This window comes from Loxodonta africana, chromosome 19, assembly GCF_030014295.1.
Source record: "Loxodonta africana isolate mLoxAfr1 chromosome 19, mLoxAfr1.hap2, whole genome shotgun sequence".
NCBI lineage: Eukaryota > Metazoa > Chordata > Mammalia > Proboscidea > Elephantidae > Loxodonta > Loxodonta africana.
The window spans coordinates 20,960,701-21,069,128 of record NC_087360.1 but is presented as its reverse complement, the minus strand read 5'-3'; the positions used below and the strand labels follow the sequence as shown (position 1 = coordinate 21,069,128).

Here is a 108,428-nt window from a genome sequence, read left to right as displayed (position 1 = left end):
ACTCACTATTTGCAGGAACTACTGAAAAAAGAAGAAAAAGGCCAACCTGTGTACTAATCAAAGACACGCAAATTAAAACTACAAATGCCTCTTTTGCCAGACAAATTAAAAATCAAATGATAACCTTCAAACACAGGCATGAGTCTGGTGGGTGTTCATTCTCACACACACACTGTGGGAGGTAGTACACATTGCCTCGAAATTCCTGGGCATCAATGTGGCAATATGAGCCATAAATCTTTAAAAATGACCATACCCCTTGGACCAGTACTTGCTCTTCTGGCAATCTGTTCCAGGGAAATAAGTTTACAGACCATGTTTGGTTATTGTCACCCTAGCTGGAGCATAAGCTTGGACCCCACTGCCTACAAGGCACCTGAGACTTAACAGCCACTCAGCAATTACTTGTCTAATTTGAATTTAAAAATTAATGTGCTTATTCAAGTGTCATTTATAATAATGAAACAAAAAAAATCATAAACGGCGAAGTGTTCAACAATAGGGAATTGGTTCAATAATTCACATGAAGCGATGTAAAGCAGACACTAGAAATGGTGTTTATAAGGACAATTTGTGACCTAGAAATGTGCAAATGGTAGGATATTAAGCCCCCAAAATGCAAAATATAAAATCATGTGTCCCAATGCATGCAAAATATTGATCCATGGAGGACTGGAGAGGGATGCTGGTGAGGAGTGAGCTTCTTGGATCAGGTGGACACTTGAGACTATGTTAGCTTCTCCTGCCTGGAGGGGAGATGAGACGGTGGAGGGTGTTAGAAGCTGGCGAAATGGACATGAAAAGAGAGAGTGGGCTGTCTCATTAGGGGAAGAGTAATTGGGAATATGTAGCAAGGTGTATGTGGGTTTTTGTGTGAGAGACTGACTTGATTTGTAAACTTTAACTTAAAAAAAATTTTTTTTTAACTTAAAGCACAATAAAAATTATAAAAAATGTATATATATTGATCCATGGAGAAGCAACTAAAGAAAAGACATCAAAATATTTACACAGGCTTTCTCTAGGAGTTGGGGTTCTTTTTTTAAACCTACATGTGTATTTTAAGGCATAGGTGAAAACCCTATGGAGCACAGTTCTACTCTGACACACATGACATTACCATGAATCTGAACCCACTGACAGCAATAGTTTTGGATTGGTTTTTGGTGCGCGTTTGTTACAAAAGCAACATTGCTGGTAGAAACAATTCTAGTTACACTAAAGTACATTTAAAAAAAAAAAAAAGTACTAATTTTTCCTCTTCTCCAATCCCAACCTTTCCTCCCTGAAGCACTATGAACAGTTAAGTGTACCTTCACTCTTGTCTCTAACATCATGTGTCTATTCACATGTTACAAAATAGATCTTACTACTTACATTATGGAAACCCTGGTTGTGTAGTGGTTAAGTGCTATGGCTGCTAACCAAGAGGTCAGGAGTTCAAATCTGCCAGGTGCTCCTTGGAAACTCTGTGGGGCAGTTCTACTCTGTTCTATAGGGTCACTATGAGTTGGACTCCACTCAAGGGCAGTGAGTTTTTTTACTTACCTTATACTACACGTGCTTTTTGTCCCCTAAAATAGATCACAATCATCTTTCTAGTTCATTCTTTGGAGAATTCATAATTCATTCTTCAGTAACTGCCCAATGTTTCAGAGAATGAGAGTATCATAGTTTATTCAACCTTTCCCCTTACTCATGGCTATTCAGGTTATTTACAATTTGTCGATACTACCCAAAAAAAAAAAATTAATTAAAAAGTGTCCTTGGATATATATCTTTACATACTCCTGCCTTTATTTGTGTAGAATAGTTTCCCAGAAGTAAAAACCACAAGGGAAATGATACGTGTGCGTTTTACATTTTTGTAGGTACTGCCAGATTTATTTTCCCAAAACGTTGTAGCTATTTATATCCTACTGGTGAGTTTCTTTTTTCCTGCTTATTTCACTTTTTGAAACATTCCAAATTTTCTATACTTAGTACATATTCCTTGTAACATCAGAAAAAACATTTCCAAGGGGGTGAAAACCACAAAACGATTTCCAAATCACTGCGAGCCAGACCCGCACCATCTCTGTCCCAGTTATTGGGCAGTCCCTGCCCCATTTCTGCTAGGTACTTTGTAAAAACCCCATCATGGTTACGCCCCTCTTCCTAGCTCACTATTATTTAAACTTAGAAATGGGGGGGGGGAGTTTTTGATAGAATATTAAATAAAAATAGAAGATTCCAAAATGTTTTCACGGATGGCAACCCTGTAAAACTGTATGTGGGTGGAAGGTAATATGGAAATACAAAAGCCGAGCAGTGGAGACCACCTAGAACTGGTTTTGGTTAGTATTCCAACTCACTCCAGACTGTTTGTTGAGTATTGGACTTAACTTCTATCCTTGGCTGTCCTCATGGGTAATGGAATAAAAATGGTACCTGCCTTGTGGAGCTCTGGGAGGACTGAACGAGAGGAGGCTCTGCAGGCAAATGCAGGAATCAGACTCCCAGGAGCACTCGGCCAAGTGTAACTCCCATTGTTTGTCAGGTAGGGTGTGTCTGGAGAAGAATACAGCTCATTTGTTATTTTTTACACCTTTCTTTAATTTGCATTTGTTGCCTTCATCCTCTTTTCACAATAAAAAAGAAAACAAACCTTAAAATATCCCGGAAGAGTAGAGTCCTACCTGTTTAGAAAATGAAAATAGAGGATGCTCAGTAAAATTTGAATTTTTTGACATAAGTATGTCCCATCCCATATCCCCTCCCACCTTTCTCCGTCCCAGGCTCAAGCCACATGGGATAACACCTCCTGATTTCGTCTTCCACCACTGGGCATCTGCACCCGGGGCTCTTCCTACCTGGGCTGCCTTCCTCCCTTCTCCCTACCTCTTCCTGGCAAATTCTACTCAGGCTCTAGGAGTCAGCTCAGACATCACCTCCTTCAGGAAGTCTTCCCTGATCCTCAATACAGTCTGAGAGGGCAGGGAGACTGGTTCACTATAGTGGACCCAGTATCCAGCACATGCCTGGCACCAAGTTGGTTGCTCAATTAAAAATCAAATGAATGAATGGATGTATTTCCTCCAGACCCCCCTTCCCTCTTGCCACCACGGACCCTACCTGCTCCTCCCCAAACCACGAAGACTCCATTCATTGTTGTAGGTAACACAATGTGAGTGGTACACACAAGGCAGAGTGACACTGCCAGAAACCTGGCCTTTGAGTTGCTCACCTGGGAGACTGAATCCTGCAAGAGCAACAGCCTCCCCCAAAACCGGTTACTAATGTTGGCTCTCAATGTGGAGCCTTCCGCTCTATGCATAGGCACAGCACTTTACACGTCTGGACCCACGGATCCTCCTCACCCCCACGAAAGGGTTGCTGTGATGATCCCATTTTATAGATGAGAACACTGAGACTCACAGAGGCTAAGTCACTTGCCCAAGGTCACACAACCAAGCTCAAACTCTGGCCTCTCTGACTGCTGTGAGCTCTTAAAACAGAATATCATCTACCGAAAATTACCCCCAACTTGTACACTCTCTAAAGCAAAGGCCATGCCCCCTCTCTGCTGTCACCCCCAGCTCCAGGCAGAGCCACACACCTGACTGTCATTCAACCAACAGTTGCTGACACCAGAAATGAGGAGGATGCCTGGCTACTGAACACCACAGACACGCTTCCTGGCCTGGAAGCCCGGGGTCAAGGGAGGAACACCAACTGAATACTCATAAGGGGTATAGTGAGGGGAGGGCAGGCTGCTAGGTTCAAAACAGGGGAGCCCGCTGCCCTGGTCTGGGGTCCCTCACTGAGCCCTCCACCTGGCACCCAGTTCTTCAGCTCCAGCTTCACCTTCCTGGCCTGTCCTTCCTAGCACAGCAGCCCTTCACTCTTGGTCTGGTCCCTGCACCACCAATAAGGGCTTCCCTGATGCCTGGACATGCGTGCTCAGCCTTTCCTCTCATCCCAGTGAGCTCACCAGGAGCCAGGAGTGGCCACTGTCCACTCTGCAGTCCAAGAACAACCTCAAGTGGGGGGCAGGGTCATGCCAGGTGGAGGATCAGGTACAAAGTCTCCATATGGTGAGTGGGCTCTTTGATGCACCCAAAAGAGTCAAGCAGGGCTGGGGTTTCAGCTTGGCCATGTGACTTAGCCTCTGTGAGCCTGTTTTCTCCTCTATAAAATGAGGATATCACAACACCCCTGTCATAGTGGGGAGAGGAGGATCAGCTGGTCTAGGCAGGGGGAGCCCAGATGTGGGAGTGTTATCTACCCAGGCCAGGCTGGGGGTATTTGTCCTGAAGGCCATGAGAGTGGCTGAAGGACTCTACTACACAGGAAAGTCAGGGTCGGATGTGTGCCGGAGGTTAGGGGAGGAGCCAATGCACTCGGTCACTGGGCCGAGGTGGCAGGGAAGACTAGGCCGCCCTGGGACTGCGGCTGAAGCTAGCACCGGGCAGTCAGGCCAAGAAGGGTTAAAGGGTTTACGTCCAAAGTGGGCCAGGAGCTCTGCCAAATGAAAGAAGCAAGCTGCAGAACAATATGCCCGAAGCCATTTGGGTGGTTTTTAGAAACCATATATGTGCTTCCATTCATACCTATATTTGGAAATTCCTGAAGCGAGCTGGGACTGGAGACTTCCCCCAGGAGGAGGAATCTCTGCGGGTGGGTATCAGTGAGAGGACACTTTTCGCATTTAACTCAACCTGCTCCTGTAATGCTGGAATTGTTGCATCTATACGCTGCTTTGGTTATTTTCTTCTAAGGAGAATTATTACGAGATAAAGAAAAATAGAAATCTCAATGAGGTCTCCCTTTATTGGGCTTCTTGCCTGCCTACCCCCTAACTTGGTCCCAAACTCCCTCCTCTGATTCCCCCAGACCCCTGAATCACTCCCCACTTGTGCTTGGGTTCTCGTTTGCCTCCACCATCAGACTGGCAGGATCTTTTCTGCATCTCTCTGTCTCAGCCTGTGGCCCCTGAGCTCAGAATAGTGCTGGCCTAGGTGAATAGGTGGGTGAAGGACGGGACCTGCCATCCCTCTGAGACAGGAAAGGTAGAGATGACAGGAGAAACAGAACTTTAGTTACGGACAGGTGTGGCCCAAATCCTAGCCATGACACTGGCCAGCCAGCTGCCCTCAAAGTAGCCTCTCTTGGTCTCAGTTTTCCTGCCTGTGAAATGGGGCTTTAGCAGAACCTACCTCATTGGTTTGTGTGAGGGTAGAGGTGATTCCAGGAATGAATGGTGCAGGTAAAAGCTTTCAGGAGTTAGATGGTTGGGTCAGGGAGAACAGAGCAGTGAGGTGCCCAGGATGGAGGGTGAGGCAATGCTCCATTTCCCTAACTCACTTCCTGCCAAGCAGCTGGGGGCCAGCATGAAGAAAGCAGACCTCTCCTCAGTCACCACTTGGTGGAGGACAGGGTTCTGGGGTACCAAGAACCTCTGGGGGCCATGAGCTCTCCATGTCTCCAGAGGGGTGAGCACTGAACCAGTTCCACAGACATGGGAGCATTGTGGACGCTAGCTGCTGCCAAGTTGGCCCCAACTCATGGTGACCCCATGTGTGACAAGATCAGACCAATGTGATCCACAAGTTTTCATTGGTTAATTTTTGCAAGTAGATTGGCAGGCCTTTCTTCCTAGTCTTCTTAGTCTGGAAGTTCTGCTAAAACCTGTCAAGCATCATAAAATAGCAACATGGAATTCTCCGCTCACGGATGGGTGGTGCCTGCACTTGAGGTGCATTGGGCAGAAATCCAACCCAGGTCTCCTGCATGGGAGGGGAGAATTCTACCACTGAACCGCCGTTGCCACCCTAAACCAAACCCGTTGCTGTGAAGTCATTTCCAGTTCGTGGCAACCCCATGTGTATCAGAGTAGACATGTGCTCTGTAGAGTTTTCGAGGACTAATTTTTTGGAAGTAGATCAACAGGTCTTTCTTCCGAGGCACCTTTAGGTGGACTCAAACTGCCAACCTTTCGGTTAGCAGCCAAGCACATTCACCGTTTGCACCACCTGGGGCTCCTGGGGGGCACTGTTGTCATATGTGTCAAGTCAATTCGGAATCATAGTGACCCTATAGGACAGAGTAGAGCTGTCCCACAGTGTTTCCTAGGCTGTAATCTTTATGGGACAGATCTCCAAGTCTTTTTTTCTCCCATAGAGCTGCTGGTGGGTTCAAACCACTGACGTTTTGTTTAGGAGGCGAATGTTTTAGCCATTGCACCAGCCAGGGACTCCTGGAGGAGCACTAAACCAAACCAAACCCATTGCCATCGAGTCAATTCCGACTCATAGCGACCCTATAGGACAGAATAGAACTGTGCCCGTAGCGTTTCCAAGGAGCAGCTGGTGGATCCAAACTGCCGACCTTCCGGTTAGCAGCCGAGCTTTTAACCGCTGTACCACCAGGGCTCCATGTCCTAGCTTTCTTCGAGGAGCCTTCTTCTATTCCAGGACCAGAAGGCCTCCCCAGGTGGCTGGGGAGGGGCCGCTCCCCCAGAGCCAGGGCACCAGGAAGCCCCCTCAGGCAGCAGTCTGGGTTGCAGTCACCAGGGGCCACTGGGCCCAGGGCCCTTATCTTGCCTGACCTTGTGGAGGCCAACCACTCCCTCCTTCTGGAAAATGTGGCCTCCTGCCCTCTCCCAGGCTGCTTTCTCCTTAAATCCTGCTGGTCCCAGGGTGGGGCCTCAGTGCTGGCTTCTGCCCCTTGGCCCACCGCCCCTGGTCCCTTTGCAGCTCAGCAACCTCCCAGCTGACTCAGCAGGTTCAAGCTTGCCTCTGCAGGCCCTCCCCCACCCCCCCAGGCTAGCTTTCTGAGTACCCCCTTGCCCAAGCTCTAAGTGCAGGCCACTCCCCACACCTCCAGCCCTCTCCCAACCTGCCTTGCCAATTTGAATTCCTGATTGTCCCTCCCTCTGTCCTCTTCTCTAGACCTAGGTCTTGCCCCTGCCCCAGGGGTGGGGGAGGGGTCCTCCAGATAAGGGCATGGGAGAAGGGACACACCTGGGCTCCAATCCTGACTCTGCCACCACTTTGCTGAACAACCATGATGAATGACCTCCCCTCTCTGAGCCCGAGTTTCCCCATCTGTAAAATGGTGACATAATGACACTGTCTGGGATACTTGCCAAGAGCATTAGGTAAGCTAAGGCACATGGTGAGGGCTCAGTAGAGGCCATTTCTCATTGGGGAGAGGGGTCCACAAGACCTCTAGGACAACAGTTTTTTTTGGGTGATCTCTCATCTACCAATCTTTCCTGTCAGGAACGGGTCCGGGCACAAACGCTGATGTCTGCTCCACGCCAGGTCCGGACCCTTCACTATAGGTGTAACATGGAGGAAGACAGTCTGATGGGGGAGTAAGCAAGTAATTCCAGGGCACAGGGACAATGCCCGGGGGCTGTCCCAGCACGTGGGAGGGGCAGCTAAATCCAGTAAGGGAGGGCAGTGTTGAAGGACACCTTAGAGTGGCAGTTGAAGGGCCAGGACAGCCAGAAGGCCAATTTTAGGAAAGAGGAAGTTGAGACTAAGAGGGTCAAGAAGTGAAGGAAAGGCCCAAGGTCACTCAAATAAGAGGTGGTAGGCCAGGATTCAGAGTCAACCCCCACCCCACTCTAAGGCTAAGCAGGAGGAGCCTAGCCACCATCAGGGTCCCCCGGCCAGAGCATCCTGCCCAAGGAGTGTAGCCAGTGGGGTCCCCCAGGCTAAGGTCAATGTCCTGGGGGTCTGGTCAGGCAGACGTCAGCCAGCCAGGAGGTCAGGATGGTTTGAAGGAAGTTTACCTGGGGACTCCACAGCCCTGTGAGAGGGCAAAATGGGGCACACAAGCCTGTAGCTAGACATCAGAGGCCAGGGACTTAGGGGAGTGGGGAATCCAGAGCCCTTGGGCAGAGGCAATTAGTGGTCCTTCACACACAGGGCATTCTAGCCCTGGGGGGGGCAGACCCACTGCAGATTCCACTGCTGCCAGGGGCAGGGACAGAGGGGCTGAGCCTGGGGGCTGACAGGACCTGCAGGCTGGCTGGGGTGTCAGCTGGTACCATCATGGCCCCAGGAACCCTCCTTCCTTGAGAAAGTTCCTCGGGCAGGCTCCATCTGCTACATGCCTGGTTTCACAGACTGGGGTCGGTCCAGTGTATTCTGCATTAGACAGAACCCCTGACCTCCCATGGCTCCTATCCAGCCCCCAAATCTGACCTCCTCAGGGATGAGACAGGAAGGAGGTATGCAAGGGGCAATGAGCTTCAAGTGGGCAGCGGAGTTCACTCTGAGCCGTTCATCACGTCCCTCACGTTGTGTTCTTGAGAGCTCTTTTCCAGATTTCCTGTAACGGCTCTGAAGTTAATCAGGGAGCAGCAGGTGGGGGGGGGGGTGGTCACAAAGAGAATGTAAAAGTGATGGATGGGCTGGTCCCAGGGGTCTGGGTGTGGCGGGGTCCCTGGGGAAGGTGGGTCTCCTCGTCTGTGAAGTGGGGTGACCCATGCCAACCTGGTTGGGAGTGGGAGCAAGGAAAGAGACCCTGATGAGAAAGGATCTACATAAAATCTCTTCTGGGAGGGCTGACGAAGGTGCTGGGACCTGCCCCAACCAGAGGCCCCTAAGCAGGGGCCGATGGAGCAGCAGCGACAGGCTCAGCGACTCTTGCCCCAGAGCTGTCTGGACCTTTGCCCACTCGGTAGTCTTCTCTGCCCTCTGGCCAGCCAGCTTTCCACCACCCTCAGCCCCCTCCTAGGCAGGTTCAGACAGGCTTTGGGCCTCCTGGTTGTCCAGTCAGCTGGTGAGGGGGTGTGCTGGTGTGTCGCCACAGCCAGGCACACCCACAATCTTGCACCTGCCTCCTTCCTGCCCCACCCTCCCCCCAGCCCTCCAGCAGCCAGCCCACCTCACTAGACCTGTGGCCTCACCATGCCCCTGCTCAAAGTCTTCAGGTTCTCAGGACCCCCAGGGGAACCCAGTCCCCTACCCTTGTGCCCATACCTGGCCCTGGGCCAAAGACTGTGCACACATGAGCTTCTCAAAATCACAGATGAAGAAACTGAGGCTCAGGGAGGCCTCCCAGCTATCCACTGGCAGGTCAGACTCAGTCTTCCAGGTTCCTAAGCCCAGCTGCTTCACCATGCTATGGCTAGCCTCCCTAGTCCAGTGGGACTTACTCTTCCTTATTGATGCACCAAAACTCTCCAAGGCCTCCTGGGAACTAGGATTTGGGGGCAAGGCACAAGAAGGGTGAGGAGGGACATCAGACTTGCCAGACCTGACACCTTTCCAGCTCCACTGGAAGGAAGGCCCCTATGGGTAACTTGGGGGGGTTCCTCAGGGTGCTCTGAGGAGGGAGGGGAGGACAAGGCTGGGCAGGGCCTGGTTCTCGGACCCACAGGTCAAAATTGCACTTCCTGCTATAGGGTCACTATGAGTCAGAATCAACTCGACGGCACTGGGTTTGGTTTTGGTTTGCTCACTTCTATGCTGGTGCTCCTGGCCAGAGCAGGCGGGTGTGGGCCCAGGTGCGCAGTCCCTGCTGGAGAAATCCCCTGGTGCATCCAGTCTGCCCCCTGGTGGCTGCATGCGGAAGCACGGGGACACACCTTGTGGCCCTTCTAGAGGATGCCCACACCAGTGAGGGGGCACCTTTCCCCAATCCCTTTCCCCCTTCCTATGCCTCTGCCCTCCTAACCCACTGCCATTGAGTCGATTCCAACTCATAGCGACCCTATGGGACAGAGTAGAACTGCCCAGTAGAGTTTCCAAGGAGCACCTGGCGGATTTGAACTGCCAACCTCGGTTAACAGCCGTAGCACTTAACCACTACGCCACCAGGATTTCCGTCTGCCCTCCTAGTTCCCCCAAAAGTGCAATGCCTCATTATCCTCATGCCTCCTCAGGACCTTGGATTCTGCTGTGGCCCAGGATGCTCTCCCCCTCCCTGGCACTGTTGTCCACATCCTTGTCCCACTGAGGAATGGCCTTCTCTCCACGGGTACCTACCCAGGCCCTGTGGTCAGAATAGCAAAGACTTCCTTTCTGCCAAGAATCCACTGCTCTGTTGTAGTGTATAGAGCAGCTTGGTGTGCAGTGTGCAGGCACAGGGTGCAGGCTGGGGTCTGATCCTAGCCCAGGACCGACAGCCAGAGGGCAGTAACAAACTGCTTATTCATTAACCCATCTCACAGTTATTGAGGACCTACTATGAGGACATCATGTTTTTGGTGAAGTAGAACCCATTGCCATAGAGTTGATTCTAACTCATGATGACCCCATGTGTTACAGGGTAGACCTGAGTTCTATAGTGTTTTCTTGGTCTTTATAGAAGCGGCTCAACAGGCCTTTCTTCCGTGGTGCTGCTGGGTGGATTTGAATCCCAACCTTCTGGTTAGTAGCCAAGCACAAACCATTTATGCCACTCAGGAACCCAACACACATTTATGAAGGACATACTACGTGCTAGTTGGAAACCCTTGTGGCATAACGGTTAAGTGCTATGGCTAGTAACCAAAAAGGTTGGTAGTTCGAATCCACCAGGTGCTCCTTGGAAACTCTCTGGGGCAGTTCGACTCTGTCCTCTAGGGTCGCTATGAGTTAGAATTGACTCGACAGCAACGGGTTTATTTTTTGGTTTTATGTGCTAGTTGGTACATAGTAGGACATCATGGTTGGTAAAGTAGAAGGTTGGTGAAAATAATGGAATCCTTCAATGATATGGATTGACACAATAGCCACAACAATGGGCTCCAACATATAAAAAGTCAAGCAGATGGCACAAAACCAAGCACCTGTTTGTTCTCTAATGCATAAGGTTGCCGTAAGTCGGAGACCACTCTTCAGCAGCTGTTATGAATTGTGTCCTCAAAAGATATGTGTGGACTTTGAAATGTGGCGTCTGGGGTCTTAAAAGCTAACAAGCGGCCATCTAAGATGCATCAATTGGTCTCAACCCACCTGGAGCAAAGGAGAATGAAGAACACCAAGGTCACACGACAACTAAGAGCCCAAGAGACGGAAAGGGCCACATGAACCAGAGACTTACATCATCCTGAGACCAGAAGAACCAGATGGTGCCTGGCCACAACCGATGACTGCCCTGACAGGGAGCGCAACAGAGAACCCCTGAGGGAGCAGGAGATCAGTGGGATGCAGACCCCAAATTCTCATAAAAAGACCAGACTTAATGGTCTGACTGAGACTAGAGGAATCCTAGCGGTCATGGTCCCCAGACCTTCTGTTGGCACAGGACAGGAACCATCCCCGAAGACAATTCATCAGACATGAAAGGGACTGGACAGTGGGTGGGAGAGAGATGCTGATGAAGAGTGAGCTAATTATATCAGGTGGACACTTGAGACTGTGTTGGCATCTCCTGTCTGGAGGGGGGATGGGAGGATAGAGAGAGTTGGAGGCTGCCAAAGTTTTCACGAAAGGAGAGACTGGAAGGGCTGACTCATTAGGGGGAGAGCAAGTGGGAGTAAGGAGTAAGATGTATATTAATTTATATGTGACAGACTGACTTGATTTGTAAACGTTCACTTGAAGCTCAATAAAAGTTAATTAAAAAAAAAAAAGGATATGTGTGGTAAATTCTAATCTCTATGCCTTTGGCTATAATCCCATTTGGTAATGGGTTGTCCTTTTTATGTTAATGAGACAGGATTAGTGTAAAATGTGTTTTGAGTCAATCTCTTACAAAATATAAAAAGAGGAGATTAAGGAAGCAGAGATGGAGGATGAGAGATGCCAGGATACATGAATATCGCCCAGGATCAGGAGCTCAAATAGACAAGGACCTTCCTCCAGAGCCGGCAGAGAAAGAAAGCCTTCCCTTAAAGCTGGCATCCTGAATTTCAACTTACAGTTTCTTAAACTGTGAGAAAATAAATTTGTTAAAGCCACCCACTTGTGGTATTTCTGTTATAGCAGCACTCTGTTAATAAGACAGCAACTAACAGCAACACTGTGTGCCAGACAGTGAACAAGCCAGAGCAAGGCCCTGCCCTGTTGTCCTTCATTTTGAGAGTGCGTGAATTCAAGTTTCTAGTCTCTTGCTAAGGAGCCCTACTGGCACAATGATTAAAGCGCCTGGAGATTCAAACCCACCAGGGGCTCTGAGGGAGGAAAGACCTGGCGATCTCCTTCCATAAAAATTACAGCCTTGGAAACCCTATCGGGCAATCCACTCTGCCTTTACGGTCGCTGTGAGTCAGAGATCGGCTCTATGGCACACAACAACAGTCTCTTGCTAGGGGGCAGTGGTAGAATTCTCACCTTCCATGTGGGAGAACCAGGTTCAATTCCAGCCAAGGCACCTTGTGCATGGCAACCACCTATCGGTGATTGGAGGCTTGTGTATTGGTATGATACTGAACAGGTTACAGTGAAGCTTCCAGACTAAGAGGGACTAGGAGGAAAGGCCTGGAGATCTACTTCAGAAAATCAGCCAATGAACACCCTATGAATCACAATGGTTTGATCTGCTACAGATCAATCAATCATAGGGATGGTGCGAGACTAGGCAGCGTTTCGTTCTTTTGTGCATGAGGTCACCATGAGTCAGAGTGGCTCAATGGTAGCGAACAAATGTCCTGCTAGATTGTAGTTACTTTTCTGGAATCACACTTATCCCCACCCCTCAGCCCTGGGTGGTCCACAAGCTCCCTTGACTGGCACCCATGAGCCATGAAGAAGTTGTCCTGTTGCTCTGTCCTCAGGCTCCTCTTTGGGCGTGGTCTCACCACAGGTCTGGCGCTTTGAAAATGGCGAAAGCTGGTGCTCTCAGCTGTGCTCAGCACTGGGGCTGTGGGTCACTGGCACAAAAAGAGGAAGGCAGTGGCTGCCTGTGGAGGTTCAGGAGTTCCCTTCTTCAGTCAGTGGCTCAGAGCCCCTGAGCCCGTTTTCCCACCTGTAAAGATGAGTTACTGAGCCTGCCAGGAGACCAGCCAGGCCCACAGTCGGGGAAGAGCGAGGCTGGCTCCGCCCTTCCTGAGCCTGCTGCCTTCTGCTCACAGCGGTCAATTTGTGTGAACAGACCCACCGCACCCCATTAGCCCATGTGGTCTCTGCGGATAATGCACCACCAATGTGCCACTCTGAGACACCCCTTGGTCCTGCCCCTTCCCTGTTCCTGCCTTCAGCTCCAGGGACAGTGTGGTGGAACTCTTGGGACCCAATCCACCAACTTCCCACAGACCAGGTCCGTGCTCCAACCCTTCCTGTCCTTTCCCCCAGGGCCCTGGCTCTGGGAAAACACTGTCTTCCCACACTGCCTTTGTAAACACAGATGCAGCCCAAAGCCAGGACTCCTAAGACGGTAGGTGGGAACGTTGGGGCGTGCCCCAAACACCCCATGGCCACCAGGGTTATCAGCTCAATCCCTGCTGGGTACCCCCAGGCCTCAGCCCAGGGGCCAATGCAGGGATCTGGGGATCAGATGGAGACTCCAGGGTGCCCAGTACAGGGCAAGCTTTGGGGAGCCTCCTTAAAGAAGCTGGGGACAGTAGGCACACATGTCGAGGTCTTTAGACAACCTCCACAGGGACCCATCTCCAAGCCAGCAGCCTTCTCAGCAGCCCCCTTCATAACTAAGCCAGGAACTGCACCACTCAGAAATGCCCCACCTGACATCATTGTTGGGCATCAAACAGAAGCTGGGACAGATGACGGCCCTTCTTGGACCTCCCACCTCCATCCTCCCAGAGGGCCTGGGAAGACCATGAGAGGACGCAGCTCCCAAGCTCTGTGACCTTTGACAAGGGGGGCTCCTTTGAGCCTTAGGTGGCTCGTCTGTAAACTGGGGCAAAGAAGGATATGCTCTCCTTGAGGGGGGACCCTCCAAAGCTCCTGGTGGAGAGTCCATCAAAGCCATGTGGAGTGGGACACCAGCCAGAGACATCCACCCTTCCTGCCACCGAGGGCTCACAGTGACGCAGCCAGCCTACAGACACCCTCACGGAGGCCTGGCCCTGCTGAGCCTGGGAGCCAGCTTCTCAGCTTGGCTAGTGGCCACTTTGCAGCTTGGCTGGCTGGCAGACCTCAAGCTGGGCTCACCCCAAAGAGTCCAGGGGTGCCCTACACTCCCCAGCTAGGCCCCTGGACAAAAGAGAGATGGCAGGGAAGACAGGGTTGTGTTTTCTTTGTGTTTTAACTTCTAAAATATTGTTTCTCTAAGAACATTTTAATGAGGGGCTGAACATGAGATAGGAAAATAACATTCTGATCACTTTTTTTTTTTTTTCAAGATGCAGACTTTTCTTGAGACTTTCATACAAGGAAATGGATGAATGATGTCAAACTCCTCAAGAAAACACAAGTTGACCACAGACAAAGGCACTTCTCAAAATACCTATTATCGTTATGTATGGTCCAACAGACTCTTGGGGCTTCGAGTTTTGTTTTCTTTTGGAAACGACTCCACTCGGACCTAAGCCCTGCCATTCTCAGGGGTAAGGGGACATGTGGTAGGGCCATCGGTTTGAACTGTGGCACTTGGGGCAGATGCTGCTGATGGAGACTATGGGGGGGAGTGTAAAGGTCCAAGTGCTTGCTGTCTTCTTGGCCTGGGAGTGGGGAGCCAGAGGCTCTACCCTGACTGGATCTTCACTCACTCCGTGTGGAAGGACATGTAATCCAGGAGGTGGGCTGGAACCAGGCCCCAGTGGCCTCCTGACTCCCCATAGTAGAATCCCTGGTCATCCACAGGCCCGTAGACTGTGACCATGTCCCCTGCTCTCAGAGCCAATTTGTCCTTTGCCCGGCCCTCTGCTTGCCTGTCTCTGGGGTCATAGTCCAGAGCTGCCATCATGGTCTTTGGGGTCCATGATGGGAGTCTCCTGGGGTTCCTTTGAGCCATGGGGAAGGAGCCCACAGAGCTCAAGTGCCCTTGAGCCAGCAGATGTCGCCTCCCATTGGTCCATTCCACACCCGCCTTTGACTCGGCCACCAGGTGCCCAGGGATGTTGCCCACCTGCCCACCACACTCTCCTCGGTAGAAGCCATTGGGGTCTTGAGACCCCCACACCCTCAGCAGCTGCCCTTTCTGAAAGGCCAGCTTCTCCTCTGCAGCCTGAGGGTTGGCAGACATCACTAGGGGGTCGTAATCAAAGAGGGCCACGAAGACCCTGGCTGGAGAGTCCGACTCCTGCCCCAGCCATGTGGGGTCAACCCTAGACATCTCAATGACTTTGCTGGACAGAGCTGGACACAGCACCGAACTCGGCTCATGGATCTGGTGCTGTTGCTTGCCCCCCAATGCCTGTCCTTGCCCACTCTGAGTCCTGAGTGCCTCCCTCTGCCCTTGCGGCTTTGCGCCCCATGCGTGGACACACACTTCCTTCTCCTCCAACATTTTGTGGCAGTCAGATACATACTGCTGGCTGGCACCTTGCTGGGCAGGGCCAGATATCTGGGCATCTTGCTTTTGCCTGAGGGCCTTCTCCAGGGAAGCGTTGCACTGACACAGCGTTTTCATCGACCCACACTCAGGAGAGGGATGCATGCGTCCTGGAGCCAGGGTTTTGCTGGTGCCCATGTCCTGGTAGTGATTTTCTTCCCCCACAGCCTGGCTGCCGGGTAGTGGCTGCCTGTGGTCCTGGACACTCTTCTGGAAGAGCAGGTCCTTCCTGCAGACCTCCCAGGCCTCTCGGGGCCCCTGGGCTTGGCTGCTGGCCCCCGAACATGGACACTGTCCTTCTGAACTCAGTGTGGGCACTGGGGACCACCTCCTTGGGGGTTCTTCAGGGAATGCTCCTAGAAACTCCACCTGCGGCCCCCCACAGCTTCTGGGGGCGTGGGGATTGGCCTTGGCACTCAGAGGAGCTAGTGATGGATTCTGAGCGCAGACAGGGAAGGTGACTCTGCAGGTAGATGGGTCGCCAAAGGTGTAGTCAAAGGGAGAGGTCTTGTGCAATCGGTGGCAGGTAAAACAGTCCGCTGGAATTTGGGCTGGCACCGAATCTAGGGACTCACCACAAAGGGACATGGTTCTAACTGAGACCTTCTGGCATGTCAAGGGTACCTGCAGCCGTGAAAAGTCCAGCAGGGTGCTCCCAGCGGTGGCATCAGCCACTTCCGCAATCTTGAGCCCATCAGCATACACAGCATAGCCTGTGACCTGGACCCCATTGGAGGACCCAGCTGAGTCGATGGTCACAGGGAGCCAGCTGACCACAAAGAGGCCTGGTGAGGAGTGGTGCTCCACCAATACATCCAGTGGAGGGTCAGGGGGTCCAGCCAAGGGCGTGGCAAAGGTGATGGTGGAGGACATGGTTTCCCAGGGTAGCTGCAGCAAGTCCCATGGCAACTGTACCTCCACCCGTGCCTGGTATCTGGTAGCAGGACACAGGCTGTGAAAGGTGTAGCAGCTCACACCTGCTGGGGTCAGCGCGTGCTCCTGGTCATCCAGGTACACCATGTGGGGGTGACTGCTGCTGCTGCAGACCCAGGTGATCTCGACAGATGTGGCTGTGACACTCTGCAGGCCTAGTTGCATGGGGGCCACACAGAGGGGCCCCCTGCACCCTAGAAGGGCTCTGGAAAAGCCAGGTTCCCCCACATGCTGCAGCAATCCCAGTCGATAGGCTTCCATCGTGGCATCCACGATCCCCACTGCCACTTCTGTCTTGGAGCCCACCTTGGTCACCGGGTATGACCCCGTGTCTGCCGCAGCCTGGCTTTTCCCAGGTAACAAGCTGAGACTCGTGTCTTCCTGTGAAGCTCTGCCCTGCCCTGCTGGGAGTGAAATGGGGTCAAGGTTGGGGGACTTGGAGGGGAGGCAGTCCAGAATGTCACTGTTTGGGACCTGCTCCACCAGGTTGGAGGGCACCAGCCCCTGTGGGCCATCCTCAAGCTCCCCCTTATAGAAGCCATCCTCATCCATGTCCCCAAAGATGTACAGATAGTTCCCAGCTGTGAGGGGCAGCTCCCCCTTGGGGTGCTCATTAGGCCCCTCAAATGGGTTGTAGCTATATCGAGCCAGGAAGATCTTGAGCTTGGAGGTGGTGTGGGCCTCTAAGCCCCCTATGTCCAGGGTAGGGGACACATTGTCCAGCTCCAGGTCATCCACCTCGCTTGCTGTGTCCAAGTCCAGATTAGGGCAGGATGGCACAGTGGCCCACACGGACTCCATCTCTGAGGAGGAGTTAGAGCTGGCTTTCCTGGCCTGGGGCCTAGAGTTTGGAGGCCAGTCAGCAGGGACTCTGGTTGGTACTTGGGGATCACTGGCTGGCTTCCCAAGGGCAACTTGGCTCTCTGGCGGTGAGGCTTCCCTGTTCTGCTTGTCCCTGCTGGGCGGGGAGAGTGCTTGGTCTTCAAGCCCTGGTTGGTGCTTGGGCCTTCTGCTGCCCCTGGCTTGGGACTTAGGGACTTGGGTGGCCTCCTGGGGCTGACACTGCAGTGCCCGAATCTCCTCCCGGGCAGCCTGGAGGTCCCGCAGGGCATTCTTCAGGTCGTGCTGCAGCTGCTGCTGCCTGTCCTGCCCGCGCGCCGCCTGCTGAAGCAGCTGCTCCGCCAGCAGACCCGCGGCGTTGCGCTCCTGGCACGCGCGGCCCAGCTGCCCGCGCACGTCGCTGTTCTCGGCCTCCACCTTCCGCACACAGTCGGCCTGGGCCTGCAGCCGCGCGTTCTCCTCCGCCAGCCAAGCGCCCTCGCGCAGCGCCGCCTCTAGCTGCGCCTCGGCCTCGTCGCCTCGTCGCCGCGCAGCTGCCGCCTGCGCTCCCAGCTCCTCGCACTCGCGCCGCCGCGCGCCCAGCTCGCACTCCAGCTCCTGCACCTGGCGCCGCGCCTCCTCGCAGGGTGCGCTCTGGACGCCCGCCTGGGCCCGGGCGCCGCCCTGGCCCTGTTGCACCGTCAGCTGCCTTTGCAGGCGCAACACCTCCCGCTGGGATTCGCGCAGCAGCCGGTCCAAGTCGCTGACACTGAGCAACTGTGTGCCAGGGGCGCCGCCTCCAGGGAGCGGGGAGCTGGCGAGGCCGGAGGCAAAGCGCGCCTGCAGCTGGTGGCACTCCTGCCGCAGCTCCTCGATCTGCTTGTCCTTGGCCTGCAGCGCGCTCGCCTGCTCTGCCAGGTCCCGGGTGCACTGGCGCACGAAGGCCTGGCACAGCCCCAGGTCTGCGCGGCTCTCACCCGGCACGGGCGCGCTCATCGCTCGCAAGTTGGTCTCCTGCAGCTTGCGGGCGCGGTCCTCCAGGCGCCGCGCCAGGCCACTCAATTTCGCGTTCTTCACCTTGAGCTGCTTCACCTTCTCGTCCGCCTGGTCCGGGACGCCGGCGCGCCGCAACTGGCTGTTCTCCTCGCTCAGGACCGAGCAGCGGCGGGCCAGCACGTGCAGCGCCTCGGCCAACTCCGAGTTCCGTTTCACCAGCGCAGGATAGTCCAAGCTCAGCGAGGAGGTCAGGGCCTCGCAGGCCTGGCTCCCCGAGCCTTCCCCGCCTCGCGGGTCACCAGCTTTTCTGTGCTCCGACGGTGGCAGGGGCGGGGGCGGGGGCGGTGGTGATGATGATGGTGGTGGCGGCGGTGGCGGCGGCGGCTGGGGGCTCGGGGAATCCGGGATGGAGGCATCTGGCAAGGAGGAGGTTCGCTCCTCGGGTTTGGAGTCCTTGGGACGACTCCAGGTGCTGTCGAGGGAGCCGGACTGCGCGGGGGACAAGGAGTCTACGGAGCTGGCGCGCGTGGGGAGCAGGCCACCGGAGGAGCTGGAGCGTGCAGTGCGCGCCAAGTCAAGGGAGCGGGAGCGCACGCGGGTGCCGGTGCTCAAGCTGTGAAGTGATCCTCGTCGACAGGTTGGCTCTGGGCGGCGGCTGGCGGCCTCGGGCTGCGGCTCTTCCGAGACATGCACGGCCCGGGGTTCGGGTGGCGCTGACAAAGCGGGGCGCCAGCGGAAGTGCTCCAGGATGTACTTGAGGAAGAGTTGGCGCGACACGTCGAGCTCCGCCTGCAGGTGGCGGATGCGCGCGGCCTGCTCGCCGTCGGTCTCCCAGCGCAGCTGCGCCAACACGTCTTGCAAGCGACAACCGCACTGTGCGGCCGCCGCCTCGGGCGCCCCCGCGCGGCGGCAGTGGCCGCGGTTCACCAGCTCCTCGGCCAGCTGGCGCTGCAGCTCCCGGGCCTGGCGCACCACACCGTCGCGCTCGCGATGCAGCACCTGCTGCAGCTGCCGCATCTCGGCCTCCTTCCAGCGCAGCAGCTGCCGGATCTCGGCCTCGCGCTCCCGCAGCACTGCCTCCTGCAGCTGCCGCAGCTCCCGGCAGCGCTGCGCCTCCCACTTGGAGCGCAGGTGGTCCGCCAGCTGCTGCCGCTCCCGCTCGCCTGCCTCTCGCAGCTGGCGCTCCTGGGCTGCGAAGCGCCGCCGTTCCGCCCGCCCGCGCGCCCGCTCCGCCTCCAGCTCGGCCCGCAGCTTTTCCAGCTCTCGCCTCTGCTCTTCCAGCACCGCTGCCGCCGGGCCCGGGCTACCCGGCTTCTTGGGTGACGCGCGGCCGCCCCCCAAGGGGTTGGGATAGTCCTTGGTCATGGTGGCCGCGGCCTGGCTAGATGCCTGACCTCACCTGGCCGAGGCCGCCGCTCACCAACTGCCACCGCCCGGGCCGCAGCCAACCGTCCCGCGCGCCTCTTCCGGCGCCCCCTGTGGGTCTCCGCGCGCCCCTTCCGCCCTTGGACAGGTCTTCCCCACCTCTGAGGGCCGCGCGACTTGCGCCCTTCTTCCGGCTGTCTGTCTAGCCTGGTTCAGGCTCCCTATGCCCAGGCTCAATCCAGCCAGTTTCCCTCCTGGGATGCCTGGGGTCTCTGCCCTCTGGCTCCCCCTTTTCCTGCTCCTGGCACCAACTCCTTTGTGACCTGTCCCAAGCACCCTCCCAGGCACTGTGCAATCCTTTCCAGGCCAAGGCCCTCAGTGGGAAGCCCCTGACCTACCCCCTGGGACCTGGAGAAAGGGGCTGTGTGAGGGAAGATCATGGCTGGAGTGTAAGCTGACTGGGGCTGGCCTGGCCTGGGGTGGGGAGGGGGTTCAAGTGGTGTGTTTGGCCTGGACAGTAGGATAATGCCCCCACCTGAGGCCTCCGCTAGGGAGGGTGTTTGGGGTGGGTGTATTTGGAGGGCCCCTGCCCTCCCAGTAGCCTGGAAAAGTTACCTGAAACCCTGACCTGCCTGTTCTTGATTCATCTTTGTATGTCCTTCAAGGAAGCTCAGAGAGATATGGCGCTCTCTATGGTCACAGAAGTAGCTGAGTAGGGATTCGAACTTGCAAATTCTGCCTCCAGCGTCCCTGGACACTGATCCCATCTGCCCAGTGTCAAGGGGGCAGACTTTCTCCCAGAAAGGAGCCTTGCATTTTGGAACTGCAGAAGGAGAGGAGAGTCAAATGGAGTCCCCAGGGGGACTGCCAGTCAGAGAGGAGAGAGGGAAGGGAGAAAACAGACCTGCTATGCCTCTCAGGTTTACCGTCAGGGTTCACTTCACTCTTCGGTCTGGCCTGCTTTCCGGTAAGGTAAAGCCCAAGGCCCCTGTGTGCCCAGCCCAGTCCCTGTGTCACCTCCCTGGAGTTAGCAAGGTCAGTGAGCCTTCCATAGCCCTCCAAGGGGCAGTGTGGCCTGGTGGCAAGGTTTGTCAGCCTCTGGAGTCCAACAGCCCTTCAGCTTCCTGTATCACTTCCATGCCCTCATCTGTAAAATGGGCTAATAGTGCAGTCTACTCTGGGCTGTGTGGCTGGGGAAGGTTCCCTTCCCACTTTGAGAGTCCATTGTGTTATGTGAGGGTTCAGTGAGGTAGGAGTCCTCATGGCAGGTGGGAAGGGTCAGAGAGACCTGAGTTTCCTTCCAGGCTCTTCCACGTTTTGTCTGGGTGACCACTGGTTATCACCTCTCCCACTGTCTGCACCATGGATGTATTGAGAGCCGCAGCCTTCCAGGGTTGGAGAACAGGAAAGACTCCATGGCCCAAGGCCAGGTGTCAGGTAAGAGCTGCATCGAGGTCTGTGTAAATTTTTATCTTCTGTCCAGGGCTTTGCCTGGGCCCCTGCCACCTTCTTACAGGCGCCTGAAGACTCCCTCTGGCTCTTGTTTACTTCTAGGCCTTTGCATGTGCTCTTCTCCCTGGCATTACTTTTTCAGACACTAAGAGAGCAGACCCCATGGTGGACCAAGTACCTACCATTTGTCTTGCTCAGTGCTAAGTGTGTGCCATACATTCTTATTTAAACCTCTGTCTCAGTGCTGCTGTTAACAGAAATACTACAAATGGATGGCTTTAAAGAAATGTATTTTCTCACAGTTCAGGAGGCTGGAAGTCTGAATTCAGGGGGCCATTTCTAGGGGAAAGCTCTCTCTCTGCTGGCTCTGGAGGGAGATCCTTGTCTCTTTCAGCTTCTGCAGCCCTGGCGTTCCTCAGGCCCTTGGTGATCCAGGCATGACAGGATCACCATTTGTGTTCATTTGTTTCTGCTTCTCAGAAATGATAGGTTTAGGACACACCTTACACTGCCATGGCCTCATTAACATAACAAATAAAACCCTATTTCCAAATGGGATTGCATCCACAGGCGTAGGGGTTAGAATTCCAACACATATTTTGGGGACACAATTCAATCCATAGCAACCTCCTATGCCCATTTGACATATGAGAAGCCTCAAGCTCCAGTGGATCAAGAATTGTGCTCGTTAACAAAGTTTATTAAGAAAATGTTCTGCATCTCATTTTGGTGAGTGGTGTCTGGGGTTTTAAAAGCTAGCCAGCAGCCATCTAAGATGCATAAATTTCCCAACATGCCTGGAGCAAAGGAGAATGAAGAACACCAAAGACAAGGAAAATGTTAGCCCAAGAGACAAAAACAGCCACATACACCAGAGACTCTATCAGCCTGAGACCAGAAGAACTAGATGGTGCCCGGCTACCACCAGTAACCTCCCTGGCAGGGAACACAACATAGAGTCCCTGACAGAGCAGGAGAAAACTGCGGTGCAGAACTCAAATTCATGTAAGAAGACCAGACTTAGTGGTCTGACTGAGACTAGAGGAACCCCAGTAGACATAGCCCCCAGACTCTCTGTTAACCCAGAACTAAAACCATTCCCCAAGCCAACTCTTCAGAAAAAGATTAGGCTGGACTATCAAATATAAAATGATACTCGTGAAGAGTGTGCTTCTTAGTTTAAGTAGATACACAAGACTAAATGGGCAGCTCCTGCCCGGAGGCGAGGGGAGAAGGCAGAGAGGGTCAGGAGCTGGTTGAATGGACACCGGAAATGTGGGGTGGAAAGGAGGAGCGTGCTGCCACATTGTAGGGATAGCAACTAGGGTCACATAACAATGTGTATATAAATTTTGTATGAGAAACTAACTTGAGCTGGAAACTTTCACCTAAAGCACAATAAAAAAAAAAATTGTGCTTGAGGTCATCCGGCCGGTCAGAGAGTCCTGCATAATGCCTGTTTCTGTCCACTCACCTACTAATAACCTTGTCTTGTTCTTGGGGCTCGACTTAGCAGTTCCCTCCTCCAGAAGCCTTCCCTGACTCTCCAGGCTGCTTCTTTTCCCAGAATAGGCTCTGAGGAGAGGTAGGTGGGAGAGGGACCCAGGGCCAGGTGGAAGGAAGAGCAGAGGGCACTGCCTGCTCGGCTCTACCTACCTCCTGTATTCGGCTTGTACTGGCAGCAAGAACTGAAGCCCTGAGGTCTGGCCCACCCATCTGGACTTGGGGCAGAGGCCTCAGGCTGGACCAGAATGAGATGTTGGTGGGACATCTGTAGAACCTGAGGTGCAGAACACATATGCATATACATGAACATGTAGGAACACATGCATACATATGCAGGAACAAGTGCACATACATGCAGGAACACGTGTACGCACATGCACGAACACGTGCACGCACAAGCACAAGCACACACATATATGAACACACACACGGCCTCTCTGCCTGACCATCTGCATCGCTTGTTAGTCCTGATTGTACACAACCTCCTTCCTGCCCTTCCTGCCCCTGGTGCCAAATGGTGGATGGACTCCTGGTGTCCTGATCATCTATAGTCAGACTTTGACCTGGCCTCACATTAGAAACCCTTTACTTCTCTATGGTACTCTCACAACTTAGGTTCTGCAGCTCTGAGGAGGCTATCTAGCTCTGAGCCACCAACAGACTCCCCCCCATGTGAACTTTCCCTGCCCCACACAGCCTCTTCTGTGACTGATATTCCTGGGTTTCTACTGTCAGACAGGCTCTCTCTATTACACAGTAACCCCCCAGGTAGACAGGCAGATGACCTTGGTACCATTTTGCAGGCAGGAAGACTGAGGCTCAGAGAAGCACATGGTGTGTTCACTCAGCACGTGGCCCTCTGGGCTCTGTACTTTCCTCTGTACTCATGTTTCTCAAGCTGGGCCTCCCTGAGCCCTGGTATGCTGTAGGAGATGCCTTTGGGCAGTGGTGAGTAACAGGGACACCCAGAATTATGGCTCTACATGTTCTCTTTGAGAAGCAAGGTGGGAGGTGGTGGGAACAGGCATGATGCGAGGGTAGCCTTAGCCTAGAGCTGTGCTGGGCTGCTCAGCTTGGTAGCCACGGGAAGGGGCTGTCCTCACACAGTTTCCACCATAGCCCTGAGAGCACCAACCTATCCTCTGAGTAAGAAGAGGGCACAGGCTTGGAGAGTGTCTTAGTTATCTACTGCTGCTATAACACAAATACCACAGGGGGTGTCTTTAAGAAACAGAAATTGATTCTCTCATGGTTTAGGAGGCTAGAAGTCTGAATTCAGGATGCTGGCTCTAGGGGAAGGCTTTCTCTTTCTGTTGGCTCTGGGAGAAGGTCCTTGTCTCTTCTGAGGTCCTGCTCCTGGGCGATCTTCATGTGGCTTGGCTTCTCTCTTCCCTAATCTCTGCTTGCTTACTTGCTTGTTTAATCTCTTTTATATTTTTTATCTCAAAGGAGATTGATTTAAAACATGCCTTACACTAATACTGTGTCATTAACATAACAAAGAAAACCCATTCCCAAATGGGATTATAACCATAGGTATAGGGGTTAGGATTTACAACACATGTTTTTGGAGGACACAATTCAAACCATGATAGCAGGAGTGCATAGCTTGCCAGGGCTTGTGGGCAGCTGTGGCCCAGCTAGGTTGTCACTTCAAGGCAGTGGGGCTCTACAGCTTGAATGTCCTGCTGCAGCCTCATTCCTGTTGTTAGCTGCTGTCAAGTCAGCTCTGACTTCTGCCGTCCTTATGTATAACAGAACAAAATGTTGCCCATTCTTCCACCATCTTCATGTTATTGGTATGTCTGAGTCCATTGTAGCTATTGAATCAATCCATTTCACTGAGGGTTTCCTTCGTTTTTGCTGACACTCTATTTTACCAAACATGATGCCCTTTTCTAGGGATTGGTCTTTCCTGATTGTATATCCAAAGTAAGCAAGATGAAGTCTCACCTCTTGGTTTCTAAGGAACATTCCGGCTGTACTTCCTCCAAGACTGATTTTTCATTCTTTTGCCCATCCATGCTGTAATCAATGTTCTTTGCCAACACCACAATTAGAATGTGTCAACTTTTCTTCTGTCTTCCTTTTTCATTCTCCAACTTTTACAGGCATATGAAGCTATTGAAGACCATGGCTTGGGTCTGGCACACCTTAGTCATCAAAGTGACATCTTTGCTTTTTAAAACTTTAAAGAGGTCTTTTACAGCATGTTTTCCCAATGCAATACATTGTTCGATTTCTTGACTGCTGTTCCATGGGCTTTGATTATTGATCCAACTAGAATGAACTCCTTAATAACTTCAATTTCTTCACCAGCTGTGCCCCAGACAGATTGGGAGGGTAGGTCACCCCTGAGGATGCAGACAGTGGGGTCAGTCTCTGGGAACCTCACAGTCAGCACTTAGCAACTGCCTTTGCGTGCACCATCCATGGCATGTCAGTAGCTTCCAGAATGTTGCTGAGTGATTGAGTTAATTAGGCTTCCTGGCCCTGGGCTTCTGGCAATCCTGAACTTATGCCTACCACCCCTACCACTCCGAGCCCCACAGAGCAGAGGCCGTCTTCTTTGGCCCCCACCACGTCCCTACATAAGGCCCAGCATGGCATCGGTGCCCAAAACATGTGGAAAAGATTCATTGTCATGGATTGAATTATGTCCTCCCCAAAATGTGTGTATCAATTTGCCTGGGCCATGATTCCTGGTATTGTGTGATTTTCCTGTATGTTGTAAATCCTGCCTTTATGATGTTAATGAAGGAGGATGGGTGTCAGTTGTGCTAGTGAGGCAGGACTCATCTACAAGATTGGATTGTGTCTTGAGGCAATCTTTTGAGATATAAAAGAGAGTAGGGAGCTGAGAGACACTGAGACCTCATACCACCAAGAAAGCAGTAGCAGGAACTAAGCGTGTCCTTTGGACCCAAGGTCCCTGCGTGGAGAAGGTCTTAGTTGGGGGGGGGGGCGAAATTGATGAGAAGGTCGACAGAGAAAGAAAGCCTTCTGCTAGAGCTGACGCCCTGAATATGGACTTTTAGCCTACTTTACTTTGAAGAAATAAATTTCTCCTTGTTAAAGCCATCCACTTGTGGTATTTCTGTTATAGCAGCACTAGAAGACTAAGACAGTCATGAACAGGGAGACAGGAGATACATCATTAGCTCTCCCTGTTGCCACCTTCTCTGGGTCTCAGCTTTTTTGTGTATACAATGAAAGGGATGGATTACACCAATGATCTTCAAACTGGATTCCTTAGGACCCTAGGGTTCCTGAGAATATCTTAGGACTGTCAAAGGTGGAGATATATGTACAGGGAGCTGAAGGAGAGACATTGCCCACTACCTGCTTCAATGGGAGCAGGTGATTCATTAGTGTCATTAATTGGGTTTGAAGGAGGACTTCTGCCATCTATCTGTCAGTCCTACTGTGGTGGCTTCAATATTGCCATGACACTGGAAGCTATGCAACCATTATTTCAAATACCAGCATGGTCACACAGGGTGGATAGTTTGCAGCAGATCTTCCAGACTAAGACTACAAAGAAAGGGCTGGTGATCTACTTCCGAAAATCAGTCAAAACCCTGTGGGTGGATCACAACAGAACATTGTCTGATACAGCGCTGGAAGATGAGCCCCCTGGCTTGAAAGACACTACACCATAGCCACAACAACGGACTCAAGCATATCAACCATTATGAAGATGGTACAGGAACAGGCAATGTTTTGTTCCGCCATATATATGGTGACTATATATGTGAACCTCGACAGGTGGAATGCACACGAATCAAATAGACTGCATCTGTGGAAAGAGATGATGGAAAAGCTTGATATCATCAGTCAGAACGGGGCCAGAAGCTGACTGCAGAACAGACCATCAATTGTTCATGTGCAAGTTCAAATTGAAGCTGAAGAAAATTAGAATAAGCCCACGAGAAACAAAATACGACCTTGAGTATATTCCACCTGAATTTGGAGAGCATCTCGAGAACAGATTTGTCACGTTGAACACTAATAACCGAAGAGCAGACAAGTTGTGGAATGACATCAAGGACATCATACATGAAGAAAGCTAAAGTTCGTTAAACAGACAGGAAAGAAAGAAAAGACCAAAATGGATATCAGAAGAGACTCTGAAACTTGCTCTTGAACATAGAGTAGCTAAAGCAAATTGAAGAAATGTTGAAGTAAAAGAGCTGAACAGAAGATTTCAAAGGGCAGCTCAAGAAGACAAAGTAAAGTATGATAATGAAATGTACAGAGACCTGGAGCTAGAGTACCAAAAGGGAAGAACACACTCAGCATTTCTCAAGCTGAAAGAACTGAAGAAAAAATTCAAGTCTTGAGTGGCAATATTGAAGGATTCTATGCAGAAAATATTGAACAATGCAGGAAGTATCAAAAGAAGATAGAAGGAATACACAGAGTCACTGTACCAAAAAGAATTGGTTGACGCTCAACCATTTTAGGAGGTAGCATATGATCAAGAACCAATGGGACTGAAGGAAAAAGTCCAAGCTGCACTGAAGGCATTGACAAAAAACAAGGTTCTAGGAACTGACAGAATACCAGTTGAGATGGTTCAACAAATGGATGTAGCAACAGAGGTACTCACTCATCTATGCCAAGAAATTTGGAAGATACCTACCTGGCCAACCGACTGGAAGAGATTCATATTTGTACCCATACCAAACAAAGGTGATCCAACAGAATGCAAAAATTACCGAAGGATGTTATTAATATAACATACAAGTAAAATTTTGCTGAAGATCATTCAAAAGTGGTTGTAGCAGTACATCGACGGCGAACTGCCAGAAGTTTAAGGCAGATTCAAAGAGGACATGGAACTAGGGATATCATTGCAGATGTCAGATGGATCTTGGTTGAAAGCAGAGAATACCAGAAAGATGTTTACCTGTGTTTTATTGACTATGCAAAGGCCTTTCAACTATGTGGATCATAACAAATTATAGATAACATTGCAAAGAATGGGAATTCCAGAACACTTAATCGTGCTCGTGAGGAACCTGTAAATAGACCAAGAGGCAGTCATTCAAACAGAACAAAGAGATACTGTGTGGCTTAAAATCAGGAAAGGTGTGTGTCAGGGTTGTATCTTTTCACCATATTTATTCAACCAGCATGTTGAGCAATTAATCTGAGAAGCTGGACTATATGAACAGTCAAAAGACTCACTAACAACCTACAATATGCAGATGACACAACCTTGCTTGCTGAAAGCAAAGAGGATGTGAAGCACTCACTGATGAAAATCAAAGACTACAGCCTTCAGTATGGATTGCACCTCAACATAAAGAAAACAAAAATCCTCACAACTGGACCAATAAGCAACATCATGATAAATGGAAAAACTATTGAAGTCGTCAAGGATTTCATTTTACTTGGATCCACAATCAATGCCCATGAAAGCAGCAGTCAAGAAATTAAATGACGTATTGTATTGGGCAAATCTGCAGCAAAAGACTTCTTTAAAGGGTTCAAAAGCAAAGATGTCACTTTGAGGACTAAGGTCCATCTGATCCAAGCCATGGTATTTTCAATTGCCTCATGTGCATGTGAAAGCTGGACAATAAATAAGGAAGACCGAAGAAGAATTGATGCCTTCGAATTATGGTGTTGGCGAAGAATATTGAATATACTACGGACTACCAGAAGAACAAATCTGTCTTGGAAGAAGTACAACCAGGATGCTCCTTAGAAGCAAGGATGGTGAAACTTTGTCTTATGTACTTTGGACATGTTGTCAGGAGGGACCAGTCCCTGCAGAAGGACATCCTGCTTTGATGAAGTAGAGGGTCAGTGAAAAAGAGGAAGTTCCTCAATGACATGGATTGACACAGTGGCTGCAACAATGGGCTCGATCATAACAATGATTGTGAGGATGGTGCAGGACTGGGCAGTGTTTCGTTCTGTTGTCGCTATGAATACCTACAACAACAACATATATAAGATTGCCAAGAGTTGGAGCTGACTTGACGGCAACTAACAACAGCAAGGAGGACTTTGGTTTAATAAGGAGGTGTGTTGCTAGAAATGAGTTTGAAAATCTCTGGGTTGGAGGCCCTCCTCTCCGTTACATACACATAGATACACTCGCTCTGAGCCTTGACGCTCAGGATTCTGCTGACCCTTAGAGAAGGTAACCCCCTCACATCTTGGTTTGCCCACATCACCCACCCCGTGCCCCATACTGCCTCTCATTACAGCTTCTAATCCCTGACATTTGGGCCATGTACCATGGGATCCTGGCTACCTGGTTCAAATCCTTCCCCTGCCAGCCCTTATTTCTCTGTCAATGTGTTTCCTATTTGTTCTCTGCTGTCTCCTTCGTGTCTAGAACAGTGCCTGGTACGTAGTTGTTGCTGTCATTAGTTGCTTTCGAGTTGGCTCTGATTCATAGTGACTTTATGTGTAATAGAATGAAATGTTGCCTGATCTTATGCCATCTCCATGAGGTTGGTATGGTTGAGTTCATTGTTGTAGCTGTCGTGTCAATCCATGTCATTGAGGGTTTTCCTCATTTTCATTGACCCTGTCACTTTATCAAACATGATGTCTTTTTCTAGCAATTGGTTTTCCTGATGATGTGTCTAAAGTAAGTGAGCTGAAGTCTCACCACCCTTACTTCTAAGGAACATTCTGGTTGTATTGCTCCTAAGACTGATTTGTTTGTTTTTCTGGATATCCATGCTATATTCAATATTCTTTGCAAACACTACAGTTCGAATGCATCAATTCTGCTTTGGTCTTCATTTCTCATTGTCCAGTTTTCACATGCATATGAAGTGATTGAAAACAGCATGGCTTAGCCAGGCACACCTTAGTCATTAAAGTGACATATTTGCTTTTAGGTGCTCAATAAATACCTGATTGAAGAAGACAGAGGTAAACAGACCAAACATGACCTCTGCCTTCCTGGAGTTTAGTCTAATGGACAATGCAAAGGTGAAACACAAATATCACAAAGAAACATAAAATCAGAGCTTGGGCAAGTGCTGTGAATGCTGGGGTATGAAGCTAACGGGGAGAGGAGTCACATTGTAGAAAGCTTCCCAGAAGAGGAGGTACATGGACTTAGAGTCAAGGGAGGACGGTGCATGACCACTGTACAGGGGAGCAAAGGTGGATTTCAGGCAGAGCACAGGGGAGCTACAGAGCCCATAGCCCCATGAACCCAGGCTGTCTGCACCAGCCCTGAACTGATATCTACCCTGTACAGGATAGCCCATACCTCTTATGGTGTTGATATTTAGGACAGTTCTGCCATGGTCTTCAAGGCCCCTGGAGGGTGCAAACAGTTTAGTAGCAGCTACTAACGTAAGGGTTGGTGTTTCAAACCCACCAGTAGTGCCATTAAAGAAAGGCCTGGCTATTTCCTTCCTTAAAGATTACAGCCAGGAAAACCCTATGGGGTAGGTCTACTCTGTCTCACACGGGGTCGCCATGAGTTGGAATTCACTTGATGGCAACAGGTTTGGTTTGTGTTCAGACCAAGGTCTTCCCTTGAATGGAGGTGGGGGAACTAAAGCCCATAGGGGATGAGTCCCCCAGCCAGAACTCCCACCAGCCTCCTTGTATTCACCCTTCCCCAATGCCCAGGTCCTAGTGCCCAGATGGGGCTAGATATTTGGTGAGAGGGCTGTGCTGCTCTGTGCCTGCACTTCCTAGGCCTGTGGCCTGCTGTGGCCCTTCTGGGTGGGGAGAGCAGCTTGTGTGAGGAGCTCCAGCTCTTGACTGGGGTCTCTTTCCTGGCCTGCTCATTGGCTGGCGCCTCACCCCAGAAGCACCGGCCCAGCTCCCCAGGACATATGCCTCTGTCTCTGAATCCTCACCACACCCCAGGGGGGCAGCCATTGTCCTCCTCAGGTGAATAAACCTTAGCACAGAGAGGCAAAGCCACTGCCCAGGGTCACACAGCTGTGGAGGGGCAGGGCCAGAACTTGTGAGTCTAGACTCTAAACCCAAACTGTAGTGCCTTGGCCACTGCTTCTGGTGGCCTGAGTATTACTATAATCCCTATGCCCTCAGAACTGTTGGCCATGTCACTGTCTCCAGCCACCTAGGACAGACCTGTCTTCCCTCCTCTGTCATCTCTGATCCTCTCCGCTCCACGCCTACTCCAATCATCCTCCTTCTTCTGTAGCCTGAAGACCAGGTCTTGCCTCCCTCTCCACCGACACAGGTGGCAATTGCCATTTGTCCAGTCATGTGGCCATTGCTCCTGGGAAGTCAGGGAACAATCCATGATCAAATGCTTATTGAGCACCCAATCTGGGCAGGGCAGGCAGGGCTGGGTGCGGTGTGCTTGTTCATTAGCCAAGCACTGAGGCGTACCAATGGGGTTTGCTCGTTGGCTGAAAGAAGGAAGGAATGAGGGGAGGAAGGAAGGTGGGAAAGATGTTGGGGAAAAAGGAAGGAGGGAGGAAGGTAAGGAAGGAAAGAGGGAAGAAAAGAAGGAAAAAAGGAAGGAAGGGAAAGAAGGAAGGAAGGAGGAAAAAAGAAGAAAGAGAGAAAGGAAGAGGGAGAGAAACAAGGAAGAAGGGAGGAAAGGAGTCCCTCAGCTCTGCTGCGCCCTCCAGACCTTGGTCTAGCTCTCACAGTCCAAGAGATGGCTTGGGCTTGGGCTTGAGCCTCTGACCACCTGGATAGCTAAGGAGTTGATTGATTGCTTGGGCCTCAGTTTCTTCCTCTGTAAATGGGAGAATAAGAATAATGACTTCAGAGCTGTTGGGGTGTGATTTGTACTCCACAGGGGCCCAGCACACAGTGCGTTCTCTAAGTAAATGTGGCAAGTCTTTAAGGATAACTGAAGGATGCCAGAAGGCTAAAGGAGTTTTGGGGTGGAGGTGGGGAGAAGAGCAAATCCTCCCAGGGAAGGTGTCTTAGGCTGAGTTCTCTAGAGAAGCAAAACTAGAGAAGCATGATATATACAGAGAGAGAGAGAGCTCTGGTGGTGTAGTGGTTAAGAGCTCGGCTGCTAACCAGAAAGTCAGCAGTTTGAATCCACCACTAATCGTTGCAAACCCTATGGGGCAGTTCTACTCTGTCCCATAGGGTCGCTATGATTTGGAATTGACTAGATGGCAATGGGTTTATATATATATATATATAAATACATAAAGAGAGAGATTTATATCAAGGAAATAGCTCACGCTACTGTAGAGGCTGGAAAGCCCCAACTTAGTGGGTCAGACTGCAGGCTGAAGGCTTTTCCTGACTCACGTAGCCGCAGGGGCTAATGAACCCAAACAAGATAGGCAGGTCAGACATCAGGTGGCTGGTTCACAGGCTGCAGAGGCTGATGAATCCAAGATTGGCAGGTGAGACCTCAGGCTGCTGGCCCAAGTCCCAAGAACCAGAGTTTCAGATGATGATGAGCTGAATGCAGGATCCAGAGAAGAGCAAAAGCCTGAGAGATTTGCCAGAATGTTCATATATATCAGATGCAGGCCATAGCCTCAAGGAAGCTCCCTTTCAACTGACTGGCTGCTCATAGCAGATTTCATCATGGAGGAGATTACATTATGTCAGATCTTATCATGGAGGTGATTACATCACTACGTAACTGCCAAACTACATCATAACTGCCATACCACTGAGAATCATGGCCCAGCCAAGTTGACACACAGCCTTCACCATCACGGAAGGGAAGAGCATGGACAAGTGCAGGCATGCGGTGGGGGGAGGGATGCAGGCAAAGAAGCTTCCTGTCAGGTGCCCTGCTTCCTAGCTGTGCAACGAGGGGCCAGCCACTTCTGCTCTCAAATGGAACTGAGGCCACACACCCACATTGTAGCTCTGCCCTGTGCTTTCAGTAGCCTCAGCGATGGGTGTTCAGGTCCAGCACCCAGTGCTGGGCATACAGCCAGCCCATGTCCAGTGTGAATGCCCATTGCCCATGCCCACCTTAGCAGTTTCTTGTCTCTGCAATCTTCACTGCCCTTTTGACTCCTTCATCTCTGGCTGCTCCTCTGGCCTCTGTCAGGCCTCCCACGTGGAGCCCCTATACTTCACCAAACCCTCACCATCCTCTACCATTTTCTATGGCACCCAGTGCTGTGAGCTCCTTGAGGGTGGGTGCCTGCCTTTGGATCACCATCTCCAAACCTGGGCTGAGGCCTGCTACTAGTACTATTACCCATTGCCATTGAGTTGATTCCAACTCATAGCAACCCTATCGGACAGAGTAGAACTGCCCCATAGGGCTTCCAATGCAGGGGGCGGTTGTTAGATTTGAACTGCAAACCTTTTGGTTATCAGCTGAGCTCTTCATCACTGCATGACCAGGGCTCCAGGCTGAGGCCTAGCAGGTGAGAATCCAGCATCTTGTGCTGATTGGAGAGGAGTGTGATAGTGGGAGCAGAAAGGCCCAGAGTCCAGGAGGAAGAGACCACTCTGATTGGGAGGCATGGATAGATCAGATCTGAATAAACAGAGTTTGTCTGAGTGGAGGGGAACTGGCGGGCCCAGAAGCCAGGTCTGCCACAGGGAACCATGAAGGTGTTAGAGCAGGAGAAGGACCAAACCACCAGGCAGTTCTTCTGCTGGGACTGGGCACTTTTTTTTTTTTTTAATTGTTGTATAGATATGTATAACACACACAGATACCAACTCAATTTTTCACATGTACAATTCAGTGGTATCAGTTACATCAGTCATGTTGCACAACCATCACCCATGATGGTTGCCCAAATTTCAATCACCCAAAACAAAAACTCACTGTTTCCTAAATGATAACTCCCACCCCCTGCCACCTGCCTCTGTAACTTCTAACAGAACTTTGATCTCTATTATCTTTGCCTATTGGGTACAACTCTTATGCATTTCTTTAACAATGGCTCTCTGCTGCCCACAGCCTCAGTTTTCCACCTTCGAAGTGGGTGCCCCGGAGCCGTCTTGCACGGCAGTGGTGGGGATAATGAAAAATGCTGCACTTGGTCTCTCCCCATCCCACCCTTTATTCCCAGGTTAGCACTTCGAGGGTATACATTGAGCTTTTCCAGCTGGCTTGGAATTCCTCAGGACAGGGGTCTCTTTTCCCTTTGGGGTTCTCCATAGAAGGAAGCGTGAGGCACTGGTAAAATTCTCACCTTCTGTCTTAGTTATCTAGTGCTGCTGTAACAGAAAATACCACAGTGGATGGCTGTAACAAACAGGAATTTATTTTCTCACAGTCAAGAAACTAGAAGTTCAAATTCAGAGCGCTGGCTCCAGGGGAAGGCTTCCTTTATCTGCTTTGGAAGAAAGTCCTTGTCTCTTCAGCTTCTGCTTCTTGGTTCCTTGGAGATCTGGATGTGTCTTGGCATCTGTCTTACGCCATCTCTGTTTCCTAACTTGCTTGCTTAATCTCCTTTATGTCTCAAAAAATGATTAACTCAAGACACACCCTACACTAATCCTGCCTTATTAATATAACAAAGACAACCTAATCCTAAAGGTTAGGACTGACGACGTATATTTTGGAGGGACACAATTCAATCCATAACACCTTCCACGTGAGAACCCAGGTTCCATTCCCTGCCAACGCGCCTCATGTGTAGCCACCACCCGTCTGCAGTGGGCGCTTGTGTGTTGCTATGATGCTGAACAGGTTTCAGGGGAGCTTCCAGGCTAAGAGAGGCTAGGAAGAAAGGCTTGGTGATCTATTTCCAAAAATCAGCCAATGACCAGTGGATTACAACAGTCTAATAATCCACAACCGGTCACGGGGCTGGTGCAGGACCAGGCAGTATTTCTTTCCATTGTACATGGGATAGTCGTGAATAGGTTCCTGACTCCACAGCAGCTAACAGCACTAACGGCACAGAGGGAAGCAATTCCCAACAAAGCCATGTTCTTCTTCTGACCTGGGGCCACTAAGTGCCAGGCCGCGTGCACAAAGTGGGACCACGGAGCTGGTCCTCAGGCTGGGCTTCCAAGTGCCCCATGACTCTAAGGAGTTGAGAGAGTTCTCCGTCCATTCACCAAATGCTTACTGAGCATCTGTGGTGTGCCAGCCCCAGGGGCAGGTAAAAGGCGGGCATGATCCTTGACCACAGGAGGCTTGTCATCCAGTTTCTCCCCTCTTGTCCATGTCGAGCCTGGGATCCCAAGAGGCTGGGTGGGAGGTCAGCCATATTCTAGGATATACTATGCTCCTCTTCTTTCATGGGAAACCCATTGTTCCTAGAAAGGAGAAAAAACTTAACAAGGCCTAAACATATTCTAAACCTGTCCACTTCTCTCTGCCTCCACCACCATCCTGAGATCAAACCACCGTCACCTCTTTGCCTAGATTATTGCAAAGGACTTCCAAGTCACACGCCCCCAGTTCCTCTTCTTGTCTCCCTCTGTTGTTAGCTGCCTTCAAGCTTGCCCCTGACTCATGGCAATCCCATGCACAACAAACAAAATGCTGCCTGGTCCTTCACCATCCCTATGACTGGTTGTGGATCAGACTGACTCTGTGATCCGTAGGGTTTCCATTGGCTGCTTTTTGGAAGTAGATCACCAGGCCTTTCTTCCTAGTCTGTCTTAATCTGGAAGCTCTGCTGAAACCTGTTCAGCAGCAGTGCCACACACAAGCCTTCACCGACAGACAGGTTGTCGTTGCCCATGAGATGTGTTAGCTGGGAATGGTGGAACCCAGGCTTCCTGCATGGAAGGAGAGAATTCTACCACTGAGCCACCACTGTCCCCATTCTTCATTCTCCAATAATCTTCTTCACGTATCTGACCATGTAGTCTCTGCTCACATCCCTCAAAGGCCTCTCACAGCGGGTAGAATACAAGCCAAAGCGTTCCTGTTCCTACTAGCCCCTCCACAGTCTGTCACCTGCCCCTTTCTCCAGCTTTGCTCTCTCTAATCCTTCTTACTCCATTTTGGCCACCCAGAGGGCCTCATGGCCTTTGTACATTCCTTCCCTCTGCTTGAATATTCTCCCTCCAAGTCTCCCAGCTGCTCTTCCCCATCCTTCTCTCCAAGCATTGGCTCCGGAGTTGGTAGCCCAGCTAGGAACAGGAGCCTGGCTCTGCTTCTTGGGCAGGTCACTGGCCCTCTCTGTGCTTCTGTTTCCTGTGAAATGGGGAATGTTAATAGCAACCACCTCCCCTGCGACTATCACCCTGAGATACAATTTAAACCTTAAACGGAAATTATCCCTTGAGGTCACCTTTTAGTTAAACAACAGATCGGCTCATAAAATACAGAATATTGCCTGTGAGTAATGAGCTCGTTAAAAAATCATCTATGTGAGACCAAATGGTCAAAAATAACTTTAAAGCAAAGATGAGAGGGTAAGGGGGCAGGGAAATTAGAGTACTGGAATTGGTACATCCAGAACAGAATGAATGAGAATGATGACATACTGTGAAAAATGGAACCCGTATCACTGAACAATTTGCGTAGAAGTTGTTACATGGGAACCTAAAATGCTGTGTCAACGTTCACCTTAAACACAATAAAATATTATTATAAAAGAAAGAAAGTAACCATCTACAGGGCGGCTGCAAGGATTAAAGAAAATAAAGCACTAGACAGGGGTCTGGCACTTAATAATTCCAATATTAGTGATTAATCAGTTGCTCTGGAGTCAACTCCAACTCATGGCAACCCTATGCATGTCAGAGTGGAACTGCGCTCCGTAGGTTTTCTTTATTTTTATTTTATTGTGATGAATATACATATAATAAACATACACCATCTCAACAATTTCTACATGCAGAATTCAGTAACTGAGTAGTACACTCTTCAAGTTGTGCAGCCATTCTCGCCATCCTTTTTCAAATCATTCAACCACTATTAACGTGAACTCATTACCCTGTAAGCAAAGCCTCCCCCTTACCTCCTCCCTCCCACCCTGATAACCATTAGTAATCTTTGGTTTCCACATATTTATTTCCTATAAGTGAGATCGTACAGTATTTTTCCTTTTGAAACTGATTTATGTCATTTAGCATGACGTTTTTAAGGTTCATCCATATTGTGGCACGCATCAGGACTTCATTTCACTTTACGTGTGAGGAGTATTCCATGCCACCACGCATCTATCAGTTTGTGGTACTGTGGTGGTTTACGACTTGCTGTGATACTGGAAGCTATGTCACCGGTTTTTCAAATACCAGCAGTGTTTCCTATGGTGGGCAAAGTAGGAAGAAGGACCTCGCGGTCTCCTTCTGAAAAAAATTGACCAGTGAAGACCTTATGAATAGCAGTGGAACACTGTCTGGTACAGTGCTGGAAGATAAACCCCTCAGGTTGGGAGGTACTTCAAATATGACTGGGGAAGGGCTGCCTCCTGAAAGTAGAGTCCACCTTATTGATGTGGGCAGAGTCAAGCTTTTGAGACCTTCATTTGCTGAGGTGGCATGACTCAAAATGGGAAGAAACAGCTGCAAACATCCATTAAATCAGAACGTGGAATATAGGAAGTATGAATCTAGGGAAATTGAAAGTCATCAAAAATGAGATGGAATGCTTACAGGCTGATATCCTAGGTATTAGTGAGCTGAAATGGACTGGTATTGGCCATTTTGAATCAGGCAATCATGGGGTCTACTATGCTGGGAATAACAAGTTGAAGAGGATTGGCATCCCATTCATTGTCAAAAAGAATAAGTCAGATCTATCCTGAAGTAGCTATCCTGTCAGTGATAGGATAACATCCATACGCCCGCAAGGAAGACGAGTTAATATGACTATATTCAAATATACACACCAACCACTAATGCTGAACATGAGGAGACTGAAGATTTTTATCCACTTCTGCAGTCTGAAACTGATCAAACATGCAGTCAAGACACAGTGATAATTACTGGTGATTGGAACGCAGAAGTTGGAAACAAGGAGGATCAGTAAGCAGTTGGAAAGCATTGCCTTGATAGAAACAACGCTGGAGATCACATGACAGAATTTTGCAAGACCAACAACTTCTTCATTGCAAACACTTTTTTTCAACAACATAGACAGCGACTATACCCATGGACCTCACCAGATGGAAAACGCAGGAATCAAATTGACTGTATCTGTTGGAAGAGATGATGGAAGACCTCAATAACATCAGTCAGAATGGGGCCAGGAGCTGACTGCAGAACAGACCATCAATTGTTCACATGCAAATTGAAACTGAAGCTGAAGAAAATTAAAATAAGTCTACGAGAGCCAAAATACAACTTTGAGTCTGTTCCACCTGAATCTGGAGACCATCTCAAGAATAGATTTGACACGTTAAACACTAATAACCGAAGGCAAGATGAGTTGTTGGAGAACATCAAGGCTATCATACATGAAGAAAGCAAAAGGCCATTAAAAAGACAGGAAAGAAAGAAAAGACCAAAATGGATGTCAGAAGAGACTCTAAAACTTGCTCTTGAACACAGAGCAGCTAAAATGAATGGAAGAAATGATGAAGTAAAAAGCTGAACAGAAGATTTCAAAGGGCAGCTTGAGATGACAAAGTAAAATATTACAATGAAATGTGCAAAAACCCGGAGCTAGAAAAACAAAAGGGAAGAACACGCTCAGCATTTCTCAAGCCTCAAGTTGCAATTTTGAAGGATTCTATGGGCAAAATATTGAACAGCGCAGGAACTATCAAGATAGAAAGAATACACAGAGTCACTGTACCGAAAAGAAATGGCTGACATTAAACCATTTCAGGAGGTAGCATATGATCAAGAACCGATGGTACTGAAGGAAGAAGTCCAAGCTGTACTAAAGACATTGGGGAAAAACAAGGCTCCGGGAACTGATGGAATACCAATTGAGATGTTTCAACAAATAGATGCAGTGCTGAAGGTGCTCACTCATCTATGCCAAGAAACGTGGAAGATAGCTACCTGGCCAACTGATTGGAAGAGATCCATATTTGTGCCCATTCTAAAGAAGGGTGATCCAACAGAATCTGGAAATTATTGAACAGTATCATTAATATCACACGCAAGTAAAATTTCACTGAAGATCATTCAAAAGCATTTGCAGCAGTACATGGACAGGGAACTGACAGAAATTTAAGCCAGATTCAGAAGAGCATGTTGAACAAGGGATATCATTGCTGACATCAGATGGATCTTGGTTGAAAGCAGAGAATACCAGAAAAGATGTTTACCTGTGTTTTATTGACTATGCAAAGGCATTTGACTGTGTGGATCATAACAAATTAGGGATAACATTAAGAACATTTAATTGTGCTCATGAGGAACATGTACATAGACCAAGAGCCAGTAGTTTGGACAGAACAAGGGGATACTGCATAGTTTAAAGTCAGAAAAGTTATGTATCAGGGATGTAACTTTTCACCATACTTATTCAACCAGTATGCTGAGCTAATAATCCGAGAAGCTGGACTGACTATATGAAGAAGAACAGGGCATCAGAATTGGAGAAAGAATTATTAACAACCTGCGTTATGCAGATGACACACGTTGTTTGCTGAAAGCAAAGAGGACTTGAAGCACTTACTGATGAAGATCAAAGACTATAGCCTTCAGTATGGATTACATCTCAACATTAAGAAAACAAAAATCCTCACAACGGGACCAATAAGCAACATCATGATAAATGGAGAAAATATTGACGTTGTCAAAGATTTCATTTTACTTGGATCCACAACCAACACCCACGGAAGCAGCAGTCAAGAAATCAAGTGACATATTGCATTGCACAAATCTGCAGGAAACGACCTCTTTTAAGCGTTGAAAAGCAAAGATGTCATTTTGAGGACTAAAGTGCGTCTGACCCAAGACATGATATTTTCAATCTCATGTGAAAGATGGACAACGAATAAAGAAGACCAAAGAAGAATTGATGCCTTTGAATTATGGTGTTGGTGAATAATATTGACTGTTCCATGGACTGCCAGAAGAACGAACAAGTCTGTCTTGGAAGAAATACAGCCAGAGTACTCCTTGGAAGTGAGGGTGGCGAGGCTTCATCTCACATACTTTGGGCACGTTTTCAGGTGGGAACAGTCTCTGGAGAAGGACATCATGCTTGGTAAATTAGATAGTCAGCAAAAAAAGAGGAAGACACTCAAAAAGTTGGATTGACACAGTGACTGCAACAACGGGCTCAAACATAACGAATATGAGGATAGTGCAAGACCAGGCACTGTCTTGTTCTGTTGTACGTAGGGGCACTGAGCCGAAACCTACTCGACAACACCTAACAACAACAACAGTGTTCCATTGTGTGTATATGCCACATTTTGTTTATCCATTCATTCATTGATGGGCATTTTCCTTGTTTCCACCATTTATTTTTTGTGACAAGTGCTGCAATGAACATTGGTGTAAAGCTTTCTGTTTGAGTTCCTGTCTTCACTTTTTCTGAGTATATACCTAGGATTGGGATTCCTAGGTCACATGGTAGTTCTATGTTCAACTTTTTGAGGAACCACCAAACTGTCTTCCACAGTGCCTGCACCATTTTACAATTCTACCAGCAATGAATGAGGGTTCTGGTTTCTCTACAACTTTGCCAACACCTGTTGTTTTCTGATCATTGCCATTTTAAGAGCGGGTGAGGCTGTATCTCCTTGTAGTTTTGATTAGCATCTCTAATGGCTAATGAGGAGTCCTGGTGGCAAAGTGGTTAAGAGCTTGGCTGCTAACCAAAAGGTCAGCAGTTCAAATCCATCAGCCACTCCTTGGAAACCCTATAAGGGCTCTATTCTGTCCTATGGGGTCTCTATGAGTTGGAATCAGCTCCACGGCAAGGAGTTGTTTTTTTTTTTTTTTTTTTTTTACAGTGGCTAATGGATTCCTGGTGATGTAGTAAAGAGCCGTCTGCTAACCAAAAGGTTGGGGGTTCAAACTCAACAGATGCTCTGCAGGTGAAAGATGTGGCAGTCTGCTTCTGTAAAGATTTTACAGCCTTGGAAACCTTATGGAGGCAACTGCACCCTGTCTCATAGGGTTGCTATGAGTTAGTATCGATTGCATGGCAGTGGGTTTCATTTGGTTTAATGGCTAATAATGTTGAGCATCTTTTCTCGTAGGCCATTTGAATATATTCCTTGGTGAAATCCCTGTTCAAGTCCTTAGCCCATTTTTTCGACTGAGTTGTCTTTTTGTTGTTAATTCATACGGTTTTCATTGGCCGATTTTTCGGAAGCAGATAGCAAGGCCTTTCTCAGGAGGGCACCTCTGGGTGAATTGGAACCTCCAAGTTTTTGGCTAGCAGCTGAATGCTTAACGGTTTGAGCCCCTAGGGCTCCTTCAGGAATTCCAAGTGTTGTTAACATCATTTATATTATTGCCTCCGTGAGGATTTCTTGACGTCCAAATGAAAGTAGGTCATTACAGTTCCTATCGTACCACCCAGTTTCATTTCTGCACGGCGCTTAACCGGTGCCTGAAATAATCTTGGGCATCCAATTATTTTATGCAACGAATGTTGACTGTGTACCTACTATGTACCAGACACTGTTTGTAACTGCTATCAGATTGGACGCCCCCGGAGGGCAGTTTACCCGTGTTTCTGCAAGGTCTCCTCCGCACCGCTGCCTGCACACAGTAGGCGCCTCGGACTTCCCGGCACCGCCCCACCTTCAGGTTCCGGCCCCGCCCCGTCCCGTCGCCCCTCCCCCTCTCCAGGAAGTGAGGGGGGGTTAGCCGCCCGGCCGGCCGCGATGCATTCTGGGACAGCAGCAGCACCAGATCCAAGATGGCGGCCAGCAGGAGGCTGATGAAGGTAAAGGCCATTCTCCGGCGCCGGCCGGGTTGGGGGCGGCGTCCCGGGCTCCAGGCCTCCGCGGCGGGTCAAAGCTCCTTAGTGCGCCGCCGGCCAGGCTACCGCCCGGCGTAGCCCCGCCGACCCCCAGGCCCCGCGCGGGCAGAGGGAGCTAACGGGGCCGCCTAGGCCGCAGCCTGGGCGGGCGCGCCAGGCCGCGCCGGGAGCCGCCGCCGGCCCCTGTACCCGGCCGGGGGAGTCCACCCTGCCCCCGGAGCCTGAAGGCCGGTCGGGCCCCCTCCTCGCGCCGCAGCTCCACTCTCCCCGACCCAGGCCAGGGCGGCAGTGTTTTTGGTACTCGTCCTGAAGGCCCAAACTGGGCGCCCGTGGGGAAGGCCTGAGCCCCGAAGCCCCGACCGGGATCCCGCGCTGCGGGGCCGCCCCGCCCTGGGCCCAGTGCGTCGGGCTCCGATCCCGGCTCGACGGAGCTGCAGCCCAGGAGGTCGGGCGACTGGGAGGCTTGGCCTGGGGAAGGAAGGAGGAGACCGGGCGACGAAAGTTAGGGCAATTTTTGGTGGGTCGTTTGAACGTGAACTGGGTTCTAGAAACTGTCGCCTTGTGACTGCAGAGTCACACACACCCGGCAAGTTCCAACTCCAGGAAGGCGTGGGGTTGGCTCGGATCGTGGCGCGATTCTCCTTCCCCATCTCCATTTCTATCCAACTACTTAGTCATTCCGATCTGCTCTCCCTAATGAAGCGAAGTGCCGTTTTTTAGGGGCTGGGGGTTGTCTTCAGCCGCTCAAATCAAAACAAGTCAAAGTTTATAAAAAATTACGTGTGCTTTCGATCCTGAATGCAGTGGGGTTCCACCTTGATAATTGGCTTCCTTGTGAGGAACACAGACCTGGTTCTTTGGCCAGTGGGTTTGCCGCTGTTCGCGGGAGCCGACCCATCGGTGTTTGTGATAGGCACCGGGCCGGAAGTAAAAAAAAGGCCCAGGAGCTGGTTTCCTAAGGGGAAATGAAGAGCTAGAGGTTGTCCTGGGCAGAGAGTAGTGCTTGAGTGAACTAGACATTGAACTTGGGAGTCACAGCCTGTGGGCCCTTCCTCCCAGGGACCATTTCCTTTCTGGTGTTCAATAAGGACTAAAGAGAACATTTAACTATAAAACTGTACTGGAAGTGGGCACAAAAGAACAGTTAGCACACTCCAGACCTCTCCTCATCTTTTCTCTGTCCACCAGTCGCCCAGATGAGAGAACTCTCACCATTCATTTACTTCTCTACTCTCTTCCCCAAGTGCAGCCAGCCATCCAGCCTTGTGAGTTTTACTTTGGAAAGATTTCTTGAGTGCATGCTTTCCTTCCTAATATTACTGAAATCACTCACATGCCCCTCCCTCTTCCTGACTCCCCCTTTCATGGACCAAAAAAACCCCTCAAACATTGCAGTGGACTCAGGGCAATCCATGTATTACAGAGTAGAACTGCACCACATGGTTTTCTTCCCTGTAAGCAGATTGGCAGGCCTTTCTTCTGCGATGCCACTGGGTGGGTTCCAACCACCAACCTTTAGGTTAGTAGCCAAGACCAAACTGTTTGCACCACCCAGGGACCCTCCCTTCATGGATACCAGCATTCTTTTTCTAAACCCAAAAGCAAATATTTAATCCTTTCACTCTCCTGTTAAAAACCTCTATGGTTTTATTGTCCCCAGCATTTAATCCTAATTATTAATTTGCAGGCAAGACCCTTCTTGAGCTGGCAGAAAGCAACCTGTTTAGCCTGACCTCCTTCCTCTTGGTTTCCTGCTGACCTCATGCCTAATCACAGTACCTACCATTTTACTCTGTGCAGGTCTGCCCACCTGTAGGTGAGAAAATGGAATACAGAGAGATGGTTTACCCCAGGTTACCTAGCTAGGGGGAGAGAGCGCAGGAACTGCTGCGAAACTCAGTTCTGTTTGACTCAGAAGCCCTCTGCTCTTACCCACCTGCTATGGGGTATGTGGACTCTGTTTGTACATACTGTTCGCTGTACTTGAGTTAAGCTACTTTCCCTTCTTTCTCATCCTCTCCAGGGAAGCCCTAGGTTCTACTCCAATGCTAACTACTCTGAGGCCTGCCCCCTCTCATCCCTCCCCAGAATGAGTTGTTTCCTCCTTTGTGTGACCACAGCACTGTCTTTATGTTTCTGTTGGGGCACTTGTCATATCTGACTTGTGTTAACACAGACTGTCTTTCCTGCCAGGTTCTGATTCCTCCAGGGGGAGGATCTGATTCAGTCCCCTAGGGATTTGAGAGGGGAGTTATTGTAGTTTTTGAGTTGAATTATTTTTGTGTTTCTAAAAAGTTGGAGCTCAGAAAGAAGTGAACATTGAGTACTTATTAAGTGCTAGGCGATTTACATAAGTTCTTTCATGGCTTTTCAACAACACTGAAAGTTAGTTTATCGTCACCTTCATTTTATAAATGAGGAAATTGTGAGGCTTAGATAGGTTGAAGTTGGAGCTCTTGTGCCGAAGTGGTTAAAGTGCTTGGCTGCTAACTGAAGGGTCGACAGTTCAAAACCACCAGTGGCTCCAAGGGAGAAAGATGTCTGCTTCCACAAAGATTTACAGCTTTGGAAACCCTGTGGGGGCATTTCTACTCTGTCCTTTAGGGTCACCATGAGTTGGAATCAACTCGATGGGAGTGGGTTTGGTTTTTGGGTTTAGACAGGTTGAGAGGTTTACTTAAGGTGGAGTAGAAAACAGTGATGGGGAAAGATAAACTGCTAGATAGCCTTGGCTCGGAATCTCATGTTCGATGCCTCCATCGCTTACTCCAGGGCTGCTTGGACGAGCGTGTCCAGTGTCTTGCGTTGTGATTGGAAAGTTTTTAAATTCTGTGGAGGAACACCAGTTTCATGACATTGATCATTGGCTCTGAGCATCACTGTTTAAGTGTGGTTATTTGAAACCAAACCAAACCCAAAAAACAGAAAAAATATTAATGTAGGTTGATTAACAGTCAATACACCAGGTGGAAATAATAAAGGGATTTGTGATTGTGACAGGTTGGAACTTAGTGCCTAGAAAATTGCCTAAGGCAGAGCAAACAGATGTTGAATGAACCAATGAATTACATCTTAAAGCATTTTTGATTTCCCAAGCTATCTTTTCCAGGAACTTTGAATCAAAGATTTCTTTGTAACAATGGATAGTGTAAAATACATTATTAAAAGTAGAGTGATTTGCATATATCAGGCCGAGAAGTTGTTTTAGGCACAGTGAGTATGCTAAAGTCTTTAATTTAAAAGGCATTGGGCAAAAGGATTAACCTTTTTCAGAACCTTTTTTAGGAATTACAATGTTAATAATGTATTAAATACTTTTTAATTCCCAAGCCGCTAAGTCAGCATTCCTTGATGGCAACAACCAGATTGTAACCATTGCATCGATCAGGAGGCGAAATAGCTACAAAAGTGAAACTAGTAGGTGTGGCTAAGGGAAATGGGTTCCTCTGATCATTTCTTTTCAGCATCACAAATACACGCATTTCCCCTAAGGGCCCTCCCATTGAGTATCTTCCCAGAAGGGCTTTGCTCTTGGGGGAAATTTGTGGATTTAAGAGGGGAGTGACATTTTATTAGTTATTGTGGTATAAGTGTTGAGGTAAGGAAACGAGATTTGTAGCAACCTTTTAATGCTATTTAAATAGTGTTCACTCAGAACTCCAAATTAGAGTACTTTCTCTTTGTCCTTAATCACATGCGAGTGAGTAGGAGGAGTCGCTCAATAACAGCTCGTTTCTTGCAGCTTATTGTACTAAGCAATGAACTAGTTTGCTCTTGAGCAGAGGTTTATGTTCTCGGGGGTTGGATAATTAACACAATACAGCAACGAGTATGAATGGTGGTATGTTTGTGTCAGGTGAGGGGAGTTTTACAAATGATGTTAGGCCAGTGTAAATGTCCTCAGTCCACTGGCTTTTTGGGAATTGAAAAGAACACTGCATTTCTTATCCTAAGTACATCCCAGTAACTTGGGGCTGTTCTAACCTCTCTTAAAGACGTTCTTTGTAAATGTTTCTCAATTAAAAGAACATTGTTACAGGTGCTGAGAAAGCTTATACTCAATTATTGCAATAATCATAAGATTATAAGAGTAATTAATTCTTACAAGGTATATACCAGAACTGAAACACTTGTTTCAGAGTACTTGGGTCTGTTCTGATCTTGTTAAAACTCCCTAAATTAAGACAATGGTGATTTAGCGTTTGATTAACCAGGCCATTGAAAGTATCCTCATTCTATTGGGAAGTATCACTAAATGTTCAAGAGACACTGCAAATTTCTTTGCTACCATAGTAATTGAGGAATTACAGCTGAAAGAACCTTGGAGACATCCCTCCGGAGCCCAGACTCTTGTATCCAACCCCCTGGAGATTTTTTTCCTTTGAATGGCTGGTAGGCCTATAGGCATCTGATTCTAAGCTCATTGCCCTGTGCCTCTCCCCGATCCCCACACTTCTCCCCCTTCTTGCCTTATGTACTGGTCCACTTGTCTACTTAGTTGCGGAGGGAAAACCTTGGGGGAGTCCTCCTGGACTGTCTTAGTTATCTAGTGCTGCTCCAACAGAAACACCACAAGTGGATGGCTTCAACAAATGAATTTATTTTCTTACAGTTTGGGAGGCTAGAAGTCCGAATTCAGGGAGCTACCTCTAGGGGAAGGCTTTCGGTCTCTGTTGGCTCTGGGGGAAGATCCATGTCTCTTCAGCCTCTGCTTGCTGGTTCCTTGGAGATCTCCATGTGTCTTGGCCTCTGTCTTACCTCGTCTCTGCTTGCTTGTTCAATCTCTTTTATATCTTGAAAGAGATATAACAAAGACAGCCTATTCCCAAATGGGATTCTAACCACAGGCATATGGGCTAGGATTTGCAAGACATATTTGTGTCGGGGGACACACACACACACACAATTCAGTCCATCACATGGACCTTTCCTCCCACCTAGCTGCTTCCCAGATAGTGCCAGATTACATTGCTCTCTGTTCTCCATTCCCATTGCTATGCCCTTGGTCTAGTCCTCTGCCATTTGTGGCCAGGACACTTGCATCAGAACCTGCAGTAGTTTCTCTACTCCTTGGCAGTCAGGCCTTGGTTCCTAACCAGCAGTGTGTCATAGTTGTCTGCGGAGTTTTAGAAAAAACACACATGTCCAGCCCCTGCCCTCAGCGATCGTAACAGAATTCAGTAGACCAGGAAGGAGGCAGGGACTCTGCGTTAAAATAGCCACATTCTTCTCCATGTTCCTCCAGGAGCGGGCCTCCCCAGCCCTCTGTGGAATCCACTAAACATAGCATGCATTCAGTGCACACTCTAGGTCTCTTTACTGGGGTTCTAGTCTCTTCTCTGCAATAGTGTGACTTCGTGTCCTCAAGTCTCAGCTCAGGGGGCTACTCCTCTGGCCTGTGCTCCTGTGTGCTCAGGTCTGTCCACTGTGTGCTGGATGTGTGCCAGGTGGATAACAGGTACCAGGAGAGAAGGTCCTCTGATGGCGAGGAGCATGGAGCTGGGCCTGGCCCTTAGAGGACTAGTGGAATTTGGGCAGTTGAAGAGGAGAGGGACCTGGTAGGCAGTAAGGCTGAGTCACTTTTGTTCCCCAGTGTGACCTGTGAGTAGCCGAGGTGTCCTGAGGAACCTCAAAGACCATCTACCTGCCTACCAACGTGGCTGCCAGCTTTTGATATTGTGCTGCCCCTGCCTTGAGTTTTAGTAGCCCCTGAGGTGCGTTCTAGAAGAAGCGCTGGGGAACTGGCCTGGTTTTACTCTTAAGCAGGCATGTCCAGTGCACCTGGCTTCAGAACCAGGAGCCTTCTCTCTTGCGAAGCCTGCTCTGGCAGGGCCAAGGTCTCCGGCTAGCTGTCGGAAGATCAACCTTTAAGAAGGGGCATCTCAGAGGGCAGTGCTGATGGGTTTAAGGACAGAGTGGTAGAGAGATACAGTAGCCTTTAGGTTGTGGGAGCAGACATCTCCCCAGCTGTCGTGCCCAGAAGTAGCAGGCTACTCACTAATGAAGGTTTTTTTTTTAAATTAATTTTTGTACTTTAAGTGAAAGTTTACAAATCAAGTTGGGCTCTCATACAGAAATTTATAAACACATTGCTATAAACTCCTAATTGCTCTCCCCTCTAATGAGACAACACACTCCTTCCTTCCGCTCTCTCTTTTCGTGTCCATTCGGCTGGCTAATGAAGGGTTTTTTTGTGTGTGCTGCCCTTCTCTGGCCAGCCTCATCCTTTCTGTTCTTGGGAGCCCTCGGGAGAGGGCAGGGCTTGGCATCTAGGCTCAAAGCTATTGGGAGGGAGACTGCAACATAGTGGTTATAAGCTCAGGTTGTGGAGTCTTAATCCTGGATCTTTCATGTCTTGGCTGAGTGATCCCGGGTAAGTTAACCTCTCTGTACCTTGTTACTGCACTGTGTATGAGAGTTCATATAGATCCATCGCTTAGAAAAGTGCTTGGTGTATAGTAAGTGCAAGATAAATGTAGGTATTATTGACAGCGAGGAGGACATATTCCAGGGTAGTGAGGAGAACCACCTGGCCGGAGGGGAGAGTTTGGAGGAGTGGTAGGGGATGGTGCAGAGCAGGTGGGTTGGGGCCAGGTAAGGGTGGGCCAGCCTGCTTGCCTAAACGACAGGACCTCATGATTGAGGCGCGGCCTCAGTCTTAACAGCAGTGTTATCCTGCCCCTTGAAATAGAACCTATTCTGTAGGGTTGGTAGAAGATTTACTGAGATCGCAGTTTGAAAGTTTCCTTATTGAAAAAGGTTTACTTTTTCCAACAAAATTTAAAAATTCTGGGACTCAAAATCTGTCTTCCCCGTGTCTCAGATTCTCACTCTGTTTTCTCTTCTGTCCTAAATGCACGTCCAGTGCAGAGGTTGTTCCCTGTCCAAGGTGAGCACAGTGCTGTGGAGGGCGCCTGACACTTCTGAGCTTGGGGAGGGAAACTCTTCAATAAGTAGTTACAGTCCCAGAAATGATGTTGTTTTTTTTCTTCTCTTTCAGCCTGGAGGCAGGAAGTTAAGAAAGGCTGCTTCTGGTGGCTGTTCAGTTCTTCCTCCTGGCCTTTGCCACAGTTTCTTTAGACTTCCAGAGCTTCCAGGGGCCTTAGAGAGCAGACATCAGGGGCACCCACAGGCTAGTGCCAGAGTCATACTCGCTGCCAGGCCTCCCCACCCTCAGGGTCAGGCTCTCGTGTTTAGATGGTTGTTCTTTGTGTTGCGGGGAGGGCAGGGTGGAGAGTAGGCGTGTTCATTGCAGGTGAGGTGGGTGGCAGGATTTTGTTCTGTTTTTGAACAGTCCAGGTCTGCACTGACGATAGCTCTCTGTACTTCATTTTAAGTTGTGCCTCTGCCTTCCTGCTAGCATAGTTCAGCGGAGGGGTGAAATGCTGTTTTGACAACCCCTAGCCCAGCAGGCACATTTGCAATGAAAGCAGTCACTAGTGTCAAAGCCAACGCTCATGGCAATGCTCCATACTGTCAAGAGGGGGTGTCCCTGACTGTCACGGGTTGGGGGAAGGTATGCCTCGAATGTTAAAACAGCCTCTGAGCCCTTTTGGAGCTGTGTTGTAAAAGCCTGCTTAATGCCCGTGTACGTCTTGTTTTGAAAACTCAGTACACGGAAAGCTTTCAGAAGGACCTACCGCGTGGTTTACAGCGGACAGTTCACACCCTGCTCCCTCGTCTCGTGGCAGGGCTTTGGGTCAGGTGCTGCCATGGACAGACCTGCAGAGGTTGAGTCCCAGCTCTCACGCAGCTTGGTCTGGCGGGGGTGCTGGGCTCTAGAGAGTGGGATGTAGGCCAGGAATGCCAGGCACACCCAGGTTCTGGTGCACATTCCAGGAGGGGCCGCAGCACACCACTCAGCCATGCGGCCAGACAGCCTTGTCCCTGCCTGCCCCAGGTGTGTGGGCAGCGCATTCCTCTAGGGTCCTGATGGGCATTCACTTCAGTCAAATCCTGAGACGGGGCCTGCTCAGGAAGCAGTGCAGCAGGGTCTCGGCGCAAATCTTAATTCCTGCCTTCCACTCACTTATACCATTGCCGGAAGTCCAGTGTTTGGATTCCCACACAGGGGATAGTGAAACTGATGGTGGCCACAGGTCGTTAGTTGTGATAAGAACTAGATACAAGACAGCCGCACATTCCTGACCTATGAAAGGGACGGTGCGCTGGTGTGGGTCCTGCTCCCTTTGCTGAGTAATAATTGAAATAAGAGAATCACTTTCAGGGGCTCTAAATCGAAAGCCTCATGTTTGGATTTCAGTGTATTGAATTATATTGTAGTCATGATTGAGTGTCATTGTCACCTGTTGTGTCCTTGTGCAAGTTTGGAAAGTTTTGCATTTCTCTTAAAATTGGTCACTGATACAGTCACAAAAGCAGGGAGTCACCATTTCAAATTATTAATGTCCTACCAGCTTGTGCAGAGGGTATTTGATCGTTTGGCTTCCTTTAACTGTAAAAAACACTGGACTCTTATTTAAGGCAGGTTTATGTAACTCGCCCTCAAGTGTCCAGTTTCATCTTCGCCAGGTTTTCTCTTGCTGTGGCACTGCCTGGGTGGGAAGAGCCTCCAAGTGTTCCTGGCATAGCATAGGTGCTTAATGACAAGCTGTGAAGGGCAAGTGCTGTATACGTTTATGCTTTTGTTGTTGTAAATACTGGGAAGTGCTATTCCAGAGCAAACAAGGCCCTTCCTGCTGTGCCTGTTTTCATTGGGAGCGTTAACCTCCCCAGCCCACTGCTTTGGGTGCTGAGATGTTTACGAAAGAGCCTTTCAGTCTCTGGCTCCTGGGCCTGCCATGCACAGGTTCTGTGCCGTGAGGCCTCTCGGAGCCTCGGCTTTACCACCTGTAACATGGAGCTAACCTGCCTGCCTTGCCTACCTCTGGGATGTTGTGAGGATCTCATCCTCTTCTATATGCTGTTATTCGTAACCCTGTAGAATGTTATCGGAATCAACCTCTTTGTTAGGCCACTACGGCCTCTTCTCAACCAAGTCTCTCTGTTCTTTACTGGATTTTGAAGGTGATGACGCTCTGAAGTCTTTGAGGAGTAGTCAATAATGTGCTGTGAGCCAATTCCTTGCCTTGTTTTCTAGGTTGTTTCTGAAACCTTTGTGTTTATCACCTGCAAAAATGATATGGTGGGGGCGTGTGACCTCCTCTAACTTTACACGGGGCAAGGAGAATCAAGATAGCAGCCCAAGGCTGATTCCTATGAGGCGGAAGTCAGACATGCCCCTACCCTCCAACCTTTTTACCAATTCTGACACCAACTGTCCCTCCCATGGTACTCTCTACTTCTCTGTTGGGTTTGATAATTCATTGAATGGCCACACAGAACTCAGACAATACTCATGATTATGGGGTATACTAGGGAAATAACAGGTTACAGTTCAGGATGAGAAACGACTCAGGAGACAGCTCTTTGGTCAGGACAGCTTCTTCTCAGCTGTGCCCACAGACATGCCTCTCTCTGGCCCTCGGCCTCCACTCTGCTCAGGCAAGTGTAGCAAAGCTCTTTTTTGTCTGCCGATGAGTGCCTGGAGCTCCCCAGTCCGCCAGAAACCTCCTGCCCAAAGGTACTCAGCTTTCTCACTCTGTGAGCCAGAAAGCCCACTGCACCATCTCCTGCCGATCTCCTGGCTCTGCCACCGCCATCTCCTGCCATCTCCAGTGTTGCAGCTCTCTCTGTCTCCTGGATCCAGGAGATTCTCAGCACAGGGATCCCAGGTCCAAAGGATGTGCTCCACTCCTGGCTCTTCTTGGTGGTGGTGAGACCCTCTCTTCCTGCCTCTGGGATGCCTTATTTTAAGCCTAGTGGGATGGCAAAACTGACCAATCCCCTTGTTAGGGTTTGCATGCCATGCACCTCATTTACATTATTAGCAAGCTATCCAATCTCTTCTGTAGGCTACAAGCACTTCATTTGCATAACCCCACCCGGTCGTTTGGTGGAAATTACGAAGACTATGGCTTGTTGTTAGGTGTTGTTGAGTTGGCTCCAACTCATAGTGACCCTGTGTACAACAGAGTGAAACACTGCCTGGTCCTGTGCCATCCTCACAATTGTTACGTTGAGGCCATTGTTACAGCCACTGTGTCAGTCCATCTCATTGAGGGTCTTCCTCTTTTTCACTGACTTTCTACGCTGCACCCCCAAGCACATTCATTTTTCTAATTGAGCATCATATGAGCTCTAATCATAGGCCATCAATACTCTGTCTTGTCTGTGTCAGGTCAGGTAGGATAGAGAATGCACATTCGTCTGGAAACTATCTTAGGTTTTAAAAATGTGCTAATTCAACTATGGAAGGGAAGGAAACTTAACCTTGAGTACCTCCTGTGTGGTAGGTATTAAGTATTACACAGTGTTCCGTATAATTCTCAGTACAGCTGTGTGAAGCAGTTTTTATATCACTTACAGGTTAGACTCAGCGTTTCAGGTGATCGAAGGACCATCTCCAGTAAAGGGTTGGACCCAGGTGCTTAGTGCCTAAGGCCTCTGTTCTTTGTAGTGCACTGCTGATTCTGCAGCCGTCTAAGCAACTGCCTACTAAACCAAGATACAATTTCTATGCATAGTATATAAGATAGATGTTGACGAGAATGGCTGGGGATTGAAATATTCTGATTTTATTGCCAGCAGGGATTTTCTGAATAGGGAACAATGAAGTAAGCCATGTAAAGTATAAAAGCCACAGTTAGCATAACTGATTTTTTTTTTTTTTTTTTTCTCTAAATCGAGAATGACTTCCAGGTTTCTGTTACCTCAGCCTTGGCAGTCAGAGGAATTTGTTACATATTGCTTCTATGGGCCGAGCCCCCTCCCCGCCCCACAAAGAAAAACCAAACCCATTGCAGTTAAGTGAATTCCAACTTCTAGGGACTCTATAGGACAGAGTAGATATGCCCCATAGGGCTTCCAAGGCTGTAATCTTTACAGAAGCAGGCCGCCATATCTTTCTCCTGTGGAACGGTTGATGGGTTCGAACTAGGGACGTTTTGGTTAGCAGCCAAGTGCTGAACCACTGTGCCACCAGGGCTCCTGGTGCCTAGCCCAGGGGGATAATTTTAGCTCTTTAAGGAGCTGTTTACTTGCTGTGGGAACAAAGCTAACTTAGTCTGGGCCTCAGTTTCTCCCTGCTGAACAGCTGGGTTGGATTTGTGTGGGGAATCTTAAGCAGGGTGCACAGCCCTGCCCTGGAGATTCCGATGTAGCAGGCCAGGTAGGGCCTAGGCACCGCCCCCCGCCTCCCGACATTGAACAATGCTCCAAGTGCACACCTTGGTGGGGAGACCAGGACTTGAGGATGGCGGTCCTCCAATGTCAGTGAACAGTCCAGCCAAACTCGTTTCCGTGCCGCTTCGCTCCCACACCTGGTGACTTCTTCCCTCTCTGTCTGCATGTGCATTTCTCACAGGGCACTCCATTCTCTTCTCCCGTGGTTCAGTTTTCCATCCTTCAAGGCCCATCTTAGAGCGTCTTTTCCACGAAGCTGTTGCCCTCTTCTTGGTCTGCAGGGCCTCCTCTGCTCTGACCTAAAGGCTTTTAGAGCAGTGTTTCTTAGCTCTTAACCCCGCCTCTGCTTTACTTTCTAGAGTTCCTCTAGGGATACGACACATCTCCCATTTAATAAGTTACCTGATAATAGTGAATGTGCCCTTTTCAGCTGTATAGGCACCCCTGCCCTCTCCACACCATTGATCTGACCTGGGCAGAGCTCCTGCCTTGCGCTGTTGATGGCTCCTCTATACGTCGTCTGCTCTGCTCTGCTCTGCTCTCATGGCACTGACTTCAGAAGGGGCCCAACTTTCTGACAGCCCAGAAGGCTCAGGTCACAGTAAATGGCACTTAGCCAAAGGCTGCCTGGGTTAGCTAACACTTACTGGCTCTGGTTCTTTTTTCTTCATTCTTCTAGGAAGCTGAATTTCTGTCTCACAGGTAAACCCTGTCAAGGTTTGAAGATAGCTGTCATGTCACCTTCAAATCTCTTTTTCCAGGCCCCAAATCCCTGGTTCTTCATGACTTCCTAGTAGGCCATGTTCCTCACAGTTCTGGTTCTTCTGAACAGCCTCCATTTGAGGTGGTCTTCTAAAACATGGTGCCCAGAACTGGACAAGGTGTTTGGGTCTGAATATCTCAGGGCATCATGGTCATTATACACGACACAAACCTTTGGTTGGTGACACCCATCCATTTTCACACAGCTGCTAAGTCTGGTGTCCTGTACTAGATGCACAGGTGATACTTTGGGACCGCATCCAGGCATTTACTGTATCTTCACAAGAATTTCATTCTCTGATTTGGATTGTTGGTTTGGCTGTCAAGGACATGTGAGCATGTGTCCCTTCCCTGGCGTCTGGCTCCTGAACACTCTGTCAGCATCCATGCTGTTAGGAGGGGCTCACCTCTCTCCAGGGGTGCTTTAGGCCGTCTTCTTCAGCTTTTTGGACATCTCCCCAGCTCTTTACCAAGCCTTGTTTCTGCATCTTGTCAATAAATACAGAGGCTCTTGAGAGAAAAGAGCACACAGCCAGTCAAGGCACAGGGTGTTTTTGGAGGAGGGGGCATTTGGGATAGGCCTTGAAAGATGAGCAGGTTCTGACATGGGGAAACATCCTGCTTAGAGGGAGATTCTCTGCCCCAGCGTGGTGGGATTCTGCACGCCTTTCATTTGGGCTGTGCCAAAGGTCTTGGATGGGTGAGGGTGGGCCTCTGCAAGATTCTTTGTGCATACTTTATTTGAGTGAAGGGTCCATTGCTTTTGGGTTTTTTTAAAAGAGGACCGTGAGCACAAACTAGTTAAGGATCACGAGGCTCCTGAGGGGTTCTCAAATTAGGTTGTACATGGGGAGTATTCAGTGATATTTCAGACCATCAATATTCCAGGCCCATCCTGGATTCCTCTCCCCCCAGAAAATAAAAAGAGAGAGACTTGGCCAAAGCCTTGAGGCGTACACGAATTATATGACAGAGTGGTCTCCTGCTTCCCCGGCCCTTCTCAGAGAAGTGGACACTGCTAACAGGACCTGGATGGATTGGATTCTTGCGGGGCCCAGGCTCACCTCATGTTAGTGTTTGCAGAGCTGCTAGCTCCTAGTCCGTGTTGCTGCACTCCACGACTTGCAGTGTCAGGCTCTCTGAAGTTTGTGGATGTACTTTTTCTCCCCAGAACACCTGGGCACCCCACCAGGCCTCCTGAAAGTTCTCTCAGGTACCCTGAAATCCACTTCCGGGTTCAGAAGTTGACCTTGTTTTGAGAAGCGTGGCTCTCTTTCTACTCCACTTTTGCCCTGGGCAGAGAAGCCCACGAGAGGAGGGACTTGCTAGTTAGCTGGTTCTGCTTTCTCTTGTGTACATTCTTTCTCTCTGGTCAGCGTTACACCATCAGACAGAGCAGCTGACCTGGGTCTCATTCTTCTTGCTCTGTGGGTAACTGAAAAAAACTTTGGTGGGAGCATATTTTCCAAGTGCCTGTCGATCTTGGCTTTGGTCTTCTAGACTCTGTTCTTCCAGAGCTTTGTGTTTTCTTTGTTGGGTCTTTCTTTCATCTTTTGTAACAGCCTTTTAAAAAGTGAACTCTGTGAATTTGCATTGATTTCTTAAATTTCATTCCCATCTTCATTATCGGGATGACTGTCAATTATAGGGGCACAATTTTGCTTGAGCATTTGCCAAATCTCTTCAGTCATTTTGCCTTTTAGAGTCTGAGACCTTCAGCTGGAACCTGTCGTTTCACCGAGTAACTTGAATCCAACTCCTAAATGTTGTTTTCCTTGGTGGAGGCATGTTGGCACTTTGGGCTGGGCGACTCTCCTCTGTGGGACCATGGGACTGTCTTGTGCAATGCAGGACTTTTAGCATCCTGGCCCCTGAGTAGAGCCAGTGGTTCTCTACCGGGTCTCAAGAGGATGTTGGGAAATCAGGGTGGGGTGGTGTCATAATACCTGGCATTTAGTGGGCAGGGCTCAGGATGCTCAAGTGCAGGGAGTCCTGCCTGAGTGCGGCAACATCCTATGGGGAAACGCTCCTCTGGGTGCCCAGCATTCCCTGAGCATGATGTTTGCTTATTTGTTGGCTTTGATTTCTCTCGCCTCAGCCTTGTAATCAGTACTTCCTTGCTGATTAGAATTAGGCCTCTTCCGTCTTAGGAGAAGTTACCTCACCAGCAAGTTCATCACAGATACCCTGACCTCTGAGCCTTCCAGCTCTGCCGTCTGTAGCTTCACCCTATTCTTCTATTTGGCCAGTGCATATGGCTTACTCCTACCCTAGGAGTGTCTTTATCTCTGTTCCTCTATCCTCAGAAACCTCCTTGATGTTAAAGTACCATATGTTCCCTTCAAGGACCCCCTCCACAGCGTTGATGGAATCCTTTTGTTCTTGAGCAGGACACAACTTTGCTTTGCCGTGTTACAGTTGAGTCCCATCTTGCCATATTGTCGTAACTGTGGAATTTACCTTCTTGTGTTTCTTATCCATACTTCACAGTATTAGTGTATGGATTTCTGAAGCCATAAATGTACTTACAGATTATTTGAAATTTTTTTCCTCCAACGAATATTGGATATTTTCCCTTGTGTTGCTGCTGCTTTTTTGGTTGCCTGGTTTTCACAGTTCTACCCGGAGTATTTTTTCTTGTCTGTATTTGGTTACAGCATTTTTTCTTGCCTTGGTAACAGCGTAGTGATCAAGTGCTACGGCTGCTAACCAAAGGGTTGGCAGTTCAAATCCTCCTTGGAAACTCTGGGGCAGTTATACTCTGTCCTATAGGGTTTGCTATGAGTCGGAATTGACTCGATGGCACTGGGGTTTTTTTTTTTTTTTTTGGTAGAACTCTGGCCTTAAGGGATGTGATGTCTTCTGTCCCTAGCCAAGAATCTTACTCTAGTATTTTAGGTCACAGACCAGAAGCCAAAGTGTAGCTTTAGTACCTTATTTATAGGATCCCAGATTCTTTTTTCCTCCTAAAGCTCAAGCTTTGCATCCATTCACCAAGCAGGTATTTGAGTACAACCATGATCTTGGCCCTGGTGGCACTGGGACTTCATGATGCCTGTCTCTGTACCGCCCCCACCTCCACCCTGCTCCCACCCTCGCCCCTCTCCTCCTTCCTCCCACTTCTCTTCCTCTCTATTCTCCCTTCCCCCCCACCCCGCCCTCTATTTGGGGTGGGTGGGGGTGCAGTGTGGGTATGTGAGCTCTTCCCCTCCCAACTGCCCAGACCTCATAGTCCCCAGGGGAGTGGTTCAGGTGGGTCCAGGGCCTTTCAGGAGGTCCGTAGGGCAGCTGACAAGTTGAGTGGTCCCTCAAGTTCTAGGCCACTCTTCCCACACTGCAGGATCACCAGAGCTGCTGGCAGCAGCTTCCTCACCGCCCTTCTGATTCGTGCCTAGATATGGGATTTGTCCCTCCATGCCGGTGGCTGTCTCTTCTCTCTCTGTAGCTCATTAAAAATCCCCATGTTCTGGCTCCACCTCAGACTTGCTGGGCCAGAATTTCTGGGGCCAGGGCCCAGCCTAGGTGACTGTGATGGGCAGCTAGGGTTGTTGCCTGCACCCCAAGGCACCAGTGTTTCCCGTTGGCCTCTCTCATGCATTCATCCAGTACATTCTAGGCCTACTCTGGTTGGCATGCGGCATAGCTTTCAACACATCCCTCCACCACTGCTTCTGATTATACCTTTTATGCTCCCCACAGTGCCTTATGCAGTGTCAGCCGTGATGAGAATGGAGGGTGCGGAGGGTCTTTTGAGCCGGACGTGGGTTCGATCCCCAGCCTCTGAGTCACTGTAGCCGCAGCCCCACACAAAGGTGGGCCCTCTCCCGGTTCTAGAGTGGGCGTGTGGGTGGATTAGCGAGGAGGACGCTGAGGCCAGTGAGGCAGAGGAGATAGAGCTCAGCTAGGCGACTGAGATTGCAGGCAAGAAGGCATCTGAGGGACGTGGAGGAGACTGTTGTATCATGGGACAGGAGAACTGGATGCGGGTGGGTGAGTGCACGCTGGGTGGCTTGAGTTACAGTGCCTGTTGGATGTTGTCTTAGTCATTTAGTGCTGCTATAACAGAAATAGCACAAGTGGATGGCTTTAACAAAGAGAAGTTTATTCTCCCACAGTCCAGTAGGCTGGAAGTCCGAATTCAGAGCACCACCTCCAGGGGAAGGCTTTCTCTTTCAGCTCTGGAGGAAGGTCCTTGTGATGCATCAGCCTTCCCTTGGCCTGGGGGTGTCTCAGCGCAGGAACCTCAGGTCCGAAGGACGTACTCTGCTCCTGGTGCTGCTTTCTTGTTGGAATGAGGCCCCCTGTCTCTCTGCTTGCTCCTCTCTTTTATATCTCAAAAGAGATTGACTTAAGACACTGTCTAATCTTGTAGATCTCATCAATATAACTGCCACTCATCCATCTTATTACATCATAGTGATAGGATTTACAACACATAGGAAATCACATGAGATGACAAAATGGTAGACAGTCATACAATGCTGGGAATCATGACCCAGCCAAGTTGACAGATATTTTGGGGGAACACAGTTCAGTCCATGACAGATGTCATTTGGTGAAATCAGGCTGGTGCCAAGTTGAAAAACAAGGGACAGAGAATTCCAGACTAAAGACATCTCTGGCAGGGCCCTGATGTAATCATGGTGGTGTGCTTCCTGGATGAAGTGCTGTTTGCTGCGTTGACTGTATAATAATAACCCCTCATATTTGCAAAGGGTTCTATTCCTCACTACGTGATTTCTCCTTCATTTTCTGCTGCTCTGGGTATTAGTCCCCAGTTTTGCAGTTGAGGAAACAGGCTTGAGGAAGGTTTCCTGTTACTCTGTCCCCCCAGACTGGGAGGCCGTTCTGTCCACTGTGTGCCGTACTGAGGTAGGGTCTCTCTGAAATGGACTGCAGTGTTTGGTAGACAACATTGTGGGCCTGCCTCTGGCTTGCTCCTGGTTCCGTTTTATTCATCTTCGTAATCTCAGTGTCTGAGGTATAGTCAGCACCTAAGAAATCTTGGCTGAAAGAAGCCAGGTGTGTAGCCCATTTCTATAGCACCCGCTGTGTGCTTGCTGTGCTTGCCCAGTGCAGGTGCTGAGGGTGACTGAAGGCAGGGGGTGGTCCCTGACCCAAAGAGAGGCAGTCTAGGTCAGTAGAAGTACTGTCACTGTCAGGTTCAGTGGGTCCTAGAGGCGGGGGGCTTGTCTTGGTCTGGGACCTGGGAACAAGCCAAGACCTCATGGAGGGAATGGTTGCACAACATAACCCTCCTTACCTTGATCAGGCTCAGTCTAGTCTGTCATCAGCATCCTCATCATAAGCGATGCTGTCACTTAGTTGAATTTCTGAAGTAGACCAAGGGAGTCAGGAGGGGTCTTACTATGTGGTGCCTTCCCCTGTTTGACATCCCTTTATGCTTTGTTAATCAACAGGAGCTTGAAGAAATCCGCAAATGTGGAATGAAAAACTTCCGTAACATCCAGGTTGATGAAGCTAATTTATTGACTTGGCAAGGGCTTATTGTTCCTGTGAGTATTGAACACTTACACTTCTTACCAGATTATTCTTTAAGGGTGTGTGTGTGCTGCTGGGCTTATCTCTGCTCATAGGAGGCTCTTAATATAGGTAGCCAACAGGTGAACAAGAGGGGGTTACCATTCTGGGGCTGTAAGCTAGCAAACACAGCTGTGGGTTCATGAGGAGAACCATGTCTTTGCATTGGCTTTGTAAAATTCTGGGGTTCCGAGCTCTCCAGATCTGAGATTATCAGCACAGGGGAGAGGAGTGTGTGTCTGTCCTCTGTTCTTCCCTGTCTTCTCTGGCTTCTGCATGCCTGGCCTCATCTATCAAAATGAGTTCTTTCTCTGACCTCTGTAGAGACGGGGTCTTGTCTCAGCCTCTCTTGCTTTCTGCTTGGTTTTACATCTGTGTCTTTGTCCCTCTGGACGCCTCTGTCCCAGGCTTTTTTCTGGTGACTTCCACATGTCCCAGGCTTTTTCCTGGTGCCTTCCAACACGTGCCTCCCATGCATCTCAAATACCTTTTCCTAATGGCCCCCGTGCTCCCCTCCCCAGGGTCTTCTCTGGGGCTTCTGCCTTCAGTGTCTACCCCCTCAACTCCAGGCCTACCCAATCTTTCAGGCTTCTGCCATCAGATAGGCTCGGGTCCCCTCCTAACAACTGCTTCTCCTTGGTCTTATGACCCTCTTGATTTAGTGCCTGTTTTTTCTTCATCCTGTGATCTCCTCACCCTCAAGAGGCTTGTCCTGTGTTTACATCCCACCTCCTGACACTGCTTTAGATCAGCGCACCCCCTTCACACCAAGCACACGTGCCCCTCCTCAGCTCGCGTCTGCTGGCTTGGTTTCTGGTGCCTCTGAAGCCCTGGCTATGCCGCAGCCACCAGCTGTTCTGTAATCGGTTTGCCACTCGCCCTGCCCTGCCGCCTCCTAGCTCTTAAACATGGATCTTGTTCTGGTCTCTCTGTCATTCGACTTCGTTTCTTGGGTTGCTGCTGCTTCCAGCACCGTAGGTTCTTGCTGTTTGGGAGGGATGCCCACGCTCTATTCCTGGCTTCTCTCCGGGAGTTGCCTCATCTGTCCACGTGGGGCCTCACTGGCACGTTGTGTAGCCTTCTAGTAACCCAGGCTCATAGCTGTGACCTCTGCTTGAGTACTCCCCTTCCCACCTGTTCTTTTCACCCTCACTCTCCCTGTCTGAGTCTCAGACTTTCCCTGTGCCTGGCCCTGGACTAATTTATACCTATTGCATTATGGTACAAAAGCTTTCTTGTGGGCATGTCTGCTGCTTGACCAAAGTGGAATATAGAACCTGCTTTCTTCTTGGTGGTGATTATGAGGGCATGACTTTTTTTAAAGTCACTGGAACTTGGATTGTAAAAATCAGATTTGTAGCTTATTTTCATACTTATTTGGATAACAAAGGAAAGATATGCTTTGTGGTGTTTTAGCAAATACTCAGAATTTTAAACTCTGAGCTCTTCCCATCTGGTTCTGAAGACGAGTCCCCTGGATTTCTCTGCTCTGGAGGCGGTGGGGCTCAATGCACAGATGGGGAAGCCCCGGAGTGGGAGCAGTGGCCTGGGACCCCAAGTCCCTTGCCTGCTGTAGGGGCTGGTCACGTCCTGAGTGGAGGGATGGCCAGGCCCATTTGACCACCTGTCCTTTTTCTAAGATTTTGTGTGACATAAGGAGCTAACATTTTAGCTGTGGACCTTGTGAAAAGTTCAAAGAATGAATGGGATTGTTTTAAATGGCAGCTATAAGGGTTGAGCAGTCCACAACTGTGAGCTGGCCTACTCTGAGGTCAGACTTGTTGGGCAAGGCTCGGAGACTCTGCGCTGGCCCACTGAGGCCTCCCTCTGGTGTCACCCTGGCAGAGCCTGAGCCAGTGGAATATAGTCTCATTAGGCCAAAGGTGGAGACTGCCTGGTACGACCACAGTCTGCTCGGAGGGTGTCCAGGCCCATCTTGCCTTCTGTTTGAAGATGCTGGGCCCGGAGAGAACAAGTCACAAGCTAAGACTCAGGGCATGGCCAGGCTGCTATTGCCTCCCCACACCTGCTTCTTCTCAGTCTTCCCTCTCACTACCTTTCTGTGTCAGCGCCAAGGCCCAGGGTTGTGTGAGGAGCACTTACAGAAAGCGTTTCTCTCCCTAGAGTGGCTAAACAGTTCTTGGCAACCAGCCTCCCCTGGGTCCGTGCTTGTACCCCAAGCCTGGGCCTCTAGTCTTCCGGCATCTTAGGGGCTGGGTGAGCAGGAAGCCTTCAGCCTAAACTCATCTGAAATCCACTCCCTTAGGTGAAAGCAGCGCCATGCTGAGCTTCCTTTTACAGCAGAGTGCTGGTCTGTGAGCGTCGCTCAGTCACTGCTCCCTGGCTGGCTGCAGTCTGAGAGGAGGCGGTGGAGACCCCCAGGAAAGGAAGGCTAGAGAGGAGGTTGCATGGGTGCATCTGAGGGACACATTACTTACCACAGCAGTTCAAGTTTATCCTTTTTAACATTTTTATTGTGGTAAAATATGTAAAACAAAACATCTGCCATTTCAGCTATGGTAATGGTACAGTTCAGTGACATTAATTACATTCACCACGTGTGTGACCATCATGAGCAATTATTAATTTTTTTTATCGTGATGGAAATATATACACCAAAACCTTTGCCAGCAGAACTTCCGCATACATAATTCAATGACATCGATTACACTTTTTCATGTTGTGCTACCATTATCGCTATTCTTTTATAAAATATTTCACCACCGTTAACATAAACTGCTGCCTAAGCAATGGTTCACCCTACCCCCACCCCACCACCCCTGGTGGTGGTGGTGGTGCTGTTAGGTGCCCTCAAGTCGGTTCTGACTCATAACGACCCTGTGTGCAACAGAATGAAACACTGCCTGGTCCTGCGCCACCCTCACAATCATCGTTATGTTTGAGCCCATTATCAAGCCACTGTGTCAATCCATTTTGTTGAGGGTCTTCTTTTTCATTGACCCTCTACTTTACCAAGCATGGTGTCCTTCTCCAGGGACTGGTCCCTCCTGATAACTTATCCAGAGTATGTGAGATGAAGTCTTGCCATCCTTGCTTTCAGGAAGCACTATGGCTATACTTCTTCCAAGACAAGTTTTTTCATTCTTCTGGCAGTCCATGGTATATTCAATATTCTTCACCAACACCATAATTCAAAGGCGTTGATTCTTCTCCAGTCTTCCTTATTCATTGTCCAGCTTTTGCATACACATGAGGTAACTGAAAATACCCTGGCTTGGGTCAGGCACACCTTAGTCCCAAAAGTGATATCTTTGCTTGTTAACACTTTAAAGAGGTCTTTTGCAGCAAATATGCCCCACCCTTGGTAAACATTAATAAACCTGGTCTCTAAACATTAGCCTATTTCATATAAGTTAGATCTTACAATATTTGTCCTTTTGTGACTGATTTCACTGAGCGTGTTTTCAAGGTTCATCCATGTTGGGGCATGCATCAGAACCTCGCTCCTCTTTATGGCTGTCTGTATGTACCACATTTTGTTTATCCATTCATCTCTGGGTGGGCATTTCTGTTGTTTCTATCTTTTGATTATTTTGCATAGTGCTGCAGTGAACATTGATGTACAGGTAACAATTATTTTTATAGAATTTTTTTTTGTTTTTACTTTTTTATTGTATTTTAGGCGAAGGCTTACAGAACAAACTAGCTTCTCATTGAACAATTAATACACATATTGTTTTGTAACATTGGTTGGCACCCCCATGACATATCAACGGTCTCCCCTTCTTGACTTTGGGTTCCCCATGCCCAGCTTTCCTGTCCCCTCCTGCCTTCTCATCCTTGCCCCCGGGCTGATGTACCCATTTAGTCTAGTTTGGTTTTATGGGCCTGTCTCATCTTTGGCTGAAGGGTGAACCTCAGGAGTGACTTCATTACTGAGCTATAAGGTGTCCAGGGGCCATACTCAGGGTTTCTCCAGTCTCTGTCAGACCAGTAAGTCTGCTCTTTTTTATGTGTGTGTGTGTGTGAGTTAGAATTATGTTCTCCATTTTTCTCCAGCTCTGTCTGGGGCCTTCTACTGTGATCCCTGTCAGAGCAGTTGGTGGCGGTAGCCGAGCACCATCTAGTTGTGCTGGTCTCAGTCTGGTGGAGGTTGTGGTAGTTGTGGTCCATCAGTCCTGTGACTTTCCTTGTTTTTGATGATCGTTTTGAGGAGGCCTGGTCAATAATTTGTAGCGATGCCCCTCTAATGGGATTTTTCTGCTGCTTTTCTGGTAAGACCATCATAGCCTTTTTTTTTTTTTTTTGGTGAAATATGTATAACAAAAAGTTGGCCGTTTAACCTTTTTTAAGTGTATAATTCAAGGTCATTAATTATATTCACCACGTTATACAACTATCACCGCATCCATTTTCAAAAGTTTTTCATTATTCAGTTTTTATCTGAAATTCAGAATGAAGCCTAAGGAAGAAAATATTAACTGTAATTCCGTCATCCAGAAATTTGATTCAATAAGCTTTTGGGTCCTGCCTTTCAATGAACTAGGAGTACAGTGGTGAGCCTTCAGGTAGTTGTTGCACCGGAACTCTTCATGACCATTTTTCATAGCTGTACAATACTCCATGTTTGTACAAAAAGAAAAACAAACCTTTGCCATGGAGTTGGGTCCGACTCACAGTGACCCCACTTGTTACAGAGTAGAACTGCTCCATCAGGTTTTCAATGGCCGTGATCATTTATTTCATCATTCTTTTAATGCTGCCCGTTTAGATTGTTGCTATTTTTAGTTTTTTTAATTATTCATTCATGGACATCTTTTCGTGAAAATCGTAGCATGGATCTTTGTTTATTTTGGATTCTCATTTTAAAATATATTCTTGCTGTTAGGGACCAGGTTTATACCATACGGAAGGAGGGGACCATCTATAGGCCTATACATGTAACAAAATTATTTTCTAGAAAGGTTGTGCCCATTTGTGCTCTTGTGGGCACTGCCAGCACAAGTGCCCCCACGCAACCTTCTCTGTCATCGAAGGTGCTGGGCATTTTTAAAGCAGGTGCTTCAGAGCCTAGGCTCTGTGGCCAGAACCCTAGCCCTGGCTTGGTCACAGGGCAAGTTACATTTTATGCAATTAGTCCCAGTTTGTCCCAGTTTCCTCGTCTTTCTAATGGGAACAATATTTAAGCTCTATGGTTGTTGTAAGGGGCAGTGGTTGTTCAGTGGTAGATTTCTCACCTTCCATGCAGGAGCCCTGGGTTCGAGTCCCAGCCAGTATACCCCATGCGTAGCCACCACCCATCTCTCCGTGAAGGCTTGGGTGTTGCCATGATGTTGAACAGGTTTCAAAGGAACTTACAGATTAAGACAGACTAGGAAGAAAGACCTGATGACCTACTTCTGAAAATTAACAGCAAAAACCCTATGGATCACAATGGTCTGATCCTGTTGAGCATGGGGTTGCTGTGAACCTGGGGCCAACTAGATGGAAGCTAACAACAGCAGTTGTTACAAAAGATAGATAAGAGCAGGTATGTGAAGTACTTAGCCTGGCAGATCAGATGCTCGTGTTATCAAAAAAAAAAAGAAAGACTCATTGCCATCAAGTCGATTCCAACTCACAGCAACTGTAGGTTGGAGTATAGCTACTCCATAGGGTTTCTAAGGCTGAAATCTTTATGGAGCAGACTGCCACATCTCTCCCATGGAGGAGTTCACATTGCCAAGGGGTTAGCAGCCGAACACTTCACCACTGTGCCACCAGAGCTCTTGCTATTTAAAGGTAATTGACAGGACGGCACCTGACAACAACAGATTGAGGATTTTGTGTAGCCCCTCTGGAAAACTGTTGGGTGATATGTAACAGAGCCTGCGAGACAAACCTACAGAAAGAAATCGCTGTTGCCAATTTGATGGGTACAAAAGATTCTGTTTTGATTTGCATGTTTAATTTTGTTATAGTGTCTGGAAGTTATAAAAAATATATTCATCAAAAAAAGTTTTTTTTTTTTGATGCAGCTACATATATTTCAGCATATATCATTTATTAGGGTTTTAGTATGTTTCTTTGTTGAATTGTAGGAACTCTGTATATTAACCTGTTTTCTTTTTAATTTTATTTATTCAAATATTTCTGATCTGAAAGATTTTTTCTTTTTTTTAAACGCAAATGAGGGGATTTCATTAAATTGTCAATTGAAGTGCTACAGTAGGGGTTTTCAAAGTGCCTGTTAATTAAACCCCTCTTCTCTTTCTGGATTAATTCCTTCATCACAATGGACTTTAAAAAAAACAATATTCCGTTGCATTCAATTTACTCATCTTTAAAGTGTTTGCATCTTCCCTCACACATGAGATTGGTTGAGCTTTCGTAACATGGCGATACTGGTTTCATCATATACCAAGAAGTCAGAATGCCTTTTTTTTTCCCCCTGTGTTCTGATTTGCTAATTTCTGATCTCTCCCTTGGTGTTTGCTCTTTGTTCTTTTCTCATTTTGTGAATTGAATGCTTAGATCTTTGTTGTTGTCAGTTGACTTTGAGTGCTTAACTATTTGCTCCACCCAGGGATTCCTGCTTAAGTCTTTAAGACTGCAGATCGTCCTGGCTTAAGTTCCTTCCTCGCTGGGCTGCTCCTGTGCTTTGTCGTCTTCACCTTATACTTGTGGTGGTTGGTGGTTTTACCTTTTATTGAGAAGATAATGCATGCAGAGGTAAAAGCATTCAAATAGTGTTGGTAAGTCTTCTTGCCAGCTGTCTGTGCCTCAGTTTCCCATCTGTAAAATGGAGCAGTGTTTGGGAGGACTAAAGCTGACAGTGCCTCCCAGCCTGGTACCGAGTGAGTACTTCATTTAGCCAATGTTGTGGTGAGTGCTGTAGACAGTCTTCTGGATTTGAAGAGTACAAACCATGTGAGTCATCTTTGTATCTCTTGTGTATCAAAGGCTGCTTCAGTAGATGTTTTTTAGAATAAAATGAAGGTTCTCTGAAGATGCCTTGTCCTCCCCGGTATCCACCCCAGCCAGCCTGCTGGAGGGGAGGTAGAGTTTCTCAGACCCGACCTAGTTTCACTGACCACCATAGCAGCCACTGGCACTCACTGCTCACCTTTAAATACCTGTACACACTAGGTGCTGGTTAGCCTTCTAGAATCTTCCTGGGAGTGGCCCCATTTTATACACTGCAGCCACCCCTGCCTGTGGGGAGGCTTCTCCATCTCTTTTGCTCTCCAGAGCTCTTGAGGTTCTTTGCAGCAGTGGGACAGGCCCATTAGCTCCTCCCATACCTGGACAGGTACAGGCTGTATGGTACAGTGCTCTCCTGCCCATTTACTCTGAGTTGGTTTGAGGCTGTGGTGTTGTTGTCGTCTGCTGTTAAGTTTACCACCAACTCATGGCAACCCCTGTGCACAATGGAAGAACACGCTGCCCAGTCCTGTGCCATTCCCATGATCAGTTGTGGATTGGACCATTTTCATCTGTGAGGTATTTATTGGCTTATTTCTGACATAGATTGCCAGACCTTTCTACCTAGTGTCTTAGTCTGGAAGCTCCACTGAAACCTGTTCAGCATTGTAGCAACATGCAGTGCTCCACTGACGGATGGGTGATAGCTGCGCATGAGGTGCCTTGGCCAGGAATTGAACCCGTGTCGCCCACATGGAAGGTGCAAATTCTGCCACTTGGACTACCAGTGTCCATGGTTTGAGGTTGGAATACTCAAAACTAACCGTTGAGTTAAATACCTGTTTATTAATTTTCAGTGGGAGAGAGGTCTTCCCAGGGACTACCATGCTGCTTCCTGCTCAAAAAGCCATGTATACCCCTTCTTAGGGACTTCATCCTCCTGAGTCTTCTGTGAAACTCCCCATCCCCTGGCCTCAGGCAGTTGCATCCTGCAGTCACTTTGCCTACTAGTGAGGATGCTTTTGACGGCAAGTAAGGAAGATCCCAACACAGTTTGGCTTAGAAAAGGGAAACCACCAAGGGAGCTGCTCTGGGTTGGCTAACGCAGCAGCTCCACCATGTGAGCACGGACGCAGATTCATCCCGTCTGTGTTCTCCCATCTTCTGTTCCGTTTTGTCCACTGTCTAGCTCTGTGCCCAGTTGTAAGAACTGCTGCAGCACAGGAGTCCTGTGTAGACGCCGCAGTGTCGGGGGTGGGGAGAGGCCCTCTTCTTTGTATGCGTATGTTACACACCTTCTTTTTTTTTTTTTTTGTGGACTTTTTACATTGAGATAATTGTAGATTCTCATGCTGTTGTAAGAAATAATAGAGACCAATCTGTAATACTCCCCACCCAGCTTCCTTGAATGATAATATCTTGCATAATAACTAGTACGCTACCACAAGCAGGAAGTGGACATTGGTACAACCCACTGGCCTGATTCAGGTCTCACCAGTTTTACACGTCCACGTTTGTGTGTGGGTTTAGTCCTATGTGATTTTATCACCCATGTACTTTGGTGGGACTGAGAACAAAGTCACCCATTGCAGGACCCACCACGGACCTCCTTCATATCTCATTAGCCAGACCCAGGGCAGGGGCGTCCCCCTGTACCACATGGGTAGTATTGACCAATAGAAGGATAATGCTAGCCAAAAGCTGCCATTTTATACTTTTTTATATGAAAAATTTAAAAGAAGCAGATGAAAAATTAATCTTGATAAATATTTAACTCAATATATCAAAAATAGTATTTAACATATGAACAACTATTAAGAAATTTTTAATCTTTTTTTATTGTTGTAAAGATAGATAGCATTTATCAATTCAAGATTTTTCACATTTACAGGTTAGCGACGTTAATTGCATTAATCATGGTGTGCAACTATCACCAGTATCCAGCGCTTTAAGGAGATGTTTTGCACTCTTTTTTTTATATATATACTAAGTGGCCAAAATCCAATGTGTACACCTCAGTTTGTATGACTCATGTTTCTGGTAGCTACCACGTAGTAGACTACTCAAGATTTACCCTTGGCTCATAACGGAGAGCAGTGTATGTGCAAACTAAACCAGGATCTGCCAGCGCACAGCAGCGGCAGCCTGGCAGTACCCGCTGACATCCGTGTGGACCCTCAGTCTGACTTTTGCTTTATAACCTGTTGGGTGGAATGTCCATCTTGGCGGGTCCTGCTTCAGGCAGAGGCCTTTATTGTCTATCTCCCTCCTGCTTCCTGGCCCCAGCACCATTTGTTACACATGCTAAATGCCCAACAGTTTGTAAATTGCATTTGTGATTCTTACAGTGTTTCTCCCTGGGGTTGCATTGCAGATGACATTATGAGAGGCATGGAGGGCCATTATTTGTGTGGGATTGTCCCTGCCTCTTGTCCACTAGATGCCAGTGGCTACTCTTGTCATTGGAGTAATCTGAAGACACCTCTGGAGGGAGGACACTGTCCCCACTTGAGAACCACTGCTCCTGAGTTAGCTTTGATTTTTTTTTTTTAACAGTTTCATTGAGATATAATTCACAAACCATATAATTCACCCATTTAAAGTTTATAATTCATAAAATGGTACAACCACTATGGAAAACAATATGGTACCTCCTTAAAAAGCTAGAAAATACCATACAATCCAGCGATCCCACTCCTAAGACTATAATCCAGGGAAAGAAGAGCCGTCACACGAATAGATAACGTGCATACCCATGTTCATTGCAGAACTACTCACAATGGTAAAAAGGTGGAAACGACCTAAATGCCCATCAAAAGATGAATGGATAAACAAATATTGGTATACACAATGGAATACTACACAACAGTAGGGAACAATGATGAATCCATCCGTGAAACATCTCACAACGCAGATGAGCCTGGAGGGCGTCAGGCTGAGTGAAATGAGTCTGTCACAAAAGGACAAACACTGTATGAGACCACTATTATAAGGACTCAAGAAAAGGTTTACGCATGGAAAACAGCAGGAAGAGGAGTAGAAAATTCAGGACTAAAGGAAACGTGGAACCCAGGGTAGAAATGGGGAGAGTACTGACACATTATGGGGAATGAAACCAAGGTCATGAAATACTTTTTGTACAAACTATTGAATGGGAAGCTAATTTGCTGTGTAAACTTTCACCTAATGCACAATTAAAAAAAAAAAAAAAAGATTGGTTTAAGACATACTACACAGATTTGGCGTCATTAACGTAACAAAAAAAACCTTATTCCCAAACAGGATCCCATCCACGAGTATTGGGGGTGGGGCACGATTCAGTCAGTCCATCACAGGAGCATGTGACAGCTTTGTTTTTTAGTAAAATATCCATTTAGAGTCATTAATGCTGCCGCAGATGCTCATTGACATCATCGTCTTTGCCAGTGAGCGGGGTCCATGCCTGCAGTGGTGGGGCGTCAAGACAGAACGGTCACAACCATCACGGAGACCTGGGAGAGGAGGGCGCGCCAGCATTGCTGGTGTCAGCAACAGGCTGTGGGGGGAACAAAGGTGCTTACGGCACTGTACGTCTGTCTGTCTGCACGTCCACCTAGAACAAAGATGGTCAGGGTTCAGGCCCCAGTTCTCTTGTCAGGGAGGTTACGGGGGCAGTGTGTTTCCCTGGCCTGCCACATTCCACGTTTTCTACAATGCACATGGATTGCTTTATAGTAAAGGATGTTGTTTTAGCAAAAATAGAGGCTGAATTTTAGAAAACAGAAAAGTATGTTTTTCCTTGGCTCGCCTTGGCGGTTGCCTTGTTGCCTGCTCCTCTGCCAGGGGTTCTGTCTTTCACTCTCTGGCTCCTCTTCTCTCTCTCCTGGCAGAAGTTAGCTATCCAGCTGAGTGCACACAGCCTCCACTGAAGCAAAAATTCAGTTTATTGAACAAAGTTTTATTGCCTCAATTTTCCATTTGTAACAAAACCTAAGAGCTTGCTGAAGTTGGGAAGGTGTTCGTGTATCTGTAACAGTTGTGGGTGCCCCCGCTTCTTTTCTCTTGGCCTCTGGCAACTGATGTGATCGTCTTGATTAGAAGCACTTGGCACAGCAATAGGCACACTGGAAAGCCCCTCGATGTTAGAGGTGGTCCGTCATGGAGAAGAGAGCTTTCCCTCCACTCTTGCCCTGCCTCCAGGAGTGCATTCCAGGCTCCCTTCCACCTTGCTGTAGCAGGAAGCTACGTTTGTAATTCAGTTCTCTCACCTTCCTTTTCTAGAAGCGGTTTTTCTCATTTGGACAGCTCATTGCACCTAAACTCAGCCAGTGAAAACCCTGTGATCACAAAGGTCCCGTCGGCAACTGATGGTGGGAGTGATGCGGGGCTGGGCAGTGTTGGCTTCTCTTGTGCATGGGGTTGCCAGGAGTCAGGGCTGACTTCATCGCAGCCAGTGACAACAGTGTAGGCAGTATGGCTCCAGTTTTGTGAACTACATATAAGCGGTGTGTGGCTTTCTGTCATGATAGATAGGAAAAGGCCTTGGAGAGACCTGGCCGTTCAGCAGTGGGTTCACGGTGGTTACTCCAGGCAGGAATGGCTTGTGACTTGGTACTTTTTAACACTTCTCTTTTTGGTGTAAATGGTCTGATTTTTATGAGAAATAACAACAAAGCTACTCCCATTCCTGGGAAAAGTGAATTAATTATGCCATGAGAGGTACATGTGGCCATGAGAGTTCAGAGGGGGAAAGGCCTTTGTTGAATTCAGTTAATGGAGAATTTGAGTTTAAACTTAGACATAATTCAGAAGGTAATTTAGTCCTGAAAACTAGCTCTCCAAACATTCTTGTTCCGTATAAAACAGTAACGCAGGTGAGGAACATGCTTCTTAGATCAGTCAAATATATGAGACCAGATGGGCAACGCCTGCCCAGAAACAAAGACGAGAAAGCGGGAAGGGACAGGAAACCTGGACGAATGGAACCAGGGAGCCCAGGGTGGAAAGGGAAAGGGGGGAGAGTGCTGACACATTGTGGGGATTGCAACCAATATCATGAAACAATTTGTGTATTAAGTTTTTTTTTTTTAATAACTTTTATTAAGCTTCAAGTGAACGTTTACAAATCCAGTCAGTCTGTCACATATAAGTTTACATACATCTCACTCCCTACTCCCACTTGCTCTCCCCCTCTTGAGTCAGCCCTTTCAGTCTCTCCTTTCTTGACAATTTTGCCGGCTTCCCTCTCTCTCTATCCTCCCATCCCCCCTCCAGAGAAGAGTTGCCAACACAATCTCAAGTGTCCACCTGATCTAATTAGCTCACTCTTCATCAGCGTCTCTCTCCCACCCACTGACCAGTCCCTTTCATTTCTGATGAGTTGTCTTCGGGGATGGTTCCTGTCCTGTGTCAACTGAAGGTCTGGGGAGCATGGCTGCCAGGATTCCTCCAGTCTCAGTCAGACCATTAAGTTTGGTCTTTTTATGAGAATTTGGGGTCTGCATCCCACTGATCTCCTGTTCCCGCAACGGTCCTCTGCTGTGCTCCCTGTCAGGGCAGTCATCGATTGTGGCCGGGCACCAACTAGTTCTTCTGGTCTCAGGATGATGTAGGTCTCTGGTTCATGTGGCCCTTTCTGTCTCTTGGGCTCTTAGTTGTCGTGTGGCCTTGGTGTTCTTCATTTTCCTTTGCTCCAGGTGGGTTGAGACCAATTGCTGCATCTTAGATGGCCGCTTGTTAGTATTTAAGACCCCAGACGCCACATTTCAAGGTGGGATGCAGAATGATTTCATAATAGAATTATTTTGCCAATTGACTTAGAAGTCCCCGCAAACCATGTTCCCCAGACCCCCGCACTTGCTCCGCTGAGCTTTGAAGCATTCATTTTATCCTGGAAACTTCTTTGCTTTTGGTCCAGTCCAATTGAGCTGACCTTCCATGTATTGAGTGTTGTCTTTCCCTTCACCTAAAGCAGCTCTTATCTACTGATTAATCAATAAAAAACCCTCTCCCACCCTCCCTCCCTCCCCGCCTCGTAACCACAAAAGTATGTGTTCTTCTCAGGTTTACTATTTCTCAAGATCTTATAATAGTGGTCTTATACAATATTTGTCCTTTTGCCTCTGACCCATTTCGCTCAGCATAATGCCTTCCAGGTTCCTCCATGTTATGAAATGTTTCAGAGATTCGTCACTGTTCTTTATCGATGCGTAGTATTCCATTGTGTGAATATACCACAATTTATTTACCCATTCATCCGTTGATGGACACCTTGGTTGCTTCCAACTTTTTGCTATTGTAAACAGAGCTGCAATAAGCATGTATCTGTTTGTATGAAGGCTCTTGTATCTCTAGGGTATATTCTAGGAGTGGGATTTCTGGGTTGTATGGTAGTTCTATTTCTAACTGTTTAAGATAACGCCAGATAGATTTCCAAAGTGGTTGTACCATTTTACATTCCCACCAGCAGTGTATCAGAGTTCCAATCTCTCCGCAGCCTCTCCAACATTTATTATTTTGTGTTTTTTGGATTAATGCCAGCCTTGCTGGTGTGAGATGGAGTCTCATCGTAGTTTTAATTTGCATTTCTCTAATGGCTAATGATCGAGAGCATTTTCTCATGTATCTGTTAGCTGCCTGAATATCTTCTTTAGTGAAATGTGTGTTCATATCCTTTGCCCACTTCTTGATTGGGTTGTTTGTCTTTTTGTGGTTGAGTTTTGACAGAATCATGTAGATTTTAGAGATCAGGCGCTGGTCGGAGATGTCATAGCTGAAAATTCTTTCCCAGTCTGTAGGTGGTCTTTTTACTCTTTTGGTGAAGTCTTTAGATGAGCATAGGTGTTTGATTTTTAGGAGCTCTCAGTTATCGGGTTTCTCTTCATCATTTTTGGTAATGTTTTGTATTCTGTTTATACCTTGTATTAGGGCTCCTAGGGTTGTCCCAATTTTTTCTTCCATGATCTTTATCGTTTTAGTCTTTATGTTTAGGTCTTTGATCCACTTGGAGTTAGTTTTTGTGCATGGTGTGAGGTATGGGTCCTGTTTCATTTTTTTGCAAATGGATATCCAGTTATGCCGGCACCATTTGTTAAAAAGGCTATCTTTTCCCCAGTTAATTGACACTGGTCCTTTGTCAAATATCAGCTGCTCATACGTGGATGGATCTATGTCTGGGTTCTCAATTCTGTTCCATTGGTCTATGTGTCTGTTGTTGTACCAATACCAGGCTATTTTGACTACTGTGGCTGTATAATAGGTTCTGAAGTCAGGTAAGGTGAGGCCTCCCACTTTCTTCTTCTTTTTCAGTAGTGCTTTGCTTATCCGGGGCTTCTTTCCCTTCCATATTGTATTAAGTTTTTGAATGAGAAACTAATTTGCTCTGCAAACTTTCACTTAAACCACAATAAAAAAAAGAAGAAAAAGTTCTTATTCCTATTAATATTTATTTTCAAAGGGAATAAGATTGAATTCTTTAGTGCTGGAGTGTTCATTGCCCAAAAAGTATAATATGAAAAGTCCCACAAATCAAGTTGTACACAGTGCAAAGAAGTCTTCAGAAAGCAAAGTCAGCACAAGATAAATCTGCTAATGAAGCAGATTTTGGAGTTCAGGTAACCAGGAAGCTTTGTTTTCTGAATGATACTAGAATAAATACTTAAAGACAATTTACAGAGGGTAAGAAGACACAGTCCATGCTTTGAAGGCCTGTGAGCTTTATCTTCTGACAGGATTCTAAAGTGGATCATGAAAGCCTGGGAGCATAGAAGCCCGCCTGGACCCTCAGAACAGAGTGGCTCATCTCACCTCATTCCCCTTTATCCAAACGACTGAACCCTCAGGGACCTGCAGGAAGGGTCTGGGCCCTTGTGGAGTCTATAGGTGCCCTTGTGGAGTCTATAGGTGCCCTTGTGGAGTCTATAGGTGCCCTTGTGGTAGGAAAGCTCGGCCCTTTTTTTTTTGGGGGGGGGGTACATTAGGTGAAAGTTTGCTGGATGGCATAGTGGTTAAGAGCAACCAAAAGGCTGGCAGTTCGAATCCACCAGGCGTTCCTTGGAAGCTCTACAGGGCACTTCTGCTCTGTCCTGTAGGGTTGCTATGAATCTGAATGGACTCTACGGTGGCAGGTTTACAGAGCAAATTAAATTCCAGTTTGATAGTTTATACATAAAATGTTTCAGGGCCTTGGTTTCATTCCCCACAATGTGTCAGCGCTCTCCTCATTTCTCCCCTGGGTTTCCTGTTTCCTTTCATCCTGAATTTTCTACCCCTTCCTGCCTTCTCATGTTTGCTTTTGGGCAAATAGCGCCCTTTTGGTGTTGTTTAATTGATTGTTCTAAGGAGCACGTTCCTCTCGAGTGTTATTGTTTATTTTATTGGCTTGTCTATTGTTTGGCTGAAAGGTGGTCTCCAGGAATGGCTTCAGTTTCAGGTCAGAAGGGTGACTTAGGGCCATATCCTCAGGGGTTCCCCAGTCTCTGTCAGACCAGTAAGTCTGGTCTTTGTTGTGATTTTGACTTTTCATTCTGCATTTTTCTCCTGCTGTATCCGGGATCCTCTGATGTGATCCCAGTCAGAGCTAGGCACCATCTAGTTCTTCTGGTCTCGGATTTGTGTAGACTGAGATTCATGTGGTCTCTTAGTCCTTTGGACTACCTGCTCCCTTGAGTCTTTGGTTTACTTTAGTCTCCAAAGAGACCAATAGTTAAACTTAGATGGCCTCTTTAAAGCTTTTGAGACACCAGGCACTACTCAATGAAGTAGGAGGCAGAACATTTCTTTATGAACTAGTTGTGCCAGTTGACGTAGATGTCCTCTGAGTCCATGGTCCTTCGCCTTCGAGCCTAGGAACTTCATCTTGTGAGGTGTTTGGTTATATCTAAGAGATTTCCCTGACTGTACCCCTTGTGTGCTCTGTTGTTTATATTGAGGAAGATCTATAGTCATGTATGTAGAAATTCCCACCACCAAACCTGCATCTGCCGGTGGATATATTCCCTTACAGCCTCCCACACCTCTTGGCATATCTATCTACCTATGTATCCATTGGTAAATTATCGTTCGTTAGTACTGTTGTTGTTAACCACACCCACCCACTGCCGTCAAGTCGATTCCGACTCATAGTAACCCTGTAGGACAGAGTAGAACTACCCCACGGAGTTTCCAAGGAGCATCTGGTGGATTTGAACTGCCGACCTTTTGGTTAGCATCCGTGGCATTTAACCACTACCTCACCAGGGTTTCCACAGTTGCCCTTTTGTTCTTCCGTTATTCTCCGTGTTCTCTCTCTTGCCTTGGTCGTGTTCTGACTTCTCCCATATTTTGTATTGCCTTTCCCTTCACCAAAATCAACACATCTTCTATCTATTATGAGTCAAAATTGACCTGACGGTAGTGGGTTTGGTTTTTGGTGTTATCTATTTGGTAATTTTTCCTCCTTTACCCTCCCATCCTTGGTAACCGTCAAAGAATGTTTTTTTCTTTTTTTTTTTTCTGTGTAAACCTTTTGCTGTTACTTTATAATAGCAGTCTCATACAGTGTTTGTCCTTTTGTGATAGACTTATTTCATTCAGCATGATGACCTCCAAATCCGTCCATGTTGTGAGATGTTTTGGGAATTTGTCATTATTCGTTATCATTGCGTAGTATTCTGTGTGTATGTATGTAACACAGTTTGTTTATTCATTCATCTGCTGATGGGCAGTTAGGTTGTTTCCATCTTTTTGCTATTGTGAATAATGCTGCAGTGAACATGGGTGTGCATATGTCTGTTTATGTCATGGCTCTTATTTCTTTAGGGTATATACCTAGGAATGGGATTGCTGGATTATATGGTATTTCTGTTTCTAGCTTTTTTGAGGAAGCACCATACCGTTTTCCATATGTTGTACCATTTTACAGTCCCACCACCAGTGTGTAAGAGTTTGAATCTCCCCACAACCTCACCAACATTTGTTATTTTCTGTTTTTTAATTTGTGTCAGTAATGTTGGGGTAAGATAGTATCTTATTATAGTTTTGATGTGCATCTCTGTAATAGCTAATGATCACGAGCATGTCTTCATATGTTAGTGTAAATATCTTCTTTGATGAAGTGTCTGTTCAATTCTTTGCCCATTTTTTAATTGGATTGTTTGTCTTTTTATTGTTGAGGTGTTGAAGTTTTCTATAAATTTTAGAGATTAGACCCTTGTCAGATACGTTGTAGCCAAATTTTTTTTCCCAATCCGTAGGATCTCTTTTCATTCGTTTGCAGAAGTCTTTTGTTGAGTACATGCTTAATTTTTAGGAGTTCCCATTTATCTAGGTCATCTTCGACTATGTGTGCATTTTTAGTCATGTTTGGTGTTCTATTTATGCCATATATTAGGGCCCCTACTGTCGTCCCTGGTGGCGAAGTGGTTAAGAGCTTGGGTGCTAACCAAGAGGTTGGCAGTTTGATGAATCCACCAGCCCACTCCTTGGAAACCCTATGAGGCGGTTCTACTCTGTCCTGTAGGGTCGCTGTAAGTCACAGTTGACTCAACGGTGGTGAGATTGACTGTTGTTCCTGGTGGTGCATTGGTTAAGAGTTACGGTTGCTAACCAAAATGTAGGCATTTCGAATCCACCAGCTGCTCCTTGGAAATCCTATGGGGCAGTTTTTCTATGTTCTGTACAGTGGCTATGAGTTGTAATTGACGTGACAACAACGTGTGTATGTATAGTGTTGTCCCTATTTTTTCCTCCATGATCTTTATAGCTTTAGGTTTTATATTTAGGTCTTTGATCCATTTGAGTTAGTTTTTTGTATGTTGTGAGGTATGGGTCCAGTTTCATTTTTCTACAGATATCCAGTTTTGTCAGCATTATATGTTGAAGAAACTGTCTCTTCCCCCATTTAATGGACTTTGGCCATTTGTTAAAGAGCAGCTGTCCATAGGTGGATGGATTTTACATCTGAGTTCTCGATTCTGTTCCATTGGTCTATGTGTCTGTAATCGTACCAGTACCAGGCTGTTTAGACTACCATGGTTGGATAGTAGGTTCTGAGATAAGATAGTGTGAGGCCTCCTGCTTTGTTCTTCTTCAATAATGCTTTATTTGTCCGAGGCCTCTTTCCTTTCCATATAAAGTTGGATTAGTTTTTCCATCTCCTTAAATAATGCTGTTGTCTGGGGTCTTAAATGGTAGCACCTGGCCTTCTAAGATGCATCAATTGGTCTCAACCCACGTGGAGCAAAAGGAGAATGAAGAAGACAATACACAAGGTAATTATGAGCCTAAGAGATAGAAAGGACCATATAAACCAGAGACTACATCAGCCTGAGATCAGAAGAACTAGATGGTGCCCAGCCACAACTGGTGACTGCCCTGACAGGGAACGCAACAGAGAACCCCTGAGGGAGCAGGAGAGCAGTGGGATGCAGACCCCAAATTCTTGTAAAAAGACCAGACTTAATGGTCCCCAGACCTTCTGTTAGCCCAAGACAGGAACCATGCCCAAAGCCAACTCTTCAGACAGGGATTGGACTGGAATATGGGATGGAAAATTATACTGGGGAAGAATGAGCTTCTTGGATCAAGTAGACACATGAAACTATGTTGGCATCTCCTGTCTGGCAGGGAGATGAGAGGGCAGAGGGGACCAGAAACTACCCGAATGGACACAAGGAGAGAGAGTAGAGGGAAGAACTGTGCTCTCATTAGAGAGCAATTAGGAGTATATAGCAAGGTGTGTGTAAATTTTTGTATGAGAGACTGACCTGATTTGTAAACTTTCACTTAAAGCACAATAAAAATTAATTAAAAAAAAAAAGAATGCTGTTGGGGAAAGTTCAGCTATGTTAACTACATAGAAGCAGCCACAGCCAAAGGGTGGTGATGTGACGGCTGCAAACAGTAGGTGTCATGGTATATGATACGCAGAGCCTTCAGTCTTGCCTGACATTTGGAAAGCAAGAAGGGACAGCCTGTCCATTAGATCCCAAACCAGGAGTCAGACTGTCCCCATCAAGCCAGCTTGTGCCTTGCTGGTGATACTGATGGTCTCCTGCACACACCCTGCAGGAAGCATGCATGTTGTGGTAGCAGCTCAAGTCATGGAGCTGAAGGGGCCCCTTGGCTTCTGTGGTCTGTGCTGCATCATGGGGGAGGTATTTGGAAGAGGAGAGTGATCCTGCTGAGCCTGGTACCAGGCCTTTGGAGCCAAAGGACCTTCAGAGGGAAGCATTCACAGCAGTGACACACACTGTATCCTCTGAGGGGTGTTTCGAGGACTCTGGAGGTCTGCCCTCTGAGAAGACATGAGTTGCGATGGGGTCTTGGGGTTCTTGAAGGGTTGCTGTGGAGAGCAGAGATTAGATCTGACTGCAGGGTTGGAACTAGAAAGTACAGGTGAAAGAGTCCAGATGGTTTGGTGCTATATGTGGAAGAGCTTCCTCTTGGCCTTCGTTGCCCCAGAATGGCTTTGTGCCTTGGGGTGTTGCTGTCAAGAACTGTGAAGGAGCTAAGATTTTTACCCGATTTGTAAGCTAACAAGGTAGCCTGGCAGAAGGCACGAGAGTTCACACTCAGGGACAAAGGACAGTTTATTAGTCCCAGTACAGCAAGTAGGATGTGTGACACGCATATTTGCCCTTAAGGCCTACAGGGGTGGTGTGGATGGCCAAGATCAACACCTGCATGTGCGGTGGGTTGTGTTACAGGAGAGGAACCCGAGTTTAGGGACCTTAGGCAAGTCACTCAACCTCCAACCTCACTTGTCTCATCTCTAACGTGAGCAACGACTGCACCTGGTCCTGAAGGCTGCTTTCGGAAGCGAAGGTGCGACAGAAGAGCACCTGGCATCTAGTACACGCTCCACCAACTCTGCTGGGGTCATGCTCGATTGGAAGCAAATGCGAAAAAGTTTGGATTCTTAGAGCAAAATATGGTGCATAGATTCTTTTCTTTTTCTTACTGTGTGGCTTGTAAAATAGCTTTAAAACCAAAGTCACTTTGTTACATAAAGGAAAGTGCATAAAGAGCCTCTTGGAATTTTGCCACGGGTTGGACAGGGTTTGTAAAACTATGCGTTTGGCTTATCTACCCACAGCACCATCAGGGACAGCAACAAGTGAAACTTCAAGGTCGCAAACTAATTTAGAGCATGTAAAATTATCAGAAGAAATTACTTTTACATCTCAGAGGATTCCTTGGTATAGCAATGTTAGCTTAAGGGAGTACAAGACATGTAGATAAAGAAAGGAATAACTCACAGAAAAGCACTGCTCAGGTTCATGTGTGAAGGTCAAAATGCTAACGTCATTGGTTAGTTTGACGCTCAAATGATGCTGCGACTTGATCTTGAGTTTGGGGCAAACTCCTGAGAAGTTGTATAATATTTTTCCACAACAAAACATGTTTTCTTATAAATGTCCCTTATCATTTCTGAGCTCCCTTCTCACATGACAAGGTCAGCTCTGGAGTATTGAAAATTCACTGGTGGAGCTTTAGGCCAGCACTTCACAGGACCTCATTCCTTCTTCCTCAAGCACTCTTCATCGGAACAACTCTGGTTGCACACTACTGTCACCCCTACTCACAGGTGTTCCCAGACCAGGCTGGCCTTGCCCACTGTGTCCTAGCACAGGGCCTAGCACTTGGGCATGGGTGATAAATGGAGAAATTTAGCAGATCTCACCGGTCAAAAGTCACAGAAAGCTATTTTTGACATGGCTCAAGCAGCGTAAATGACAATGATTTTTACTTGGGAAGAAAAACTTAAGTTTCCCTTTAAAAAATAAAAGTAGCAGTCTGTCAGTTACCTCACTAATTCCTTGGTAACAGTGGACCTAGCTCTTATAGATAAGTGGAGGGCTGCTTGGAGCGGGGGCAGACAGGACAAGGCCTGAGAGGAGGTGGCTGCCACTTTTCCTTCTGGACAGTGTTTTAGAAAGTCTGTTTCCTGAAGAATCTTAGCTTCCCAGGTCTTCCGTAGGTGTGTGCGAGTCTCCCTCCACACAGCCACTCTGCCTGTACTGTTCTCTAACATTTCCACTTTCCTCCTGACCGAGTCTCTCGACCTACCTGACTGACAAGCTTCCCCACAAATTGTTGTATGCTGTTGAGTTGATTTCAACTCAGCCACCCTATAGGACAGAGTAGAACTTCCCCATAGGGTTTCCTAGACTGTAATCTTTACAGGAGCAGATCACCAGGTCTTTTCTCCCCCTAAATTACTCCACTGAAAACATATTTGGCTGCTCCAGGGGTAGTTCAGCCCCCAGAGCTTGGCCCCTCTTTCCCTCCAGGCAGGCCTGGTATAGCCCCTCAGCCCACCATCTGCGCCCTGCTTTCCCCTCCAAGCCCATGCCCTCCTCTCAGCCTTCTCTCATCTTACTGTCCATGCAGTCCTCCCCCGGGCAGGAGTAGAGCAGGGAGAGGTTGAGAGCTGTTGCTTGCCATCCTTGCTCCCCAGCAGAGGAGCCTGGTGTACTGGGAGCATCCAGTGAAGCTGAGACTCAAGAAGTAGGGCTTTTTATTATTATTACTATTATTATGGTAAAAATACATATAACAAAACATTCATCATTTTATTTTTTTGTGGTTGTTGAAAATATACACAGCAGAAGTCAACAGTTTCTGCATGTACAATTTAGTGACATAATTTCAGCCACTTTTATATACACAATTCATCGACATAGATGATGCTCACTATGTTGTGCAACCATCACCGTTATCTGTTTCCGATTTTTTTCGTCACACTTAACAAACTCAGTGCCCCTTAAACAATAACTTCCCCTTTCCTGCTCCCACCCTCCACCCCCGGTAACCACTAATAAACTTTGATCTCTGTGCATTTGCCTGTTCTAGTTGTTTCATGTAAGTGGGATCATGTAATATTTGTCCTTTTGTGTCTGACTTGTTTCACTTAGCATGATGTTTTCAAGATTCATCCATGATGTAACGTATATCAAAACTTCATTCCTCTTTGTAATTGAGAAATGTTCTATTGTTGGGGAAACCACAATTTGTGTATCCATTATCTCTTGATGGACACTTGAGCTGTTTCCATCTTTTTGCTATTTTAAATAGTGCTGCTTTGAACACTGGTGTACACGTATCTGTTTGAGTCTCTGCTTTCAATTCTTCTGTTTTTATGTATAATTTATTTTTGTTGTTGAGAATATACACAGCAGAACATACACCAATTCAACAATTTCTGCATGTACAATTCAGTAACACCAATTACATTCTTCAAGTTGTTCGATCATTCTCACCCTCTTTTTCCAAGTTGTTCCTCCCCTATTAACATACAATCACTGTCCCCTAAGTTTCCTGTCTCATCTTTCTAGTTGCTGTTGCCAGTGTGATCCCACATAGATAGACCTTAAAAGAGCAGAGTGTTCAAGGCACACATTCTTTACTAGTTAGGCTAAACTATTATTTGGTTTAAAGAAGACTTCAGAGGGTATTTTTGGTTTAAAGTTTAAGGGCAGTAGTTTCAGGGGTTCATCTAGCCTCCGTGGCTCCAGAAAGTCTGCAGTCCATGAGAATTTGAAATTCTATTCTGCATATTCCCCCTTTTGATCAGGATTCTTCTATAGAATCTTTGATCAAATGTTCAGTAATGGTATCTGGGCACTATCCAGTTCCTCTGGTCTTATAACAAAGGAGGCAGTTGTTCATGGATCACACATTACATTTCCTCTCCTCTTTCTGACTCTCCTTCCTTTCTTGCACCAAATGAATAGAGACCAACTGTACCTTGAATGGCCACTTGCAAGCTTTTAAGACCCCAGACACTATGTAAGGAACTAGGAGGTAGAACAGAAGCACTAAACATGTTATTAGGCCAACTGACTGAGATGTCCCATGAAACCATGACCCTGTACCTCCAAACCAAGGAACCAAATACCATGTGGTGTTTGGTTGTACATAAGCAGCCTCAACAGCTACTCTTTTTTTTTTTTTTTGGTCATTGTTGTAAATACTTATATCAGCTTTTGGCAATTCAGCTTTTTACAGGTATACAATTTATTGACAGCAGTTACATAAATTGGTCATGCAACCCTACCCTTATGCAGTGCAATTTTTCCATTACCATAAACCAAAACTTTGGCCTCTGTACATTTGCCTCTTCTTGTCTTTTTATATAATTGAGATCATACAATATTTGTCCTTTTGTGATTGACTAATTTCACTCAGCATAATGTCTTCAAGCTCTATCCATACTCAGGACTTCATTTCTCCTACTGACTGATAGTATTCCATTCATTTTGTTTGTCCATTCATTTGTTGATAGGCATTTAGGTTGTTTCCACCTTTTGGCTATTGTGAATAGTGCTGCAGTGAACATTGGTGTGCTCCTGTCTGAGTCTTTACTTTCAAGTCTTTTGTCTGCTTTCAGTTCTTTGGTTGTATACCCAGGAATGGAATTACTGGGTCATATGGTAATTCTGTGTTTAACTTTTTGAGGAACTCCAAACTGTTTTCCCAAGTGCCTGCACCATTTTGCGTCCCCACCAGCAGTGTACGAGGGTTCCTCTTTCTCCACATCCTCACCAACACTTGCTTTCATTTTCCTGATCATAGCCATCCTAGTGGGTGTGAAGTAGTATATCTCACTGTGGTTTTGATTTGTATCTCCCTAAGAGGCAGGGTTTCAGTGGGGCCTGCCAAGAGCGGACTAGGCACTCTGCCAAGCTTGGATTTATTTTGGCTGGGTGCGGCCTGGCAAGCCTGGGGCTGCTTTTCTCCTGGGAGGACCCTGGAGAGCCTCGCTTAGCCCTGGGGATGGGGGCGGGGGTGGCAAAGGACACTTTTTCTTGGGGCAACCCTTGGAGGCTCCTGGAGCTGTCAGATTGTGCAAACCCCCTTTGGAGGCGGGGAGGGGGGATCCTCAGAGGCTGGGGTAGGGCTCCAGCCCTGCCTGGCAGCCAGCTCCCCAAGGTCCAGCTGTGAAACTGGGTGCTGGTATGTGGGTCTGGGCTGGTGCCACTCTGAGAAGAAAGAATTGTCCAGAGTTTGGGTTTTGCCACCTCTCAGGCTTATCAGCATGCCCAGTTGGGTACTGGGCTGGGCTTTATTTACCTCTGATGTGGGTCCTGAGAGGAGCCCTGGTTGCTCAGTGCTGCAGTGCTTGGCTGCTAATCAAAAGGTTGACTGTTCGAACACACCAGCCACTCCATGGGAGGAAGATGTGGCCAGCTGCTTCTGTAAAGATTATACCCTAGGAAACTATGGGGCAGTCCTGCTTTGTCCTATGGGGTTACTACGAGTTGGAATCAACTCCATGGCAGCGGATTTGGTTTTGGTGGGTTCTGAGAGCAGGATGGCTGTCTCAGACCTTCTCAGCTGAGCAGACATCTTGCTCTAGAAACACTGATTGTTGGATTGTCCTGGAAGTGATGGGTCTTCAATTGCTATAAATTAGTTTCTCAAGTAACAAATGTAAATAGAACATTTCTTTCTCAAATACAGGTTTGTGAACTGTGGTGTGTTTATTTCACTGTCTTTTTCCTTCTAGGACAACCCTCCATATGATAAGGGGGCCTTCAGAATTGAAATCAACTTTCCAGCAGAATATCCATTCAAACCACCGAAGATCACATTTAAAACAAAGATCTATCACCCGAACATTGATGAAAAGGGGCAGGTCTGTCTGCCAGTAATTAGTGCTGAAAACTGGAAGCCAGCAACCAAAACCGACCAAGGTGAGACATGCTCTGTATGGCTTTCTAAGGTGGTACCCCTTCTAGGGATGCCGCTGGGGAGTAGAGAGCTCTGGTGTCCCTTCTGATGCCATATGGGACAGCAGAGTCCAAAGAAATCCTACCTGTCAGCTCACATGAATGCAGGACATACTGCGGTGTTGCCCTTGTCCTTGTGAGGACGGCATATCTCAGTGAAGAGATGGCTGTGCACGGGGATTTGTGGAGGCCCTCCCTGTACCCAGCCCTGGGGTTCTCACAGGCCAGTGGGGATGCAGAGACAGACACACCCAGAGGTTTGCTGGGCAGGTGCAGTGAGGAGGGTGAGCACTAGGGCCACCAGACGTTTTCATGACAGGTTGTGGGGCTGCTTACGGTGGGCAGGGGAGCCACGTTTAAGGTGGCTTTATGTAGCACTTGGCACTTGGACTTGAAGGAAGGAGGAGTTTGGAGAGGGCCTTCCAGGGTAAAAGAAGGGCACTAGCAAAAGTCCAGTGACAGGCAGCAGAGAGCGGTGGCGCAGCATGGTTGTGTGCGTGATGAGAGGGAAGGGGTGAGAGTCAGGCTCGTGGATGTATACCCAGATGAAGGACATAGTGGCTTTAGGGGGCCTGGAATTCCCGAAGTTGGCTGTGGCTGTGTGTGTCCAAGTATCCTGGAGTCTGTGTGAATACACACATGCATATTTTTCTAGGAAAAGTATTTGATTTAGCATTGCGGTCTGCCTCCTTATTGTCCCCTGAAAGTAACTGGACTCTGTTATGGACAGTGTCTAGTTTTCATTTCTTAAGTTCAGGGCTTTTTTGTGAAATCCTAATCTCATATTTTGGTGGCTTCCTTGTGAGTAAGTGCCTGAACCAATTTAAGATTTGTTCAGGATCAGTGAGGGGTCCTTGGGTGGCATAGACAGTTAGCACTCTCCGCTGCTAACTGGAAGGTTGAAGTTGGAGTCCACCCAGAGGCATCTTGGAAGAAAGGCCTGATGGTCCACTTCCGAAAGATCGGCCACTGAAAACTCCATGGAACGCAGTTCTATTCCGACATACACGAGGGCACCATGCGTTGGAATCAACTCGATGGCAGCTGGCGGTGGTGATTAGATCAAAGAGAGTGAGGCTGGACTCGAGAGGCTGCAGGTGGCAGCTCACAGTGATTGATGTAAACAGCTTTGGTGGAGCCCTTGGAAGGTGGAGTTGAAAGCCTTTCACTAGAAAAGTTGAGCCTCGCTCATGTGAAATAATCGTGAAAGGAGGAAGAGCACACGTCACGGTCACACTGCTGAGTAGTCAGAAAGGAGGGCGTGCTGAACGCTCAGTCAGAATAGAAGGAGCTCCAGTGGCCTTTGTCACTTGGCCAGGTAGAAGCTGATGTTTCTAAACGCTTGAAAAAGGTGGTCCTGATTTTTTGTTTCTGTATGAATCCCAGTCTGTGTTGGAAGCCTGATAGCTACATTTGTTCAAGGGTGTCTTGTCAGCCCTTTTCACAAATTCCCAGTGTCCCTTGTCAAGTGGCTAGGGAGGGAGAAGTCCTGCCAGGCCAGGCTGCCCTGGCAGGCCCCGAACCTCAGACTGCTGGGCCACAAGGAGTTCCGAGGACACTTCCTTTACCTGAGGCTCTAGGGTGGGGGTGCGGTGGGGAGGCTCTCAGTGTTCGTACTAGCAGATGAGTTAAGCTGAGCTGGAGCTTACTGTAGCTCAGCCAAGGAGCCAGAAGTGCACCCAAAGGGACAGAGGAGGATGAAATGTTCATCAGAATCATCACTACAGAAATCTAAACGTGTTTACGTCTGACCAAATGATTGCAAGTGAGTTCTTAGGGTTAAATAGACAAAGAGCAAGCTCGCAAACAGAATATCTTCTTAGAAAGCAAGTTTTAATAATTAGCAAATGGTTTTATACTGAGACATGAAGCACTGTCACAATCCTGAGGAGAAGTAGGGAGCCTGAGTATCCATAACGGAGCAGGGAACTCGTCACAACGCCCCTCCAAAGTGCCTGGCCAGTATGCCAGTGCCCTTCCTGAAACACTGGTGAAGCAGTAATTCCCGTGGTGGTAGAACCATTTCTAATCAGGGAAAACCTGGGAAGCCCCCATTTGTGCTGTAAGGCAAACATGGTTCAGGCTTCCAAGCCTGAGAGGAAAACCGCACAGCCTCCCACTGAGTGTATGTGCGTTGCCGTGTGCCATGGGACTGAACCGAGAGCAAGTTTCTGGAGATGCTGTGAGAGGGATCCTTCAGATAGGGCTACTTCCCGGTGGGGCCACCGTCCCTGGCTGGACAGGAGGGATTCTTGGGTGCTTACTTTAATAGTAATTAATGCAAGCCTTCTATATTTTTTATGTACACTTCTAAATTTATTTTTATAATTCATTTTATTTTTTTGTTCTTGTTGAAAATATATACAGCAAAACATGTACCAACTCAATAATTTCTGCATGAATAATTCAGTGACACTGATCATATTCTTTGAGTTGTGCAACCATTCTCACCCTCTTCTGAGTTGTTTCTCCTCCATTAACATGAACTCTAAGATTTCTATCTAAACTTTTGAGTTGTTGTTATCAGTTTGATCCCACATAAATAGTTCTTTAAAGGAGCACAATGCTCAATCCAGACATTCATTTTTTTTTTTTTTTAATCACATAAAGTATTTATTGAACACTTAGGAGCAGAGTACATCCATTTATTTATCCACTGTAACACTCCACAGAGTTTTCATTGTTGATGGGTGGCCACAAGTCGATTCCGACTTATGGTGCCCTCGTGTGAAGGGAGACATTCTTTACTAATTAAGCTAAACTACTGTTTGGTTTAAAGAAGACTTAAGAGAATATTTTTGTTTTAAGGTTAAAGAGTATCTCAGGGCGATAGTTTCTGTTTTAAGGTTAAAGAGTGTCTCGGGGCAGTAGTTTCAGAGGTTCATCCAGCCTCCATGGCTCTAGAAAGTCTGGAGTCCATGAGATTTTGAAATTTTGTTCTGCATTTTTCCCCCTCTTGATCAGTACTCTTCTATAGAATCTTCGACGACAACATTCAGTAATGGTAACCAGGCACCATCCAGGTCTTCTTGTCTCATAGCAAAGGAGGCAGTTGTTCATGGAGGCAATGAGCCACACATTCCATTTCTTCCTCCTGTTCCTGACTCTCCTTCTTCATTGTTGTTCCAGGTGAATAGAGACCAGTGGTTGAACCTTGGATGGCCAATGCAGGCTTTCTATTAAAAACAAATGAAAGTAGTTTTCCATTGGAATTACTAATACAACATTTCTCTTCCTCTTTAAAGTACTTGTATTAAAAAGTGAGGTGATCTAAAGAAGTATATTAAGTAAATACTAATTTAGGCTATGTGTGGATATATGGCAAATAGTGATATGCCAAGAGTTGAAGTTGGGAAAGTAGAAACAAGATAGCTTTATCACCATTTCTGTTCAGATTTAAAACAAAAAACAAAAAAACGTTGCCATCAAGTCAACTGTAACTCATGGCAACTACCTATGTGTCAGAGTAGAACTGCTGCATAGGGTTTTCATCTTTTGGAACTGGATCACCAGACTTTTCTTCCAAGGTGCTTCTGTGGATTTGAACCTCCAACCTTTCGGTTAGCAGCCAAGTGCTTAAACATTTGCATCACCCAGGGACTCGTGCTCAGTTAGGCAAGAGTGAAAAAGAGAAGGGATAAATCTTCAAAGAGACAGAAATATACTTCCGGTGCCCGTTTCCTCTAGAATAACAGCGGGGCTGTGTCAACAGGACCCAGTAATCTCTGCCCAGATTGAATTGGAGAAGCATGCTGCTCGCCCAGCCCCAGCCGCCCTTCCCAGGCCTCACCCCTCCCTGCCCAGGTGCCCGTCTTCCTTACTCAGCCAGGACCATTAGCCATATATGGGCCACTCTGTCCTCCCCGTTGCTCCACTGCCTCACCTGGGCTCACTGCAGTCTGCTGCCCTGTCTCACTTCAGCATTACTAGGCACAGTTGGGGGCTGGTGATCTTTGGCTGCCTGGAGACTTTGTGCTGTCGCCCCCATTCAGCAGTGCCATTGACTGGTTGTGCTTTTTACAGATGGCTTTGTGCATGACACAGCCGGCATGAGTATTTCGATTCATTCCTTGTAATGGTGGGGTGAAAAGCATGGCCCCAGTAAAGGAATTGGTGTTGGCAGTCTAGAGGGAGAGGTGGGAGCACCGGTGGCAGCATTCTAGAGGTGCTGATCCCATTATGGGTCAGGGTAGGTGTAGGGAAGAGCATGAGAGGGCTTAAGCCTACGTCCTGCTCCTGATGTGGCCTCTGGCTGCTGGCCCTTGGCCCTCCCATGCTGTCCTCACACCCACGTGCATGTGCAGTCTTCCATCCCAGGGCTGTTCTTCCAGCACCTCTGGGACATGGTTGTATTGGGACATAATGCACTGCCAGGGAACATTGCAGAAACCACCACTCAGCCGTTCATGTGACGTCTGCCTCTGGAAATGACAGTTCTGATGCTGGTGGGGGTTATCAACCAGCAGTTGGATGGGTGGTTGGTTCAGAAGCTCCTATGGGTCTTCCAGGATGGGCTCATTATGCTCTTACACAGGGCGGGCCTGGCCAGGCCTCCCTCCTTTCATGTGCTCACTCAGTAAACTTCCATTGAAATTGCTCTGAACCAAGCATGGTGCTGGGACAGAGCAAGGGCACACACACTAGCCCCTACCCTTGAGAAGCTCGGCGCACACATGTGGCGGGGGGATGGGGAAGGCATGGTCAGTGTGTATGGGGGAGCACAGCAGAGAGACCCCAGGTGTCAGGTCAGGAAGGAGGGGTACCACTCTGAACAGTTCTCTGCTGTAGTGTTTGCTGTTTGCCATCCAGCACTTTCTCCTAATTACAGAGGAAAGATGGGTTGAGCTCCGGTGGTTAGAATTTTGGGTGGATGGGAGGTTGCTTTGTCTGAAAAGCACTTTAGATGTAAAGCAGTGTGGAAATCAGAGTTTCACTTCTAGGATGAGCTGCCCTTCTTGAGACCATGCTAACCCCCGATGCCTTGTCCTTCTCTCGGCAGTAATCCAGTCCCTCATAGCACTGGTGAACGACCCCCAGCCCGAGCACCCTCTCCGGGCTGACCTAGCTGAAGAGTACTCTAAGGACCGTAAAAAATTCTGTAAGAACGCTGAAGAATTTACAAAGAAATATGGGGAAAAGCGACCTGTGGACTAAAATCTGCCACGACTGATTCCAGCAAGTGTGAGCAGAGACCCTAGCAGTGTATTCAGACCCCCATCAAAGCAGGACTCTGTGGAGAATTGATGCGTGCCACCGCCTGGCGTCCGCTTGTGGCAGTTACTAACTTTCTACAGTTTTCTTAATCAAAAGTGGTCTAGGTAACCTGTAAAGAAAGGATTAAAAATTTAAGATGTTCTAGTTCTGCTTTCTTTGTTTTAAAAATCACTGCTTCAGTCTTTTTCGAAAGAATGGTGTTTCTTTTCTTGTCCAAATTTATCCAGAAATCTTCTGCTTACATTCAATAGCCCATAAGGTTTTAAAAAAAGGGGGTGGGGGGAAGGTCATCGTTTACCTTCTTCCCCAAGCCTTTGCAACCCCCTCTTTCTTGCATTCAGTTTATTTTTCACCTACTCACTTCCCCAGACCCAGGCCCTGTCTCCTCTGCAAAGGAGAAGAGACGCTGCTGGCATTTCTGTTGGCTTTTCTTCCGTGTTGCACTGCCTGGTATGGAAGTTAGTTCCAATTCTCCTGACTCCAGTGTATAGCATCCTTAAAAAAAAAAATTAAAAAACAAACACACACTTCTTAAAGAAAAAAGTTGTAAAAGGGAAGCCCAGCTATTGTATAAAACCCTGGCTAATGTTACCACGATAATGTTGATTAAATGGGCAAACCCCGCTGTCTGTGTGGTGATTGAACCCCAGCCTGGCGCTGGCCTGCTGGGGGAAGCCCACAGTAGCAGGTCTTTGGTGCCTGAGGGGTGGGCCTGCCAGCCAGAAGATGCTGTTCATGTGTGTGAAGAATTTCTCACTAGGAAGGCTTCTCAGGCTGAAGGTCAGCCCTCTTCACTGCAGCCCTTTTGGAAGACCAGCTGGTCATTAGCAGAAGAAGCTAAAGCCAAAATATCCATGTGAAATCCCCAGCGCATCTGTCACCGAGCTCCGTCAGAATGTGCCATGGAGCTTGCGCTCCACCTTTGAGCAACGGCCCCATCACAGCCTTCCCTCCACACAGCTTGGTTCTTTGCGGGCTCGGAACTGGCGGGACTTGGCTTTAGACAGCACTGGTCTGGGGTCGACGTCGTGCCTGCTGACCCCTTAGGAGCCAGCCAGCCAGCCCAGGAGCAAGATGGCTTTCCCTCACCCTTTGGACTCACAGCGTTTGCAGAAATCCACCTCCACTTGAAGCTCACTCAGTAATATCCTTTCAATGTGTTTTATATTGTTTTGACTGCCTTTTTTTGTAGAAATAAAAATTGACCTTAGAATTTATCATCAGATGAACTTGTAAAGATTTGAATGTTCATGTCTTTTGAAAGCAAGTGGGACTGCCCCTGAAAGAGTACAGAATACTCACCACGCTGACACCCAGAGGAAGCCAGTGGTCCAGATGCTTGGTGTCAGCCACTCTGTGTCGGCCACTGGCTGCTGCCCTTCTTGGCCATTTGGGGGGCCAGGTCCTGTGGAGAAGATGGTGTAAAGATGCTTTGCTTTTTGTTTTAATTTTAGTTTTATAACTTGAGATGGTTCCAGGGCTTACCATCTTGGTGTTCCCTGCGCAGAGGTGAGCGGTGATGGTAAGTTTGGCAGCATATGTCCTTTAGTTGTCTGGGCACGCACCTCCACGGGGTGTAAATGAACCCAGCCTCTGAAGTCCTAGGTACACAAGGGGCAGGTTTCTGGAGACTCCTGTGTGCCCAGCAGCGGCAGGAGCACCGGGTCAGCATTTCCACACCTGTCTCTTCATTAGTAGAAAAGGGAAAGTGGACTTTATTTCACTCACACTCAGATTTGTAATAAAAGGCCAAATTCTGTCAAAAGCTATCCAGACAAGCCACCATTTGTTCTCGTTGCTTCTCCGAATCCAGATACCTTGCCATTCTTGGAAACAGTCCCAGCGCTTCGTGTTTATGCTGTTGTAGCCCTGCCTGCCTGTCACCACCTCACTTCTCTCTGCTCACCACGGAGGAGACCTCTGTGCCGGCAGCCTCTCAGGGACTCAGCCCTGGCATTCACACCCCGTGGTTTGTCCCAGCAGCAGAGGCTTGGCTGTCTGATGGCAAGTCAGTGGATGGCCCCTCCCGGGGCCTAGGCTGCCTGCCTGTCCAGCTGTACGTCGGCTGAATTATGGCCGAGCCCTCGGAGCAGGGTGGAGCAAGGCCAGGCAACCCAGGCTGCTCCAAAACCAAAACACTGGCCCTCTGGAGGAGGGGAGAGCTGTTAGCAGCCCCTGCCGCCGGCCCACTCAGGAGTTCTCGTGGTTCCTCCAAGTGCACCGGGTCTCACCCTGCCCCCCCTCCCAGTGGTGGAGAATAGGCTGAGATGCTGCGATCCCAATTCTGCTGCCCTTAATAAAAATGCTTTCAGACACCGGATTGGCCTTGTGGGTTTTCTTCCTGGGGCGGGGGGCACCAGGGACCTGTGTCCTGGGGGGCTGGGGAGGGGGCTGTGGCCTGGGGCCTGGAGCCTGTGCTCTTAGGGAGCTTCTGCCTGCCCCTCTCTTCCCTTCCCAGCCTCTTCTGTTGGAGCCTGCAGAGGGACCTGGTGGGTATCTGTGGGTTGGGACACATACTTCCACGTGTAGGCACATCACTTCTCACCTTTCAGCCCCTAGACACTGACATGATCCACATTGAGCAGGGTAGGAACCCTGGTTCCAGAAGGGTGGCTGTCTTGATCAAGGTCATGGATCTAAGGAGGGTGTGCTTGAGGTCAGGGTCCAGGCCAGCACCCTGCCTGTATCTCCCAGTGGCGGTCTTCTAATACACTGCAGCCACAGCACCTACCGGGGGGCAGGGCCCAGCCAGGCACATGACTTACCCTCTGGCCTGGAGTTCGACACCAGCAGAAACCCAGCCTACACTCAGAGCCAGGGCTGCAGGTCTGGGGAGAGCCTTCCAGGATGTCATTTTACAAGGGAGCAAAGAGAAGAGGCCTTGCCTTTGATCACCAGTGGGTGGCTTGCCCCAGGCCTGGCATTTGATCCTCTGTGGGTCTCAAGAAAACCCTGTGGGCACTGTTATCCCTGTCCTTACAGAGGAGGAAACTGGCTCACAGTGACTTTGCCAAGACAGTACAGATCCTTCCAGTAGGGCTCTTTGAGCCCAGATGCAGCCACAACCCCATCTTGCCAAAACAAGAGGCCACAAGACCCTCTCTCAACTTCTTGTTTGTGGGAGCCACCATTTTCATGCCTCTGTTAATTGTTCAACATCTGGAAATATGTGTCTACTTAATCCCTCGTACCTGTGCCTGCTGCAGCCTGGCTGGGGGCCCAGCACTTCCTCATTGCCTAATCCACAGGCAGGTGGCCCTTTGGCCCGCCCTGTTTCCACTTTGTCCATCTGGCAGTGCCTCCATGCCACACCCTGCAGGCAGCCCTCAAACCCAGCCCAGAGGGAAGCCGGCTTGGTCTCTGTTCTTCCCGCCCCATACTAGGCTGGCTCTTTGTATCCCCACTTCCTGCACGCAACATGGGGGAAATGGCCCCAACCCGAGAGGGAATAGATACACAGCTGCATGGCTCCCAGTGCAGCGCCTGGCCTGGGCAGGACTTGGTATGTGGCCCTGTCCCAGGTGACTGGAAGGTTGCCTCACAGCCAGCAAGGCTCCTGGGGAACCATGCTGGCTTCAGAGAGGCTCAGAGTGGAAAGAGCTATCTTTGGGAGCACTGAGCCCAGCCCTAACACCCTACAGAGGCCATGACAAGAGCGCATTCCCCAACCTGTCCTGGCCCCCACTGTGCTATGCTTCCCTTTTTCCTCCTGTGCAGCCAGATCATACCCATTGTATGTGTCCCTGTGTAATCCCCTTGCAGGCCGGCTGTGTCCAGGCAGAGCAAACCCTCTATCATGAGTAATGAATGGATGACAACAGTAACTGACTTGCTACTGCCCCTTGCCTCTGTCCACAGTGGGGGCCAGGACAGACAATCCAGCGACCACCCAGACAATAGTTCTTTATCGTCCTTTCTCACTTGTGAGCTGGGCCTCAGGTGCTGGATTCTTCTACCTCTGGCCATGTCCCCTTCTCTCTGTCTCATAAATACTCATGGCTCCAAGGGTTGGTTTGGGCCCTCATTTCAACTCACCTCTCCCTCCCTGGTGATTGTAACCACCCCACAGCTTCATTTGGCATCTACAGACCCCAAATCTCTCTCTTGCCCACCCACACCTCTTCCAAGCTCAAGCTCCACACAGAAAGCTGCTTCCTCCCTCAGAACGCCTCCACAGCAGAGCTCCTGAGAGAAGTGCCTTTGCCAACAAGCTGCTTCCTGGCCAACCCTCATCCTAGCTCCAGCCAATGACCCACAAGAGCGTGGTCAGCCTGCAGTGGGCTGAGTGAGGGCTAGGCAGCAGGAGGGACCAACTTCACAGTGGTTCCAATTCCCAGCAGCCTGGGCCCCCGGACGAAGGGACTGTGGTTGGCAAAGTCCAGGTCAAGGAAAGGTTAAGATGGAAGATGGGCCAGGAAAGGGGGCTGGATCCACAGTCAAGGAGAGGGGTAGAGGCAGGAAGGAGCTCCCACCCTCACCCCTTCAGGAAGTCACACCTTGGGAGACTGCCTGGCCAGCAACGTCCACTTGATACGTGCCTGGGCCAGCCTAGGGCACAGTGTGTGTCAAAGAGATGACCGAGTAGGTTAAAGCCCTGCTCTGCCATCTTTACCTCTAGGTCTGTAAAATGGGGACAATGGTGCCTGCCTCACAGTTTATAAACCTGAGATTGAGACAAGGCGACAGGACTGTTTGGTGTCCCATCTGCCTTTCTGTCCTCTGCAGTGGGGCAGGACTCGGTGCTCCAGAAAACGCTCTTTGACTATCTGCCATATCAGGGCCTTTGATCCAGAGCCAGACTGGGACCCCAGGCCACCCATACATCACCAGGACCAATTGGGAATCTCAGGGTCCCCTGTCCACAGAAGATCACCCCCCCTAGAAAATTTTAATCCATTCCTGTGAGCAGAGTTTCCTAGGTGGTGCAAATGGTTTGTGCTCAACTGCTAACTTAAAGGTTGGTGTTTCAAACCCACCCAGCGGCGCCACAGAAAAAAGACCTGGTGATCTACTTCCATTAAGATTACAGCTAAAAAACCTTATGGGGTTCTACTCCGTAACACACAGGGTCACCACAAGTCAGAATCGACTCCAGGGAAACTAACAACAATGAGCTTAAAGGACCCCTTAGGATCTATCCTTTGGGACGCAGAGGGCTGCTTATTTAGAACAGGTGACTTGTCTTAAATCAAAATTTGAGATACGTAATATGCCTCCCAAGAAGCAGCCTGGTGAGATAATTTTCTCCCATCCCACCCCACCCCACCCCACCCCCACACCCCCCTAAAAAAAGAGAAAAACCTCAGCATGAACAAAAGCAGGACATGCGGAGTCTTGGATATTTTCTCTGGGATACTGACCTGGGAGTTGGTTCTGTGTCCATTCTTGTTTCTGTGAAGGTTTCCTGGCACAGTTTATAAACTCCTCCAATTTGGTGGCGAAGTGGTTAAGAGCTCAGGCTGCTAACCAAAGGTCAGCAGTTCAATTCCGCCAGCCGCTCCTTGGAAACCCTATGGGACAGCTCTACCCTGTCCTCTACGGTCCCTGTGAGTCAGAATCTACTCAAAGCCATGCAGCAACAATTTAGAAAACACATGGTACTTTATTAATGCAGTGACCTCAACCCATGGTCCCTAGACACTGAAGATGTTTAAAACCCAAAAGGGCACCAAATTCTCCGCAGGCCAGACCCAGATGTTACAGGCTCGCCCCAAATGCAGCCAGAAGGGGCCGCAGAAGCTCTGGCCGTCACTGAGGGGGCATCGCCAGGCCGGGGAGCAGGTTTCAGATGGCAGCTCTAGGCCCTGGTTCCGGCCTGTGTGGGGACTCCACTCTGACCCTCTGCACTAAGAAGTATTAGTGTTTGGCTGTCCATCGGAGTCAGGGTGAGGAAGTTTGCAAGGAGGGCTCCAGAGTGGCATCCCCAAGGGTCCCTTCCCCGAGCCTTTTGGAGTCCAGATCGTCTAAGGCGCAGAGCTGTACGCCATCCTGGGCGAGCCGGGCCCTCAAAGTGGGCGCAGTGAGGACACGCAGCTCATGCAGCCGCTCCCAGGAACAGGAGAAGGCGTCTGGGCCCTCACCGCAGCCCCCAGCTGGCGGCACGCTGGGGTACCCGGGGTGTGCCATCAGCTCCACTGTCAGGGCATGGCCCGCCGGGACGTTTTCCAGCGCCCGCGCCAGCGCCCCTGACACTCGGTGCGCAGACATGTGGCGGCCGCACGTGCTCAGGCCCACGAAGGCATCGGTCCACCTGCGGGCGCGGGGGGCATCAGCTGAGGAGCCAGCTGGAGCGCGATGGGTGACACTAGGTCGAGAGAGGGGAAAGGGGCCTCACCGCAGGCCGTGGCGGGAGAACTGGTCCACGGCTGCCCGGGCGTCGCGTCCCACGGCGCAGGCGAAGGCACGCGCAGGGGCCTCCAGCCACGCGCAGTCGCCAACACCGCGCTCCAGCGGCAGCCGGGTGAAGCGCACCCCATAGGCCTGCAGCGCTTCGGCGAACACCTGGCACACGCCTGCCGGCAAAGAAGTCAGGGCCAGCGTGTCTCCTGGGAGGAACACCTCGCCTGGGAGCAGCCGCCCCCTTCCGGGACAATGTTCCCCTCCCCTGGGAGCCCCCCTGCACCCCCGGGGCACTTCCCACCCGGGAGCATCCCACACCTGGGAGCACGTGCACGTGCTGGTGCCCGTCCACGTGCGTGGGGTCCCTGCCCAACAACTCCCGGAAGCGGCTCAGCTGGGCCTCCAGCTCTTCCCGCACCTGGAGGGGAAGGATTGTAAATCCACTGAGTTTCCGGGAGGAACTGCCGAGGAGGCCCTCTCTATGTGCCTGCTCCAGTGCGTGAATGACAGACCGCCAGCGCCGCTCCTGGCCCTAACGGCTTCTCGGGGCCCGCGGAGCCGGGCCTTGAGTCCCTGTGAGCACCCCTGCAGCCGCGCCCACGCACCTGGGACAAGGCCACGTCTCCTGCCGCCACCGCCTCCCGGAATCCCATTTTGCCGAGGAAGAAGCCTTCGGGGCCGAGCAGCGACGAGGCTCCGTGGCGGGCCGGGCCCACGGGGCGGCCCTCGGACAGGTTGGCGTGGAGACCCGTGGGGATGCTGTGCCTGCGAGCGGAGCGGAGCGGGCGCTCAGACGGCTGCGGGCGGGGGCGCCCAGAGGTTCCCGCCTCGCCCCGCCCGGGCCCTGTAGGGGCCGCCCCTCACCTGCGAGCTAGCTCTGCCGCGCTCTCCGCGGCCGCGCCGTTCACCAGCAGGGACACGCTGGTCACTGCCCCCACCAGGAAGGCCTCCACGATGCCCTCATCGCGCCGAGGGCAGTAACCAAAGTCGTCCGCTGTGACCACCAGCCGCACTCGCGGCCGGGCCATAGCGCTCTGGGCCGGCTGCTCCGGAGCGGCGGGAAGGGGGCGGGACACTTTAGGCCCCGCCCCCGAACGCAGCTCAGGGCCCCGCCCCCGACGCGCGCTCGCCGAGGCCGCCCTCCCTCTTTGTTCTTGCCACCTGCAGGTACTAAGCACCTGACACTGACCAGCCGGCTTGCTTCCTCCCTCTTTATTGCAGCGCGAGGCGTTGCCTGGCTGCAAAAGTGATGTTTAATTTGAAAATACAAGAAAACTAAAGAAAAACATCCCAGAGATCTCCACCGTTAACTTGTAGTGTCCTTCTAGTATTTTCTCTAAGCAAATAAACACACCCAATTCCTCTTCTCCCCACCCAAGGATTTTTTGTGTAGTTTTGAGAAGATAAGGATGATCACAGAGATGCTATCTTGTTCTTGTAAGGTTTCATTCCTTTGATAGTGGCTATGATTAGCCATTTATGTTCTTTTTCAAATTGCCTGTCTTGTGATTTTTCTAAGAGACTTTTACTTGTAAAGCTTCTAAACTACAAGAAAAGGAACATTTTATGTAAAACTTGTGCTTTCAGTTTGACATTTGCTTTTTGGTGTGATGGGAGGGGAAGCTGAAGGAAAATACGTATTACCAATGATTCTTTTAAGAAAGCATCAACTTTTTTCCCTCTCTTGAACCCCAGGCCACAGCTTTTATATTCATCATCTCATTTTTCCTTAGTGGTCCAGAAAAGTTGTCTTTACTGCCATGGTTGATAGCCAGAGTTTTACCTGTAATGTGGCTGTCTTGTTTTCCATACATAAAGTGTGGTATTTGTGTAATGTTTCTGTTTTACAGATGAGGAAACTGCGGCGCAGGTATGGGCAGTGTGTTGCCTGAGGTGACCCTGCCAGGAGTGGTAGAACTAGGACTGGCCTGGGGGGCTCTGGGCTTGCACTGGGCCCCCTAAGTGAGGGGTTATCAGGAGAATACTAAATACTACCCAACTCATGGGGCACTGGGATTAGAGGCCTCACAGAGTCCTTCACCCAGGTCTTGGCAAAAGTGTTACCGTAAAACATGGATTCGAGCCGCCTGCCACAAAGCCAATACTGAGATGGGGTGAGGTAAGCAGCAAGAGGGCTTTATTGTATACCGGTATACACGAGACAGAGGGGAATGGGCTCCTCCAAAGTCTGTCTGTCTGCTGGAAACCGACCAGAGGGTTTTATAGGGTTGGGGTTTAGGCTTGAGGAATCTGGAGAATGGCAGTTTCCCTTTGAGGGGGGCATATTGACCAAATTTCAGACATGTTGACCTTTGTGGGTATTCTTTAGAGGTCCTCTGATGCCATCGTGGTTTTGGTCACAAGATGAGCCCCCATTGTCTGGTTATCTCATCCCAGATCTCATTGATCGTTGTTCTGCTTGTTCAAGAAGAACACAGGTTAATTTTAAACTTTATAGAATCATGGAGAATGGGAGAGGGAAGGGAGGAAACAAACCACAAATCACAACATCACCGGGTATGCAAAAGTTAACTATGCAAGCCATGCAGAAACAATGCTACAATACCCAGGACGTTAGGGCCCTACAATTTCTTTCTCACGCTGCCCCTTTCACAAGGACTGTTATATTCAAGCAGAGAGATGACTGAATTTGGGACATCATCCACCACCACTCTCCAATGGGGAGCTCATGGAAGGCAAAAGCACTGGGGATCTGAAGACTGGTAGAAGGAAACCGACATTTATTGAGCACCTACTGGGTCTCTGAGTCGGAATCAACTTGAGGGCAATGAGTTTTGGAGTTTACTGCCTCAGGAGGAGCCCCTGGATGGTGCAAATAGTTAATGCACTGTTCTGCTAAGCAAAACGTCAGTGGTTCAAATCCATCCGGTGGCACTCATTAGAAAAGCCTGGTGAGCTACTTCCAAAAAATCAGCCATTGAAAACCTTATGGAGTTTTGTCTGACATACATGGGGTGGCCATGATTTGGAACTGACTTCACAGAAACTGGTTTTCTGTTTGTTATTTCGCTTTTCCAACTGGGTCAGGCACTGGAAGTGTTAGGAATGAGTGCCTCCTTCGAACCCCTAAGTTGTGCCATTTGGTGAAAAAATAAGTAACACCCCATGGCTTTGGGGTGAATTCTGTTGGTGATGGGGAGCCTTCTCAGAGGAGGTGACATGCTGAATTTAGCAGGCAGAGGGGAAAAGCAGGAAAAGGAGGTAAAGATGTCCTATTAGGGTGCGGGTGTGCTGTATAAAGGTTTAATTTAATCACCACACTTCCACGTGGAAGGAAGCTCAACCCCATTCACAGAGAGGTTGAGTCACACCTGGTGGGAACAGTAGAGCCAGGAATTGAAGCCAGGTCTGTGACTTAGAGCCGGGACTCTTTCCCGTGCGCCAGGGAGACTCCTAAACAGACCCTCGAGGCCTCTACTCGGTGTAGGGAGAAGGCCCTAGACAGGGAGCGGTCAGAGAGCAGGAGGGTCAGGGCAGCCAGCAGGTAAGACCTGAGGAATGTGCTTGTATCAACCAGAGGAGGTCGCAGTTTCGACCCTTCGCTTCCTGCCTGGGGAAACACTTCCCAACCCCCATCCCCACTACCGGGGCCCTCCTGGTGCAACTGGGCAACTGGGTCCTCCGGCCCTGACACCGGCGCGAATGTGGGCGGGACAGAGCGCTGCGAAGCGGGGGAGGAGCCAAGAAGGGCCCCACCCCACCATTGTGCGGAGGGCCTAGCCGTCCCAAGTGAGCCAATCCGGAAGCAGCATGTAAATGAGCAAAGAGCCGTGGCCCAGCGGCCCCAGCACTATGTGTCCGCGCTCCAGCGGGCGCGGACGGCGCTAGCCGGTGCTGAGCAAGGCGCGCGCTTTGGTGAGCGGGTCCGCCTCAGGTCTGGAGGGAGGGAAGGCCGGCCAAACCAGACCCGGAGATGTTCGGACGCGACGCGGAAGTCCTCTGGGACCCCACTCCCAATGACGCTGCACATGGGCGGCCTGCAAATGCCTGGGGGTCCCTGGCAGAGCTGGGGCCAGTCGCGTGAAAGCCGAGCTGTGCCGGGAGCGAGGGACGCGCGCTGGCCTCAGGGCCACTGTTACCCTGGCGGGCGGACGGATGGACAAAGGGTCGGACCGATGGAGGCCTGGACGAACCCTCACACCCCCATCTCCCCTCCTGGCTCAGAGAGGAGGCTGCAGTTGCACGGCGCAACCGGAGCCAGCCGAGGCGAGGGTCCGGGCCGGCCTCCAGTACCATGGCCAGATGCCGCCACCACTCCGGGTACTTGGCTGATGACGAGGCAGGCCACACCACTTACATGGCGCGGGTAAGTGTGCTTGTCAGGGCTCCGGACCCGTGGCCCCCGAATGTGTTCCCTGTTGACCTGGGCTGCTTAACTGGCAGCTGTGTCCCAAACCACAGCCCCCCTTTTTCATTCCTATTGTCCTCCTCCTTGGGCCTCTGGTCTTCTCCTTTTGCCTTAACCACTCCTCTGAGCCGCAGCCGGCCCCTGGTAACCCTACATCTCACTCCCCGTGTCTTCAGATCTCCGGCGGTCTGGGAGGGGCTAGGTGGACTGGAATCCCAGATGAGGAGTCCCCGGTCTGCTTAGGGAGAGGGCCCCAGTTAGAGAAGCAGCCATAGACTAGGACTGGAGGGGCCAGGACCTCAGGTGACAGGAGCAGCCCGGCAGTGGAGACTAGGCAGGTGGACACACAGGGCAGAATAAAAACTCCAGGAGATTGAGAGGATTTCTTGATTGCGCCTTCTTATAGTTTGGGAGGAACACCACCAGAGAAGGAGCCGGCTTCCAATATGAAGTGTATGTGTCAGGGAAGCTCAGTGTGACCTTAATTAAGTCCCCACTTTTTAGGAGAGGAAATTGGACTCAAGAAGAGCCAGCTTGCCTGGGGTCACATAGCCTGAAAGTGGCAGAGCAAAATGCAGTTCCTCCCACTGCACACTCCACACCCGTCACCAGGGCCCTCCCCTGCAGTCCTCCCCCTGTGGGGCATCCCTGCCCACCTTGATATACCCATCTGCTCAGGTGCAGCCACCCAGGAAGCCACTGTTCCCGGAAATGAGGCCAACCTCCAAGCTGGGTCATGAGCCACACCCACCATCGCTGTATGGCCCTTCAGGCAGCTCAGTGCTCCGTGGCCACCGCCGAAGTGCTTGGGGCACTCAGCCCTTTGGCAGCTTCCTGGACTTTCTGGTCAAGGGCCAGGTGCTGGACAGCCTGCAAACAGTGGTGGAGGAGGCAACGGAACGTGTGGCGGCCATGAAGACAGAAGCTGGGGAGCCCCTGGTGGAGGTGCAGGACCCCATGGAAACATACAGCAAGGGGCAGCGGGCACGGGCCCGGCCCAGCCCCAGTACCGTGTACCGGCACCGGATGCGGCCCAGCCTTTGCACCGGGCACCTCAATAACTACCCATCCTGCTCCAGCTCTGGGTCTGATTCCCGCAGCAGCCTCTCAGCTGGCGGGCTGGGCTTACGCAGCCATGACAACGACCTGGGTGCCCATGGTGTGGGCCCCCTGCCCCCCATGAGAGACAGACTGCTGCTGGAGAGGAACCTCAAGCGGTTGCTGTGGCTGGAGAACAAAGGGGTGAGGTCCGGGGCTGAGGCCAGGGCAGGCGGGATGGAACCCAGGGCCCTGGCTGGGCTGGCGGGGCTGCCCCCAGTGCCTCTCAGAGTCCCCCTCTCTCTGCAGAAAGGCCAGAGTAAACCTTCCTCCCAGAGGGACTCCCTGCTGTGGGACTCGATGGGCAGCCAGGCCAGCAGCCAGTGGACACCAGATCAGCCCCCGTCCTGGTTCTCAGGGTTGCTGGGCTCAGGCTCCGGCACACCCGCAGCCTCAGACCTGGGGCCCACTGAGCGGGAGCTCATCTTCCTCAAGCGGGAGTTCAACAAGGAGATGAAGTCACTGCTGAGCCAACCAGCCTCCTTCGACCTGCCACCCTACTGCTCTGCCCGAGAGCCCTATCACACACTGGACTTCCTGGCCAAGCACCACCTTTTTCCTGCCCTGCAGCGCGTGATCCACCAGGCCGTGGACAAGCTCAGTGGTGCCTGCCGCCCCGACGGCTGCCCCCTTTTCCCGATGGCCTACGAGTCCACCCCAGAACCAGAGCCAGAGCCGCCACCAGGCTCCATGCCATCATCGCCTGACGAGGATCCCAATGACGGAGAGGAGGAGCCCTACGAGTCGCTCCCCACCTCGGTCTCCAGCCCCAAGATGGGTTACAGAAAGAGCGCCAAGGGCAGAGGATGGGGCAAAGTAAAAGAAGGGGGATCTCCCGTGTCTGGCACCCAGGTGGCCACCAAATTCAGGCTCAAGGTGACCCCCACAGAGGAGTTCAAGGTCCCTGGCTCCTCATCCCCCAGGCATGAGGTGCCTGACCTGGAGTCCAGAGAGCAGGACCCACCCCTGCCCACCCTTGGGACCCCAAGTCCCAGCCAGAGGGCCCAGCCCTGGCGGGGCCTGCACATCACCCTGCCTGCCCCTGGGATCGTGGTGGATGTGTCCTCAAGCCATTCCCGCCTCTCCTCCCTGGAGACTCCTCCACTGGTCTCTCCCTGCCATCTCTTCACGCTCTCCCCACGCCCCTCCGCGACAGGCAGCTTCTCCCCATCTTCCACCTCACTGTGTCCAGAGGTGACCTCCTCGAAGAGGAGCCTGGGGGCCTGGGGGACTGCTCTACAGAGGGAGGGCTCCTTCACCCACCACTCTTAGCAGCACTTGTCGCCTGGTTGGGTGCCCAGGTAACGGTCCCTGCCCTGCACTGTGGAAACCTCCTGGGCAGGGGACAAGGTGATAGGGGACCAGGAATCCTGGCCAAGCTACTGCCAGGGGTTGTCAAAGACAAATAAAGGCTATTTTTTATTCTGGGTACTTTTTAAAACTTTGTATGTGAATTTAGGAGGCTGCCCACATACACAGCGTCCTGTCCCTCGTGGATAATAGTTTTAGCCCAGAGTAGGGCCCTGCTTCCTAGGCCTAGTGTCCTCCAAACCAGCTGCCTGAGACAGGCCTCTCCAGCCCCTCTGCCCTATGCAGGGGAGCTGCCTGGGAACAGTGTGTGGAAGAGGTAGGTGACTTCCCTGTGGGGGGACTTGGTATAACCCTCCAGCTCTCCCTGCCACTCATCAAGGCCCGAGCAAGCTCCCTTCCTCTGCAGCCAGGCCGGAACATCAACTGTCAGGAACCTAGGGGGCCCGGGTTGCCAGGGCGCGTGTTAGGCCGACACTGTGACTGTGGCCACTGGCCTTGACCGAGACTGACAGGTGGGACAAGTGTGACAGTGTGGTGAGCAGGCAAGTTGACAGGCATGCAGAACAAGTACTCAGCTGCCAAGTGTGACCAGCATAGTAGGCGTGCCAAGGCTGTACCATTAGCATGACAAGTGGGCATTTGTGATGATCCTGGCATGCCTGTGGTGGAGGGAGTCTCAGGAGGGCCGATGGGGCGGGGCCAGAGGCATGACATTCTCCCTTTTCCTTCCTGGCTGCTTTGCAGAGTCCCCATCTCAAGTTCACCAGGAAGAAACCACTGCCTTCCGTTTCATCCAAGTCCTCCACGTCCCACTTCTCCAGCCCCTGGCACGAGGAGCTCATCAGCTTCCTGGTGGACCAGGCCATCTCTTTGCTCCTCTGCAAGTATAAGTTTGAGAGGAGCCTCCACAAGCAGCTCGGCTTCATCTCCTTCCCAGTTACCGAGCTGCTCCTAGACCTCTTCTTGGGCTTCAAGAAGGTGAAGGGTTCCAGCATCCGCCTGTCCTCGCAGATCGACTGGACCTGCCTATTGCGCAGGCTGGAGGAGGCCCAGTGGATCCGCCAGCTCTCCCACCACACCTCCCGGCGTGGCGCCTCCCAGCGTACCACTGAGTCACCCTCCACGCTGCCCAAGCCCACCACCACCACTGACCAGGATGAGGCCACTGAGCCCTACCTTCCCCCCAAAATGGAGCGACTCAGTCCACAGAAGCCCACTGCCGAGGGGGAGGAGGAGGAGGAAGAACATGAGGAGCACGTCAGCCCATTGGAGCCCAAGCTCTCAGTCTCCTCCAGCACCAGTGTTGGCTCCAGCCCCTCCAAGTCCAAGGACGTGGCCAATGGTAAGATCATCGAGGGCAGTGACGAGGATGAGGATGAGGACGAGGATGAGGACGGGGACGAGGACGAGGACAAGGATGAGGATGAGGACGAGGACGAGGATGAGGATGAGGATGAGGACGAGGATGAGGGCTCTTCTGGGGACAAGGCTGAGTGTCAGGGGCTCCCTGAGCCCATGGTGCTGGTCAAGGTCAACAGCTCCCTGAAGGTGGGTCACGGTGACCCCCCGTGACCTCCCAGGGACCACACCAAGCGCTCGTTCCCTCCTCCTGTTCCGCTGGAGCTGTTGCCCACGCCCACTGAGCAGGGGTCAGACGGGCAGGAATGCCCACGAGGATATTTGCTGAGGCCCTCAGGGAAGCCAACAAGAGAAATAAAGCATTGTTTTGCTAAAAAAAAAAAAAAATTCTGACAAGTTTATTTGGTTTCAGAAAAGGTTCGTGAACCAGCAGCACTGTCTCAGTGAGGCACGCTCCACCAGAGAAAAGCTGGCGTTTTTATGACGTAAAAGGCAGAGAGAGAGAGAAGCAAAACAAAGTAAAGCGTCTTTCAGATATTTTGACTTGCCATCAGGTCATGCAAGAGCAGGACATACAGAAAACCCGAACATTTAAACTGATCTATTTTTTTTTTATTCAAGAAGGTCTGATGACTGCCTGAGCTAAAACTTCTGAGCAAGCAGGCAGGAAAAATGTGCAGACCAAAAAAATGTTTGCGCTTACCAGTGAGGTCAACAACCAAGCCCGTTGCTGTCAAGTCGATTCTGACTCATAGCAACCCTATAGGACAGAGTAGAACTGCCCCCATAGGGTTTCCGAGGAGCGGCTGGTGGATTTGAACTGCCGACATTTTGGTAAGCAGCTGAGCTCTTAACCACGGCGCTACCAGGGCTCCAATGAGGTCAGAGGAGATAGAAATTTCCAGCAGGGGCAGGCGCCTGAGGTGGAATGGTTTAAACCTCTTTAACTCCATCAAGTCTGGAGAATTAAGTACAGGTTCAACAGCTTATGGGGCACAGTTCCTCTCCTGAGAAGTTAGCCCCCCTTTTCATTCCTCCACCCTTACCGTTGAGCACCAGCTTCGGTGAGCCAGGCCCTGGCTGTGGCTGGGCTTCATGGCAGTGGGCAGTCCTACAGCCTCTTCCCAAACACCATGTCGCAGGTACCTCAGGGTCGCCCCTCTCCCCTGGCACCTTGCTTCCTTGTGACCGCCTTGCTGAGTGGCTCTTCTCAACTCTCATCTTCCTGACCCTTAGAGCCTCTTAGGAGGGTCCCCAATCCCTCCTCCTGTGGACATGCACTCACCCTCTCTTTGCTCCCACAGCCACTTATCTTCTGGTTCATGTTTCCCAGCTCCCTCCCAAGAATCTGGAGTTTCCATTGTGGTCATTGGCTTGATGGGCCAAACAGCTGAGCTGTGGCTAGCACCTTGACTTCCTTCAGCCGCGGCTATGGACAAGACAGCTCTCTCTAGAGGGCCTGTAGGTGCAGCAGATGCAGCAGTTGGCAGATCTCCATGTGTGGATTTTGGGTGCCACCAGCCCCCTCCTTGCCTCTGCCTTCCCATGGCAGCCTGTGTCCTGCCCTGTTTCCAGCCTCTCCCCGCACCAGCCTGTGGCATGGCTAGGCCTTGGTAGTAGCTGAGAGGATGCTGGAAGGTCTCCACTCTGCCTCCTGGGTGCTGGCTGCCACCGGGGAAACCTAGTGGATCTCTTCCCATTCCCCTGGACTCTGAACCTCCCCCTGCTTTCCCCTCCACGCCTGTGCATAGAAGCCAGGTCTGCTCAGCCAAGCCTAACCATGATCAGTGGCCCAGGTGTGAGGACACAGTATGACAGAGCTCCCTCTGAGCCAGGCAGAGAGTCCCTTTCAACACTAATCCCACAGCCTGCCATTTGAGGAGGACTTACTCAGTGGCCAGGGCCTTAAGGTGGGTGGTTAGGGACCCATTTTTTTCCACGAAGCTCTTGTGGCAAGGGAGTCCCTGGGTGTCATAAATGGTTAACACGCTCAGCTGCTAACCCAAAGGTTGGCAGTTCGAGTCCACCCAGAGGTACTTTGGAAGAAAGGCCTGGCAATCTGCTTCTTAAAAAATCAGCCACTGAAATCCTATGGAGCACAGTCCTACTCTGACACACATGGGGTCGTCGTGAGTCTGAGTTCACGTGACAGCAACTGGTTTGACTGGTTTCTCGAGGCAATGATCCTTTATAGCAGGAGCTCAGCTTAGAATGCTCATTCCCTGGTGCCATCCACCTCCACCACTGCAGTGTAGGGCCACAGCAGCGCTTTTCATACTTTATTGCCCTATCACTTGGCTGTAGTCGATTGGCCCAAGTGGATCCCTATTCCAAGCTAGGCCAGTCAGATTCTTCACTGAAGCCTGCAGTTCCAGTGGACTGAGAGGTTCTAGTTCCATTTGCGTTGATTGCTGAAGACAAACTTGGGTAGTGCGGAGTAGCCATCTTCTGTCCCCCAACCAGAGAAGCAGAGAAATCCTGCTGGCAGAAAAGAGCCAAGGGGAGAGACTTAAGGCCTGAGAAACAGCAGCTGCCATGCTTCCGGCCAGCTGTCCAGTTCCTGCTGCCAACTCCTCAAGGAGGAAGACAATGTACCCCCACCCCAGCCCCAGAGGTACATGCCTAGGAACTATCTGGGACACATTGTTCTAGAGTCACCCTTCCTTAGATCCTGTTTCAGGTGTCTATTGCTGGGTAACAAAGCACGCCAAAACTTTATCATGCTTCAAACAAAAAGATTCTTTCTGATTAAGAAAAGATAAGGCAGACAGGCTTAGCTGGGCCGTGGTGTAGACTGGGGTTGCTCATGGGGCTGCTTTCAGCTGGGAAGTAAGTGGAGGCTGAGGCTGGAACAGCCCAGGGTTCCATCTCCAACACCTGAGATCTGTGTGGCTTCTCGCCATTTCATAGTCTAGCCTTCACCTCCTTACAGCAAGGTGGCTGGCTCTCTAAGGGGAAGAAGTGGGAACTATGGGCGCTCTACCGCCTGTGCTCAGGAGTCCCAGCATGGCACTTCTGGGCATTCTATTGGTCAGAACAAGTCGAGATGCCTGCCAGATTCAAGCAGAGAGAGGAAGTGGACACCATCTCTTGATAGAGGAGCAGCTTGCAATTGTGGGGTTGGGAGGAATCGTCAATGGTCATGTTTGGATATTGGCTATCATACCTCCCCAGGCCCACAGCTGATATGCCATGAGCAGTCCCTGGGTCCGAATTGAGCCCATCAGATGCATTTATTATTATTATTGTGCTGAAAATACACACCAAAACATTTGCCAACATGTAAAGTTCAGTGACATCGATTGCATTCTTCAAGTTGTGCAATCATTCTCACTATCCTTTTCCAAAGGATTCCACTACTGCTAACATAAACTCAATGCCTCCTAAGTAAAAACTTCCCTTTTATCCCTCCCTCTGATCCCTGGTAACCACAAATAATCTTTGTTGTTGTTAGGTGCTGTCAGTTCCAACTCAACAATCCTGTGTACAACAGAATGAAGCACTGTCCAGTCCTTCTCCATCCTCACAATTGTTGCTATGCTTGAGCGTATGATTGCAGCCTCTGTGTCAATCCATCTCCTTGGGGGTCTTCCTCTTTTTCAGTGACCCTCTTCTTTATCAAGCATGATCTCCCACTCCAGGAACTGGGCCCTCCTGATAACATGTCCAAAGTACATGAGACAAAGTCTTGTCATCCTCACTTGCAGGGAGCATTCTGGCTGTGCTTCTTCCAGGACAGATTTGTTTGTTCTTCTGGCAGTCCATAGTATATTCAATATGCATATGAGGTGATTGAAAATACCATGGCTTGGGTCAGGTGCACCTTAGTCCTCAGAATGTCTTCCTTGCTTTTTTACACTTTAAAGAGGTCGTTTGCAGCAGATTTGCCCAATGGAATACATTACTTGATTTCTTGACCGTTGCTTCCATGGGCATTGATTGTGGATCCAAGTAAAATGAAATCCTTAACATCTTCAATAATTTTTCCATTTATCATGACGTTGCTTATTGGTCCAGTTGTGAGGAATTTTGTTTTTGTTATGCTCGGTGTCGTCTATACTAAAGGCTGCAGACTTTGACCTTCATCACTAAATGCTTCAAGTCTGCTTCAATTTCAGCAGATTGTGTCATCTGCATATCACAGTTTGTTAATGAGTCTTCCACCAATCCTGATGCCACGTTCTTCTTCATATGGTTCAGTTTCTCAGATTATTTGCTCAACATACAGGATGAATAAGTATGGTGAAAGGGCACAACCCTGACGCACACCTTTCCTGATTTTAAACCGCACAGTATCTCCTTGTTCTGTGTGAAGGACTGCCTCGTGGTCTATGTACAGGTTGCTTATGAGCACAGTTAAGTGTTCTGGAATTCCCATTCTTTGAAATGTTATCCATCATTAGTTATGATTCACACAGTTGAATGCCTTTGCATAGTCAAAAAACACAGGTAAACCTCTGTCTTAGTTATCGTGATGGTTAAGACTGTGTGTCGACTTGGCTGGGCCATGATTCTCAGTGTTTATATGTGATCACACCCATGATGGCATCTGCTGTGAGTAGCCAATCAGTTGAAAGGGAATTTCCTTGGGTGTGTGGCCTGTATCCGAATATAAGTGGATGTTCTGGCTTTTGCCTACTGCAGATTCTGTAGCTGGCTTCTGTTTGTCTGACCTCCAGTTCTTGGCACTTGAGCTAGTAGTTTACTTGCTGATCTTGGGATTCGTCAGTCTTTTTTTAGCCTGTGAGCAAGATTCCTGCTCTCTAATTTGCTGATCTTGGCTTTGCCAGCCCCCGCGGCTTCGTGTGTGAATCAGGAGAAGCCTCTATCCTGATCCACGAACTTGGGGACATTCCAGCCTCTACAATCGTGTGAGCTGTTTCCTTGATATAAATCTCCCTCTACATATATTTATATGTTTTACTGGTTTTGCCTCTCTAAAGAACTCAGGCTAAGAGAGTTATCTAGTGCTGCTATAACAGAAATACCACAAATGGATGGCTTTAACAAAGAGAAATTTGTTCTCACACAGTTTAGGGAGGCTAGAAGTCCAAATTCAGGGTACCAGCTCTAGAGGAAGCTTTCTCTCTCTGTTGGCTCCAGGGGAACGTCCTTGTCATCAATCTTGCCTGATCGAGGAACTTCTCAGTGCAGGAACCCTGGGTCCAAAGGATGTGCTATTCTCCTGCCTCTTGTTTCTTGGCGGTGTGAGGTCCCTGTCTCTCTGCTCACTTCTTTCTTTTATATCTCAAAAGTGACTGGCTTAAGGCACAATCTAATCTCGTAGATTGAGTCCTGCCTCATTAACATAACTGTCCCTAATCCCAACTCATCAACATCATAGAGGGGGGATTTACAACACAAAGGAAAGTCACATCAGATGACAAAAACGGTGGACAATCACACAATACTGGGTATCATTACCCAGCCAAGTTGACAGATACTTTGGGGGGACACAAAT

At 49.1% G+C, this 108,428-nt stretch overlaps 4 protein-coding genes across 6 annotated transcripts; 2 read left to right on the top strand and 2 right to left on the bottom strand.

Moving 5' to 3' along the window:
- Positions 1 to 14,455: 14,455 nt before the first annotated feature.
- LOC100663175 (RIMS-binding protein 3C-like) lies at positions 14,456 to 19,491 on the bottom strand. The gene has a single exon (XM_003419302.3). It carries the CDS (start codon positions 19,489 to 19,491, stop codon positions 14,590 to 14,592), a length of 4,902 nt encoding a protein of 1,633 aa, XP_003419350.2. The 3' UTR covers positions 14,456 to 14,589.
- A 21,536-nt stretch (positions 19,492 to 41,027) lies between these two features.
- Positions 41,028 to 89,708, top strand: UBE2L3 (ubiquitin conjugating enzyme E2 L3). 3 transcript variants are annotated; one of them, XM_064272357.1, is made up of 4 exons: positions 41,028 to 41,137; positions 58,600 to 58,695; positions 83,055 to 83,241; positions 88,277 to 89,708. In XM_064272357.1, exons 1-4 carry the CDS (start codon positions 41,111 to 41,113, stop codon positions 88,429 to 88,431), a joined length of 465 nt encoding a protein of 154 aa, XP_064128427.1. In that variant the 5' UTR covers positions 41,028 to 41,110; the 3' UTR covers positions 88,432 to 89,708. The 3 variants fall into 3 exon arrangements, with proteins under 3 accessions (XP_064128427.1, XP_064128428.1, XP_023415162.1); XM_023559394.2 differs by lacking the exon at positions 41,028 to 41,137 and adding an exon at positions 56,883 to 56,991; XM_064272358.1 differs by lacking the exon at positions 58,600 to 58,695 and having other exon boundaries at positions 41,096 to 41,137.
- A 4,122-nt stretch (positions 89,709 to 93,830) lies between these two features.
- Positions 93,831 to 95,868, bottom strand: YDJC (YdjC chitooligosaccharide deacetylase homolog). The gene is made up of 5 exons (XM_003419304.4): positions 95,695 to 95,868; positions 95,436 to 95,595; positions 95,149 to 95,248; positions 94,826 to 95,003; positions 93,831 to 94,741 (listed from the first exon to the last, which is right to left on the bottom strand). The coding sequence occupies exons 1-5, from the start codon at positions 95,856 to 95,858 to the stop codon at positions 94,372 to 94,374; spliced, it is 972 nt and encodes a 323-aa protein (XP_003419352.2). The 5' UTR covers positions 95,859 to 95,868; the 3' UTR covers positions 93,831 to 94,371.
- Positions 95,869 to 98,666: 2,798 nt separating this feature from the next.
- On the top strand, positions 98,667 to 105,249 carry CCDC116 (coiled-coil domain containing 116). Its single transcript, XM_023559395.2, has 3 exons — positions 98,667 to 99,157; positions 99,878 to 101,173; positions 102,353 to 105,249. Exons 1-3 carry the CDS (start codon positions 99,086 to 99,088, stop codon positions 103,178 to 103,180), a joined length of 2,196 nt encoding a protein of 731 aa, XP_023415163.1. The 5' UTR covers positions 98,667 to 99,085; the 3' UTR covers positions 103,181 to 105,249.
- The last annotated feature ends 3,179 nt before the right edge of the window (positions 105,250 to 108,428 follow it).

What these genes read in the sequence shown, in the direction of transcription:
- LOC100663175 (XM_003419302.3), bottom strand. Translation starts at nt 19,491, where the DNA reads ATGACCAAGGACTATCCCAACCCCTTGGGGGGCGGCCGCGCGTCACCC.
- YDJC (XM_003419304.4), bottom strand. Translation starts at nt 95,858, where the DNA reads ATGGCCCGGCCGCGAGTGCGGCTGGTGGTCACAGCGGACGACTTTGGT. An exon ending in GCGGCAGAGCTAGCTCGCAG is followed by an intron (nt 95,596 to 95,694) that starts GTGAGGGGCGGC and finishes CTCCGCTCGCAG; the next exon opens with GCACAGCATCCCCACGGGTC. An exon ending in GCACGTGCACGTGCTCCCAG is followed by an intron (nt 95,004 to 95,148) that starts GTGTGGGATGCT and finishes CTTTGCCGGCAG; the next exon opens with GCGTGTGCCAGGTGTTCGCC.
- UBE2L3 (XM_064272357.1), top strand. Translation starts at nt 41,111, where the DNA reads ATGGCGGCCAGCAGGAGGCTGATGAAG. An exon ending in CCAGCAGGAGGCTGATGAAG is followed by an intron (nt 41,138 to 58,599) that starts GTAAAGGCCATT and finishes GTTAATCAACAG; the next exon opens with GAGCTTGAAGAAATCCGCAA. An exon ending in GGCAAGGGCTTATTGTTCCT is followed by an intron (nt 58,696 to 83,054) that starts GTGAGTATTGAA and finishes TTTTCCTTCTAG; the next exon opens with GACAACCCTCCATATGATAA.
- CCDC116 (XM_023559395.2), top strand. Translation starts at nt 99,086, where the DNA reads ATGGCCAGATGCCGCCACCACTCCGGGTACTTGGCTGATGACGAGGCA. An exon ending in ACACCACTTACATGGCGCGG is followed by an intron (nt 99,158 to 99,877) that starts GTAAGTGTGCTT and finishes CCATCTGCTCAG; the next exon opens with GTGCAGCCACCCAGGAAGCC. An exon ending in CCACCAAATTCAGGCTCAAG is followed by an intron (nt 101,174 to 102,352) that starts GTGACCCCCACA and finishes GCTGCTTTGCAG; the next exon opens with AGTCCCCATCTCAAGTTCAC.